Here is a 144,179-nt window from a genome sequence, read left to right as displayed (position 1 = left end):
AACAACAAAATCTCTACACCTGTCTGTCCCTATGTATGTTGAGGTAAAACCACGCAACGGATTTTGATGCGATTTTTTAATAGATAGAGGTTCTCGAGGAAGGAATTATACGTACCTAATGGTAAGTTTTAGACGTAACGGGCAAAACCGCGGGAAGATAGCTAGTAGTGACGATAAATTAAAGTCCGTAATACTATACCTAGAGAGGTCAATTGCGGTGAACACTGTCATCATAGTTAATGTATGCGTCAATAGCATTTGTATCAGAATTCAGATCCTGTTTCTGATTTTGTGGTCAATGATCAAACATTTGTATTCTATGAGAGACAATGCATATAATCAGCATATACAAAAGAATTGATATCACTTTTATTAACTGTGTTACATAAACATGTATTATTGAAACTTAGTTGTTCTAGTCATCAATATACAAATTTTATCTCCTTATAGATTCCAAAACGATCTGAGTCTCTCAGTTCCTGCCATTTTAATCGGGCCGACCTTTTTGTATTTTTATATTTTGAAATCTTACGCGTAAAATTGTAATATTTTCCTAATAGGTTTTGTCTTAAGCTACTTTTATTGTAAAAATACGTGCTCTACATCACTACATAGTATAAAACAAAGTCGCTCTAGCTGTCTATCCGTCCCTAACCTTAACCTATGATCGAATCTTTAGAACTACGCAACGGATTGTGACGGTATGCTTAAATCCTAAAATCTACGCAACGGATTTTTATACGGTATTTCTCGAGGTGGTGGTTCTCGAGGAAGATTTTAGAATATCATTTGTTAAGTTTTAGACAAAGCGGACGAAGCCGCGGGTGGAAAGCTAGTTACATATAAACTCGTCAAATACGATTTTGTATGTAACTAGCTGCAAGGAGCAAGGAAATAGTAGTGTAGCATATACTTGACTGCCTCCTTGGTACAGTGGTAGACGCGTGAGCGTAGAACCGAGGGGTTCAATTCCCGGTGGAGACGAAGAAAAAAAATGTCTCGGTCTGGCAGGACACAGAAGGCTGATCACCTACTTTTCCCTAAAAAAATCGATCAGTGAAACAGATGTATAATGCATCTGCCCCTTACCCCACTAGGGGACACGGGACTTCACATACTTGACTATTACATCTTTGATCTAGATTCTAGAAAGTTTTAGTCTCAAACAGAAGTTCTGTCTAACCATCCAGTGCATACATCCGGAAACCGGTAACAGTCATAGAAATCTAAATAACAAGACACATAGAAGGGCTATAATGTCATAATTCGTATGAAAACCGCTGTCGCCAAAATCAACACATTCAAACCGAAAGCTAAACAGTACACACAAGTAAACTATGCCTTTTATTGGACAGCTTGATTTTAGTGAAAACTAACTTAAATCTATTAAATTAAGCTTTTGAATATGTATCCTAACGCACGAATTTACGGTTTATTTTAGAATAACATCCCTAAGTATATGAGACTTTTTGCTCCAATACGAACAAACGTGATAATAAGAATGGTCGACTGTGTCATTCATTGTTATTTCGATTACTATGGTGACACTCGTAATACTTGTAAATATTCTATAATTTTAAGGAAAAACGGCATTATTTCTAAAAAAAAATATTTTCCGATGAAATATTATTCCTTTATAAGTATAACTACAACTTGTGGAAGAATTTCCGCAATGGGAATTGCTGAAACACACCATGTATACACTCATACGTCTCCAGAGCAACTGAACAGTGACGAATGCACTGGTGATGTGCAAATCACCTGAGTGGCGACAAGGTCACGCACGCTTACGACTTCTAGTGTCTTGTTATTTAGATTTCTATGGTAACAGTATAGCTGAGTTCTCAACTAGTATGTCTATTCGAGTATTATAATATGTATAGATGTGATTGTTTGTAGGTTTGTTCTAAATATCTCAAAAAATAGTTATCTGGTTTGAAAATTTAATTGTAATGTATAGCAAACAACCTTTATTCAAAGGTTTTAACTACACTTTTAAGGGTCTAAAATGGCGGTTTTTTAATGAAAAATTAGTGAAAATAATTAACTTTTCCCGTGGTTTTTACTATTATTACTGCCTTTATTAAAAATATCTAATTAATTTATAAAAAATAGGAATAAATTTATTTTAATATATAATTCTTAATACACATTTCCACACAATATTTTCAATGCAGCCATAATAAACATAATATTCATACAAACAGGACGTAACTCATTATTATTTATAATTTTAATGACGGCCGAAATGCCCCGGGGACGTTTTCCTGAATGTCAATTATAATTTTTAAAAATTACTGGCTTTACTAAGGTTTTATATTCTTTTCAATATTGACGTCAAACTTAATTGTATTTATTTAAAAATTAAAAGGGTACCTATACATTTTATTTTTCATTTACTTATTGGTGCAAGTGGGAGTTCTAAGCTAGAAGTTAGGTGGGTTGGTGCTTTCTTGATATTCAATTTATCATTGTATTTGCTAAACAAAGCAAAACTTAGCTAATTTTTACGATAATTTAGACCCGATTAAGTATCCAAAAATTGTAGAACCAACCCTTTAATGATAAACTTTAATCTAATATAGATGGACAGGTTTAATTTAAAAAAAATAATGTGTACTCAAGGATCGGTAACAATACAATAATATTCTGAGTTTATTATTATTAAGCGTGTTTTTAAAGTGAAACTTCTTTAGGCACGTTGAGAGTAAAATTTCAATGTCGCGTCAAGGCAATACCGTCACGTTACGGAGTAAGACAAGGATTCCGGTATATTTGAATCTTGCAAAAGAAGTTTCACTTCTGACACGTGTGCTCAGCACACACGCTCTTTTTTAAATTGTTATAGAAATATTATAAAGCTAAAGAGTTTGTTTGAACGCGCTAATCTCAGGAACTACTGGTCCGATTTGAAAAATTCTTTCGGTGTTAGATAGCCCATTTATCGAGGAAGGCTTATCATTACGCTTAGACGAACAGGAGCTGAACCATGCGGGTGAAACCGCAGGGCGCAGCTAGTATATAGAAAAGGATTATCAACACTTCTTTTTTCCAGGAAACTACGTGTCATCACGAACTACTTCGTCGTGTCCCTGGCGTTCGCTGACATCCTTGTAGCAATGGTGGTGATGCCTTTCAACTTTAGCGTTCAATTCTACAACGAATGGATATTTGGCACAGTTATATGTGATCTATGGAACTCATCTGATGTGTACTTCACGTCTACATCAATTTTGCATCTGTGCTGTATATCTGTGGATAGATATTACGCGATTGTTAAGCCTCTGAAGTATCCTATTAAGATGACGAAAAAGGTGAGCTAAATTCTGTTTTGTTTTAATTATAGAGTATGAAAGTATTAGATGAAAGGGTGAGAGTAGTGTGAAGTCCCATGTCCCCTAGTGGGGTAAGGGGCAGATGCATTATACATCTGCCCCTCATGTGATCAGCCTTCTGTGTCCTACCAGACCGACATTTTTTTTTCTTCGTCTCCACCGGGAATCGAACCCAGGACCCCTCGGTGCTACGCTCACGCGTCAACCACTGTACCAAGGAGGCGGTCAGATGAAAGGGTGAGAGGCTTGTTCTTATTTTATAGACAAAATCGAATGCTTAAGTATTAATCTAATCTATAATATTAGAAGTTGCATAATAATTGACGATTCAAAAGTGCTTCTAGATGAGTATAATTGAATAAATAAATGTTTGAGTTTGATTTTTACTATGATGTATTAAAAATATAATAATGTCTACAATGATGTTTTAAAAATGCACTCTTCTTATATTGGTTTTTTATTTGATTTATTACTTAATCATTCAAATAAACATCTGCTAGAAATTCTAAAAACATTGAACTCTTAAATTATTACATTTCATGGAATTCAAGTCAATATTAGAAATGGAATTTCTGTATTTTTTTGTACTCTTTAGCATACAGTTTTTGATGTTACTCAAAGTTGTTCAAAGTAAATCAAAGTCCATTTACCGCAGTTATCAAATTTTACATCAAAAAGCTTTTAAAGTGATGATAATTAATATATTTAAGCCATGGGATCAACAGAATAATAAGAGATCTTCAGTTAATTTGATAATGTTTATCTTTTCAAATCTCAAGTTAATGTTAACCATAACGCTTCGTTTATGCGATTAAGAAAGTTTGTTCTATTCTAAACTTCGCTTAAAATTATCTAAATCAAATTAATAACTTTTTGTTTTCAGTGTATTTATTTTCGTGGAATTTAAATTTGTTTCATATTTTTGATTATAGAAACAAAAACAAATATGTACTTATCTATATATTTGACTGTTTCCTTTCAAAATATATCTAGTATAAAGATAATCTGGGGGCACGGCAGTGCCCCCGCCAAGTCGAGCAAAAAAAAAGCGGCACGGCCGTACCATCCTTTTCTCGAAGCAATTCGGGCCTTTTTCGACCCCCTATAATTCGGTTGTGGATAAAGCAAGAAACCTGAATCTTCAGTAACTAATCCGGCATTGTATAAACACGGAATATTTAAAATTTCAGTCAATTTGAACCAGTAGTTTAAGAATGACAACTTGTTAAAGTTTCTAAATTTTGTCACTCACTGACTCACCGATCATCAAAAGTCCAAGGCACTTCTAGCAGACTTAGAAGCTTCATATTTGGAATACATATAGAGTTTAGTGTCTTAATCATGGGAAAACTTAAATATTTTGTAATTTCGGTCCAGTTTTCCAAATACACCAACTGCATCAATAACTTTGTAATCCCATATAAATATATGGGGTTACAAAGTTATTTATGCAGTTGGTGGTTGGTGGTGGTATCAAAAAGAAAGGCTCTACAAAAAGAAGTGAGATCCCATCAAAAACATCCTGTAAAAAACCCAAGTCTCGCAGCTCAGTCTTTCTACCGTCAAAAGTTGTGAGATCCATGTAATACCAAGTCGGTTAATCTATTAATGTCTACTTGAAGGACCTTCTGTCTTAAGTTATTACATAAGTTATTATCATGCCAATATTAAAAATATTTAACGTTTTAAACAAATAGATCGACTTGGACATCGCATGAAAACAAAATGAATATTACAATATTATATTAGATTCTTTAGTCTCTCGCGCCTCACGCGATTGAAACTCTCGTTCCTGTTGGTCGCTGGCCCGTCGTGCTGTGTAGTGTGATACATACTAATAATCAAATCAAGCGATGTCCAAGTCGATCTATTTGTTTAAAACGTTAAATATTTTTAATATTGGCATGATAATAACTTATGTAATAACTTAAGACAGAAGGTCCTTCAAGTAGACATTAATAGATTAACCGACTTGGTATTACATGGATCTCACAACTTTTGACGGTAGAAAGACTGAGCTGCGAGACTTGGGTTTTTTACAGGATGTTTTTGATGGGATTTTATTTTCCAATAGTAAGATATTGTTAATTTTTATTCATTTTATTTATCCTCTAATCTAATAAACCAAATACTCAACATATTACCATTTTTACGTGAGAGCAACCTAGAAACTTCACATGTGTATTCAATACAACACAAATAAAGCCCTATATCACTTCCCTAAGGTTCAAAATCAAGCAAACAGGATTATTCAAATTAAAAACGTAATTAAAATTCCCATGCAAAAATTCTAGAACGTTCTCGTATGAATTTCATTTCGTCATGTCTGAAAAAATTTCTAGAAGTTTCGAGAATTTTACGTAGTTCTTTACAGGAATCGGTTGACGGATTATACCATTTTTATACGGTTTTTATACACATTTCTGATTTATGAAAACATGGACATTTTGAACAATAGTCTTTGTAATTCTTGTGAATGTTTTTTAGCCTGTGTATCGGGTTACCCAATTTATGTATGAATACAAATGAACAAAAGATGTTTTGTAACTCATAACATACAAAATTAAGGTATTCTTGTAGGGTCTAATGGGAAGGTAAATGAGCTGACGCGAGTCTCTGTTCTTGTCATAAAAATAATGATTTGTGAACAAAGCAAGATAATAATTATGTGGGTTGTATTTTCTAAATGATAATTGCGGCCGTATCCACCACAGACTTAACGCTCTATAAAAAATAATATGTATGATAATGCTTTTATAAAAATAATTAATACTAATAGGTAATGTATAATCATATACCTAGTGGTAGTTATAAAATATTTTTGTTTTAATCTGAGGGTTTTATTTTATTTTACAGGGTTTCTAGTACAATGCAATTTTGTTTGTCTATTTCCAAGCTTTTTCCTTCGGATCTTTGACATTTATGTTAGGTGATTAACTAAGGTGAAAAAAAATTTAAATAACAATAATCCTGCTTTAATATCAACATTATAAAAGGCTCTAACTAAACATTATTTTTCAGATGGCGTTCGTAATGTTAGCAGCGACCTGGCTAAGCCCTATAACAATATCCTACGCACCAATATTCATGGGCTGGTACACCACCAGCGAGTTCATACGGAACCGAGTGCAAAACCAATGCGAGTTCAAAGTCAACAAGCCGTACGCTGTAATATCCAGCTCCATATCCTTCTGGATACCCTGCACCATCATGATATTCACCTACCTCGCTATATTCAAAGAGGCAAACCGCCAAGAAAAAGCGCTGCACGCTAGAGCAGGCAACGCCATGCTAATGCATCGGCATTCAAGAGAAGTAGGTGACAAGAACGGTGCTTTACATATCAACGCAACCACACCAACCAAAGATAGAAATATTCTCAAAATGAAGAGGGAACACAAAGCAGCGAGGACGTTAGGCATCATCATGGGAGCGTTTATCCTCTGCTGGCTGCCGTTCTTCCTCTTCTACGTGTCCACTTCCTTGTGTGATACGTGTGTTTACCCCGAAGTATTGACTGTGATCATGTTCTGGACTGGTTACTTCAATTCAGCATTGAATCCCATCATTTACGCGTACTTCAATCGAGATTTCCGAAATGCTTTCAAGAATACATTGGCATGTGCGTTCTGCAGTTTCTGCCGGCGGAATTCGATGGACTCAGATGCGTTAGAGAGATTGGACCGACGCGGTTCAGGTCAGCTCAGAGTGCCAATCCCTTCTAGAAGACAATCCGATCTAGCGTCCCTTTGAGTGTCACCTAACTTTGACGTTTCGACCGTATGACGGGCCTAGTGTTTCAACGAATGATTATTGTGTACTTAGTAGCAGTGATGTAAATATTTATACTAGTGAATTTAAAAGTGCGAGTTCCTTATGTTTCGAAGTAAATTATTTTTCATATTCTAATATAGAATTAAGGACGTTAGTGACGATTATAAATTATAGTGATAGTGAATAGATAGATGTAAGTGAATATAAACGAACTCATCTGTAATTTATTGCATACTATTCTCTGTTTTATATCCTTAATCATAAAGTCTAGAATGTTCTTATTCATGTATCACAGAGACAATTGTAAATACTGTAGAACGTATAGCTAATGTTAGTGAATGCCCAAAAATAAATGAAGGCCAAAAATTTACATCAAAGTTAAGATCAAATAAAGATACGTAAGCTAGTTTAGTATTGTAATTTAGTGAAGAAAATAAGCAATAAGTAGATAAATAGAATCTAGAAGACTATAGAATAAAAGAACTGAGATTTGCAAACTCTTGTAGTAAATCAAATAGCTAACATTGTAGTATCGAAGTACATCTAAGTAGAAATTCTTTCAAAACAATATTGCTTGTAACTGGAACGTTACAAGTTGTAAACAATCTCGACATCTAGTCTATAGCCGAAGGCGCTTTGTATATAACCATTATCGATAATGTATATACGTAATATTTAGATTTATCGTTATTATAGGAAGATACGATAATATGGGGACACAACGCTTCAATAGAAAGGTTTTAAAAATAATTGATGTGCTATTAACTTTATCAGATTCCTTAGATTTTGGTGTTTGGTGTCGTGTTAATCGAGTAATGTATTATTGTTATATTTAAATTACTAACTTATATGGTTTTATATTTGATGATGGTGAAATTGTTGGACTCGATCTACATAGTATGAAACTACACTTATTTAAGAATGAAAATAAGTATAAAAATATTGTTAAGACCTCAGTGAGTCTATTGAATAACGAACTAATAAATAACTAACTATATTACGATGATTATTTGATTGAAGAAGGCAAAATATCTGCTACGAAAAGAAATCAACTTATAAATGTACAATATTCAATACCTTCTAGCTTGAAAAAAATAACTCCTTTGAAGGCAGAAACAAAATACGTGACGTCATCATTCTCTATGATGTCTAGACTTCATCCAATTCACAATTTCACTATCGACAAATATAAATACCAATGTTTAACCTAAATTCTCATAATTCTGTCTGTCGATGTCCATAATCACTTCGCTTAACATTTCAATTAATAGATGCTGCTGTTTTTGCTATCAAATAAGAAAAGATCAATCACACATCTACATCTTTTAGGAGAGTATGAAGTTTTTCCTTTTACTGGGTTAAAATTAACTCAAATTCCAAGAATAAATCACCTTAGAATCACGAAAATAGATTTTTCGTTATAAGTTTTTGCTCAACTGTTGATTCATTTCACTGAAAATTTCACTTCTATAAAATTTCTATTAATATTCATTTTTATGACTTATCCTGGATAAAAAAATTTTTCAATGTGTAAAATAAACTATGAAACTTGGGTATTTTTTGTGTAGTTTGAGAAGACTAAGGATTTTTTTGGTCTCTTTCCCTTTTTCAAACTTCTTGGTAATAAAGTCGTCATTTTCGTATATACTAGCTAACGCGGCAAGTTCTGCCAAGACATCCATTACAATTTTACATATGTATGTATATCCCATATTTATCTAATACCTACCGAAAATACATTGTGACGTAAATTGATTCAATAATTTGATGGCAAAAACAGCAGAATTAGTTGTTGTAAATTCAATGTCTTCCTTTTAATAATTAAGACTCAAATTATTAGTGAAATAATTACTTATATAGAAAATTATTAACGAATTTTTAAATTGGTATCATAGCCTATGTGTCTATTTAAATGTGTATAGCGACTGTCGTTTTGACTTAAAATTATAGATAAGGCCCGTGTACATTACACCGTATTACGTAGAACGTGGTATAATCGACGCTAAGGCTGCGTTCACATTGATAGTTAGTCAGCTAATAGCATAGATATTGTAGAAGCCACCTGATGTTAAGAGGTCACTACTGCCCATAAATAGTTGAAATTCTACCAGTGTATAAGTTCCTTAGTTAGCCTTAAGCTATGTCTACACTGATTAGCTTATTAAAAATAATACAGCGACTAAGGCTATGTACACACAGATCGGCAACTAGCTTAGTTTAAATAACCTTCCACTTAAGCTTCACAGATGCTTTTGCAGTAAGTATAGTATTTACTACTTAAGCTAGTGTTCGTATAAACAGCAGTGCTTAACGTCTAGTAACTATTGATTCAGTTTAAGGTTGACAATCTGCAAAGCGAGTAGCTTAAGCTGTGTTTACATTGTGTATTTAGCAACTGGAATCTTGGCTAATTCCTTCCTTTCTTTCCATTTATAAATTTCTTGTTCTGTTCTTTATTGTCTATTAATTCCATCAGGGTATTTTTTAAAAATTTGTACAAACAGACACACATTTACTATTCTTTATTAAACACTTAGCAAGTGTATCACTTTTCTGTCTATCAGTGTGAACGGAGCCGAATCTAATGCTCAAAATACGTAGTCTTTCATACGTGATTATAAAAGAAAGTATTTAAATATAATGTGTATAATATATCAATTGAATTTGATACACAAATATTGTATTGTAATAGTAATGAGTGTTGTATTTTATTTAATAGGTAATTAATTATAGAATAAAGTGAGTAGTCGTGGTTTAGGATTTGGCATAGTTATGTAGATAAAAAAATGCGTGCGTGTACTAGTGTACACACGTAAGTAGTGAAACTTCTTTATGACCTTATTTTTCAAATAATAATCTTATATATAAAATTCTCGTGTCACAATGTTAGTCTGCATACTCCTCCGAAACGGGTGGACCGATTCTCATGAAATTTTCTGTGCATATCGGGTAAGTCTGAGAATCGGCCAACATCTATTTTTCATATGTACCACGGGCGAAGCCGGGGCGGATCGCTAGTTTACTATAATATGCAACTTTACAGAAATACGTCGAATCACGCGTGGTAGGGATAAGAAAAAGATGGCGCGTAACGGAAAAATGTCACGCGTAACGAAAAAATGTTACACTAAATTTTTTTCCAACCCCGATAAAGAAGTTTCACTTCAAAAAATACGTGTGGCACTCGAGACTGCCGCGGTAAAGCTATTGCATAGCATCGCCGGTTGGAGTGGGGAGCGTTAGGTTTTTTCGTTACGGAATTTTTACATTCGGTCGCCGCGCTCAAAGTCTATGCAATAGCTTAAAAATACGTTCATATTGTAATACGGTGTAACCGAGGCTTATAATAAATATTAAGTAATAATATCTGGTTGTGAGTTCTTTATATTACTAAGTCATATCTTCCCTTCCTGTAATTGGATAGAAAATTATCGCATAGCTTTTGAATTGTGTGCTTATTCTATGAACTGCAAACATACTATGAAATTATAAAAAACCTTGTCATAAATTAAATGAATAACTGAAGTTACCAAAAGCTAACCAATTAATTGTATTTATTTATTGTATGTTTAGTTGTTGTTGCATTAATTGTTTTTTTATAATGTTATTATTTCAAAATAAAATGTTAATAATTTATGTAAACGAGTGATACTAGCTAATGTTTAATAAACAATGTTAGTTTACAACGTGAAAGTGAACTTGAGTCATTATTAAATTGTCCATATAAATATCTATTATTTTTAATATATAAAATATGTACACAAATGAGCAATAATTTATTCAAGTGTCATTTTAACCAAAAAATCTACAATGAAAATGTTTACAAATGTTACCTTCGAAAATATTAAGATCTAATTTATCGTCCCACTGAGCCATTATCCAATTATTAAGTTAATGTATTATTAGGTAAGTTAATAGGATGAAAAATGGATTGTCATCAAGTCGGCTTCTCATGCAAATTGCAATTTTCAAATAGATTTCGTTCAAGCATCATTTTTATCCAAATTGGGTGGTAAATTCGTATATAAGATTGTATTTTTTAAACCTGTAAAAATATAAAATATAGTATCTATATTATTATGTAAATTCTGTAATTTTCATTTGAGTCCGTCCAAGTATTATATTTAGTTGGTTTTAATTGTTATTATGTCTGACATCACAAAGCTAAAGTAGCGTCTTTAAAATGAGATTATATGAGTAGCTAGGCTACTAAAATTTGTGTCAAATTTATAGGGAAATGTTTAAAATTAAGCCTTGCACATTACCTATACTTTAAACAAAACTATATCTATCAAACCGAAGGCTCTTTCTTTACTCTGTTGTTTCGTTAAAAAATAATGGCGCCAAAACAACATGGCGGTCCTTTTTTTTAAATGTCAAAATGACATTTCGATTTTGGGACGAAAATAGTATTCCTCTTATCAACGTTTATCTGACTTTTAAATTCGTATAATCACTTCTATCTACAGACAGATAAACAGAAAAGTCCAATATCTACCAGATAGTCTATTTATAGGTAAAAATCCAGCAAACAATTTCAAAAGAACGAATCATCCGTGACGCGGGTACCTAAGTCGCCTAAGGCGATTGTCTCACTCCATTGAAGCGAAAGCCTTAGATTCTAATACGAACGAATTTATTTCTGTCGCAGCCAACTGGCGTAAACCTCCATTTCATTACTTGCCTAGGCACTTAATTTAAAAGCTTTATATTAACTACCGACCTAAATGATATCTAGGCGTATTCATAGTTTAACACTAATTAAAAAACTGCGTATTGTTTAAACTAGTAATGACAAGTCTTATGTAAGAAAAGTTAATTCAATGGCGCCGTTTAATATAGAGCCTAGGCCATTAGTAAAACGGCTGATTTATCCACTTTGCTGCGACATTTCTCTACATTACTCTTCTAGAAAGAACGTACAATTTCATTTAATATTAAAGTTTATAGTACATTGTGCAAGGCAAGACGAAACATTTCCTACAAAAAAGTAATTTGCGCATTCAATTATATAGACAAGCTTGGGCAAACTTGCTAAAGTATTTCAAATTAAACTCCATAGCTCATAGCTACATCCCTTCTTTGTCTATATTGTCTTTCTTCTTGTAGTTTTAAGGACATCTGCTTAGTTCCTATGTTTCGTGTGACAAGAGCTAGAGAAAATTGTATTTTTAGTAATTTAAAACGCTATTTATTTTAATATTATTTAGTCAGTTTTAACCTACGATAGTTATTTTGCTCCAAAGTCCACATTTTCATAAAAAAAATCTATTAAATTATTTCTTTCTAAGCAGATGTCCTAAAACTATTACTGTAACTGTCTTGTACATAAATTCGTATTAACAATTTTAAATCTCTTATTAAGTAATTATAGAATAAAAAAAATCACAGCAATATGTAATTGTATATTTATAATTGATGTAAGTAGTGTGATTCATAGATTAGACAGCTTTTCATTTATAATAAGTATTATTTTTAGTTTGTATATTAGTTGTATTTCGGAGTAAACATTCGTTGATTAAAAAAAGTACTGTGTACCGAGTACACGTGTCAGAAGTGAAACTTCTTTGACAAGATTTAAAGATTGTCGCCTTGCCCCATGATGTGACGGTATTGCAATGACGCGACCTTGAAATTTTACTCTCAATGCGCATAAAGAAGTTTCACTTCAAAAACAATTCTCTGAAAGGTTGTATTAAAAAATTCATTAAAGAGAACTCACAATTATTAAGATAGGTAAAACCTCTCAAGCTGAAATCCTTCAAGCACTTTACGCTACAGAGAATGTCAAAGAAATATACGTACATACAAACATACATACATATTATTATTAAAATCCTTCTAGTACAGTAATTAAGGTATACCTATTAAATGTAGGTAGGTATACATATAACCCATAATTAAAACACATTTTCATGAACCTATACGATTATCTGTCTATGAATCTAAATGATCTAAATACTGCCAGGGTGTTTTCATGATGTCTTAAAGCAGTATTAATTCCAGTGTGAAACAAGGACAGCGCTATATAGCATATATTATGTCATCTAGTACCATCACTTTCCCACAGTGGAAATCACTATCACTATAACATAGTATAAAACAAAGTCGCTTTATCTGTCCCTATGTCCCTATGTATGCTTAAATCTTTAAAACTACGCAACGGATTTTGATGCAGTTTTTTTTAATAGAGTGATTCAAGGGGAAGGTTTTAGTATATAATTTATTAGGTTTTAGACAAAGCGGGCGAAGCCGCGGGCGGAAAGCTAGTAATATTATAATATTATCATGGTTCAAGTAAAAATATTTTTATTTTCCTATCTTTTATTATAATTATAACTTGCCGCTATAAGGCTCAACTTTGATTAAAAGATCGAGAGATAGGGAACAATTAAAATCAACTTAAACCCGGTAAATAATAGGGTCTCGAAGGACCAAATTAAATGATCATTTGACCATTCTATTCTGGACAGACTTATGAAGATATCTTTTCCTTGTTATTTATTACATTAATACTGTATAAAAATACAAATATGACTCAAATTAATACTTTTGAACCTGTTTAGTGTTTATCAAATATTTTGTAACGATAAAATATAACTAAGAAAAAAAATCACGTAAATCGGTTCGGAAACCTCGGAAATGTAATCGGTGTACATACATAAAAAAACAGGCCGAATTGATAACCTCCTCCTTTTTTTTAATTCGGTTAAAAATTGGCATTCATGTCAAGGAAAAAAACAATTTTCAGTATTTTCATCATAATCGTACGAATAAATTCTATTATGGTTTCATATTCAAAGATTTCCATAGAGAAATGCCAAAAACTGTATTTTTAAACTCGTTTTAAAACGGTTAAAAATAATTAAACCAATTAAAATCAACGTTTGTTTACTCCTGCGTCCTGTCATATATATTTTGTAAATATGTTCATTCTCACCTTACCTCGACTGTGATACTTCATAGATTATTTCTATTTTTTTATTAACATACTAACTTTGTTTTTCTGTTTGTTCGTGTGTTGATACCAAATGCGTTAAATTATTTTGGTTGTAAATATTGTTTTAGTTAAGTAGAATCACATTTTGCTAACGCATATTTTTATGTGGAATTTAAACTTCATTAATTCATGAATTAATGACAAAATTTTTCTTAAACACTGTTAGAGTTGTATGGAAAATGCGAAAATTTTGAAGTATTTATTATATTTTAATTCTATATAAAAATGTGTGCTGTGAAAATTGAATATTGGACTGCCATTAATAAATTTAACAAACATTATCAAGCGATAAAAAGAAAATACACATCGAATAATGTTGCCAGTATTGAAAGAAATATACAATTATTAATTATTCATGTATGTTTTTTTTTATTTAAAACATTCGTGTCCTGTCTAAAAGTTATAAGGCATAGAGCAGTCAACGTTCAATCTGTACCTGCGATAGTTTTCATTGAACTTTTAGACTCGCCAGTAAACAAAATAGTTCAAGTTTAAATTTGTACATAATAACTGAATGATATCAAATGAATGTTATGTACAGTGAAACTTGGTTAAGTGGGACCTGGATAAGTGAGAAACCTCCATAACTGGAACTCATGCTGAGGTCCCAACACTTTGGCACTGAATTACCTCTGTTAGTGGGACGAGGTAAACCTCTATATCTGGGATTTGTTCTTTCGATTTATCATCATAGTTACCTCTATAACTGAGACAGCGAGTAAATTTTATATGCATAAACCTCTGTAACTGAGATAACATTGTTTGTTTACTCATTCTTATTCTACCCACAAATTCCACACGTAATTCCAAGTACGTAAGTACAAATTTTGAGCTTCAATTACCTTCAGTTTTAGTTTCACTTTACTATCATACAGATGTTTATTTGAAAAATGTCAAATTATTATTGGAACCCTCTGTAAATGAGACAGATATTTATTTATACCTGTATATCTGAGACACTGGGTAAGTGGAATACCTCTATAAGTGAAACGAAATTGCTCGTCCCTTGATGTCTCACTTAACCAGGTTTCACTGTATTACTTAATAATATTTAACGATGTTGTGTTAAACATGTAATTTAATTTAATATGATCAAAATATGAATTAAATCCGACCATAACCAAGAAACTTTACAAAGATAATATAATTAATTAATGGCAGTCCAATGATATTTTCCCATAGATTTAAATCATTTAAAGACGCGGTTATATTTACGGATGTTTAAAAATGTGCGTGTAATCAAAATATGCTTTTTGTAGAATAAAGTATCGTTTCGTAAATAAAGAAATGTATTGTTTTATTTATTACCTTCATCCTCATATTTCTATTATGATCAGCCTTATATCACAGACAATATTAAAGTCATGTGTGTTTGTTCTTAGGAAGGTCTGAAACAGCTAAACAGTTCCAATCTTCCAGAAAAATCTGCCAGTAGAAAATCGAAAGCTATACCTATTATCCTGTTTTATATGAAACTAGCTGCGCTTCACGGTTTCACCCACGTAGCTCTGCTCCTGTTGGTCTTAGCGTAATGATACATAGCCTATAGCCTCCCTTGATAAATAGGCTATCTAACACCGAAAAAATGTTTCAAATCGGACCAGTAGTTCCTGAGATTAGCGCGTTCAAACAAACAAGCAAATTCTTCAGCATTATTATATTTTTAGTATATTAGTATAGATTTAGATTATTCTGGTCATTTATCAAAATACTGCTACTATCAGAAAACATGAAAAATAATTTCATACGTTTCTAAAAATCAAAACTATTCCTACAGGCTACAACTGAGTTGAACCCATATCCTAGAGCGTTATAGCCTCAAAATTGTGAACAATGACAATGACATGAACAAAAGTCTTACATACTACTTATACGAGTACTTAGCTGAGCCATCATTAAGTTATGATAATTATCACCAACTTTACAAGCAATGATCCCCACAATAAATCAAACTAATGTCTTCAAGTTAAAGTTAAGTTCAAGAGGGATTACTTGACCTAGCCTTATGTAAATTCTAATTTATGACCTAGGTAAATTACTTGCAGTAACTTAAATTGACCCGTTTCCCTCAGGAAGTTAAAACGTGATGAATTTGTTGGAAAACTTATTATTTATAGCTTTGTCTGTTAAATTATTACTTTTGTATAATATAGGGCTAATTAGGTAAACCTTTAAATTTCAGGTTGTAATAATTATAATATAAAATAATTTGGAAAATCCAAAAGTGCACGCCTCATAATTTTTTTTTAATAAATATTTATTAATTATTATTTTTGTTTATTTAATAACAATTAAACCACATCGAATCAGACCCTGAAAAATGAAAGGGTTCTATTCCTGAGCATACTCAAGCGTAAGAGAAAAAAAAAGACTCGATTAGTAAAGTATTTCGGTCGCTATCGTGTTAACAAGAAAAAGGATCCGCACATACAGACACACGGACGTCCAAGACAGAACTTTTTTAAACTGTTTTTTAACTAGTTTAAATAACAAAAATGACATCAAAAATATCATGAACGTTAAAAATAGTGTTTTTTCTTAATATGTGTGTGTATGTATTATCTTACAAGTGCAATGTATGATACATAAAGACATTTTAAGTTTGAAAAATCAGATGTTTTGCGCGAAGTGACAGTAGTACCCACCTCAACGCTTCGCTTATGAGGCGTGCAATATATTTCTTTGTTCTATAAAATAATCGAACAAAAAAAGAATATCGTATAAAACTCTACATAAGACACTTTTAGTTTATTTTAGGACCATATAGTATACAGGGTGTCCCACTATTGGTATACTAAGCGCGAAGGGACTTGTAGTTTTGCATACCCTGATCACGTAAAAAATACTTAAACAACAAAATTACCTCAAAAATTGTTTGCTAAATTTTTCCTGAAAATCCACGTTTTCTTCTCTAGCTTCGCGCAGCCGGCATATACTGCTTCTCTGATGTGAGCATTTTGTCTATGAAAACATAATCTTAAACGATAGTTCACGTGCGGGTGGCAAGTTGGGTGGGTTGCTTGTTATGGGTGTACACATAGAGTTTTAAGAATTCATCTATTTGAAGAAAAAATGCGTCTGGAATTTTATAAGTATTTTTTACGTACTCAGCGTATGCAAAACTATAACCTCCTTTGAGCTGTATACCAACAGTGGGACACCCTGTATAGCCTTGACTTCGACCTGGAAATAGAAAACTATTAACTATCATAAATTATTTAAAGTAAGTAAGTATATAAGTACCTGAATATGTTTGTCGCTCTTTGTTACCTACTGTAAAACGTGGGAAATGGCATTCGACATCAAAACATCGCGTTTCTAGCTATGTTTTTTTTTATTTATACACAGCCACAGATGATAACCAGTATATAAAAATAAAATATTACTACAGTCAACAACTAACTATTATTTTTTACTAAATGTATAGGTTCTCATGTTTATTTATAACTAGCGGCCCGCCCAGGCTTCGCCCGTGTAACATATTTCGCAATAAAAGGAAGCCTATGTCTTTCTCAGGGTCTAAAGATTATCTGTGCCAAATTTCATCAAAATCGGTCCAGTAGTTTATGCGTGAAAACCATACGTATACTAACCTTTCCTCTTTATAATATTATATTTATAATAACATAATATCTACTTATTACAGTTGACCAACAACTGAATCGATTTTGACGAAACTTCACATATAGTCCACTTTTTTGCTCATAAGAAAGTGATATTATATGCTCATAATATCAAAGAAACACTTGCACATTCGCCCATATAAATAATTGCGTAAATAATCCCGTTATTTATACATTGGATGACATCCAAGTACATTACACTCGCACTTCTAAAATTAGCGTGATAATGAATCTCCTAGCGCCCTCGCAATATGACTGTGTCATTTCATTTTGATACACGAATATTCTAATATCATTAAATATTTAAAAATGAACAGCTGTGTATAATATATTTATGTAAATACGCAGTATCCTGTGTATTTTAGAGTTTCTCGTGGAGCATTAACGATCTTTGCTTTCGTATTACTTGCGGTAATACCACAATATACAGATACAACCAGTAGGGAAACTTCATACAACACATTCGAAATGGCTCACGCACACAAGCAAGCATGTTTACGAGAATCAAGGGTATTATGACAATTGACAGATATAAGAATACCCTTACGATTCTTGCTTGTGTGCGTGAGTCATTTCGAACGTGTTGTATGAAGTTTCCCTACTGGTGGTATTACGGTGCATTTACATCAAACGAACATAGAGCTAGAGCAAGAGCATTCTTTCGTGATCTTTTAGTGTAAACGAAAACTCGTATTCAGTGTTGTTACATTGCATAGAATCATTTCGAACGCACTAAGAACAACGAAATAATGCTCTACGCCTGTTTACACTAAAATAAATAAATAAATAAATAAATAATAATAATAAATATTATAGGACATTATTACACAAATCGACCTAGTCCCACAGTAAGCTCAATTAAGGCTTGTGTTGTGGGTACGAGGCGACGATAAATATAATATTTAATAAATACATATATAGATAATAACACCCAGACCCAAGAACAAATAATTGAGTTCATCACACAAATATTTGCGCTGACCGGGGATCGAACCCGGGACCGTCGGCTCAGTAGGCAGTTACTTTACCACTGCGCCAACCGCGTCGTCAAATAATTAGACATAGCGGTGTTTGAATAAGCATTAGCTCGTTTGATGTAAATTACTCCGTCACAATGCAGAATTGTCGAATGTGTGTTTCATACCGATACCTTTAATACCTTCAGAAGCAGAAAGAATTAAGAAATATATTATTACTAGCGGTCCGCCCCGGCTTCGCCCGTGGTACCTACATGTTTAAACTATCCTATCTCTCAAGTTGGATCGAACTGCACATGGTGTGCGAATTTTATTATAATCGGTTAAGTGGTTTAGGAGTCCATTGAGGACAAACATTGTGACACGATATTTATATACAACAAAGATGTTACACGTAGATATGTGAAAATATACTATGTCGTACATCTAACCAGCAATTGGCCAGCGTGGTGGATTATGGCCTTAACCCTTATAGAAGACCTGTATTCCTACATTGAGAACTAATATTGAACAAGACTAATTTACTTTTCATGAGTAAAGTATCAAACCCTGAACATTTTTGCTCGCTCTAATAAACATACAAAACGATAAAAAATTGCTATAAAAATTTTCTCTAGCTATAATGTATTAATTTGACCCTCGAAGGTCCAGACCCTTGTCCTGTAATTACTTAAACGCAGATTATATTTAAAATGCTAAATTTACCGTTAAAATTTATAATGTATGTTTTTCTCCTTTTTTTCTGCATTAAATTTTCAGAAACCTAATCCTTTTTTAAATAATATATACATGAAGCATCCCTTCGTCTAAAATATTGTGGTAACAACTACAAATGACAACATAAAAAGTAAAAACCTAATTTATATTTCTAGAGACGAATCTTTGTAGACACAGAGTTTTGTAACAATACAATTTATTCTTAGGAAATAGACAATATATTATTTTACTTTAAGAGGACTTTTGTGTAAACTGATCTATGTATTAGGTATTATAAAATATACAATTATATTGTGGAGTTAAAGGAAAAAATCTTTTCAGATTGACACACACAACCATTTTTATGCTATGTAGAGAAAAGAGAGACAGTAAACAAATTAATTTTTATCCCAATCAAAATCCCTATACTAATATTATAAAGAGGAAAGGTTTGTAATTAATATACTGTATGTATGTATTGGTTTTCACGCATAAACTACTGGACTGATTTAAAAAGTTCTTTCACCATTAGAAAGCTGCATCTTCACTGAGCAACATCGGCTATATAGCATTTTCAAAAAAAATAGAGATCCTTACCAAAAATAGCCAAAAATGCAATAATGTAACCCAAGGTGTAAAAAAAACCTTAATAAAAATTCGGTCATCGCGTGCGCTGCGGAATCTATTCCTTGAAGTACGAGGATGGTTCTTATGAAAAAAACTTATACATCTAGGTACCACGGGCGAAGCCGGGGCGGACCGCTAGTTATACTTAAAATAAATGAAAAACCTTGTTTCTGTTATTCATAATTTCAACTCGAGAAATCCAATTAAAAAACTGAACGTTTCAACAAATTTATTTAATATAAAGGATAAGTGTTAAATAATACAAAACACGTAAACTTAATTAACCCGAAATCTTACGGGACTAGATCCCTCGTAATCTGATTATAATGAAGACGCCTTCATTGTAGTGTAAGAGATGTCGATGTTTTATTTGTGGATCGTTTAATATAAAATAATATCCTTCACTACATAGTATAAATCAAAGTCGCTTTCTCTGTCCCTATGTCCTTTTGTATGCTTAAATCTTTGAAACTACGCAACGGATTTTGATGCGGTTTTTTTTAATAGATAGTGATTCAAGAGGAAGGTTTTAATATATAATTTATTAGGTATTAGACAAAGCGGGCGAAGCCGCGGGCGGTTAGCTAGTTAATATATAAATATAGAAAATAGCTCTCAAAAATGTTATCGTGGTAAATGGTCGTTCACAGACAATTGTTTGGGGAAACAGACGTTACACCGCTGTATAAAGTAGCCTGTGTCACTCTCTAGCTCCCTAACTATCTCTGAACATAGTTTATTATACACAAAATCGCTGCGTTGATACCTGAAAGAAATACAAACAAATAAACACATTTAAGTATGATATTATTAAGGAAGTAAGGATTTGAACATTTGTGAGGTAGAATTAAGAAAAATAAATTATCTTCGACCCATACAATAATATTTACCCGTGCCATGCCATAGTTTACACATGCCTCCATCAAAATTGACTGAGAAAATTTGCAAGAAAATTTAATTTTCTTGTATAAAAACAAGCCATGAACAAGTTTAATAATAAGGAGAATATAATTATATTATAATTAACTATAAATTTCTAAACATTTTATATGAAAAACTAAAAATGTTGTGTGGTTTTATGAAACCACGGTAAAAGTGAAACTGTTCGAACGGTTCCGAACACTGCTTTGTGTAGCGCATGTCGCGTGACGGTCGGCTGCCGAGTAGGTATACCTACTCGGCAGCCGCGACACACGCGACATGCGCTACACAGACCAAAAAGTTTGAGACGATGTAATAAAAGTTTCACTTTAATAAGTTCCCTCTTATATTATTAACTGACTCTTAGACTAAAGGGTTATAATGTATATTTAGTGTCCCCTGGGGACTATTTATCGTGCCGTGTGCTGAAACTTTCCTTATAAATCCCTAGAATTAACATTTAAGGCATATTGTTAACAATATTCTGTTTCGGATATTTGATTGGAGCGAAAGATAATTAATTTATCTTCTAGTAGATAAATGATATTTATGTGCTTTATAAAAAAAACAAATATGTAATACAATAAACAACATTTTGGCATATTAACAAAAACCACTAAACCAATTTTATGAAACCGCACTGTTCAATTTAATATAGGTACGCCACAAAAAAATGTGGTCACTATATTATAATAATTTATAATGATTGGTGGCCAAATATTATGTAGATTACATTCGTGTATATACACAAATCTAGATATGCGTATGCACTATAGGTATGAGTTTAAACCAATCTGGATCTTTTAGACAGCACCGTAGGTTAACCACAACAAAAACTATTGTCCCATATTTTAAGCTTATGTTTCATTAAACTATTCTCACTGAAAATATCATCTAAATCGGTTTAGCCTTATCTAACAGAAGGACGAAACTTTCGTCATACCAAATACCAGATACCAAATTTCGTGTGGACTCTAAAAAATTGTCCAATGTAACAAAATATTCACTCTATAGATAATTATACTCATTGAGAATTATATCACACTAGCTTGCCCCGCGGTTTTACCAGCATTGCTCCGCTCCTGTTGGTCTTAGCGTGATGATATATAGCCTATAATCTTCCTCGATAAATGGGCTATCTAACAATGAAAGAATTTTTTAAATCGGACCATTATCTAGTTCCTGAGATTAGCGCGTTCAAACAAACTCTTCAGCTACAATAATAGTATAGATTTACTAATACATATTTATAAACATACTAGCGGTCCGCCCCGGCTTCGCCCGTGATACATGTTTACGTTTTCTCTACATAAGAACCATCCTCGTACTTCAAGAAATATAATAAAAAAAGAATTATCGAAATCGGTTAAGCCGTTTTCGAGTTATGCGCTTACCAACACATTTTGCGATTCATTTTTATATATAAGAAAACATATGAGTAATTTCAATAATAGATATTATTTATGTTTCCACACGCGTGTAATATTTAATAAGCTGTGACATTTACATATAATCTTATGTTATTTATATTTATTACATCCGTGTCATATTGATGTTCGTCTATGTAAAATCTTTTAAATTTTGATTTAGTTTTGCTCCAGTTGAAACATATAATAAATTAGAACCAATCGGTGAAGGAAAAAATTGAGGAAACCGTGATGACAGTCATTTTGAAATTTCAGACATTAATTATTTATATATAAACGAGAGCTCCGCCCCGGCTTCGCCCGTGGTACATATTTCGCAATAAAAGGTAGCCTATGTCCTTTCTCGGGCATCAAAATATCTCCATACCAAATTTCATGCAAATTGGTTCAGTAGTTTAGGCGTGATTGAGTAACAGACAGACAGACAGAGTTACTTTCGCATTTTATAATATTAGTATGGATAAAATATAAAGTATAAAATAAATACATTTGAACAGCTGACTCGATTAAAATACATAGATTATTACAGATTGAATTTTGTCCATAATCAAGAAAGATAAATTACATGATAAATGTATAAGAGGAGAAATCAGCTTTCAAATTTTTGGATATTTGTTACTCTCTCACCACAGAACTGAGTTTAATCATATATTCGCCAGAGCTCTGGCTTATGTACCTTATATAAATACTTACGCAAAGCCGCACGGCACAGCCAGTCAAACATATACATAATACATTATAATAGTATAAATCTTATATATAAAATTCTCGTGTCACAATGTTAGTCTGCATACTCCTCCGAAACGGGTGGACCGATTCTCATGAAATTTTCTGTGCATATCGGGTAAGTCTGAGAATCGGCCAACATCTATTTTTCATATGTACCACGGGCGAAGCCGGGGCGGACCGCTAGTAATCAATAAATATGTTATTATCAACAAATTCAGTTATTATCGTTAAAATCGAAACATGAACACAGGAATTCAGATCAACACTAATTCGATATTCCTAGAACAGACTGTGTTTATTATGATGCTATCGTTGACCCGATGGCATAAACGTAAATAAATTATTACCACAGAATATGTAACTTCGATATTACTGGACTAATCTATAAATAGTGTTATGTGAGTTTGTATGTTGATTAAATTCAACTAAACAACTGTACCGATTTTAATAAAACTTTTCACAATCAGAAAGGAGAAAGATTTTATTCCTGAGTCATATTGATTTTTATTTTTAGTTTAGACAGTTAAGGATAAGTCTTGGTGTTAATAATAGCCTATGAAAGAGATATATTCGGTCCATCTAAACCACACTCAAAATTGCACAGCAGTTTTGGATCTAAGACACTGCACAATTTACAAGACACTCCTGTTTGTAACCGGCCTTAATATTAGTAATCCAAGTTAATAAGTAATTAGTATTATTATCTAATACTAGCGGTCCGCCCCGGCTTCGCCCGTGGTACATAATATTTACGTTTTCTCTACATAAGAACCATCCTCGTACTTCAAGGAATATAATAAAAAAAGAATTATCGAAATCGGTTCAGCCGTTCTCGAGTTATGCGCTTACCAACACATTTTGCGATTCATTTTTATATATAAGAAGATAAGAAGATTAGCTATTCTTTCAGTAATGATATTATTATTAAAACAAATACCTACTTACCTTTTCGTTCCGGGAAATGTACAGTTCTTGTACAGTCAGCAACGAATATCGCTAGTTTTTAACTTCTGAAATATTTATTTCAATATGTATAGTATTCTTTACTAGTTATATTGTACGTGTTCGTATGGATTCTAAAAATATTACCCATAAATATGGCCGCCTATCTAGCTCTATATTATATTGAGAATTCACTAACTCACTAGAATTAAGACTATGGCATTTTTATACAATACTAGCTGTCCCGGCAAACGTTGTTCTGCCTTACTCTTATCACTTAGGGGTATGAAAAATAGATGTTGGCCGATTCTCAGACCTACCCGATATGCACAGAAAATTTCATGAGAATCGGTCCAGCCGCTTTGGAGGAGTATGGTAACTAACATTGTGACAGGGGAATTTTATAGGTATACTAGCGGTCCGCCCCGGCTTCGCCCGTGGTACATATGAAAAATAGATGTTGGCCGATTCTCAGACTTACCCGATATGCACAGAAAATTTCATGAGAATCGGTCCACCCGTTTCGGAGGAGTATGCAGACTAACATTGTGACACGAGAATTTTATATATAAGATTAGATTAGATAGAACTATTTAATATATCACAATACAAAAAATATACGAACCTTTTTTGCTAACGCTCCAAAACTAACGCTAGACAAACACAATTTTCCAACATTATAACAAAATTGTATTTATTCATATATTCAAACGTATTACAGTTTCCTTAACATTTATAAGGGTTTAATGGAATATGTAAAGTAGATACCCTTAATTAAACCGGGACAATTTAATCAGTATTAAAATTAACTGCGATATTGTCTCAATTTATTAGTAACTAGAGCCTGTGGCTTTGTCTGCGAAGTAAATTTCAGTTGGTAACAAATGAAGTTATGATATATTTTAAAGGATTTCTGATGGTAGTCATAAGATTAAAATACAAATAATAAAGAAAAAATGTCAATTAAGATGCTTTTAATGAATATAGGTAAGGTTGATAGGCTGTTTGGGTAATTTTCTGGAAAACAACTGGACAAAAAATCGTTTTTATGAATTTTAAATTATATAATTTGTTAAAGCATAGGAAATCTTAATTTTTACTAATAATATATTTCTTTTTTATAAATTTACCCTCCATCCGTCATCTATTCCCCTTTTACAGGACCTACATTGAAAATTACATTACCATTTTCCACTACCACATACCAAAAACGTCACAGCAGTTTCGTACCTTCACTTTAACTTCAAACCTTAATATCAAGTGACAGTAACATTAAAATGAGGTGTGTGTAATATAATGCGCTAAGTGTCAATTAAGTTACCTCTACGTCTTGAGAGCTCTACTTAAGATACTTGAAACCCACTTAAATGAGTTTTATGAGACGCTATTCCTCGTTAGTATTGCGAGAGATGTACCTTCTTTCCTTTAAAGTTTTAAACACTTAAGATTGACTTTGCTTGAGATAAATAGACTTAACTGCATCTTTATGTCTTCATACTAGTTGAGTGCAACTTAATTTTGCGTTAATAATTATAATCATCAGCTTATTTTAACAGACCGTTTGGCGTTGGTGGTAACCCTGCCTCCCAAGCCAGAGGTTGTGGATTCGATTCCCACCAAGGGCAAATATTTGTGTACTGCATCGATGTTTGCTCTGTGTCTGGGTGTTAATTTATTATATAATATGTCCCATTTGGTTTCCATATTATGACAAGCGAAAGCATAGAATGGGATCAGATCATGCCGTGTGCGTAACACAAAAATATTTCATCATAATGTGTTTATGATAGAAATAAAGTATTTCAAATAACATTTGTAGTGTAAAAAAACACTTTTCCGCGTTCATTATTTTTAGTAGTTTGTAAAAAAATAATTATGCAGTAACAAAAATAATTAAGTTAAAAATGGAATTTTAAATGCACTATAAATTTAAAGACACAATAATCACTACATAGTATAAATAAAGTCGCTTTCCCTGTCCCTATGTCCCTATTTCCCTATGTCCCTTTGTACGCTTAAATCTTTGAAACTACGCAACGGATTTTGATGCGGTTTTTTTAATAGATAGAGTGATTCAAGAGGAAGGTTTATATGTATAATAACATCCATTAAATAGTGGAGAAGTACTGTTATTTTTGAGGTTTCTAATGTAATGTCGTAAAAAATTACATTTTTTCCGCTTACATTGCAAACGCAGGCTGAACCCTACGAGTTTTATCAAAATAATGTACTAAGTATTATACACATTGAAAAGGTCTACAGAAAAGTCCACGATGGTATATGTCTATCTCTTATGGATAACCCACAATAACTTTTTTTTGTCATTTACTTTTTACGACAAATAATGGCTAATTTTCGAAGCGATTTTAACCAATACAGCATTAATCCTTAACCAATTAAATACCTTGACTACATTGTTCATTTAATATAGATCTATATGGCCCTTTACACCGTATGATTTAAGTGAATATTTTCGAAGATATTACAGATTTAAAAATTGCGGGACGTAGCGTACCGGTACTGGCCCCCCGGCTATCTATTTTATACACGTGCGAAGCCGGAGCGGGCCGCTATGTTTTTACTTCACTATCATCACTACATAGTATAAAACAAAGTCGCTTTCTCTGTCCCTATGTCCCTATGTCCCTTTGTACGCTTAAATCTTTGAAACTACGCAACGGATTTTGATGCGGTTTTTTTTAATAGATAGAGTGATTCAAGAGGAAGGTTTATATGTATAATAACATCCATTAAATAGTGGAGAAGTACTGTTTTTTTCGAGGTTTCCAATGTGATGTCGTAAAAAATTACATTTTTTCTGCGTACATTGCAAACGCAGGCTGAACCCTACGAGTTTTATCAAAATAATGTACTAAGTATTATACACATTGAAAAGGTCTACAGAAAAGTCCGCGATGGTATATGTCTATCTCTTATGGATAACCCACAATAACTTTTTTTTGTCATTTACTTTTTACGACAAATAATGGCTAATTTTCGAAGCGATTTTAACCAATACAGCATTAATCCTTAACCAATTAAATACCTTGAATACATTGTTCATTTAATATAGATCTATATGGCACTTTACATCGTATGATTTAAGTGAATATTTTCGAAGATATTACTAGATTTAAAAATTGCGGGACGTAGCGTTTGCGGCGGTACCGCGGCCGTCCGGTGCGGGTCGCTATGTTTTTATATACAACGTTTACAGTTTTTCTGTAGTGTATTTAGTATCAGCATTGCACCCGTGCGAAGCCGGGGCGGGTCGCTAGTTTTATATACAACGTTCACAGTTTTTCTGTAGTGTATATTTAGTATCAGAATTGCACTCGTGCGAAGCCGGGGCGGGTCTTTAATAAAACTATATTTTAAAATCTGAGACCTTCATAATGACATTCCACGCGTATCGCTCATTTTCTTTTTATTTACCTCTGAAAACTATGGAAATAATTAATCTCCCTTTGTATGCAAACATTCAATTAAAAAGCAGGTTTTTACTTTATGACAGAAGAATAAATGAGATTTTGCTCTAACACAAAATAATCGTTAACGCGTAATGAAGTGGCAGTTAAATAATAATTAATATTATTTAACTCTTCTCAATTAACTTCTCCCTACCATATGTTTGCTGACGACTTACAAATTTATACCCATTCTACGCTCGATGAACTACCAAATGCTGTTCATTTTATTAACAATGAACTGGCTAAAATTGTCATTTGGTGCGATCAATTCGGCATTAAGATCAATCCCGCAAAAAGCCAGGTTATTGTAGTTGGTAGTCCTTACCAAATATCTGAGGTTGACTGGGGTATATTGCCTGCTGTACATATTAACGGTGTTATAATACCTTTTAGTAAGCATGTTAAAAACTTAGGTATTCACTTAGATCAAACTTTATCTTGGTCTCACCAGATTCAAGAACTTGGTCGGAAATTTTACGCCGCGTCTAGTTCTCTACGACGTCTGCGTAACTTCTTACCCATACCGACAAAAATTATGTTAGCACAGTCCCTACTCCTTCCCATTATTGATTACGCTGATGCATGCTTTCCTGATTTAACAGTTGAGCAACTAGACAAACTTGAGCGACTTCAGAATTACGGTATTCGGTTCGTATTTGGTCTCCGTAAATACGACCACGTCTCCTCTTTCCGCAAGAAACTCAAGTGGCTCCCAATTCGTCTTCGCCGGAATGTGCATTATTTGCTTCTCCTGTATCGTATCCTTTTTGACCCTAAGACCCCCTCCTATCTTAAAACGAAATTCAACTTCCTGCATTGTGAAAGCTATTCTCTTCGTTCGGTCGATAGGCTTGTTCTGTCTACTCCTTTTCGTCGCACTCATTACTTTGGTAATTCCTTTACAGTCACTGCTATAAACCTATGGAATGAACTGCTGATAAACATCAGACAAGCCCAATCCCTTACTTGTTTTAAAAATCTCGTCCGAAATCATTATTTAAATTTGGCTTTTGACTCGGTATAGCATATTTAGCTCATTATATGTATTATAATATGTATATTATTTCTTTAATGACTCCTTGTCCTTTGTCTTTTATTATTTTATATGTATATGTATTCATATGTATGTAAATGTATATATATATATATATATATTTTTTTTTACTTATGTTATGTTTATTTTTGTTTATGTATGTGTTTATTTTATAGTGTTTAGTTTATTTATAATCTTTATTTAATAGTATTTTGTTATCTTTGTATAACATTATTATTTATTTATCTTTGCGTATACTTTCTACCTACCTACCTCCTATTTCTAGTTTATTATTTATCCTTTTATCAGTTGGTTGCCTGGAAGAGATCACTCTTAAGTGATAAGGCCGCCTTCTGTGCTGTTTTTCTCTTAGAATAAGTTTTGTTTGTATTTTATGTATTTTGGCAGCACAATAAAGAGTATAAATAAATAAATAAATAAATAATACCTACTAAGGGCCGATTTTTCAATCCTTGGTTAAAACTTACCCATCCAATAAAATATTAGGTACCTACACGATAATATTAAAATGTCACCTGTAAACTGTAAAATACCGGCATATAGAATACATTTTTGAAATAGTAGATAGTTTATCACGTTATTCAACGAATAAATTGAAAAATCAGCCCTTAGGCACTTACATATTGAACATAATTTTACATCAAACCATCCAATTAGATTTAGTACCTAGGTCACTTCCTGAAAAGGCCTATAATAATTATATTGTTCTAGATTTTAATCAATCTGTCCAAAAATTTAAAATATCCCATAAACGTTAAAAAATTTAACACGAAATAAATCGATTTTAATGATTAATCATCATAAAAATACATAACTGCCAAAATATTGGGAGATTATTTTGCAATAGCAACATTTTCCTCAAAATTGGAATAGGAACGGCTACTAAGTTTGTTGAATTAGTCACAAAGTTATAACTGCCCTGAAGATTTAACTTTAATGAGCGACGAAAAATGGGCAAATTTCAATCTTAATTGCCCCGTGATTTATATAAGAAGTTTTAATTCGCGTTCTAAGAATGTAATAATTCATACGTTTATCGGTTTATAAAATTCGTTCATTTGTCTGCGAATTTTTTTTATATAAAAATATCGATACCATTGTGTTTCTTGTGAAATACCTACATCTAGCATTAAAACGGTGATATGAAAAGTTCAATATAAAATTATAATAAATGTAAAGCAAATGACGTCTAAGTAATTGTAATACAATATTGACATAAATCATTTTTTTATTAACTTTTTTCCCTTATACAAAGAAAGCTATAGAGTAAAATAATATTAATAAGCACAAACAATACCCCAAAAATATTCATAGCTACCAAACACCTAACCCTGACGAGATAGTTACAACAATAAGTATTGACGCGTATTGCTAAAATAATCTATCAGGCGTTATATTTTATCCCTCAACGCTATGCCCCGGGGAAATCATGGCGAGATAGTACGAAGTTTCAACCATTTACGTTTTGTATGTACGACATTCCCAACAACAATGTTTATTTTAGTTTATTTCGCCCTTACTGCTTACATTTCGATACATTTACGAACGTGTGTCAAAAATTGTTTTACACAAAAGAATTGGCGGATTGCAAAATGGAAATGTAAATATGGACGATTAATTTCGCTACGCTGGTAATTACGAACTTAATTGCATATTGGTTTTTGTATTTTTGTTTCACAGATTCGAATATTTCGGAATCTATTTACCATTATCGTATAATCATTTTAAGCGGAAAGCGAATTATAAAACCTTTTTGAATTGTAGCCTCCTTAGTCTGATAAATTCTGAGTCCTTTCGAGATTATAAAAAGGTGTCGATCTAAAATTTGTGTGGATGATCACCTAAAAAGGGCACAGCTAGTTATTCTTATTAGGTACTTATCTTGGTTTATCGAGACAAAATCGATTCTCATAGCACTCGTTAACATAGTAGGAGCTATGTTTGTCGACGCTAAACACTATTCGCTATCTTGGCAATGAAACTGTATTCTGACTGTTTATTTTAACTGACATTTAAACAGCAATTATCTACTTTACTGATTTTCCAGTTTTAGACGTGCATAAATTATCAGTGAGCAAATTAAAGTGGTTTGTAATGTGAAAATAATAGTTAAAGAATACTATGTTAAAACGAAGAACTATGGAGATTCTTGCTGGTTCTTCATAATTATATTCCTACAGCCTACTGCTTTCCGAATCGGTGGTAAATGATAAAAATATATAATGACGATTCAAAAGTGCTTCTAGAAGAAGTCTTATTGAATAAATAAATGTTTGAGTTTGAGTTTGAATATTATTAATAGTTTAATAATGCCTATTCGTTTGTCTGCAATTCTAAAATGACGTTAAAATGTTTCTATCTGTGTTCTAGGAAAGCTACGAACTTAATCTTTTAACATTATTCTTTACTTAAATTATTACTTAATTATATCCCAAGGGTTACTCATTTAGTATTTTAATTAAATTTATAAATAGAATTTAAAAGATAATTAACAAATTAGGGCATGTACACAATGTTAGATGTCAGTTAGCAGTCACTAACGTTGAGGAGATTCTTGTTAATTAAAATTAAATAACCCATTATTTATAAGGGACTAGCGGTCCGCCCCGGCTTCGCCCGTGGTACATAATATTTACGTTTTCTCTACATAAAAACCATCCTCGTACTTCGAGGAATATAATAAAAAAAGAATGATCGAAATCGGTTCAGCCGTTCTCGAGTTATGCGCTTACCAACACATTTTGCGATTCATTTTTATATATAAGACTAGCGGTCCGCCCCGGCTTCGCCCGTGGTACATATTTACGTTTTCTCTACATAAAAACCATCCTCGTACTTCAAGGAATATAATAAAAAAAGAATTATCGAAATCGGTTCAGCCGTTCTCGAGTTATGCGCTTACCAACACATTTTGCGATTCATTTTTATATATAAGATTGTTGAGGCTAAGGCTGTGTACACACGACGATGCGCATTTTAACAAGTATATTTTATGAGAAAAATAGTTTATGTACGAATAAACTACGCTAGTTATCATTTATTCATTTAGGGCCGATTTTTCAATGATAAAACTTATCCGTCCAATAAAGTATTACACGATAATATTAAAATGTCACGTAAACTGTCAAATACGGGCAATTAGAATACGTTTTTAAAATGGTAGTTTTATACATTATTCGACGAATAAGTTTTATCCAAGCATTGAAAAATCGGCCCTTAGTGTATGAGACTTCATTGTTTACTTTTAAATTGTCCTTTGATAATAATATCTACGTAGTTACGTACACGTATTATGACAACATCAAAACTTACTTTTTAAAGCCTCCTTACAAATGAAATGCAAGAAAATGCTACCTACTGTAATAACATACAATCGTCATTTAACATTCCTAGCTACTAATACTGCTGATCAAAACATCATAGAGCAAATACTTTTTTGCTTCTTTATTACATAACTAGCGGTCCGCCCCAGCTTCGCCCGTGGTACATATTTCGCAATAAAAGGTAGCCTATGTTCTTTCTCAGGGTCTAAAGATTATCTGTGCCAAATTTCATCAAAATCGGTCCAGTAGTTTATGCGTGAATACCATACATACATACATACAAACTTTTCCTCTTTATAATATTAGTATAGATACTAGATAGTATAGATAAATTCCGTAACTAACTCATAGTAGTTAAGTAGTTAGTTAAATAATTTTCATTTTTCATTACATTAGAAAATTATTTAATCAATAAACGACTACATTTTTCCTATGTAACATGCTATAAGGCTATTAATTTAAACTTATATTTTCTTAAATTTTGAAAACCGACACGAATAATATTAATTTAATTAATTAAAATACATGTGTAACAGGCCTACGAAGGGCGCCGTTAAAATTAATTTTCTGTGTCATTGCGCAACTTAATTGCACGTCCCTTCCTACCCTGTGTTTATTTCGTACAAAATGTAGGTTTTACAACCAAAGTTTTATACCTTTGAAAACCTCAAAGTTTCATACTATAGGTCCTTACTGGTCGTATACCTTTAAAAACCTGTACATAAAATAATTCTTTATTAAGGATATAATATAATACAAAAATCAAAAACCTCCACTTTTAAATAATATACTAGCTGCTCACCATGGCTTTGCCCTGGTAGAGTTTTTACTATATTATGTTTATCAAATTTGTGGCAATTTTGCTAATCCAACGAACCGAAAAATCATTACATAGATAGAAAACATTACTCAAAAAACGATTCTATTATTTTTGAAAACAATGAACTGCATTCAAAGATTTTCGAAAGTTCGCCACACCCGGGTATCGCACCAACTCTAATCTGATAAAATGTACCAAACAATTTTATTGCATCATTATGATAAAACACTCAACAGGAAAAACCACGGGAAGCAGCAATAACCAAATCTGTAAATATCTGGACTTCATTATCATCATTTTTAGAGGCGCATTTTGCCAATACCTGTGATAATCCAACAGAACTGAAATCCATTCATTGTAATGATATTTTCGGTAATTATAACCAATATTATAAACAATTTACCTCGATTGATTTCCAATTTATCTGCGTTTATTTTAACAATAGCAATAATATAATAATATATTAATTTCTCTCACGAAGTACAAAACGAATACGAAATCATATTCGTTTTGTACTTAAATTCAAAAATTGAAATAGAGTAGAGAATATTTCGGCTCCGAAAGCATTTTCTATAAAAAAAAGTAACAACAGAGGTTCTTGTAGACTCTCTACAAGAACCTCTGTTTTTACTTTTTTTCGAGTGTGTGTATTTTTATTTCCATATTTTCATCAATGTTACTTTTTAATACATAAGATTATTCATTTAACAAAACTATCAGGAATTTTACACGTGACCTATGAATTAAATTTTTATTTTAGGAAGCCGGAAAACTGATATTACTTTACTTCCTAGAAAAAATACTGAATATTTCGTGTTAAATAACATTTTTCGATATTTACTTCTCGTGAAAACCATCACGAGTAACATTGGCTGTATTACAGAATTTCAGGAAGCAATTCATTTCCTACAAAATTAAATATAATATTACACATCGCAATGCGGTGTTATATTAATTAAAATAATTATCATTCAACACTAATATTAATTTAAAAGGTGGTTTCAAATGTACACCATATTATTACAAACTAATATTGTGTGGTGCGTTTCCATTAAACTGTAGAAGCCCTAATGCTAAATGTTTGGTAAAATTCGCAGGGACGGACTTAGAGGTTAACATTAGAGGCCATACCTCGAGGCCCCACATTAAGGCCCCGTATTTAAAATAAATAACTTCGTTTTAGACTGGTAAAATTTTAAAATAGTGAAGTTAATAGAATGAAGTTTAAAAAACATAAATAATTTGTTTATTTATTTGAAGTAAACGCAATTCTTACCAGAGTGGCATTATTATTTAAACCTCCGTGGCTTTTTATTTCATACTTGCGCATTTCTATGTTGAATGATGTATCTGTATTGTTTCTTATAATAAAGCAATATGCAATAGTTTTTATACTTTGCCCTCTAAATATCAGTCACTAATTAATTAATCAAAGAAACGCGCACACAACAATATCTTAACTAACAATACTATCATTTACTACTATATATCTAAGGAGTAATAAAGTTTTTGTCAATAAAATGGCGCCCATCAATAACAAGAGAACTGTATGTTTTTCCCCAATAACCTCTGTCCCCTTCCGAGCAATTAACTATTTCTTAGATAATTACGTCGATCCATTTCTTCTATGTACAGATATATAGACTGACAAACAAACACACTTATTGCATTTGTAGTTGCAGATTTTGTAGAGCATTTTAATCTCTAATTTTTTCGTGATTATTCTCTTCCTTTTGTATACTAATTCTAATACAAATTAAATGCGTTTTTCACATTATTAAGAACGCTTACTACATTAAAGTACACGTCATCAATCTGGGGGCACGGTAGTGCCCCCGCCAAGACGAGCCAAGCGAACGAAACGCACGGGCACTACCTACCTTTTCTCGAAGCGCTTCGACGTTTTTTTGAACCCTCATAACTTGGGTTTGGATTATGCTAGATCAACAAAATTTTCGGGATATATTGTCAATAGCGGACTTATTGAACATATTAAGTTTTAATTACATTAGCTTTTATACTTCAGATTTTATTTATATCTAAAAAATTTATATCTAAAAAACGCTAATTTCGTCACTGACTCACTGATGATCATCAAAATTCTTAAGGTATTTCCTAATGTCCTAGAAAGCTGAAATTTTGTATGTAAGCTAGTATTAGCACACAAACAACAAAAAAATTATAAAACTTGTAACTTTCATCCCCCAACCCCTTAAACTAGGGGATGGGAGTTTGTATGAGACCTGTAATTTTAAATTAAATTTTGATGACGCTAGAGGTCTAATCTAATAATCTAAAACTTGGTTTCCCTAGATATATATATGTATAGGTACTCCTTGTTAAAAAATTAACTAACTTACAAAAAGAAATGAAATCCCACCAAAAACATTTTCATGTAAAATGTTGCCAAGACGAACCCATATGACTCGCACTGTCAAAAAGTTATCAGATCTCATGTAGAGCCAAGCTTCTAACACTACACGCCCTAACTCTACAAGGCCTAACTTCACAAACTCTACACCTTAGTCAAAATATGTGGCTTGGCCGTTCGTTACTACAAGAACTATTGTATAACACAAAAGTAATGAACAGTGAATTAATTTTTCACCTTACGCCGATGTGAATGTAGCGAAATGGCCAAGCCACATATTTTGACTAAGGTGTAGAGTTTGTGAAGTTAGGCCTTGTAGAGTTAGGGCGTGTAGTGTTAGAAGCTTGGCTCTACATGAGATCTGATAACTTTTTGACAGTGCGAGTCATATGGGTTCGTCTTGGCAACATTTTACATGAAAATGTTTTTGGTGGGATCATACTTTACCAGAAGCTACCACTATAAGAAACACTAAAACGTTGAGAAAATTGTAACTTTTTATTATACTACACCACATCACCAAGGCTAAAAACTGCATTTTCCACATTGTTCTACATGACTCGACCACGATTATCGATTACAAGGCGAGTGCATAGGCTTGCAGCGAGCACGAACCGTTCCATATAATTGCGGTTGTATTTAGCTGAAATAGGACCGTTTTGGACTCATTTCAAATGTGAATGGAGCTATAAAACTAGAAAAAATTTTGTACGACATTATAATATTATGGATATTGTGTTACTGTTAGAGATTTTCTTTTAGTATGTATGTATTTTAGATTATCAACCTGAAAAATAAAAATTGCAAATTATCGTAATGTACGGGAAGGTGCTCTTTAATCAAGAAGAGATAAAATCAGTTGTCATAATAATTTCAACTAAAACTCAGACATTTATTTATTCCACCAGACTTCGTTTAGAAACTTTTGAATCGACAAAGTAGGTACAGAAAAATAATAATTAACCACCATTGTTCGGAAAGCAGCTTAATATACATGTCTGTGCTTTAGCCATTTAGATTCCCCATTTTAACTTAAACCATCACTAAAACTTACCTAAATGCACATTTTTGCAGTCTACCTAGGTATCAAGACTGCATCATTAGACTAGCTCGTGCTAACAAGCGAACACCAACCACATAGCAATTATGCCGACCTCAATTTTAACGTATAAGCTATCTTAGGCTTTCAGAAGTGAATGTGAATTGCGTAGTCGTATTTAGATTTTGTATGGACAGTAATTATGGACTACATAATAAATCTGTAGAAGGGTCAATTGTACATTGAAAATATTGAAAAAATAAATAGCAGCGGGTGTTACTGGATCGATACCAAACCCAAATATGTGATTAAAAAAATTTTTGTCTGTCTGTCTGTATGTGAAGGCATCACGTGAAAACTAACGGTTCGATTTCGACGAAACTTGGTATAATTATACCTTATTATCCTGGGCATAAAATAGGATACTTTTTATCCCGGAAAAATACGTAGAAAAAAAATAAATATTAATTTTTCTTAATTTTTCCGCGCGGACGGAGTCGCGGGCGGAAGCTAGTTATGGACTATGTATATATGGTAAAGAGCGAGGGAGCAAAATACTGAAGAAGTCTATAAAATTGGTTGAATCAGGTCGAACAGCTGTTCCTGTACCTATTGAGTTTTTTACATACAACTTGAAACTTGTATGTAAAAAAATAGTATTAAAATTGGCTCTGAAATGACTGTAGAAATCCTACTAATATTATAAATGCGAAAGTTTGTGAGGATGGATGTATGTGTATGTGTATGTGTGTTTGTTACTCTTTCACGCAAATACTATTGAACCGATTACAATGAAAATTAGCACACATATAGAGGGTAACTTGAATTAACATATCGCATTTTCGTCATCGATTTTATCCCGGAAAACTACGGGAACGGAAACTATGCGGTTTTTTTCTATAAAACGCGGGTGGAGTCGCGGGCGGAAAGCTAGTCTAAACTAAACGTAAATATGTGACTAGAGAAAAAAACATGGTAACTCTTTTCTTAAGTTATAAAACGCGGGAAAAAGTCGCGGGTGGAAAGCTAGTCTAAAATAACATGTGACTAGCGAAACATAGTTACTCTTTTTGTAAATGTGATAAAATAAATTATAACAATCTCATATACATAGTCACATTTCTAACTGGGATAAAATTATGCTTTACATCTATTTAACGGTATTCTAACCTTTTGTAAAACATGATGAAAATATGGAATTCACGAAAATCGCTTCAGTTTTTTTTTTACATAGCAGAAATACCTACACACAATAGATTAATCCTAAAAAGATACTATACCTGTTTGTAACTTTAAATAAAAAAGAAAGATACAGACCAGTCCGATACTAAAAGATATCAACAAAGAATATGAAAATATTTCAAGACGCATTGCATTCAATAAATAAATTGCAGACATTCGATACTGAAAAGCCGCGCTACAGAAATCTGTGTAAATCTGTGTAAATAAACGATTGGCGGTATTATAGGGAATATTATGTTTTGTAAATGTATATTTTATCGTACTAAAGGGAATGTATTGAACAATTTGCTTAATGTCAAGTAAAATATATTAAATGTATCGTAACATTTATTTATTTAGAAAAATATGTTTGTTTAATCGTGATGGATATTATGTCTGGATAACATGAATTATGTCTGTCTTTATATATTCTGTATGTATGTATGTGGATTTACTGAATGTACTTATTTTGACTCTACTCTTACCAGCAGATAATTTACGTTATGAAATATACTCTAAAATCATATGTATAGGATAGATAGATAGCATTTTCCTTTATCACAAATGAACATCGCCTGCGTGTAGAACACGTGTCAGAAGTGAAACTTCTTTGGAAAGATTCAAAGATACTAAAATCGTCGCCTAACTCCATGACGTGACGGTATTGCCATAACAAGTCCTTGACCAAGACCAGAATTTTACTCTCAACGCGCTTTAAGAAGTTTCACTTCAAAAATCTTAATAAGTAGGATAGGTAAATTTATCATTTTTCTTTGTCACGAATAAAAAAAACTACATACCTAATATAGGAGCTATATAGAAAAATTAGACCAACAGGAATCGAACCCAAACCTTTTCTCTAATTACCAGATCCCACTGAACATTCTAGAATATTATATTTAACAAATACACTAGTATAAATAAGACGTAATTACAAGTTCGCTTCTCCTGAAGACATTTTCTCATTAAAACTTATCGTTGCTATCTCACTTTGTAATATTAACGTTCTGAATATAGAAAATAGTCGGTTTGTATTTAATACTAGCTGCGCTCCGCGGTTTCACCCGCGTTGCTCCGCTCCTGTTGGCCTTAACGTGATGATATATAGCCTATATTATATAGCCTTCCTCGATGAATGGGCTATCTAACACCGAAACATAACAACAAAAATCGGACCAGTAGTTCCCGAGATTAGCGCGTTCAAACAAACAAACAAACTCTTCAGCTTTATAATATTAGTATAGATGTATATGAATAGTAAGTATAGCTCAATGATAAACGCATACGATTTTAATATAATTGGTAGAAATTGATATTAGTGAGTGAGTGAGCATAAAAACTAATGATTTTAATTTTCTTAAAATTATTAATAATCTTATACCTCTACATATATCTACATTAATTAATTAGTCTTACACAGGCACATACAAATTGCAAAACTAGCATATCGTAGAAACAAAACCCGTACTTGGCCAGCGTTGCGGATTATGGCCTAAACATATAGGAGGTAATAATATTACCTCCTATAATATGTTTAGGCCAAAAGTTAAATGCCTCCTATATAATATATAGGAGGCATTTGGAAGCGTGTTATTTAGAAGTGTGAAAACAAATTGGTAATAATCCATACTAATATTATAAATGCGAAAGTAACTATGTCTGTCTGTCTGTTACTCAATCACGCCTTAACTACTGAACCAATTTGCATGAAATATGGTATAGAGATATTTTGATACCCGAGAAAGGACATAGGATAGGTTTTATCCCGGAAATCCTACGGGAACAGGTTTTTCTTTGAAAACGCGGGCGAAGCCGCGGGCGGAAAGCTAGTAATGTATAATTGTTAATTATATAAAAATATTTTAAATCAAACATTTCAAAAATATTATACATTTTAACAAACAAACATTAAATGCAGTGTGCTTTTGTATGCATTTAAATGGTTTAATTCTCGGTAAATTAAATTCATGGAAATTATTCCATTACTAGCTTCCGCCCGCGACTCCGTCCGCGCGGAAAAATTAAGATTTGTTTTTTCTACGTATTTTTCCGGGATAAAAAGTATCCTATTTTATGCCCAGGATAATAAGGTATAATTATTCCAAGTTTCATCGAAATCGAACCGTTAGTTTTCACGTGATGCCTTCACATACATAAAGACAGACAGACAGACAGACAAAAATTTTTTTTATCACATATTTGGGTTTGGTATCGATCCAGCCCCCTACTATTTATTTTTTGAATATTTTCAATGTACAGAATTGACCCATCTACAGATTTATTATATGTATAGATAAATGTATGAATAAATGCTAGCGATTCCAGAAAGTTATTTTTGTGAGTTCCATGACCCGAACATGGGCATATTATTCTTCTTTCTAGCTGTGCCCTGCGGTTTTACCCGCATTATTCCGCTCCTATTGGTCTTAGCCTGATGATATAAAGCCTATGTCCTTCCTCGATAAATGTACTATCTAGTACTGAAATAATTTTTCAAATCAGACCTGTAATTTCCAAGATACGCGCGTTCAATCAAACATACCGTTTTGATTAATTAAATGTTCATTTTTTTTATTCATAAATTCTGTTTACTAAAAGCATATTATTTATTAATATCGTCATAGTCGCCAATAATTTAATAACTCGTGTATGTCGTTGTCCTATTTTAGAAATTAATTAATGTTTTTCCTCTGCAGACAAAAATTGCGGAACAGATTAATAGCATACCTATAATATTAAATTTGAAATAAGCATAGTTTATTGAAATTTACAGGGGTAACATATTATTATAGATATTTACCTAGTTCGTGATACAGTAACTTTTTTTTTATTAAAGATATACACAATATAACTTGGACATAATAAAACTTCCTTATTGAAATGACCAGAAAATTTATTATTATTTATTTTATTTAACCTTATAAGTTATTTATACATCAGCCAGAAAATATTTCCAAACCAAACTACAGAACCCTCATATAAATAGCTCCAAAAAACATCTATGACATTTCATTACACGCGGAGTTACTCTCAGGCAACTCTCAGGTATGAAAATGCAAATGGCGGACCTAACAGTTTCATCTTATGAATTATTTAAGCCAATGAATAAAACCGCAGATTCGCTCGCACCAAATTAATTTGTAATCTATTTACCTGGGTCCTTTAAATTGTTGTATTTCTTGCGGTGTGTTACAAGATTTTCAGTAACTTTTGTTTTGAAAGATATGTCAATTTTCTAATAAATGATGATATGGAATATCTATTTGTTTTTATAGGCCCTCTTCACAATGGCCAGCGTTGCAGTGGCAATCACGATAGAGGCATTAAATGTCTATGATCGACAGTCATTGTAATCTATTAATAATCGCCGTAATGGCAGCAAACATCGACGATCATTTGTTGGGCCAACGCTGCCCATTGTGAAGAAGGCCCATAACACTGGTGGAGTCGGTGAATTAAGTGCTATTAACAAAGAGGAGATTTTTGATTTGAAATATCTTGTCTAGTAGCTTAATAATATTTTTCGCAAGATTTTACATAAATTTTTTTGTTAAACAAAAAAAATTATTCATGCCTTAATATAGCGCGTTGAGGCAAGACTATTTTTGCAAGATCTCCACAAACATATATTTTAATCTTAAAGAGCTTGTACGAGATTCAAGATGAAATTTTGTTACCTTTTTCACGTAAAATAGGTATTTCGAATCCTAGATTATGTAACCAACCTTCAAATTCAACGAAGAAAAATTGTATTTTCTTGAACTTTTTGGGTCTGAATCTCAAGAATTCTTGTAAAAACGTAATACCTTAAAGATTAGACGAAACGCGACGCGGAATAAGTTGTATAAAATTTGGATATTCATTTATTTTAATGAAAAAATATGTAGCAAATTATACACATAAACATTATGATATTAAAATAAATTTTGAGTTTAGAAAACCTAATAAATTATATACTAAAAGCTTTCTCAAGAATCACTCTATATTAAAAAAACGGCATCAAAATCCGTTGCCTAGTTTTAAAGATTTAAGCATATATAGGGGAATAGAGACCCGACATAACCCACGGCCCTTTCCCCGGAGGCCGTGGGTCTATGCAAGATTTCCCCACTTTAAAAAAAAGGGGAATAGGGACAGAGAAAGCCACTTTGTTTTATACTGTGTAGTGATGAGTAGGTACATTTATTTTATATAGGTTAACAGCATTATCATTTTATACACATTAAATGCACACAAGTACACATAATTTACAGTTTATTTAGCTGCGCTTCGCGGTTTCACCCGCGTGTCTCCGCTCCTGTTGGTGTTAGCGTAATGATATAATTTATAGCGCATAGCCTTCCTCGATAAATGGGCTATCTAACACCAAAAGAATTTTTCTAATCAGACCAGTAGTTCCTGAGATTAGAGCGTTCAAACAAACAAACTCTTCAGCTTTCTAATATTAAGTATAGATATCATATAATATTATTTTATAAATCTAAAACACCCTGTATCTAAAAAACGAAGTATTTCTTTCGGAACGTTGTGTAACTCTACGTTTGCAATCGCATTGCAATTGCCGCGGGCTACGAGAAGTAGGCGACGAACTTTAGTATACAGGGTGCTCTTTTTAACAACAAATAAAGAAACTTTAATACTTGTATTAAATTTAATATTTAAGTAAACTAGCAATGAAATGGTGTAAAATCTCTAAATAAAAAACGTGAACAATGTCTTCATATTTCTTTAAACTTTTAAATACAAATCTTTCATTTAGCATTTTAGTATCTAATGCCTTTGTACATATTATATGGAAACAAAATTTAAATACGTGGTCAAAATAGCTCCACACAGTTTCATACCTGTCTATTCAAATTAATATTAACCAGACCTAAAACCTGACCATTACTAAAATGGTGAAGGCAACAAGAAATAAATAATTAATCCCCACTTTGTCCCCATTTCTCTGATGAATAATGAACTAGATATTTACGCAATCTTCTGAGGTTTTTCAGAGTTGGATATTGCATTAATAATGTGATGACTGCAGGTATAAGGAAAAAGCAAGAGTTTTAAGTCCGACACGATGGTGTCAAATTCATGTTAAAAACTCAAATTCAAATTTTTTACTGTCTTACCACAAAAACTTTACACAAGGTTTATCTTTAAGGGGAGGCTCCCTAAATTTTATGTGAATTTGCATTAATATTCTGAAACAGGCACACATACAATCAAAATGGAACTTTATTAGATATATGATTTATTGGGTCTTTTTCTTTCGATGTACAAGACAGTTACGTAATTGTAACATTTTCGCTCGATTCATTTTTTATTCAAAAATTATGCCTTTTTTAAGGATTATTACATTTTTTTAAAGATTTACTTGAACTTTATGTCTAAAATAAATGTTAACAGTAAGAAGATAGAGTTTACTATCGAATGCCAAGATGTTTTTTCTCTAGATCAATAATTATTACTTTAGTTAAAAACGAAATAAGAATTGAGACTTACTTTTCGAGCTCGAACGCGATCAAAGAGCGCACGCGATATTCAACTTTATTACGGCTGTTGGTTTAAAGTTTGTGGTTAGACTGTGTTTAAATTGTTTTGTGGTAATACCATTAGTGTTTTGATCTTGTATATCTATCCACTATAGAAGTATGTTTATAGAAATATTGATTTGATCAAAATAAATTTTTGTATAAAATCAACATATCGTAGTTATATTATGATTTTTATTTGATTTCATTTAGTTCAGTAGTTTTTAAACGGTTACTTGTACCTACATGCTAACGCATATGCACGCAGGCTGCGTGACGCAGCAAACATTGGCCACTAATTTATATGTAATTAAATTTTGTTAATAGCTATAACAGATTAAAATTAAATACAATCTATAATAACATATTAAATATATAAAATTAATATTAAACAATTTAAACCATCTTTCCATTCAACATCTGTGCCCGATTGAAGTACAAAGTTTTGCAAACTCACATCTAGTTAAGTGCAGTTTTATTAAAATTTTTACCGCAGTAAAAACTTCGTTTAAATATTATGTATAATTGGAACATATTAATCTTCTAAGTACTTTTATAAAAGTGTACTTGCACCGATGTAATTATTTGTATTTTACGTGCAAGAATGAGAAAGAAAATGTTGGATTTTCATCATAAATCAGAGGACTAAGTTGAAATTCAATTCTGTATTTGTGTTGCAAATAAAATGAAATAAAATAAAATAAAATTCAATGCATTTTAATCATTTCCGACATCAATTATCTTGTGTTTGGTTACCTGGAAGAAACGGCTTAGTAACGGCTATATGGCCGACATTTGTGCATTTCTCCTTTTTGTATCAATGGTAAAAAATAAAGCGTCTTATTCATTCATTCATGATTCATTCTAACATTTTGATTAAAATTTCACAAGGTGTTCGAGCAAAACATCATTTGACGGAGCAGTTAGTTCCATAATTTTTCACTGCTTTATTATATTCTAACTAGCGGTCCGCCCCGGCTTCGCCCGTGGTACATATTTACGTTTTCTCTACATAAGAACCATCCTCTACTTCAAGGAATATAATAAAAAAAGAATTATCGAAATCGGTTCCGCCTTTCTCGAGTTATGCGCTTACCAACACATTTTGCGATTCATTTTTATATATAAGAAGATAACATGTAAAATGTATCGATCTAACACAAGAAGAACACACTGCTATAAGAAAATTGTTACCTACCAGTAAATCTATGTTACGGTGCATTTACCTCAAACGGACATAGAGCCTAGAGCTAGAGCAAGAGCATTCTTCCTCTCCATTCTTTAGTGTAAACGAAAACTCGTATTCAGTATTGTTCAGTATTTAAACATTGCATAGAATATTTTCGAAATTCGAATGCACTAAGAATAATGAAAGAATGCTCTACCTACGTCTCTTTACACTAAAATAATTTGACTTATTAGAGTTAGAATGAGCATTTGCTCGTTTGATGTAAATGCACTATTATTCAATATTCTATCACTAAAATATCTAGATCAAGAAGCTTATATCCAATCTAATACACTGGAGATTGCACTATGACCATGAACTTGTAACCAGAAAATATGACGTTAAATGACGCCTGTATGTTTTTATATCCCTTTCACACCAACTTCCCAAGTTAGTGTGCATATTTTCTTGTTACAATTTAATGGTCATAGTGCAATCTCCAGTGTATTAGATATAAGCTTCTTGATCTAGATTCAAACTTGATTGACAATCTAAATGAAATACTAATAGAGGATCAAACACACCTGTCATTTGGACCAATATCTCAAATCTACGATCATAAACCACTTTGTAAATCGACTGTTTAATCAAAGCGAAATACCTATGTCTTTATATAATCAACATACATTTAGTACAGTCGCGTAGAGCTGTAATAATTTGTACAGGGGCAGTATATTTGTACTGGAAAATACATATAATACCATAAATAACCGTGGCTGGTTATTGCGATCATAATATGAATTTGCCAGTCAATTCAATTCACGGCGTAAGCGTAACCTGTCTGGAAATAAGAGGTCATAATACGGCCCTTGGTGGGTAGAGAAGTTGTTTATATTTAGGGTTAATATTAAATTAATTCAACATAAACATAATTATATTATATTAATTCAACATAATTTTTCGTACTGGTGATATTTCTATTCCACGTGATAAAGAAAGGTTCGTTTTCGGCTCTCTTTTTACTCTAAAAACGAGATTATACTTTTTGGGAATGGATTTTTTTTCTGGACATATTTTAGGAAAGTAACTAGCTCTAGTAAACGTAAAACCCGTGCTAACTAGAGACAGTTCTAAAATTCTGACATTTATGACATTCTAGCTGTGAACCGCGGTTTTACCCGCAGTGCTCCTGTTGATCTTAGCAAGACGATATATATAGCCTTCCTAGATAAATGGGCTATCTAACACCGAAACTATTTTTCAAATCGGACCAGTAGTTCCCGAGATTAGTGCGTTCACACAAACAAACAAACTCTTCAGTTTTATAATATTAGTATATATTAACAATAATCATACAATATATTCCGTAGAAATCAAATAACAATTGAATGAACAAATTGGGCCAATTTATCCAATCGTTAGTCATTAAGTCAAAACGGTCCAAGTCGTGTTTGTACGATTAATCAGTCGCCTCACAGTGCCCTGTCTGTTAATTTAATTAATGTGTAGTTTACGTAGTGTGTGTACGGTACAGTTGTGTAGATAAGTGAAAAATTAAGTACAGTCGTGAGCAACTTGGGTTTAATTTATAATATAATATTTTTGTATATCTGGTCATAAATAAAACACTATTTTAATTGAAATATGTTTATTATAAAAAAATCGTACGACTGCTAATTTATTAAAAAACGGACACACACACAAACAGAAGCACACATACGAAGTGTACTACACTACCTACATGCAACGTAGCTTAAATTGTTATTACCGAAAATGATTACCTGTAACACATATTATGCCCTCCCAAACCCAAGTCATATAAAACTATACGAAAATATCCAAATAAAATACTCTCCTTCAAAACCATATCGTTATTAACAACAGTAGTATTTTCATCATCAGATTTCACATACACCGAAATGGTTTCCATTGTTCCCTGTTAGTGAAATACAATGAAAGTCTGACGTTTGTATCAATCGCCTTACCGTAGACGTGTCTCTTTATATAATCAACACAGCGTATTGTACACAGCATGTTGACGCGTGTGTGAATGTGGAGTACAGTCGCGGTGAAAAGCGTTTGGAAATATTGTTTTTAATTATAGTTATTACATTACAGATGCGCAGGTAATTGTGAGGGTTTATTTGTTGCTCATTTACAATGTGGGTGTTAAATAAAGTAAGACTAGATAGAGAAATACACGTGTATAAATATCATATTGTTAATTAAAGAGATTGTTATGGCGGATGAAAGTTGATATACTTTGTCATTTTGATATTTATTTCCTCGAACTCGAACTTTATAACACAATATTGCCACTCATACACAAAATTAATTCATTTAAAAGATTGATGTGCTACAAATAGACTATTCTTTTCTTTCCTGTTTATATTGCGAATAAATAACAAAAAACGAAACATGTAACACAAAAATGATTGCAAAAAGTCCCTCATCGCGGGGATTAAAGAAAACACAATACAGAAATATACAATTCAAATTCGGAATCTTTTAGACGGTTAGAACTTCAAAGCCTTGCCGGGAACTTTTTTGCAGACGTCATGTTTTGAATAACTAAGAGTTTAAGAAAAAGTTCCACAAGTTAATGTATCGCTTTCGTATGCGAGAGACGTGGAAAGTTTTTAACTTTATGAAACTTGCTCGATTCGTACGGGTCTTACGTTTGTCTCGTGAGGTAAGGGGATTGTTATAATTGACGTTAGCGAACTATTTCTTTGTGAAGATATTTAAGCGTTCGTAATGTGAATTAATTAATACATATATATAAAAGAAACTTTGACTGGATTATGGCCCGAAATCTTATTGGTCTGCAGTGGAAATAAGTATAGACTGATTGCGTCATCACATGATCACCATTAGTGAATGAAGGTTTCCCTACCATGCTTCATTCTCATAATATAGACCATTCGACATTACAAATACAAATGTTCTGGGGACCAAACGAATGAAAACATTTAAAAGCGGTTAAACATGAGCTATCTTTTCATCTGTAAATGTTCGACACAGCCAGTAAAATTTAAAAAGTAAAAATATAAATACAACTTCAAATCTTTGAACACTTTAGCTAATTACACCAATACAAAGTCTCATCACTGAAAATAAATAAATCAGTTCGATAAAACTGGTTTCATTCCCATCAGTTTGTTTTCTAACCACTCAAAAAGTGGCAGGTTCCACAGACTTCCGTACCTATTAAATAAAGAAAAACACTTCAAACGTTCTCGACTATTAAAAGAGGATATTTTTTAAACTTTCCGCGTCCACGTTTCGCTTTACTTGGTAACTTTAAATTGAGCTTGACTGGTTCGTTTTCATAAAATATGACTGTTTTGTATACGATACAGTTACATTTATTTATTCTTTGGTATTTATGCAACGTTCGAACTTGCACCGTTACAACTTAAAGTTTACGCATAAGTTAGGGTAGTTTAAAAATTTTCCCTCATTTTCGTAAAATGAAGAGGTTGTTCAATGTTCCATGAATGTGAAGTGTTGTATCATACTTCATGTGATATAAAATATAATGCTGAAATAATTCGCCAATTTTAACGAGAAATATCTTCAAGTTATTATTGTTTTTAAGTAGCCTTACCAATTTCCAAATAAAAAAGTTAAGAACAAGATCAATAATTTATAAATTTCGACATTAATCCTAGAATATCGTTTATATATCTAATCAATTATAACATAGGTACAATAAATTCCACTGAACTCTAACAACGAACAAATTCCATTATCTACACCCACTTAAATATTCAAAGCGTCCAAATTAAATTGTTACAAAATAATTAATTAAATACTTTCCAATCCACTTTTCTACGTGATTACACTTAGCAGTTCAGCTAGTATCGGTACCATGTAACATAGTTTGGCGCAAACTTTATATTTATTTAAGCCTCTTCAACTGACACGCGATTATCATCTTTCGTACCTTAGTTCTAAGGGTGAAAATCCCTTGAATATTTAGTACCACGAAGTACCTTCAGGATAGTGTTGTTTAAATTTATGAGAAGTTGATCGTTTAATGAGTTTGCTTTGACCATTAAGTTGCCTTTGATCCTTTTTCTATTTGTTTGGAATGTAATTAATGTTTATTTTGAAGGGGGTAGTTTTTTTTTTATTAATTTTAGTTACTAAGTACTAATAAACGTGAAAGTTGGATGAAATACGTATAGATGTTTGACACGCTTTTGAGAAAAAACGGATGATTAGATCTGGCTCTATAATTAGGTACAGTGATAGATTGTAGGAAACCATAAATAATAAGATACTGGCACATTACTCAAGTAAATAATCATAAAATTGGTGTTATTAAGCAGCTATGCAATAGCTTAATAACACCAATTTTATGAATTTCTGGATTCGGTCCCCGCGCTCAAGGCCCGCGATAGAAGCTATTCTATCGCGGGCCTTGAGCGCGGGGACCGAATCGAGAAATTCTGTAACGAAAAAACCTCACGCTCCCCACTCCGACGGACACGGAGGTGTGGCTTGAAGGCATGCTATGCAATAGCTTTACCGCGGCAGTCCCCGAGTGCCACACGTCTTTTTTTATTTATTTATAGCCTCACATTAAATCTACAGGCATTTCAATAACTTTTGACAAACTTTTCGTTCCTACAAACTACCAACTTAACAATTCTACTAATTATAAAGTCACTTCATCTGTTAAACATAATTAAAGGCTTTTTATCAAAATTAAATAAGTTGATACTTGCACAATCAGAGTAATTAACGACAAAGTTAACGGGTGGTCAAATAACTTCAAATTCTGAAGTCTTTGAGTTACATAATTTTAATTGGAAATGCTTCAAACAGCCTTTGTTTACGCTCATTTTTGATTTAGGTTTCAATTTTGAACTTCCATTTTTCATCCGGGTTGGATAAAAAGTAAAAACGCTGGATTACTCTTATCTATGAGCAAACATTTTTCCACTATCCAAAGAGATGAGTCTTGAAATATAGAGATTTTTTATAATGATTAAAAATATTTTTCAGTGAAGTTTTCTTTTCTGACACTTTTGTTGAGACTTGAAAATTCTAACATACCTACTTCATTAAAAAATATACCAGCCGAATTGATAACCTCCTCCTTTTTTTTTGAAGTCGTTAAAAATACATGTGCACATAATATATTTTCAAAACCTTGCACTATTCAACAATTAAAAATTTATGTCAGATAAACTACATCGCTTTATACTCCAGAAAAATCTCCACAACTACAACAAACTATAAAAAACCCAAATCACGAGTATACAAATAATTCATACGTGTTACAATCACACTGACACAAACTTCCCAACTCCATAACTTTATTTTCCCATAACTTTTGCAAGATTAATATTTTGGTACTACCCTCGGGGACATGGTAGGTAACATTTAGGCTACATTTCTAACTTTTGGCTTCTCGCGTGATGTGACAATCAATTGTCGACCTCTTTAACCGAACTACACGAAGAGAGGGTTCGAGAAGTTTTGGGAAATAACAGTTTTGATATTATGTACAACTTATTATTTGTAACATGAGGTACTATTACCAATTTACCATGGTTAGACTTCACTACATAGTATAAAACAAAGTCGCTTTCTTTGTCCCTATGTCCCTTTGTATGCTTAAATCTTTCAAACTACGCAACGAATTTTGATGAGGTTTTTAAGATAGACAGAGTGATTCAAGAGGAAGGTTTTAGTATCTAATTTATTAGGTTTTAAATAGAGCGGGCGACGCCGCGGGTGGAATGCTAGTATTTAATAATTCTCATAGAATGGTAATAAATCAATTGTTAAAAACTATCTGTTGAATGAAAACTATTTTCGCTTCAGACATATTATATTTGGTATTTCCTACAGTTTCAACAAAACGATCTGTCAAAGAACCAAAAAAATTCGATAGCCTTCTACCAATCTACAGTTTCCCAGCATGTTGGATTTTGGACTATAATCTCATAGTTTTAAGGTCAAATTTAGAACGACGATGAAGTTGACAAAGCCAGCGTGTTGGATTATGAAGAACTATGAAATACTAGGAGTGGTAATCAATTTAACTCGATAATACTGTTGATGATGATCAATAGAAAAGCTTGTTTTATTTCTACCCTATAATGACCCAACCCAAAAGGTCCAAGTAAAAATAAAGGAGAAGCAACTTTATATTTTACCTCGCCTCGCCCGTGGTACATATTTCGCAATAAAAGGTAGCCTATGTCTTTTCTCGGGTATCAAAATATCTCCATACCAAATTTCATGCAAATTGGTTCAGTAGTTTAGGCGTGATTGAGTAACAGACAGACAGACAGAGTTACTTTCGCATTTATAATATTAGTATGGATTCTTGTCACAGGTTTTCTATAACTTTCCATAGAGAATTTCTAGGAAAAACCCTATGTTTATTATATGAAGCATAATAGGTATATGTCACAGCATGCTATCAAATAGAATGCATCACAGCGTTCTCAGTCATAATTCAGTTAACTGAGAATACTCTGTTTCTCAAGCACTGAATATTAATCAGTTTCTATATAATTTCTCTATGGCTTTAGGAAGTTTGGTGCAAGTGATAAGCAATAGCGTTTAGTACTTCGACCACTACTACATATTATTACTACTATCATAATAAATGCGAAAGTAACTCTAATCTTTCTGTCTGTTTGTTAGGCTTTCCCGCTTAAACTTCTCAGCCGATTTTGATGAAATTTGGCACAGATCTTTAGACCCTGAGAAAGAACTTAGGCTACCTTTTATTGCGAAAAAACACCAAGCGGGCGTAGCCGCGGGCGGAAGTTAGTTCTAAATATAATATTAATGTAAATACAATGATAGAAGAAGAACAAATTATCGTCCAAAAATCTGCCGTTTTATTAAGAAAACTAAATCTATGTAAATTTTTTTTAGAATAGAGATAGTAGTAGAAATATGAGTTCGGTAAAACTAAAATTTTAAACCAAATTAATCCAGTTGACCTAAAACATAAAATATAATGTTTTCTCAATTAAAAGTGATTATAGAAAATTCGGATCAGCGCTATGCTATCAATTTTCAAAGAAACCACTTTATGCCCAAACTTTGATTTTGCTAACAAAGGCTTTAATAAAATTTTCACCGTTTTATCTTTCATAATGCCAATCAAAATATTATAAGGCACAAGTGTTAATTTTCCTCAATTCAAAATTAAATTGTAATTTTTTTTTTCTGTTAAGATTGATACTTATGGGTTCAAACAGAAATAAATAAGGTCGTGGTATTAATTATTAGTTCTGGATGATCAAAGAATCGATTCAAATTGTCATTTTTAATGTATTTGAAGAATGAAATGAAGGATGGTATACATCTATACTTTCTATACTAATATTATAAAGAGGAAAGGTTTGTTTGTGTGTATGTATGTATGTATGTATGGTTTTCACGCATAAACTACTGGAACGATTTTGATGAAATTTGGCACAGATAATCTTTAGACCCTGAGAAAGAACATAGGCTACCTTTTATTGCGAAATATGTACCACGGGCGAAGCCGGGGCGGACCGCTAGTATAATAAACAGTAAGAAACCTGATCAAAATTCAACGTATCGCGAAAACTGTCTCTAGGTAGGTAGTTAATCTTTATGGGGAGAGAATTGACTCTTTAAAAAATAAAATTAAAATTAAAATTAAACTAATTTAATTATACATCTGGACGATTTGGAGTCACAATTATATTGCTTAAAATTACATTACAATAATTATGAGTAACAATGATCTTTCCAAATTACTATACTGCTTACAAAGGATTGAAAGAACTTTTTAGTTATTCAATATTTTATGATTCTCAAATATTTCCATACAAAACCGGGGCAAATTACTAGTTCAACAAAATCCCCGTAGCGACACATGATCGAGTTGAATTTAACACCGTATAACGATCCAGTAATTAATTGATATCAATATATGCTGTGATTTTCCTGTAATGCGAATTCATTTTCAGTATAAATAGAATTAATTGTTTTGTGGGCGGTTTTTACCGGGAATTTTATGTATGGTTAAGCTTATTAATTACAAGGGTAAAATTTTATACAGAATTCATTATATTGTTACACGATACTGAACGACATGTTACATACTTATGTAAATATTTTATGTTTTGTCATCGACACCATCGACTAGATATTATGTCCAAAAGCTACGATTATACCTACTTATAGTAAACAGCTAGCTTAGCGTGATGATATATTATAGCGTATAGCCTTCCTCAATAAATGGGCTATCTAACACCGAAATAATTTTTCAAATCAGACCATTAGTTCCTGTGATTAGCGCGTTCAAACGGACAAACAAACTCTTCAGTTTTATATATATATGCAGATTGAAGGCATTGCGAATGTTATTATCAAGTTTCCTGAAAAACCCTGCAGTTGTTTTGGCGTGTACTTTGTGTAGCTCACAAACATACATAAATCTGCCCATGCGAAAAATACATTTATAAATACCTATAGATTTCAAAAATATGTTTCTGTTGTACAAAATTACGCTGATTTGACTTTTGTAAATCATTTGCAATTTTAATTTGATAATATTGTGTAATGTAAGTTTTAAGACTGCTACGATAACCTTAAGAAATCCTTAACCAGCCATAAAATATAAATAGAGTAACCAACAACTTGAAATCCTAAATTGAATTAATAACCACTTTTCGTTTATTAACAATAACTCCCAGGCACGATAGGTTAAGTCTACGCAATCAGTCATTCGAACCTTCTTTTTCTTCTTACATTCAGTAAAAACAGTAAAAACGTCAGAAAAGTGACTCATTTATACGTTGACGTTGACAAATGTCTGTATTATGCCGCATCTGCAACGAATGATGCTTATATCAATCGCCGGCTCAATCGATAGGTTTAGCGTCTGTGTGGTGCTTAATCTATGTACTCGTAGTATGTGTTTATTATTTACTCCTAGTTGCTGCTTCGAATCGTGGAGGTAATATTTATAAAATTGCCGAAATATGAGAAAGTAAATAACTAGTTTATCACAAGGTAAAATTAAAGAATAGGTAATTTATTTCAAGGAAATATAACCACAAAATAGTAGATATACAGGGTGTCCCACTGTTGGTATACTAAGCTCAAAGGAGGTTATAGTTTTGCATACGCTGAGAACGTAAAAAATAATTAAAAAATTCCAGACGCATTTTTTTTTTCAAATAGATGAATTCTTAAAACTCTATGTGTACACCCATAACAAGCGAGCCGCCCAACTTTGCCACCAGCACGTGAGCTATCGTTTAAGATTATGTTTTCATAGATAAAATGCTCATATTAGAGAAGCGGTATATGCCGGCTGCGCGAAGCTAGAGAAGAAAACATGGATTTTCAGGAAAAATTTAGCAAAAAATTTTGGACGTAGGTAATTTTTTTTAAAAGTATTTTTTACGTGATCAGTGTATGCAAAACTACAAGTTCCTTCGCGCTTAGTATACCAATAGTGGGACACCCTGTATACAAAAAAAAGTTTATCTACAAAACAGTACAAAGATATTACAAACAAAATTACAGACACACAGATACCATTAATCTATAATTATAATATTATAAATCTGAAGAGTTTGTTTGTTTGTTTGAACGCGCTAATCACAGGAACTACTGGTCCGATTTGAAAAATTCTTTCGGTGTTAGATATCCCATTTATCGAGGAAGGCCATAGGCTATATTATATCATCACGCTAAGACCATCAGGAGAGGTCACAGCTAGTTAGGTATATTATGCAGGCATATATTAATTTCTCATCAAACTTCCATGTTGAAACAACCGTTCCTTTTAATTCCATGCTTATATTTTGACTTAAAACACCTTCAAATTGTCACACCATATTCAACCAAAATTTAGCGTAGCATTTCCAAAAACACATAATGACTGGATTACCAAGTTAAATGTTGATTTGACGATAATTATTAATTACATTGCATACGTAATGACGATGCTTGTGTCAAATATTGAATTACTGGTCGTTTGTTGGTAATTGTAGTCTTTATAACCGCTTTATTTTAGTAGTAGTGGGAAAAATAGTTTATTCGTATGTTGTTTTAATTTGCCTTTACTTGTATTTGGGAAGTAAGAAGGAATAAGGTACAGGCGCCGTAATATGACCTCTTATTTCCAGACAGTTTACGCCGTGTATTGAACTGACTGGCAAATTAATATTACGATCGCAAGAACCAGCTATGGTTAATTATGGTATAATACTAATTTGCCAGTCAGTTCAATTCACGGTGTAAACTGTCTGGAAATAAGAGGTCATAATACGGCCCTTTAAAATATCAATTGATATTCATCGTAGGTACTGACATCAAGTATAAACTAATAAATGTTTGAATCTAGGAATCATTAGATGCATGGGTAAAACTGAAAAATTCATGTACTTAAAATGCGTCCACGCAAAAAGCGTAAAAAGTTCCGTCTACGAAAAAACACACTTAAAAACGTCGAGTTAAATTTTCATTTTGCATTTTCTGTTAAAAACAGTGAAACAGAAATAAGAAGCATGATAAAAAAGTATCTGTCATTATCGCGAATCCCAATCCAATATTTGAATGAACTTCGAAAGGTGCACTGTGATTAAAAGCTTTTAAAATCTTCAAGGAAATTTTCTTTTAATTTTGTTAAAAGGAACTAATTTTACTAAACGTGATTGGAACAAGACTTTCAACTTATTTTCAATCACTTTATATCTAGGATTAAAAAGTCGGGTAGAAAATCTAAAGCTTTATTTATGCTAGTGCTAATTAGGAATTTTATTTTACATTTTATTTTTATTATGTACTAGGTTTCCGCCCGCGGCTTTGCCCGCGAAATCAAAGAAAAACCCGCATAGTTCCGGTTCCCGTGGGATGTCCGGGATTGCGTCATTTTCCCGGGATAAAAAGTAGCCTATGTCCTTTCTCGGGTATCAAAATATCTCCATACCAAATTTCATGAAAATTGGTTCAGTAGTTTAGGCGTGATTGAGTAACAGATAGACAGACAGAGTTACTTTCGCATTTATAATATTAGTATGGATTTTTCACTGCTTAGCCTTTTAGATTTGTTTTATGAAAGCACTATAAAATCTACCGACTTTGAATGGATATAAAAACTAAACTAGGATACAATCGTTGCTTTGCCTCTTCCTTACTAATATAATAAGTGTGTTTGCTTGTTTGTCGTTCTTTCACGATTTTATGGTACTTATATCATTTTAATGCCTGGAGGTAATAAAACGGTGAAACATCTTATTCTCCCTTTTGTTCGTATATTATGACGAAATTAATTCACGTTTATGGTGTAAACTGTGGCAAATAAAATACGAATATGGCTTCCGAATGACATTTTTGACTTTATTACTCACTCTTTGTTTAATGTCACGATGTATAAACGATATTATATTTTACAACATGATTGTAAAACTTGGTTTTTAATTTCTCTACCCCAACACATTTAATACGTGGGCTTCCGCCAGGAATCAAGGGAACAATATAGGGTCATAAAAATAGTTTATAACCTATCCTTTTCCTATAAAAATTAACAACATTAAGACGAAATTAGTTTCAAAACTTGTTAAGTTTTAGGAGCAAATAAAAAGACCTTACTATAATTATGATAATAATGATGTTACCAAATTGTATTTCTTCTAAAAATCGTTTCCAAATAGACGAAACATTTTCCAATATTAACGGTTTAATTGCGGTAATAATGAATTCAAAAAGCTTGAATAAATTTCCTAATGATTATAGCTTCAGAGCGTTTCGATTGAAGCGGTATCCCAATTAAGGATAAACCTTCGAATTAATAATTTAAAAATGGATGCGGTATTTTATTTTAAATTGATCTTCTAACATTGTAAGTGCTAGAAAATTAGAAAAACTTCTAGCCTTAAATACGAAACACTGACTGTGGCATTATTAAAAGAAGCAAATATATTACTTAACATAGCACACAAGTTTTAGTTCAGGTTTACTTTTCCGTTATTAAAAGTTTTTTTTTTTTATTGAATAACATTTCTTATAATTATTATGATGTTCCTACTAGGGTCTATTCCTCTGGTGTTTTATATGAAAATGTAAATATCTACATAAATATTACAATGCTTGTAAAGATATAAAGATCATTAAGTATAATTATTTTAAGCTATCGTGTTAGAACAGTTGTCGCTCAGTGGTTAAGACTTTCGACTACAATCAATAAGTCAGGGGTTTGATGCCAGTGAATAAATTACAATTTCAATTGAAACATATTTGCCACATCCAAAACTAAACAACTTCTCTGTAACTCCTAGTTCAATTTGTTAACAGTAAATTGGATGCGGTTTTGTATTGCGTCCAATAGTTTGTAGGATTCAATGGCAGACATCTTTAACAACTATAATTAAAGTACCTTTGACGGTTTCAAGAACAACAGCGGAAAACTTTGCACATAACGATCGTAGAATAAAACTGTTTGTATCAGTGAAACGTATTTTTTAAAGTTAAAACTAAACAATTTTCTATTCATTTATGTGATAAATAAATAAATATTTCGGGACAATTCTCACACACGGCACGATCTGAACCCTTACTAAGCTTTCGTTTGTGTTATGGAAACCAGGTGGCTGCTAAACATACATATATAATTTTAAATAAATACTTATATAGATAATTAACACTCAGACACAGAGCAAACATCTATATTCATCACACAAATATATGCCCCGGGTAGGGATCGAACCCACGACCTCTGGCTTGGAAGGCAGGGCCACTATCAACCAAGCCAACCGGCCAGTCATTACAGTACACAGTAAATGGTCATAACATCTTAAGTTTGACATTGCTGAAAACATTTAAACAAAAACTAAACAATAATTGAAGCTTTAATTCTTAGACTACATACCTACTAAACGACTATTAAAGTCTACGACGTACTATTAAACAACTCTTAATATTACTTATTATTTCATTCAATGTTATATCTCACTCTTTCTTTATAAAATAATTCGCGAACGAAAGAGACAGCAAAACTCAATCACATATTCAAACATTTCACAAAGAATTGGCGCGTAAATCATTGAAAAAACATACGTTAATATGTCTAAATCGCAATTCATTATACCAGCTAAATTAATTATTCATTAAATATTTGCAATCGTAATGTAAATATACAGATCGAGCGAGTAATTTTGATGTTTGCACGCGACGACACGAAACTTTCAAGAGGTAATTTTACATTGATTACGATTGACTTATAATTTTGGATGTGGTATGATTTTGTTGTGGAGTAAAATAAATTAGTAATGAAATGAAATGAAATGAAATGAAATGAAATAATTTATTTGCAGGAATTGTGGTTAATACATGTGGGTAATACATGTGGTATGGAAATTATGTTCAAAAGAACAGCTTGAATTAATTAGTTAGGTTTTTCGTAGATCAATATTGTAAATACTCAAAATAATTGGTACATTTTCATTACGCTCAGGATTGTAAACTCTAATAGATGATGAATTATTAATTATTAAAGGTTAGGTCATTCATAGTACGGTAATAAACAAATCAAATTCATCTGTATAACATTTAGGAGGTGCATAACCTACCTACCAAGATTTTTGTTAATTGTGTGTTTGACTTAAATATCAAATAAAAAATTTAAATTTGGGCTCAGAATATAGAGTGGGCTTAATTTCAAAGATTTTTAATAGCAATTTTCAATACCTTTACCACCTCTACATTTCCCATCTCAGAGAGTTAGGACAAATTCTCATAAATTCCTAATTCATATGTTTGCGTACAGTAAGTTATGTTAATCTCTAATTCAGCCTCCAACTTCGAACATTTGGCATTAAAATCAGAATTTATAGTTATTCGAGGATCCCATCCAATTATAATTATAATTACGGTCTGGGATAATTGTAACTTATGTTGTTTTTGTTTTGCATTTTATTGTTATCTTGTATAATATGCGACTAGCTGCTCGCCCTGGCTCCGCTCACCTCAAACCGACAATAAGAAAAACCGATTAAAACAGTAGCATGCAGATATATTCTAGTAAGGAATTTTCAAATAGATATAATATATCATTTACATATTATGTAAATCATAAGCTGTAATTGTGTAGATATTTTCGTAAAAAAAAATAATTCACAATGATTGAGTAGGTAAAAATATAAGAAGCAAATTACTATGCTTTAAAACTCTACTCTTTCATAATATTAAATACTAACATCAAATAAAACGTATCTTTGTTAACGTAACAACAAAAAGTACATAAAAAATAATCTTACGTACTAATAAAATGTTACCCATTCGCTTTGCAATGGATAAGTTATTGCAATAACCTGTCTTGTTTTTATGATTGACGTTTCATGTGAGCACGAGCAGGACACAGCTATGGTAGAAAATGGTAGAAATTTAACCATTGTTCAACTTTTGATTAGTAAGGCCGTAAGAACATACTTGAAACACCTTTCAACATCACCTAAGTGACATATCACACTAGCGGATTGCGAGCGGTTTCAAAGCGGAGCGGGTGCGCAACGAATACGTTGCGGGCGCGCAACGAACACGCCGCGGATGCGCAGCGAACACGTCGCGGACGCGCAACGATTTCGCTGCGAATAGAAGCGTCGACGCCATTTTGTATACTCTCGCACAAAAGCCAGCTCTTCCGCCTTGCCTAACTTCCATTCAATATTTCCATCGTTTCTGTAGCACTCAATTTTTTAACCGTACTGTGGAAATGCACTTACTTAACTAAAGATGTAATAGTAACAACTGGAGTTGTTAAAAAAGGTGCTATAAAATTGAATTACTAGGACTAGTGAGTTGCTGGTTGCTTGATAAAATTTTCTACTCACTGCTACCTATTTACCTAATAATAAGATAGACCTGTTTTAGTTAAGGAGCTTTAACATTTATTTCACTAATGAACTTTCTTTATGAGCAATTAAGTTATCTGATTGCATTTCGACCAAGATTTAATGGATAAAAAAATACCCTAAACATTAACATGTTATGAAACTCGTAAAAAATAATGATCTCATCATCATTATACTATCACAAGTTTTAAGTAACAACCAGCACGGATTCCATTTTGTTAATGAGTGTACATGACTGCGACGTAAACGTTGCGCATCTGCCACGCGTCCGAAACGAATTCGCTGCGCAACCGCGGCGTGTTCGTTGCGCGCCCGCAACGTATTCGTTGCGCACCCGCTCCGCTTTGAAACCGCTCGCAATCCGCTAGTGTGATATGTCACTAAGGAATACCTTTAAAAATCTTTTCTAAAAGAAAACGCCTAAATATATCACCAAAATTTCATCCTACATTCTTCACACGCAAGGCGAAGCATCATCACTACATAGTATAAAACAAAGTCGCTTTCCCTGTCCCTATGTCCCTATGTCCCTTTGTACGCTTAAATCTTTGAAACTACGCAATGGATTTTGATGCAGTTTTTTTTAATAGATAGAGTGTTTCAAGAGGAAGGTTTATATGTATAATAACATCCATTAAATAGTGGAGAAGTACTGTTATTTTTGAGGTTTCTAATGTGATGTCGTAAAAAATTACATTTTTTTCCGCTTACATTGCAAACGCAGGCTGAACGCCTGAGTTTTATCAAAATAATGTAATAAGTATTATACACATTGAAAAGGTCTACAGAAAAGTCCGCGATGGTATATGTCTATCTCTTATGGATAACCCACAATAACTTTTTTTTGTCATTTACTTTTTACGACAAATAATGGCTAATTTTCGATGCGATTTTAACCAATACAGCATTAATCCTTAACCAATTAAATACCTTGAATACATTGTTCATTTAATATAGATCTATATGGCCCTTTACACCGTATGATTTAAGTGAATATTTTCGAAGATATTACAGATTTAAAAATTGCGGGACGTACCGTTTGCGGCGGTACCGGCCGGCCGCCCGGCTATCTATTTTATACCCGTGCGAAGGAGGAGCGGGCCGCTATGTTTTTATATACAACGTTCACAGTTTTTCTGTAGTGTATTTAGTATCAGCATTGCACCCGTGCGAAGCCGGGGCGGGTCGCTAGTCTGATATAAAGGTATAATTAATGGCATGAACTACCCTCTGTTAGAAAAAATTTATGGGGTATTTTCTGAAGCTTCTGGTGGTATAACCAATCATTATTATTTATGGCATCGATTATTAATGGTTAACTGAAAAATTGAGACATTATTTCAAACCCCATATTGCGATCCCATAGCCATAGTACTAAATAATTAATTTATTGTGTGTCTAATTCCATATCAATTGGACACTTAAAATTGATAATAATTGCCTTCAAACGGCGTTCACGTAACCTAAATTATGTTTGTATACACATATTTTTGTATAAAATAAATAAAATCGTGTAGAATTTACAAAATACCTATCTGTTTTCACATCTTGTCGGTCTGGATTATTTCGAAGTAAATATTTCAAGTTGTTACATTTTCATCATAATTCATAAACAACAAACAAGAATTCGTAACAATTGGAGTGCTATCTATTTACTTAATAATATAGATCCAGATATTTCAGATAGACTGTACAACAAACACAAACAAGCAATGGTTACTCGGTTTTAACGAATTACTATGAATTCTCGCATGTTTTCTATTTTCGATTGAAGTAAGTAGTTAGGTATTGAAAAATTTTGTTTTTAATATTTTTTTTGTAGAAATATAGCCGAAATAATTCTTTATAACAACTGGTACCATAACAACCTTCTGAGACATTATTTTGAGTTTCCCATGAGAGTATGATATAGCCTAGTATGTCATTCTCTAGCCTAACTATTTCCAGACACACAATCATAATATTATCATTAAAATGCTCAGAAAGACAAACAAACTCTTGCATTTATTATATACTAGCTTTCCGCCCGCGGCTTCGCTCGCTTTGTCTAAAAAGTTATATACTAAAACCATCCTCTTGAATCACTCTATCCATTAAAAAAACTGCATCAACATTCGTTGCATAGTTTAGATTTAAGCATACATAGGGACAGAGTAAGCGACTTTGTTTTCACTAGCTGGTCTCCACGGTTTTATCCGCAGTGCTAGGTGCTCCGCTCCTATTGGTCTTAGCGTGATGATAATATAATATAGCCTATAGCATGCCTATAGCCTTCTTCGCTAAGTGGGCTATCTAACACTGATAAAATTTTTCAAATCGAATCAGTAGTTCCTGAGATTAACGCGTTCAAACAAACAATCAAACTCTTCAGCTTTATAATATTAGTATAGATTAGTATAGATATGTAGGGAAGTTAGGATTTTCAAAATCGAGTTATATTAGTACTGCCATCCAATTGGACGTTTCGGGCCACTCCAAATGTTCACCAATTATTTGCTTATTCACTGTTGCAGTTAAAATTTAACTTTCACGTTGATTAATGTTACTTTTTCAAGTGCTAGTTAGGAGCGAGGTTTCCGCTTTTAGTAGAAAATATAAGAGAATAGAGAGTACAGCATCCAAATATGTTTCAGTTTGTATTTGATTTTTGTTTTGTTTTGAGAGGCAGTAGAGCAACTCTATATTTTTGTGCTTTATATGATTAAGGCACAAAGTCCATACGTCTTATAGTTTTCAGAATGCTACATTGAAAAATATTAAAAACAAAAAGAATAACTTACTGTAAACCGTACATAAGTCGTAATTCAAAAATTAATTAATGAAATAACAGTGAATAAGAAATAATAGAATTATATTTTAAACCTAGCCAAAACTTTTCAGATATTATAGTTTCTTTTTTTTTCTTATCATTGAACAAAATACATTGAACAAATCCATTATTTTCACTAAAATCTAATTAGATAACGTATTGTAATACATTATAATAATACTTAACATTTATCATCGATATTACCATTTTCCTCAAAGGTATGGGAGGAGCAAATCTCTTTCCAATACAGTATTTTGTAAAGTTCTGCAAAGTCGTAACGAAGTGAATAATTATAGCGATTTGCGTAGAATGGACGTTTCTTATGTATGTACATATTTGAGGAAAATATTTATTTTCTTTAAAAAATTAATAGAGCAGCTATTTACGTATATTTTCTCCTTAACTTTGTAGTTGTAGTAGACGTGATCGAATGTACCTTAGAAGCCTCTAACAACATAATAATTATTATGTGTTTGCCAATAGGAAGTTTAGATTGTAGGTATTTGATATACTTAAATTTATTTAAGATCCTGTTTTACTATGGTGGTGAGCACATAACAACAGATCAAGATGGCTTATGTATATACTCTTTTTCTTGCTCTGCTATAAAAAATAATGCATTTTTACAACATGATTCAGCTTTTTGAAATTGTCTTATGTAAATTAAATAAAAAAAATTGAAGGAGGAAGTCGCAAATCTGGCCCCACCACCAAATTATCTATTATACGAATCTTAAAATCGCTTTCACGGAGTTTAATCAAGCATATTAATGAGATTTGGAAACTTTGTTAATTGTTTATTAGGCCCTGCGCAGACGGCACACTTTTTGTGCGATCGAGTCTGCGGCGCACAAAAAGTCTGCATGGCGCGCAAAAAGTCGGTCGCGGATTTTTCACAGACTCAACGCACACGACGCACATCTTCGATCATTTTGTCGGCAGAGCTGTAGGGACGTAGACGCTATGGAAATCGTGTAAAGTGTGCGCCGTCTGCGTTAGCGCGCGTTGAAGCATACGTTCAATTCTTTTCACACACTTTTGTGCGGAGCGGCGCGGTGCGGTCTGCCCGAATTACACGGATTTTTTGTGCGCCGGACTTTTTGCGCGTCGTGTGCGTTACTGCATATAATTTCATAGGTTCTATTTTCACAGACTAAAAAGTGCGTCACGGATAGTCTGTCGTCTGCGCAGGGCCTTACTGTTATACTTCGTTTGGGCCGTTGTTAATGACATTTTGTACTCAGGTTATATTACGCTAAGTTTTTGGATGATACACCTACTCTCTTTTAAAGGTTACTAGATAACTAGCTGATGCACGCAGCATCCCCTGCGTGAGTGTAATGATTTTTATGATATAAACTGTCATCATCATAGTGACAGATAGCATTACAAATTTGAGCCCGATTGGTCCACTAGTTTGGGCTGTGCGTTGATAGATCAGTCAATCTGTCTATTACCTTAACGTTTAATGAAGATCCACATGCTTACATTCGATTTTGAATCAACATAGGTACACAGTCAGAAAATAATTTTTATACCAAATTTTCGATTCACAAAAGGACTATAATGCTTCCGGTCTTTATGTTCCGCCTTTACGCAATAAATACACGAAAAATGATAACTTTGAATAAATGTAGAGATTAACTCTCTTTTAAACGCAAATGTTTCTACCATAATACTAGCGTCAGCTACTATCAAGTATTCTGTGACAATAGTCAAGTAACCATATTCATGCATATTCCACACAACTAAGTTTACACGGAAGACGTTCCTCTTGAATATGCCCTAATTGTCAGGTTTCAATCAGATCCAACAAAGGGTCTTTGTAGCATGCTCGCTGCTCTTACTGTGACAATTAATATTTAGATTCGACAATTGTGAGCGTTGTATTGTAGTTGTATATTGTTACTCGACTGCGAAGGGAGGAGTAATGTTTTCATGGGTGTGTATATGAGTTTTTGAACTAAATACTGAATTTCATTTGATGTACACACATTATTGAAGTGAAACTTCTTTATCGGGGTTGGAAAAAATTTAGTGTAACATTTTTTCGTTACGCGTGACATTTTTCCGTTACACGCCATCTTTTTCTTATACCTATCACGCGTGATTCGACGTATTTCTGTAAAGTTGCATATAGTAAATTATTTTTTGAAAAATAAGGTCATGAAGAAGTTTCACTTCTTACGTGTGTACACTAACTAGTACACGCACTAATTTTTTTATTAGTTCGATTTTCGTACCGGAGAATTATTTTTTTAAGCATTTATTTGGTAGTTAAATATTGTGGTTGAGTGCTTTTAGAAATTAAAGACTATTAAGACCTTGCGACAGAATTAATTAAGATAAGAGACGAACATTTGCTGTAATTTTTATAAAACTATTAAACTTCGAGTTAAAAAAATCACCAGCTTTAAATTTGTTAAAACGCCCTTTATTATTAACTAGTTGTGCTCCGCGGTTTCACCCGCGAGGTTTCGCTCCTGTTGGTCTTAGCGTGATGATATTATAATATTATAGCCTAGTCTTCCTCGATAAATGGGCTACCTAACACCGAAATAATTTTTCAAAACGGACCAGTAGTTCCTGAGATTAGCGCGTTCAAACAAACAAACTCTTCAGCTTTATAAAATTAGTATAGATTGAACTACTTTAATTTCTCCTACAGAATTAATCACAGATACAGAGACAGACAAAAAGATGTGATTTAGTAAGTAGGTCCGTGTGATAAAGTAACTAAACCTTCATTGAAATAAGTTACAATAATGTTATTTTAAAACGTCACAGATAAATTTTGGAAGGTTTTCCAAGCTTAAGGCTTTTAAAACTGAAAAATTTTCAAGCGCTTAGCATTTATCATGCTCCGAGCGAGTGTGAACGACTGAGCTATGACATTTATTGTGTGGTTATTAACGCGAAATTGTTTTAAATCTACTCTTTTTAGATTATATTTGATAAGTATTTTATTGTGTGAAAAAAGTAAATTTTTATATGAATATTTGGACATCATATTTTAAATTTCAGTTTTTGTGGCGTAGTTTTAAACGTTTGAATGACTTTTGAAAATGTGCAGAAGGAAGGATAATGTTTATATGGCAGTAACTAACAATTATGTAAAATGTATTATATTAAAATTTATAATTTTCACTTCACTACAACCTGCACCCCCGAGGTACAGTGGTTAACGTCTTTATGCTGATTGTGGTTCGATTCCAAGAAAAAAATTACAAGTGTCTATCTACAGTAGGCCTTTAAGCTGCTTAGGTACCTACTCATAGAAAATTGATCAATGTACAAAACATTTGTCCGATATCCCGTAAATCTCCTTGTGACGTATTGGGCAAATGCGTAAAAAGTCTAAAATATATTATATAAGTCAAAAGGACGTAAGTATATAACATAACGTATAAAATGAATCAAAAGGATGAATATTTCATCCAACAAAAATGTATTTAAAAAACAGCACGAATATTATACGAAGAATCCTTTGTATTTCCCATTGTATAACGAAATTCTATAATATTGGCATTTCGAATAAAACTGACGGTAATACAAATAAAAGTCGTTTTAAGCTTTGAAATGTTTTATTGCTGAAGAAAACAACGTTTTTTAAATGTCTTTGTGGTGAATGTTTTTCTTGAATACAGGTAAATCAATTATTGTATTTTTCTTAATGAAATTACAAAACAATTATTATCTAAGTACTTTAAATTTAAAATAATTTTAAAAGGTATAGATACGTAATTAACATGAAATTAAGGAAATAATCATTTAGGTATTTATGCGCACATTATGAAGATTACAAAGAAAATGAATGCCATAAAATTGCAATGTCATATTGTATATATGTATAAGTATTTTTTTACTTGAATTTTAACCACGATATTTCACCCGCATAGTCAAAGGAAGTTACTATAAAAATGAGATGTCTTACCGTGGTAAAAAGTAGCCTATATCACTGTCTAGCGTCTTAACTATATCTAGACATAAAAATCACAACACAATTTCTTGAAGTTCCAAAAAAATAATACAAAATTTGTATTTCAACGAAACCAACAAAAACTCCCCTAAAGAATCTGTTACGAGCCTGAATAATTTATTATTATATCAAACAGGAATATCAGTCGTACAAACAGAAATTTAATCCGAAAATCGGATTATATAGCAAACACAATTATTGTTATCGACTTACCTGATTAAAGAGGTATCTTATTATATTTGTAATCTATATTATGATTTATCTTATTCTATATGTTTGTCTTTCGTTCATTTTAATCCCTGGACCAAAAGAGGTATAATAGGTACGTAGTAACTCTTTAGTATTAAGTAATCTATATTATACAGTACTAGCAAACCGGGCGAACTCCGTTTCGCCACCAGAGACGCCTTTTCTTTGCTATAAACCTCACGCAGCCCGAGACCTTTCCAACGAATGCAAAACCGTGGAAATCGGTTCGTGCGTTCTGGAGTTATAGCGTCAGGAAGGAAAACCCGACTTATTTTTATATAATAGAAATAATGGATTTTTCAATTTATCTGCGCATGTTGGTAACATCACCACTGCTGGAACGGTGAAGGAAAACATCGTGAGGAAACCGACATGTCGAAGAATCAAAATTTTAACGATATGTGACATCTGCCCGCACTTGGCCAGCGTGGTGGATTATGGACTGTACCCTCATAGGAGGCCCGTGTCCCAGCAGTGGGAACGTATTTATGGGCTGATGATGATAATAAATATGTGGCATAATGATGATATCTGCTTATGTACCTAATACAGGATAAATTGTCTCTGTCTTTGCATATGTATCTGTAAGCGGCATCGAAGCTTTTATTTAAACCAATGGACCGATTTTGATAAGGTTTTATAGGTAAAATCTTAGGAATAAATGAATCTACATAGGGTAAACATGTGGTCAACATAGCTGCTGAAAGAAAAACAGTATCATAAGTGTTAGCAAAAGATTTTCTATCACAAAACCGGTTTATATTTTAATGGAAACAAAGTGATTTTAAAATACAATAATGGCTTAAGAATTATTATTAAGGGATTCATTTAATTCCAACAATAGATATAATAAAAATCCTTTCGGTAAACTTTCGCAAATTGTCAATTTTCAGCTCCAATAGATATCGTTGATTCGTTTGAATTTATAAATGTAAAATAATTCCCTTTGTTACACAATTTTAAGAGCATTTTATTGTAATGGATTTGAATTAAAAAGATATATATTTTAGAATAGAATGCTTTCGTAATCTCTTTTTACACATATTAGGTAGTAGGTTTTACACATAACACGCACAAACACTTTTTACACATAAGGTTTTTTACACATTAACATCTGGCGTGTGTGTGCTACACTTAACGAAATCTAAGTAGGTGTAATGTAATATAATTGTGTCGAATATTATACGCCATATCAATTTATTAATAAATTATCAATGCATATTTTGATCGTTCAAAATAAATACGATACGAATTTGAACCTTTTTTACGGCCCTTGACTCGAACTTGGAATTTCTCGAAAACCTGCTAAGCACTACCTACCTTTTTTTTAAGTGTGGAAATCTTCCAAAGATACCCACGGCCCCCGGGGAAGCAGCCGTGGGTTATGTCGGATTGTTACCGACTAAAACCCCACTGTGTTCCGTCGAGCCGCTGTATTGTTGGGGCCGCGGGTATTGGTTGGAATTCTTCCGCGACCTGCTAAGCATTACCTACGACTAAACCATCGAGGCATCCATCATTACATTAAGTAGCCAGCCCATAATCAAATACTAATTAATAAATGAAAGCATATACAAGCGGAATAAAATGTTTTAGCTATTGCCTTTTCACTAATTGGAATACATTTCATAAAATCACAAGTTCAAAGAGAAATATCATCAATATTTTATTTAGTTTTTTATTTTTAACATCTTCAAAGATTGGCCGTGAAAGACGATACTGAATTTGAAGCCAAATAAAATGAAACACAACACCTTTTCTTGATAAATAAAAATGATTTTTCCCTGTTTCGTGGAAAAGCTAGTAATGTTGTAAATGGAAGGGTTTATGAATGTTTATGTTATTCATTTATTATAATTCTTTATTTACATACTAGTGGGAAGAAAATATAAAGATAAGTGAGGATAATAATATTTTTTACATCTTACTAATGATACTTATAAATGCGAAAGTTTGTGACGATGGATGTATGTTTGTTACTTTTTCACGCAAATACTACTGAATCGATTACAATTAAATTTGGTATGTAGGTAGATAGCTGAAGACCTAGAATAAGACTAACGCTACTTTTTATCCCGGAAATCCCACAGGAACAGGAACTATGTGGGCTTTTCTTTGAAAACACGGGCGAAACCGCGGGCGGAAATTAAGTTATTTGTATTTGAATAAATTAAAAATACCGATATATTTTACGTCGAAAGTTGAATTATACTCGAGCCTTAAATTGGTATTATAGCCAGAAGAAATAACTGCCTTTTAAAATATTATTTCTAAACGTCTTACTGTGAGTACAATAAAACCTATCTTCTTTCTTATATATAAAAATGAATCGCAAAATGTGTTGGTAAGCGCATAACTCGAGAACGGCTGAACCGATTTCGATAATTCTTTTTTTATTATTTTCCTTGAAGTATGAGGATGGTTCTTATGTAGAGAAAACGTAAACATGTACCACGGGCGAAGCCGGGGCGGACCGCTAGTAGCTAATAATAAAACACTTAGCAAGATTGCATTTAAAGGTTTCATACACAGCAAAGTTTAAGCATTTTAGATTTACCGTTTCCAGGAACAACTTAGTCGTTAGGTAACTAAGGAAAGCACTAAGACGGTTTGAATTATAAATAACTTCTAAGTAAGTACTTAAAACTTCTCTAACATTAGTGGTTTTAAACACATACTTAACTTCCGTAGTAATAAAGATTTAGGTCGTCTTACCTGTGCTATAGATTTAATTATAGCATAAAGCGCGTCACACACGGTGAAGATACTATTATATTTTTATCTTAAGATACTGTTATATTTTATATTACAGTATCTTAACGCATCCGGTATCAGCGTTCGGACCATCATTTTTCTTTTTGTGAAAAATGATGGTCCGAACTTTCTTTCATGACGCGCCGGGTCATTTGTAACAGGATGGCGGTTCTACAGGAGTCTTAGTACGCAATGACAAAAAGAAAAATGATGGTCCGAACGCTGATACCGGATGCGTTAAGATACTGTAATATAAAATATAACAGTATCTTAAGATAAAAATATTATAGTATCTTCACCGTGTGTGACGCGCTTTAATCGTCTTAGTATTGTGATTAAAGCGTGAACAAAGTAACAAGGGGTCCTTGGTTCGATTCCCGATGAGTATTGAGTTTGTCTAACGATAATAGCCATTTAATTGGTAGAGCTATCAAGAGATCGATAGAGCAGTTTTTGCTTTGATTCGTAACAAAAAAACAGAGATTCAAAATTATCCTCTTCATAGTGCTTCAACCAGTTAAGTTTACTTTGAATTTGATTGTTAGTATTTTGTCAATAAGTTAGGGATATTTGCAATCAGGGGCGTAGCTACCGCCGTATCTGCCGTATCAATTATAAGGGGCCCCCGCGCCAAGGGGGCCCCCCAACGTGCGCTTTTGTGAGAAATCTTTACCTTTCCTAAGGGCCCCCAAACAAATTTTTATACGGGGCCCCGCCAAGGCACGCTACGCTTCTGTTTGCAATTAATTAATTATATAATACTACTTACGTTTACGTGCTTTCCGCCGTCTGTGTCTAGGTATACGCAGATCTTTATTAACTTCGCAACAGATTTTGATAGCGTTTTTTAATATATATAGAGTGATAAAAGAATATAGAGTCAATATAATTAATTAAGTTTTAGACAAAGCGGGTGAAGCCGCGGGCCGAAAGCTAACCTATGTATAAAAGAGATTGGTATAGAGATGAGTATCTATAGATATAACTATAGTAATTGTTAACAGCTGATACAGTTGAACAATCGTTGTATTTACATAGACGCCAACATACACAAACTGTCTCAAAGTTCGACAGCTGTGTCTGCTAACAATAAATTTACATCAAACATTAGATATAACTATTCGATTTCAATACTATGATGGTTTCTCAGTCTATTCTGCAATTTCAAGTATAATTTCATCGATCAATTCATAACAATCAATTCATTACAACTACCTATAGATCAAAAGATTTATTTTGATATGTTAAAAGTACCTAAATAACGGCAGAAACATAATAGGTAGGTAGCTAGGTTTAACTAGATTATATAAATTTAGTTGAATTACATAATGTTTTTTTAAAACTACCTTTTTAACAAAATACTAAATCCGAAATAGCATTAAAATTGACTGAACTAAACAAAAAAAACAGCTTTCATATTAAAAATGAATTACAAAAACCACTCAGTCGAAAGTTCTGAGATAGCAAATCCAAAAATAAACAATCGAATTAATAACTGCTACAATACATAGAATTTAATGAACAATAATAAATGCTCTATCTCTATTCTTACGCTAATGCAGTGAATGGAATATTAAAGAAAAATACAGTGCAACAAATACAGATTTTTAATCAAACCTTTTCTAAAAAATTACAGGCTTATCAGCATTCCGAATCATTAACTCAATTTCGGAGATATCATTAACTTTTACGATTAATGCAATTCGAGGGGAGAATTGCTCTTATTTATGGTTTATTTTAGACTAGCTTTTGTTCGTGGTTTGCTCCCTTTTAATGAATTTTTAGAATAAACTCACAGAATATAATTGTAGTAGAAAAAAGTATGCTTATTAGTTAATTAATACCTACTTTAAAAACTTTCTACAAGCAAGTGATAGTATAAAATAGGGTAACTACCTAGTTATTGAATGAATAATACACAAAGACAAAGTATTTTGTCTCTATTTTTATTATAGCAATGGTTGAATTTTCAAGGGAGATTTTATGAAATTGTGTATGGGTATAAAAATAATATGAAGTGAATAGAGCAACTAACTACAGAGTTTCTTGCCTGCTCTTCTCTAGGGAAACTGCTTTCTGAACCGACGGAAACCTATTTCCTAATTAATACCTAATACTAGTTGCTAATCCGGCGACTTGTTCGTATTTTTTTACAGAAATTTTCCGCTTATGGAGAGTGGAGAATTTTATACAGAGAATTTTCGATTTATCCAACGAACAATACATCTGTTCAGTCGTTATAGGAACGTGGTGGACCTAAAACGACTTATATGTTCAGCTGTTATATGTAGATACGTGGTGGACCTATAGCTACTTTATTTTACATACTTACACATACATACCTATATGAGGATCCAACAGCTTTTCTAAAGTCTAGATGAATAAATAAATATTTGAGTTTGAATAAATGTTTGTGAAGGTTTTAATGGCAATTTGGCGCCGCAATGTGTCTTTCTTTCTTTGGAAATCTTTTATTCATATCTACGTCTTATTTATTAGACTGATTTAGGTAAACCTATGTATATCCTAGATAGGGTTAAATAAAGTATATATATAGGTAAATATTATATAGGAAAAAAAATTGGTTGTCTGTACGTACGTTCAACTATCGTCAGTAAACCGACTTTACAGACAACCAATTTTTTTTGATATAATAACAGAGGACTTAATACAGAAATAAAACAAATAATTTCCACCAATAATTTATTTCCACGTCACGTACACATAACGACTAGAATGAAGAAGTAAGTCTTACATCTAATGACTTAATGAGTATAACATTCCAATTTGAGTTCTAATTCAAACGCTTTAAACTTATAATTGCATGTGAGACTCAAAGGCTACTCAATTTTAAGACGACGATATTCTCATAGTAGTACTTTTGTTATCAATACTTAATATTATATCTATAATTTAATACTATAAAGCCGAAGAGTTTGTTTGTTTGAACGCGGTAATCTCAGGAACTACTGTTCCGATTTAAAAAATTATTTAGGTGTTAGATAGCCCTTTTATCGAGGAAGGCTATAGGCTTTATAATATTATCACGCTAAGACCAACAGAAGTGGAGCCACGCGGGTGAAACCGCGGAGGGCAGCTAGTTAAAATATATATTTGCCTAAATGCAGTTCGGATTGACTTCGCCTATGTGTGTACCTATGCAAAAAGATTTTATCCTGATGGTGAATATTACCATAAAATTTTATATTATACGTCTGAAATTAGGTAGCCTTTGAGTATTACAGAAAATACAATTTACGAGAAATTATTTTCCGTTGCACGTTAACGCATAATAATTATTTATTTATACAATTAAAGTTTTTTATAATATTAATTAACTTTAATTAAAATAAAATACTGTAAGAGATAATTTTTCAATTTATAAATCTTAAAATTATTCTTAATATACGACACCAAAATGACAAGAAATTAAGATAGGCAAAATACTAACATCTAGGGGAATGCTAACAAATGAACTGGTTTTTAATATATTTACAAATTAACGTGTTCATTATTTGAAAAACCAGTAATTTTATAAGAAATAATTTTCGACTTCATAAAGGTAGTAGAGATATACCAAATACTTAACAAGAAATAAGAAATTCTAGTTTCACTAAACGAGAAAAAATATTATCAATTCATTGTAAATTGAAGATTTATCGTTGTTTATAACACGAGTGCAATGTATAAAATAATTAGTGTTATTAAAAATCTGTATACATATTTTTAGAAGGAACACACGTCACTAAGATATTACAGTGGACCAAGAATACCCAACAATATTTGGGGTACTCCCAAATATTGTTACTTACATAAAATATATTTTAGTGAATTTTTACTTATATAAAGCTTTGATTTTGATACATCTAAAATAAATATATGTAATAAGATATTTCCCTTCGCCTAGTGGATCTGCGTAACTGCATTACCTGAGTAATTGCATTAATATCTTTTTAATTGGATTATTTGCAACATTATCTACATACATAGTATATATACCGCAACAGATGTAGCATGACAAACATTTTATTTTTAGCCATAAATTATAAAATTTTCACAGCGAAAATATAGTAAAAAGTGAAGTCCCGTGTCCCCGTAGTGGGGTAAGGGGCAGATGCATTATGCATACATCTGTTTCACTGATCAATTTTCTTTAGGGACAAGTAGGTGATCAGCCTTCTGTGTCCTACCAGACCGAGACTTTTTTTTTCTTCGTCTCCACCGGAAATCGAACCCAGGGCCCCTCGGTTCTACGCTCACGCGTCAACCACTGAACCAAGGAGGCGGAAAATATAGTAACAATGTATTAATTTAATTCAGTTTAAGTGAGTGTCATAATATTATATTATTCTAGTAACAATGAAATATTAACATTGAAAAAGAATTAAAAAAATCAACTTGATCTGGAGCCTACCTAGCCAACTATAACTTTATACTGAGAAATAAACATACTAACTACTACTACATCTATATTATATAGAATATAATATATTATATAAGTTGCTACTATACTATGGATTTTTTAAATTATAAATCAATAATTTATATGTACTCATAATTGATGATGAAAAACAAAACAGACTAAGTATATAATAAAAAATAAATTTAATTCTTTGGTTCATCAAGCATAACTTATTAAATTTATTTTTCATTTGCCGATATGTATAAATTGACTAAAGTTATCCAAAATAACGATTTTCTTAAAATCAAAAGTTCTATAACTGCAGCACTGGGCAATATTATCACTACATAGTATAAAACAAAGTCGCTTTCCCTGTCCCTATGTCCCTATGTCCCTTTGTACCTACGCTTAAATCTTTGAAACTACGCAACGGATTTTGATGCGGTTTTTTTTAATAGATAGACTGATTCAAGAGGAAGGTTTATATGTATAATAATATCCATTAAATAGTGGAGAAGTACTGTTATTTTTGAGGTTTCTAATGTGATGTCGTAAAAAATTACATTTTTTCCGCTTACATTGCAAACGCAGGCTGAACCCTACGAGTTTTGTCAAAATAATGTACTAAGTATTATACACATTGAAAAGGTCTACAGAAAAGTCCGCGATGGTATATGTCTATCTCTTATGGATAACCCACAATAACATTTTTTTTGTCATTTACTTTTTACGACAAATAATGGCTAATTTTCGATGCGATTTTAACCAATACAGCATTAATCCTTAACCAATTAAATACTTTGAATACATTGTTCATTTAATATAGATCTATATGACCCTTTACACCGTATGATTTAAGTGAATATTTTCGAAGATATTACAGATTAAAAAATTGCGGGACGTAGCGTGTGCGGCGGTACCGGCCGGCCGCCCGGCTATATATTTTATACCCGTGCGAAGCCGGAGCGGGCCGTTATGTTTTTATAATATACAACGTTCATTTTTATTGCACGCCTCATAAGCGAAGCGTTGAGGTGGGTACTACTGTCGCTTCGCGCAAAACATCTGATTTTTCAAACTTAAAATGTCCTTATGTATCATACATTGCACTTGTAAGATAATACATACACACACATATTAAGAAAAAACACTATTTTTAACGTTCATGATATTTTTGATGTCATTTTTGTTATTTAAACTAGTTAAAAAACAGTTTAAAAAAGTTCTGTCTTGGACGTCCGTGTGTCTGTATGTGCGGATCCTTTTTCTTGTTAACACGATAGCGACCGAAATACTTTACTAATCGAGTCTTTTTTTTTCTCTTACGCTTGAGTATGCTCAGGAATAGAACCCTTTCATTTTTCAGGGTCTGATTCGATGTGGTTTAATTGTTATTAAATAAACAAAAAAAAACTCGGATGTTTTTTTTTTTTTTTTTGAAGTGAATTTTTATATTTTTATTGAAATTGATTCCAGAAGATTACTGGGAACTTTAAAAATTCATTTTGTTACTTTTATTAGTAGGTACGATCCTTATAAGTATTTTAGTGTATTCAACCAACTTAAAAAAGTGTGACTATTTTACAACAATTTGAATATGAATTGTATTATTGTATACAATATCGAAGCTTTTTAAGAAATGAATAAAATAATTTTTTAAGAATTATTATCATACATAATATTATGTTACCGGCAATATATTAAAACCGGCATTGTATGCAATTCTTAGTAAATGTATGTTATTCCGAGAAACAGTCGGAATGAAATAAATTAAATTCGTCACATTACCTACTTATATCTTTAAATCTGAACTTTTCCTAAGTAGCAAACACATTTGCAAATGTGGGTGGTTTTTGGGGTAGCTATTAACCAATATGAGGTCAAAACTAAAATCCAAGATGGCGCCGACGAAAATTTGAAATCTTTTCGTCATGGGTGTCATTTTCATGGTTTTTGGGGTAGCTATTAACGAATATGAGGTCAAAACTATAATCCAAGATGGCGCTGATGAAAATTTGACTTTTTTTCGTGATGGGTGTCATTTTCATGGTTTTTGGGGTAGCTATTAACGAATATGAGGTCAAAACTAAAATCCAAGATGGCGCCGACAAAAAATTTACATCTTTTCGTCATGGGTGTCATTTTCATGGTTTTTGGGGTAGCTATTAAACAATATGAGGTCAAAATTAAAATTCAAGATGGCGCCGACGAAAATTTTACACATTTTCGTCATGGGTGTCATTTTCATGGTTATTGGGGTAGCTATTAACCAATATGAGGTCAAAACTAAAATCCAAGATGGCGCCGACGAAAATTTTACATATTTTCGTCATGGGTGTCATTTTCATGGTTATTTTGTTCTCTTACGCTTGAGTATGCTCAGGAATAGAACCCTTTCATTTTTCAGGGTCTGATTCGATGTGGTTTAATTGTTATTAAATAAACAAAAATAATAATTAATAAATAATTATTAAAAAAAATTATGAGGCGTGCACTTTTGGATTTTCCAAACTATTTTTTTCTGTAGTGTATTTAGTATCAGCATTGCACCCGTGCGAAGCCGGGGCGGGTCGCTAGTTAGGTATATAAGAAACGATTTTTTTAATATCTGTAAGTACTTAGTACATTTATATCTTTATCTATTTATAGCATATCTAATCTGTAAATACGTAACAATATTAAAATAACTTCAAAAACCCGGATATACAAATAGCAAATATTTTTATTCAATGTAGGTTAGTAATAGGTAAGTATATATTTCAATTCCATTTTTCTAAACTAATTTATGAAATTATTAATTATTATGATTCAATAAACATATATTTTTATATAATAATAACGACTTATAGGTAGTTAATTTACAAAAGAAAAGCACAGTTTAAATATAAGTACTTACCTAAGTATAAGTAACAATTCATTGTGGAATGAATGAATAACGATATTATAAAGATATGTATATTTATACATTTTAAAGTAAATCAGAATTTCGTCAAAAACTATTCTAAATTATTTAAACCAGTTAATTATCTCTTCACTAAAACAGATTTAAATCCACGATTAAAAACTCAGAGATAATAATAAAATACACGACAAAAAGATATTATATTATAGATAAATTCTCATTTAAATTTTATAAAATATTGAAATGTTCTTTAAATTTGGGGGTATATTTTACAAACCTAAACACATTTAATTTTATAATTAACTAGCGGTCCGCCCCGGCTTCGCCCGTGGTACATGTTAACGTTTTCTCTACATAAGAACCATCCTCGTACTTCAACGAATATAATAAAAAAATAATTATCGAAATCGGTTCAGCCGTTCTCGAGTTATGCGCTTACCAACACATTTTGCGATTCATTTTTATATATAAGACTAGCGGTCCGCCCCGGCTTCGCCCGTGGTACATATTTACGTTTTCTCTACATAAAAACCATCCTCGTACTTCAAGGAATATAATAAAAAAAGAATTATCGAAATCGGTCCAGCCGTTCTCGAGTTATGCGCTTACCAACACATTTTGCGATTCATTTTTATATATAAGATGAATATGAAACCTTTTTTGAAGTCTTGCTAAAACTAAACTTACTGTGAATACCAAAAAGTTTGAAATATCTTTTATTTCATTTTATTTGTCTCTATAGAGATGCTGAATGAATATGCTGTTTATTTAAAACTAATATAACTACACTACAATACAATACAAAATTCTTTATTTAACACTCACATACAGAAGAAAAGAAAAGCATATAAGATAGCTACAACATGTTAAATAGGCGGCCTTGTCGCTTTCAAGCGATCTCTGCCAGGCAATATATTTAATATAATTATTCCTTTAATTATTAAATTGTGAAATTTTAATTTCAATCAACTGTGAACTTACAAATTAAAACGTAAATATTATAATAAATCGAATTTCTAGTAATATCTTAATACTAATATTCATAGATGGCAATCATTGGATCTAATAACTAATAACAATTAAACATTTAATTTATAATAATAGTAGGACAATTATTTATTATACGATGTATTTTTTTATTTATTTATTAACTTGGCTAACGTTCGCTTTATTTCTTGACAATCTAACAAGCGTTCGTTTGAAATATCTATAAGCTTTTCTGTATATATACTAAGACTAATTTTATTATTTCCACAGATATAGTAAACTGGATGGGATCAATTATTTATTGCATTTATTTTTCAACATATTGTGTAACGTATAAAAACAGCATGAAAACTAACAACTTTAATAGACATAATATCGATTAATTATAAAGATATTTCAATAAAAGATTTAATAATATTATTATTAGTCTATAAGCAAAAATATTTGACTAGATTTATATCTTGGGAAGACTAGATACTGGTGGGATATGAGTATTAAGCATTTTAATGCCTCTTTAGTAATACATATTTAATAGAACATTCCTACATAAAATGGCAGCAAATAAAAAAAACATTCTCGGTTTTATTTTGCCTTCGATAATTAATAACAGTGAAATCAAACTTATTTTGAAATAAATACTCATGGACGTATAAAAAAAGACGGACGCCGTATTACGAACAAACAACGTGAAGCCACCATAGTAAGCTAGCGATCGTGTAAAGACAATAAACACGCACACACTCTCACCATAGTAAGCTAGTCGGCCGCCATTACGTCGTGAACTACCGACTGATTAACTGCGTCACTGTTTCACAAAAAAAATTTAAAATGCTGTCTTGCGTGGTTAAATGGTGTCGCAACAGTACAATTTTAAATAACAAAACACGAGGGATTACATTCCACAGGGAAGCAAGTTATTTCTTTTATGTTTTAATGACAAAATTATTACGGCAAAATTTATAGAAAAAAATACAGCCGCCATTGTCAACAGGACAGCTGTTGCCATGGCAACATGGCACACACACATGGATGTTTCGCCGCCATTACTAGGCTTCACTCAATGTTTAGGCGATATACCGTCCGTCTTTTTTTATACGTCCATGTAAATACTGTTATTTATTTTTATTACTTCTATTATGAATGCCATGAATTAGAATTAAGCACATACCAAAATATGGTAAGTACCTATACACATTGATCTACTTAAACAGGAATCAAGAAACTATATCTAAAATATATACCTACGTCTATAAGATATTAATTTATATTGTTCGTATTTAACTAGCAGGAATAATTTCAATTTTATTGGCATTATAATGTATTTTAATTAGTATATGAAATTACCTATATTATTTTTATCATGTGTCATGTCGCGTCGGTTATTTATAATAATAAGTATCTACCTAACTATATTACCTTCTTAAAAATCATTTAAAAATCGATTTTAATTAACTGCTTCGAAAAGCTCCCTAATTGCATCAATGTCAATTTTAAATAGATAAATATACGAAACACTTTTTATTATTTCTACTATATGCTTCATCTTTTAATATCCAAATATAGCGGCTAGCTATTTCTAAATGACGACATATTTATTTTATTTATTTAGTAACGTATGTACACAAAAACTAGATGGCGCTGTAATCACTAATAGAATAGCCAATACGCGCGCGGCATTTACTACGTTGCTATGGTAACTATTACGTCATGTTGCTATAGTAACAATATAGTGACTATATACCTATCAACTCCCGCGCATTTCCACGTTGTCATGGCAACCAGTGCCTTATCTTTACATCTTACTTTAGATATACCCACGATAGACCCTTTCCCGTCTCATATAAATACTAAGCCGTTGCCATGGTTACCAATTTCTATCTATCTATCTAGATGTGTGTTGATGCATAATATTAAGATTGTTTGTGTAATTTGTAAAAAGTATTAATATTCTCGTAGCCATTATTTCGCCCGTATTAACTCCCGTATCTTGTTTTCAAGTAACTAATTATTCTTGTGACGTCATTATTTAGCTTGTTGATACTCTTACACTCGTTTCTATGGCAACCAACATACATTTCTAAACTAAAACACTTGTCTTTTCACAGGTTTTCGATTCGACATATATCATCTTTCTTTCACCTCATCCTAGACAGACTAAATTCAACTCCTAAGTAAATTTCCCTTACTAAACTAAACATTAGCGTTTACTAAAAGTAAATAGACTAGATTTAATCTATATATCAGTTTCTTTAAACAAATTATTCGGAGTATTATTGAAGCAAATGTATCGACTTTGCGATTCAGTCGTATCATTGTCTTGAACATCCAAGTTGACGCATTTCGGCGATGTTTCTGTATGGAACTCGTGTCTGTATGTGCCTGAAATTAAATTAAATTCATTTTTCATTTGAAAATATATTTTTTACACTGACTCTTACACTAAGTCTAAATATTCATAATTTTGTTCACTGACTCCTAGACTAGAATTCGTGGCTTTCTTTCAAATATCCGAGCCAAAACAGTATAAGAAAGAACTAGTAGTATAAATAATACATTTTTGAAGAATTGATTATCATATTCTATATCTATGCGATTTTCTCTCTTAATAAAAAAAATTCACAAACCGCTAATCTCTGAAACAGTGGGACCGATTTCGATAAAACTTTCAATGACCGATATTTGATATAGTACTAAATTTCCTTACTATCATTTTGTGTGAAACAAGAATTAGGATTACCGATAAATTTTAAATTAAGCCACAATGGTGAGTTAAAAGTGTGATTAAACGCAGACAAAGCCACGATCTTCAGCTAGTTAAACAAAACTTATAACACAAAATAATAAACTTTATTTAAAAACTTATTTAGTAGTATTATAATTATTTATACACTAAAAACGTCAAATAGTGCAAGGTGTACTTACAAGCAACAGAAGTGGGATGGACCAAAAGTGATTAATTCTACACACTGTCTACTTTAGCATATATTACAGTTAGTTATTAGGAATTAGCTATTAAATACTATATAACGGATTTAAAAAACAATTTATTTCAGTTAAATTTTTTTGAAAAACTAAAACACGTAGACTACGAAACGAAATACAAATATCATTAAATTTGAAAATATAGTTCGGATGATTGTTTTTGAATCCATCAAAACGGGTGAATTGATTTTTATGACTTTTAGCATAAATATAACAACTACTCTTTTAACGATTAGTATCAGAACTTGATAATCTGAAACTCGGAAAACTATCTACTCAAGTTCAAAAACATTTAAGTTCTTTAAAAAACTGTAAGAGCTAGCTTACGTTATTATTGCAAGAACACAAATATCTACTACACTACGAAAAACAACACATCTTAGCATATTTACATGCGTCTACAGGAAAAAAAGCAAAAAAAAAACATAAAATACTAGGAATGTTTATTAAGCACCACATAACATTATACTTAGACGATAGCATGCTACAGTGACTTGACAGCAATAGCATTTACAAACAGCATCAAAAACGGTGCAGCAAATGCATATTACTGACCAAATAAATACAAAAGTAAAACCCATGCTATTGTCATCAAATCAAACATACAACAAAAATTGCACAAAGCCTTTTATTACATAGAACGTGTATTTCGATATATTAAGTATATTTAATGACAAGCTACAAGGATTTTATAAACAAACTTAAAACAAAAAATTACGACTAGAAACATTTACTATTAAATGAACTTGTTAAAATGCAAGTTATGTCAGTCGAAATTCAAATGAAAACGTGTCCACACAACCGCTCGCTACGACGGTCGAGTCGTGACTGAGCGTTCGCGTACACAATGTTATAAAAAGTACAAATACCCGCATTTGTATAATTTTAAGTTATCACTTTAAGTACAAAATTATTTTAGCTATAATTACTGGTGTTTTTGAGATATCTGTCAAATGTTAGTTTTAACCTTAAGTAAGTCTAAATATAATACTTTTATACACTGAGTACAATAACTATAGTTTTATCCCTTTCGCACCTACACGTTGATAGCACCAGAAAAGGACAGACGATTAACTTGAGTAAAACTAGACTAGAATGACAAAGATTTGGTATAATTTCTTAAGTAAGCACAGCTTTAAAACTTTTCAAATCAAAGAAAGACAAATTTATATGAAATACTCATAATTTTTTGCCGTGCATTCGACTAGTCTATAAAACTCTTAAAAATAAGTACTAAATTAAGTATAAATTGGTTCAAATTGCATTAAATGCATGCGTAATAAATGCATGCTCGTCGCTTAAGCGTCAAATTTGCAATAACACTGGTTACAAAAATATCTAAACTACACGACAGCCTTTGGAAATTAAAATGTACATTTCATCCAATCAGATTGAGTCAGAAAATGTCATCTTGGAATTTAAATTATTCCAAATTTTCAGGTCGAATTAAATAACGTCAATTTTATTGCACATTCAAAACGTATCGAACACAAATGAACATCAATTCTTATTTAGTAAGAAAACTAATTTCAAATTCAAAGTTCATTCAACTCGACCGAACAACGTCAAAAATTCTAAAAGATCGGAATGCAAATCATTCTAAAAATCACAATCTGATTGAATTACGTCATAACTGGGGAATTACCATGATGTATTAAATCAGTATTATTTCCAGTGTGAGAGAATTACTATATTCGTCGTCTTGCACGCAAACTGGAAATAATACTGCTTTAAAACGTCATCGTAACCATCTTGTAAATTTTACAACAAAGTCAAACATTATACGTCACAGTTCAATTTCCACAGACAATAAATCAAGTGCAATTAAAGCAGCTACAATTAACTTTACGAGCGCGTCGTCTACAAAAACCGTAACACTTCAACGCCAAACAACACAACCCTCCTTTCCTACTATTATCCGACTTGCACGACTCTTTACTATCCAGCCTTTGTAATTTAGGAACATCGTCGTTTGCACTCAACAATCGATCCAATCGATTCTTCAATTGCGTCGGCGACACGCTGCGATCTCGATTAAATTTCGATTTCAAATCGATATTGGCATCGATTATTTCCGTTTGGTCCTCCGAGCCGGATGCATCGACTGGGGAATGTGAATCGACACTTTCTGGGGTATACGGATCGAGGCACTGTCTCGCACTCAATAGTGTTGTATCTATATCGTTAACGAATATATCGTGATAGCTCGAATAGTCAGCACTAGTGATTTCGACGTATGGTATTCTTAGGATTTTTTCGTTTAACGATCCCGTGCGGGTTCTTTTTAATCTGTATTCGTCGGATAATAGTTTGTCCGGGTGGCTGCCGGATAGAATGGTTTTGGGGTTTTTTGTTGAGTACAGGTCTGGGTCTGTGGGTAGTCTGGGGAGTTTTGGCCTAGGGGTGGGGGTTAATCGTGCGCAAGAGCATAATACACACGGCAATCTATTCTCACAACACTCTACTATACCTCGGTCGCTTTGCAGCATCACTCGTAAATATATCGGCTGAAATGAAACAATTTACTTCACTTTCTTTAGGTGGTTAGGTTTAGGCTTAAGCATAGTTTGGGCATTTAAAATTACTTTAATAGAGCGTTCTAAGTAATATTTCTACTAAAGTCTAGAGCTTAATACAACTTGGCATATGTATCATTTATAAGTGAATATGCATATAGCAGAAAATATCAAGAAGAGAAATATTACTATAATAATTTACTTTTAAAACATGCCTTTTTATTAAGTTGTACTTCATTATTAAAATAGACTTATAATGTGCAGAAAAATTGAATTCGCTAGCTTTAAATAATTAATAAGAACTAATTACTACAATTTCCATTTCTCATTTACGTCAGCCATTTAATTTATTGTATTTTATGCTCTATGAAAATAGGGAAAATCAAATTGAAATGAAAATGTAAACAAAAACCAAACTATTATAATACAACAATCACCATTGTTATTATTCCTGGATAAATAATAACTGCTATTCAAATTAAAATTAAACTGCATTTTAATTGAAAAACAGAGCATCAGTAAATTGTACTATTTAGTAGAAAAGTTTACAGCTATTTTGTTTACATACGTGGTAAATAATTTACCACGCGTAGTAGCAAACCTACACCGCATGATAGTAAACGTACCATATATGGTAATAAACATACAACAAATGGTAGAAAATCTACTACACATAGTAGAGAATGTACCATAAGTACATGATAAAATTTCTACTAAACATAGTATAATTTCTACCAAACATAGTATAATTTCTACCAAACATAGTAGAATTACTACCAAACATAGTAGAATTTCTACCAAACAAAGAAGAATTTCTACCAAACATAATAGAATTTCTACCAGACATAATAGAATTTCTACCAAACGTAGTAGAATTACTCCCAAACATAATAGAATTTCTACCATAGTAGAAAATCTACTAGATTTAGCAGAAACAAACCTTATGATCCCCCATACATGTAGCGTCGCCAATCACACCGTATTCATTGCGTCGTCTAGTCGGCACATCTATTAGACGTCTCAACTCAGAAGTGTCACCCGTTTTTGGTGACCCTTCGGATTGGTTGCGGACAAGTTTGCGACGGGACGGTGACGTTTCTGAGTCGGATACTCTGTGGGGAGATTGAAACTCAAATTATTTTTATTTATTTATTTATTTTTGATAACAAGAATTAGATAACGATGGAGTAGGTCAAAGTAGAATTGGGAATCAAGCTCATGTAAAAATAAATATTCGCATCCTACTAATATTATAAATATGCGAAAGTTTGTGAGGATAGATGTGTGTTTCACACGTTTGTTACTCTTTCACCCAGATACTACTGAACCGATTACAATGAAATTTAGCACACATATAGGTGGTAACTTGGATTATCACATAGGATAGGTTTTATTCCGGAAATCCCACAGGAACGGGAACTATGCGAGTTTTCCTTTGAAAACGCGGGTGAAGCCGCGGGCGGAAAGCTAGTTAGATATAATTTAGGATACTCAAATTCACATTGGGATTCAAATAATTTCATGCAGAAACAATCGCAATAACCGTTATAAGTAATATGTAATAACTGAAATTTTCATTGTTAAATGGCGATGTAATGTTTGTTTAAAATATCAAGCTGCTAAACCAAAAAATAAGACATTTAACAAATTGTTGTTAAATTGTTCACAATGTTAGTATAAAATGAGAAAATACTAAAAAAACAACCTCATAAAAATTTTAGGGCCACTCAACAACACACATCACGTTATACTCAAAATTCAAAATTGATAAAATACAAAACAACATCAATTTTGGACAATTCTTTCATGGTGTTCACTCACTGTTTTTTGTCATACAAAGTGCGCGACATGAGCCTGAAATTATGTTACATAATATAACTTTTTATTTTTTTATTTGTATTAGATAAGTAGTTATCTGACTATAGGAAAACAGGACGTGAGTTCGATTACTACTTGAGGATTTTTTGTTTGAAAAATACAGTGTAAAAGAACATTAATTACTTTTTCTATTTAATAAAGGTGTTCATATATAATAATGTGTATGATTAAATAATAGTCATGACGTTTATTTAAAATATCCAACGAGCCTTAAATTTAAGGTAGATAATGTTGATATTATCGCCTTGTAAGAGGTTATGAATTTATTGCTTCCGTGGGTTATGGTTTTAGTGACAATGGTGTTGATTAACAACGTATGTGTGCTTGTAGTTATTATGCATATTGTGTTTATGGTGAACGATTTTAATTATGATGATATGTTTTTATTATTTATTATGATGATTATGATGATGGTGGTGATGATTATAATATGATAATTTAGGCTAAGTAGTGTCTATGTTTGGTCTATGATGATGAATATCATGACGACTATAATCACCATAATATCCCGGGCACACTGAGAGCGTCTATTGCACACTATTATCATCATTATGATGAGTATGATGACGATGATAACAAACAATCACCTGGCGCTAATAGCCTGCTGCACGCTAGTGGGGTCGGCGATGCTCTTCCTGCTGACAGTGTTGCCGGGCACACTGAGAGCGTCTATTGCACACTATTATCATCATTATGATGAGTATGATGACGATGATAACAAACAATCACCTGGCGCTAATAGCCTGCTGCACGCTAGTGGGGTCGGCGATGCTCTTCCTGCTGACAGTGTTGCCGGGCACACTGAGAGCGTCTATTGCACACTATTATCATCATTATGATGAGTATGATGACGATGATAACAAACAATCACCTGGCGCTAATAGCCTGCTGCACGCTAGTGGGGTCGGCGATGCTCTTCCTGCTGACAGTGTTGCCGGGCACACTGAGAGCGTCTATTGCACACTATTATCATCATTATGATGAGTATGATGACGATGATAACAAACAATCACCTGGCGCTAATAGCCTGCTGCACGCTAGTGGGGTCGGCGATGCTCTTCCTGCTGACAGTGTTGCCGGGCACACTGAGAGCGTCTATTGCACACTATTATCATCATTATGATGAGTATGATGACGATGATAACAAACAATCACCTGGCGCTAATAGCCTGCTGCACGCTAGTGGGGTCGGCGATGCTCTTCCTGCTGACAGTGTTGCCGGGCACACTGAGAGCGTCTATTGCACACTATTATCATCATTATGATGAGTATGATGACGATGATAACAAACAATCACCTGGCGCTAATAGCCTGCTGCACGCTAGTGGGGTCGGCGATGCTCTTCCTGCTGACAGTGTTGCCGGGCACACTGAGAGCGTCTATTGCACACTATTATCATCATTATGATGAGTATGATGACGATGATAACAAACAATCACCTGGCGCTAATAGCCTGCTGCACGCTAGTGGGGTCGGCGATGCTCTTCCTGCTGACAGTGTTGCCGGGCACACTGAGAGCGTCTATTGCACACTATTATCATCATTATGATGAGTATGATGACGATGATAACAAACAATCACCTGGCGCTAATAGCCTGCTGCACGCTAGTGGGGTCGGCGATGCTCTTCCTGCTGACAGTGTTGCCGGGCACACTGAGAGCGTCTATTGCACACTATTATCATCATTATGATGAGTATGATGACGATGATAACAAACAATCACCTGGCGCTAATAGCCTGCTGCACGCTAGTGGGGTCGGCGATGCTCTTCCTGCTGACAGTGTTGCCGGGCACACTGAGAGCGTCTATTGCACACTATTATCATCATTATGATGAGTATGATGACGATGATAACAAACAATCACCTGGCGCTAATAGCCTGCTGCACGCTAGTGGGGTCGGCGATGCTCTTCCTGCTGACAGTGTTGCCGGGCACACTGAGAGCGTCTATTGCACACTATTATCATCATTATGATGAGTATGATGACGATGATAACAAACAATCACCTGGCGCTAATAGCCTGCTGCACGCTAGTGGGGTCGGCGATGCTCTTCCTGCTGACAGTGTTGCCGGGCACACTGAGAGCGTCTATTGCACACTATTATCATCATTATGATGAGTATGATGACGATGATAACAAACAATCACCTGGCGCTAATAGCCTGCTGCACGCTAGTGGGGTCGGCGATGCTCTTCCTGCTGACAGTGTTGCCGGGCACACTGAGAGCGTCTATTGCACACTATTATCATCATTATGATGAGTATGATGACGATGATAACAAACAATCACCTGGCGCTAATAGCCTGCTGCACGCTAGTGGGGTCGGCGATGCTCTTCCTGCTGACAGTGTTGCCGGGCACACTGAGAGCGTCTATTGCACACTATTATCATCATTATGATGAGTATGATGACGATGATAACAAACAATCACCTGGCGCTAATAGCCTGCTGCACGCTAGTGGGGTCGGCGATGCTCTTCCTGCTGACAGTGTTGCCGGGCACACTGAGAGCGTCTATTGCACACTATTATCATCATTATGATGAGTATGATGACGATGATAACAAACAATCACCTGGCGCTAATAGCCTGCTGCACGCTAGTGGGGTCGGCGATGCTCTTCCTGCTGACAGTGTTGCCGGGCACACTGAGAGCGTCTATTGCACACTATTATCATCATTATGATGAGTATGATGACGATGATAACAAACAATCACCTGGCGCTAATAGCCTGCTGCACGCTAGTGGGGTCGGCGATGCTCTTCCTGCTGACAGTGTTGCCGGGCACACTGAGAGCGTCTATTGCACACTATTATCATCATTATGATGAGTATGATGACGATGATAACAAACAATCACCTGGCGCTAATAGCCTGCTGCACGCTAGTGGGGTCGGCGATGCTCTTCCTGCTGACAGTGTTGCCGGGCACACTGAGAGCGTCTATTGCACACTATTATCATCATTATGATGAGTATGATGACGATGATAACAAACAATCACCTGGCGCTAATAGCCTGCTGCACGCTAGTGGGGTCGGCGATGCTCTTCCTGCTGACAGTGTTGCCGGGCACACTGAGAGCGTCTATTGCACACTATTATCATCATTATGATGAGTATGATGACGATGATAACAAACAATCACCTGGCGCTAATAGCCTGCTGCACGCTAGTGGGGTCGGCGATGCTCTTCCTGCTGACAGTGTTGCCGGGCACACTGAGAGCGTCTATTGCACACTATTATCATCATTATGATGAGTATGATGACGATGATAACAAACAATCACCTGGCGCTAATAGCCTGCTGCACGCTAGTGGGGTCGGCGATGCTCTTCCTGCTGACAGTGTTGCCGGGCACACTGAGAGCGTCTATTGCACACTATTATCATCATTATGATGAGTATGATGACGATGATAACAAACAATCACCTGGCGCTAATAGCCTGCTGCACGCTAGTGGGGTCGGCGATGCTCTTCCTGCTGACAGTGTTGCCGGGCACACTGAGAGCGTCTATTGCACACTATTATCATCATTATGATGAGTATGATGACGATGATAACAAACAATCACCTGGCGCTAATAGCCTGCTGCACGCTAGTGGGGTCGGCGATGCTCTTCCTGCTGACAGTGTTGCCGGGCACACTGAGAGCGTCTATTGCACACTATTATCATCATTATGATGAGTATGATGACGATGATAACAAACAATCACCTGGCGCTAATAGCCTGCTGCACGCTAGTGGGGTCGGCGATGCTCTTCCTGCTGACAGTGTTGCCGGGCACACTGAGAGCGTCTATTGCACACTATTATCATCATTATGATGAGTATGATGACGATGATAACAAACAATCACCTGGCGCTAATAGCCTGCTGCACGCTAGTGGGGTCGGCGATGCTCTTCCTGCTGACAGTGTTGCCGGGCACACTGAGAGCGTCTATTTCGGCCATGCTGCCTTTCTTTTCAAGCTTTTTTCCGGGACTCCACTGAAATTTAATGTAATTTTGTTTATTAAAATGTAGAAAACGAAGTTATAAGCTGTAAACTTTGTTTAATTAAGAAAAAGAGCGTGTGTGTCGAGCACACGTGACATAACTGAGCCAATACATTCTTTGGCAAGATTCAAAGATTGTCGCCCTACTCCATGACGTAAACTTGAAATTTTACTCTCAACGCACCTAAAGAAGTTTCACTTCAAAAGAATGCAAACAATTGTAAAATAATAGTTGGCTCGTAAACTCGGAAAATTTGAATTACCATCGTTTCATATCGCATTATTATTTTCGAAGTGAATATTCTTTATGCGCGTATCGGTATCTTTGACTTTTGCCAAAGCAGTGTCACTTATGACACACTTTTTTTTACTTTTTGAAGTGAAACTTCTTTGGTTGGAAAAAAAATTAGTGTAACATTTTTCCGTTACGCGCCACCTTTCTCTTATCCCTACCACGCGTGATTCGACGTATTTCTGTAGTTGAATATAGTAAATTATTTTTTGATAAATAAGGTCATAAAGAAGTTTCACTACTTACGTGTGCACATTAGTACACTCACACATTTTTTTTTTTGTTTATACCAATCATACACTGTCACATACATAAACGATTTTTTTGAAGTGAAACTTCTTTATCGGGGTTGGACAAAAATTTAGTGTAACATTTTTGCGTTACGCCGTACGCGTGATATTTTTGCGTTACGCCGTACGCGTGACATTTTTAAGGTCATAAAGAAGTTTCACTTCTTACATGTGTACTCTAGTACACGCATACATTTTTTATTTGATTTGATTTAAATTACCTGATTATGCCTTGCAGGTGACGCAGATCTAGCCGGACTACTGTCTGACGAAGACAATCTTCCACTGCCACTATCGGTCGAATCGGTTACCGATTTCCTGAAAAATAAATATATTTTTTGAAGTGAAAACTTCTTTAGCGGCGTTGGGTATAAAATCTTAAACTCGCGGCAGGACACGTGGCCTGATCGAAAAAGCGTAAGACGGACTGTTTTTTTTTAGCCCTTATATTCCATGCGTAAGACGGATACCATTCCAAAATATCAAACATGCTGAACGTTAATAATCAAGTTTTCACTTCTGCCGGCACTCCCGGAGTGCAAACCGTCTTTTTTTTTAACTGTTTTTATTTGTTTCAAATAATATATCAAGATAACACGAATGTGAAAAGATTTTTGTGTCCCTTAGACACATGAAACTGAAAGAATAGAATAAATTCGATCGCTCTGGCGGGTCACGAGTGGCTGAGTTGGTCACGAGTGGCTGAGTTGGCCCGGAATGGCGCGAAAGGATGCGGGTTCGAGTCCCACCTCGTGATCGAATTTTTTCTATTCTTTATAAATTTATATTTATGAAGAATTTGAATGCCATAAAACCGAAAATATCATATATATAATTTAACTAACCTGGAGTTATGGACTCTATTTTCTGAACGATCTTGCACCAATAATCTCGCAGATTGAGATAAAAGAATTCGATCACACCACGCTGGACATCTGAAATTTTAATAAAAATATAATTATTTTTTTACATACATGAATGAATGAATAAAGTGACTGGTTCTAAAATTAAGGTATAGTTTTTAAACTGAGAAAAATACATACCATAAAAAACTTTCAAATTGCTTTGTTTTGTTTATGGCATTTTTAAATATATGTTTTATACTTAAATACAAAGTTCGAAAAATGGCACATGAGATTAATTTAATTATGAATTTCCCTGTACTACAGTTTTATTAAACTTTTACAAACATATAGTTTATAATATTTTGCGCTATGTATTAACAATAAAACACGCAAATCAAGTTAATTATTACTTACAGTTAGGCTACTAAATAAGATTCAAATCTATATTACAAAGATTATTTTTAAGCTATTGCATAGCTTCTATCGCGGGCCTTGAGCGCGGGGACCGAATCCAGAAAATGCGTAACGAAAAACCTCACGCTCCCCACTCCGACGGGCGCGGAGGTGTGGCTTGAAGGCATAGCATGCAATAGCTTTACCGCGGCAGTCCCCGAGTGCCACACGTCTTTTTTTTATTAGTATTTTTTTGTTTTTTTTTTTCGAATATACCCTCACCTAGTCTTCATATAATGTGTGGGTAGATGCACATCTTCTTCGAATGGGTATGAAGGTGGGAATTTGACTGGAAATTCGTATAAATGCGGTCTTAGGGCTTCTAACTCACGGTCATATTTCAGTAACTGTGAAAGAGATATTTTATTTAATTATTAAATATCCATAACATAACGATGTTATTTAAACTATGCTATAAATATAAACTACTTTTATCCTGCCTTTTTCCTTTTTCTATCGGAATTCTTAGCTAAAAATTATCGACTATACTCACCAATGATAAGTAAAAGGTGTAGATAGAGATTACTCAAGCAATTAAGCAGGTATGTGGCTAATTATAGTCTGTCCACTATAAGAAATGCCTTTTGACAGCTCGACGGGTGATACTAGAAGTGAAGTGATGTATTCCTATCGATTATTATAATCTATCGAACCATCATTGAATAATTCTGTGTAGACATCACTAAGTGGGCGGGGCCTGTCCATGAAGTACAATATTATTTGTATGACATTTTAACCTAAACAATATAATCCTTCATAGGCGTGAAGCTGTCAAAATGCAAATAATATAATGGACAGAGTATAGATGCCTTTTTACCTAATATAACATTATTGACTATTCTATTTCTATCGTATCCATCAATATATTTTTATTGTACATAATTTTGAGACATGACAATGACGTAGCTAAAAAAATATACTATACAATATTTTATTTTAAAACTAGCGACTCGCCCCGGCTTCGCACGGGTGCCATAGCGGCCGGCCGGTACCGCCGCAAACGGTACGTCCCGCAATTTTTAAATCTGTAATATCTTCGAAAATATTCACTTAAATCATACGGTGTAAAGGGCCATATAGATCTATATTAAATGAACAATGTATTCAAGGTATTTAATTGGTTAAGGATTAATGCTGTATTGGTTAAAATCGCTTCGAAAATTAGCCATTATTTGTCGTAAAAAGTGAATGACAAAAAAAAGTTATTGTGGGTTATCCATAAGAGATAGACATATACCATCAAGGACTTTTCTGTAGACCTTTTCAATGTGTACAATACTTAGTACATTATTTTGATAAAACTCGTAGGGTTCCGCCTGCGTTTGCAATGTAAGCGGAAAAAATGGAATTATTTACGACATCACATTAGAAACCTCAAAAATAACAGTACTTCTCCACTATTTAATGGATGTTATTATACATATAAACCTTCCTCTTGAATCACTCTGTCTATTAAAAAAACCGCATCAAAATCCGTTGCGTAGTTTCAAAGATTTAAGCATACAAAGGGACATAGGGACAGAGAAAGCGACTTTGTTTTATACTATGTAGTGATACCTAACCTACCAAGTCAGGGAATTACCTGACTTTCATATTGCTTAACATTTCTATAACTTTAAAAACATTTTAATGAATTTTGATCTGAATTTTAAATTATTTTTCCAACTACCCTCACCCAAGACTCCCTAAATATCTTCTGATGGTCTACATGCGCGAATTCCTTCTTGCCAATCGTGAGTATGGTTCTATCGTCGTTTTTAGATCTATATTGTAGTTTGGAAGAATCCACGTTGGCGCCATTTTGTACGCGACTAGCTTGAAGATCTTCTGTTACTTTCTGTGGAAAAAATATTATTTTTACAGTTGATTTTTTACGTGAATGTATTATTATTGCTGATTTGAATAAAATTAATAGTAATGGAATGCCAAAGAATATGCCCAAGATCGGCAAATTGCTTGTTTAGTTAAAAAAAATATCCACGAATTTTTACGAATGTATAAAAATATTATATCAATTGATTTCGATGTTATTTCCATTATGTAGTAGTATTTACTATGCATTAATTATGCAAATTAAAGGGATATTCAAATTTAAGGCAATTTAAAGCCTCTCAGCCACACGTTATCAAAGTCAAGGCGTCGCCCCGGCATGGCGAAAAACGCGAGTTCGAATCCCGGCTCAAGATTGAATTTTTTATCTATTTTAAAATTTTATAAGGAAGGTTATTTAAAAAAAATTACCTTAACAACAGCCCCAGTATCGGTGCGAAAGTTAAAATCTCCAAAAATGAAATACGGCGCAGCGTTAACATCCGAGTGCAGGTGACGTAACGTGTGACGTAATGCGCGACGACGACTGCGGCAATATACCTTTGAGGGGTAAAAAAAGATTTTTTTGTTGAAAAAAAATTGGTTGTTTGTAAAGTCGGTTTACTGACGATAGTTGAACGTGACAACGTCCGATTGTGCTTCTTTGTCGCTCGTTCCGCGCTCTCGCTTGCACTTCAAGCCTTACATGGAACGCCTCAGAGCGAGGTAACGCCGTATGAGTCATGTTTTTTCGTGCGTGCAACCGGCTCTATCGAATTATAAGACGTTGTCACGTCAAAATGTTATTTTTTGTTGAAAAAATGTTATTTTATGTAGATTTAATTCAGTTTTTTGTTATTTAAGTAGGTTATGTATCATGTACATAGTATCAAATCATTATTTTTGAGTTTTATAGTGATGATAACAGAAAGGGAAGCTATAAACATCTCGCTACGACCAATAGAAGCGGAGAAACAACGAAAAATATTGCAAAAATAGGAAAAAAATATTTTTTACAGCAGGTGCATGGGTTCAAAGATTTAAAGAACAAAAGCTAGACTGTATCCAATAGGAAATGCTTCACTATTCATAAAAAAATACATAAGCAAAAATATATGTATATTTTTTTTCAGAAGTTAGTTAATAAAATATAACTAAATTATACCATTAGTTTTTTTTTTATAAATATACTCACAGACGGAAAAGGCTCCAAAGCCAACAGATTAGATGCATCATGAAACAGATGTATGTTCACAAACTCCACAGCCGTTCCGCGGATCGACCAGCGCGTGCGCATGAAACCTTTGCGCGACCATTTGCACTGGAAAATGTTTTTTTTTTTTTGTGTGAAAAAAGTGTAAAAATACTACTACACTGAATAAAAATAAAAAAATGTAGGTAAGTTTTTTTTGTTACTTATTTAATGAGTGCTTTTTGTTTAAACATTACCTATAGAATATTTAATCAGGTTTTTTGGTCTGTTATTGAATAGGAAAATAAATATGAATAAATAGATTAAAAAATCTTGTATTGAAAAACAAACTGTATCACATAAACGTACCATATTACATTATTAACAAGATTTATATGTCTTACACTTAACGGTATTAATTATTATTGCATAATGTTGTTTTTAAAATAAACCACTTAATCAAATATAAATAAAAAAAAACTTCACTTCTAAGTTCTAACCCCAAAATTTACCTCAGGGAAGAAATGCTGCGGGAACTTAACCTTCTCCTTAGTAGTGACCTTTTCTATATTACCGCTGTTAACCTCTCTACCAGAGGCTTCTACATAATTCCTCTTTTCGAAGTCCCACACCTTGAGATCCGTGAGCGAGGTATGGGCGAAGTACATGTTGCCTAGTGCCTGGAAAATATATCAAAATATTTCTTTATTCAAAGAGATAAACAGGTGAAATTAAGCCTATAGCCTTCCTCGATAAATGGGGTATCTAATACCGAAAGAATTTTTCAAATCGGAGTAGTTCCTGAGATTAGCGCGTTCAAACAAACAAACAAACTCTTCAGCTTTAGAGTATTAGTATAGATAAAGCTGAAGAGTTTGTTTTCTGTTTCTCTTAACTCTTTCGGTGTTAGATAGCCCATTTATCGAGTAAGACTATAGGCTATATATCATTGCGCTAAGACCAACAGAAGCAGTTTTATTGTGGTTTTATTACTTGAGTAACGGTGCATTTACATCAAACGAGCGAATGGTCATTCTAACCCCACTGTGTGTTCTTTAAGTGTAAACAGGCGTAGAACATTCTTTCGTTGTTCTTAGTGCGTTCGAAAAGATTATATATGCAATGTTCTAATACTGAACAACACTGAATACGAGTTGTCGTTTACACTAAAAGATAACGAAAGAATGCTCTTGTTCTAGCTCTATATTCGTTTGATGTAAATGCACTGTTACATTATTAACTCGATTGACACCTGTGACGTCACAAAATTAATTCATAGCTGTCGCATAGCACAATGATATTGAATTAAAATGTGTTTACAATTGTAAACAGAAAATGTTTATACAAATGACTAAGCTATTTGTAATAACATAAACACAGATAATTTACAAATAAGCCAATTGTTGCATTAGAGGTATGCAAATTAACAAACACAAAATTCTTAAAATAATTTCGTAACTACAGTAAATATATAAATTTTTTATAAAGCATTTGAATGCCATAAAACCAAAAATATAAATTCAATTTAGTAAATATCTCAAGTTTACTCGAGTTAATTCTTTAGACATGATAAGAGACTGTGCCAAATTTTAATAACATATCTTACAAATAAGTGAAGGAATTTTTCACTTACAAGAATTCCCATACCTATCATAAAAAAAGAATACTTATTTTTACGATAGTTTTTTTTTATGCTATAGGATAGCAAACGAGCAGACGCGTCGCCTGGTGTTAAGCGATACACGCCGCCCATAAGTATCCACTCCACTGGGAAGAGGATTTGTTGCTATCCTCAAAAAGGAAAGAGAGGGATTTCAAGGGAATAAATTTAATTTTTTTTTTTAAGTCCGTAAATATACACTTTGTGCTTTGCATTGTTACAACATGTTCGAATTACATTGTAATAAAGAAATGATATTGCAAACATTTGTAATGGTATTGTAAAACATCATTATTTATCGATTCCATTTTTAGTTTTTTCTTAAGAGGGTTTAGGCGGTCAGCGAAAATTCAGCTATTCGCGCCTTAGGTAAGGGGTGAAGGAGTCTGCGTTTAGTATGGAATCAACGTGCTCGAAACTAAAAATCCTAAGCGCCATTCACATTTTTTCAAAAATGAATGAAAAACAATTTAGTATTTTCTAAATCTAAAACAGTCACGAAATCGAGAATGTAAATACCTATGTATTTGTGATTTTATACGAATTATTATCGTAAAATACGGTTGTAATGAGCATTTATATGATATTTTAGAGGTAACTTCAGGATTTTTTTTATCGACCAAAATTTTTCCAATCTTGTTTTGGAAACAGTCATCCCATCACACATACGTTCTGTAATACATGTTAGAAATTTCAGTGCGAAAAAACTTCAATATTTTCAATTATAGCTCATAGTCCATTTTGCCGTTTTCACCTACTAAGGGCCCTTAACTCAAACTTCTGGAATCTCATAAACGTTTGTAAAGAAACCTTAAACATACAGTAATTAGATTTACTAAAGCCGTAATGCATATTTTTTATGTTTTTTTAATCCGTTTTTAGCCTTAATACTCGCTTATGCAATCAGTAGCATTTAAAACATCATAGTTTGTTTATTTTCCAAAGCAGAATAATTGCAATCCAGTCTACAAATCAAGTCTACTTATAAATAAATAACAATTACCTATTTAACTAACTGGATGAGTACGCTAACATGCATCCCAGAGTTATCCTATCCTATCTACTACTATAATATTATAAATGCGAAAGTAACTCTGTCTGTCTGTCTGTCTCAATCACGCCTTAACCACTGAACCAATTTGCATGAAATTTGGTATAGAGATATTTTGATACTCGAAAAAGGACATGGGATATGTTTTATCCCGGAAATCCCACGGGAATGGGAACTATGCGGGTTTTTCTTTGACTGCGCGGGCGATGCCGCGGGTGGAAAGCTAGTTATATCTAAATGGGAAAGTTTTTGAGAATGTGTGTGTGTTTGTTTCTCTTTCACGAAAATACTACAGAATCGATTACAATGAAATTTAGCACACATATAGAGGGTAACTTGGATTAACACATAGGATAGGTTATATCCCGGAAATCCCACGGGAAAGGGAACTATGCGGGTTTTCCTTTGAAAACGCGGGCGAACCCGAAATCTAGTTAATCTATAATTGTTATCTTTTTAATTTATTCTTATAGGAATTAAATCATTCAATTATTTGTGTTTAGAAAAATATTAATTAAAACTGACATTCCAAGCGTACAATAAAGTTGTACTTCACCATAAATGTTAACTCAATTACATAGATATGAATATTTTATAAGGGCTACACAAACATACGATACGTTACAAGTAATTTTTATATTTTCTTTGTTTATTTACTTAACTCAATTTATGCTTACGAGGATTAAAAATAAATATATAATGCTCGTATAAAATGTCCACATATACAAACTCTACTATTATGCAACGAGAGTCCTATTAAAATTGATTCAGCCGTTCAAAATACTACATACGAATGGCAAAACAAACTGAAAGGATAGGAATAGCACAGAAGCAATGACTCAAACTAGTTCATAGGGTAGTCCTATTTTTTACGAGGCTGACACAAAAGGTAAGCGTAGCGTAAAGAGCTTGATCAAAACAATATTAATGAATAACATCTATACTAATATTATTAAGCTGAAGAGCTTGTATAATATGTATGGCTTATCAAAACACTCATGTCAGAAGCTCAGAAGTGCCAGCCAAGATTCAAAGATACCAAAATCGTCGCCTTTCTCTAAATTTTACTCTCAACGCGCAAAGCTTCACTTCAAAAAGTGCATGCATTAAAAGCTTTCTTAGTGTTTTTGTTTGTTCATCACTACATATGTGTAGTATAAAACAAATTCGCTTTCTCTGTCCCTATGTCCCTGGGTTTGCTTAAATCTTTGAAACTACGCAACGGATTTTGATGCATTTTTTAAATAGATAGAGTGATTCAAGAGGAAGGTTTTAGTATATAATTTATTAGGTTTTAGATAATGCGGGCGAAGCCGCGGGCGGTAACTAGTACATACTTATTAAATAACTTCACATCGAAAACCTGTTTAAAAGCGCCTTAACTAGTATCTGTTTATGGCACTCATATTTAATTTACACTTCACAACGTTATAAAAACGCAATTATTATCACACGATTAATAATTAACTTGTAGTACTAATTAATAATGTTTTTTATTCCTTACCTTATTATTTACGTTTTATTTATAAGAGAAAATGAATTAAACTTACTTTAACACAAAACAATTTAAACACAGTCTAACTTTAAACCAGGGATCTGTCACTTTAAAAGTTGTCTATGTGAAATACGACAAAACCAGATTAAAGAGAACCCGCGCTTAAAGTTAAACCCTGTCTAAAGTTGTTTGTGGTAAGACAGAATGTTTTATTAAACGAACATTTTATTTATTTTATTTCAGTACTAATTATTAAATTAAAAATGACGCTTCCTACACTTGATACTTTAATATCACAAACCTTTTCCATAAAGTCTCAGCTTTATTTATATGCCACTTTATTATTTTCAATATTAATTTTTGTTAACCAAAAATGTATGTTTAACTCCGTAAATATAATGCATAATTTAACAATTCCTCCTCACAACATAAAACATTAACGTATTAAATCCACTAATAACTCAAAATCATTAAAATAAGGAAAAGCAATTCTCAAAATACCCGCATTCTCTGACGTCACAGTACTCATAAGGCTTCACGGATATATTCCTACGTAGGTATGACGTCACAAATTATGTTCGCAATACAGGTGTTAATTGCATTGTTAACCGACTGCGTAAAGGAGGGTACCGTTTTCTTTTCTAACGGGTTTAAAAAAATAATGGGGCAGACGTGAATAGCATGGAAATGTGTTCAGTCTTTCTTGGAAAATATTGCGATATATAGTTAGTAATTTGTGCAAACATAATATGTACCTACATACAAATTACATTAGATAATAATTTAATTAAACTGATAAGTAATAGTAAATAGACTATTAATTGACATAGATTTCAGACGCGGATAGGTAATGTTTTATGTGATAATTTAGGTTACCTACTTTCATTATTAGAAATTCATAAGAGCTAAGTATTAGATAATAGATCAATTAGCATTCTTAGGCTCTATCTATCACTTTCTTTTTTCATCAAACATATTGCTCTGGCGGGGTCACGACTCACGGGTGGCCGAGAGGTCAAGGCATGACGAAAGTTGCGGGTTCGTATCCCGTCTCGTCTCCCGTCTGCATTATAAGTATAACTTTAAAAAATCTATACTTATAATGCATTTTAATAACTAAATATCAAATTCAACTTTCATTTTCCCATCGGAGTAAAAACACTGTAAACTGATTAAGTAACACATACAGCAGATTCCATTTAGGTACCTTTTTTCCATTTACCTTTTACATTTAGATCTTCAAAACACAAGCAGATAATTACAATATACCGTTTTATGACGTCACACTTACTTATATAGTATCGTAATACCTATGTAGTATGTACAAGTACATCTATAAAGGGAATCTGACGTCACATGAAGCATGCTAATTGCATTGAGGTCACTGCCTCATTCCAGCTCAAATACGGTAAAAAGGAAAAAGTTACTGATAATCGTATGTGTACAGTACAGTTAAATTATATAGGTAAAAGATTAAATTTCATGCATGTTTGTATTAGTTAAACTTGAAAAACACGTGGCAGATTTGGAAAATTATTTCTCCAATGCAAAGCTTGATATTGCTCACTAACACTATATTACTTATTTATTTAAGTTTTTATGGATTTCCGTTCGTAGATATTTTATAGTATTGCTTCTACGTATCGATAAAATACACGTATCTTTATGTCGAGTCGATAAAACATGGATTTTCCCGCGTAAATTACAATATTTTTATGCCTATTGGCTGTAATATTACCGATTATAGCTTGAGCTTTTTATAAATAGCTTTTTTTTCGAACCAGTGTAGTACGGTCAACTAAACAAACTCAGCTTTAGTTATTACTAGCCAATCGAACCGACTCCGCCCACCTTCACCCGAGATAAAAATAAAATATACACATAAGGCCTATTCAAACGGGAGTTATCCGCTACCGCCGCCGTTATTTAGCTTTCTGGTGAAATACTTTCGATCCCAAATCGGTTCAAAAGTTTCCGAAGAAACAACCATCAAATTTTCGTATTCATATTAGTAGACTATAGACTAGACATGCGCAAAACAGTACGTCAAATAGTAATGCAACATCACGCATCTCTTCCACGGAAGTGATATTACTCCGTAACATCACACATTACCCGATCGATTTTTAATGAAATGATGACCGAGTAATGTTTAAGGTGATATACGTGAAGTATTACAGATCATATTGAAAAATAGCAATAATAACTGCAATACTTATTAGTTATTACATATCGTAAAATTACAATTTAAGTAAATATTTAAAAAATGTAGTTGATTTTCCTTCATACTTTGCCATGTACTTTATGTTGTTTGTTAATAATTGTAATGAACGCAAGCAAATGTACAACAAAATAAAAAAAAGTGAGTGATGCGAGTGATGTTTGTAACTGATGCGTACAGCGTAATGCGTGATGTTGCATTACGTGTCAAAGTGATATTACTTTTGTACTATTACACGCATTACCTACCCATGTCTACTATAGACTATAGTATCTAGACTAATTAGTATGAATGAATGAATGAATGAATGAATACTCTTTATTGTACATACACAGAAATACAGTTTGTTACATGGTTGAGATAACTTATGACTAAATTAAAGTAAAATATTATCGTTTATAAGGTATGATGCAATAAAAAATAGTTTGGAAAATCCAAAAGTGCACGCCTCATAATTTTTTTTTAATAATTATTTATTAATTATTATTTTTGTTTATTTAATAACAATTAAACCACATCGAATCAGACCCTGAAAAATGAAAGGGTTCTATTGCTGAGCATACTCAAGCGTAAGAGAAAAAAAAGACTCGATTAGTAAAGTATTTCGGTCGCTATCGTGTTAACAAGAAAATCCTCCGCACATACAGACACACGGACGTCCAAGACAGAACTTTTTTAAACTGTTTTTTAACTAGTTTAAATAACAAAAATGACATCAAAAATATCATGAATGTTAAAAATAGTGTTTTTTCTTAATATGTGTGTGTATGTATTATCTTACAAGTGCAATGTATGATACATAAAGACATTTTAAGTTTGAAAAATCAGATGTTTTGCGCGAAGTGACAGTAGTACCCACCTCAACGCTTCGCTTATGAGGCGTGCAATTATTAAGTATTGCCTAAGGATCCCTAAAACGTATTGCATTGTACATTGTTACAGATGCATGCACCATGCCATAACTTACTACATATATATACGTATTGGAATTCTGCTATTTTGACGTCATTAGTACTATATTAGCATTTAAAGGTGTGGAAATATCTTTTTAATGAGAGCATTGCAATATGATATAGCTTATGGATGCTTACGGATTTAATAAACCTATTAAGTATATGGTGAAGCCAAGTTTATATGTTTGATTGTATTTGTAAAGCTTTTTACAGTGATTATAAACATAATTAAATACTGTGCTCAAATTACACCTTGCTACCCTCTCTATTCAAATGTATTTTGAAATGGCGGGACGCAATTGTTGTCATCTCAAGATCCAATCTCACAGTGTCACAGGGGGAAATAAAACATAGGTAGGTATATTATGTATAAACACTAGATTTCCTAATACGCTCGTAAATACTCTAAATTTTGTAAAATACTCGTTTTGTTGTGAATTATAGTTTTTTGAAGTGAACTTCTTTAGTCGCGTTGAGATTAAAATTTCAAAATCGCGTCATGCAATACCGTCACGTCATGGAGTGAGGCGACGATTTTGGTATCTTTGAATCTTGCCAAAGAAGTTTCGCTTCTGACACGAGTGCTCGGCACACACGATCTTTTTTATTATGGAATTATTATATTCGGTACGAAACAAATTGTTCACGAACTCCCATAAAAACTAAAAAGTCCTACATAATATTTTATTACCAAGTTAACAAGCATATATATAATATTATCGTGAAAAGATAAAATATCGTTCTAATTTATTCTTATTTACTTTAACTGGCAAATAATAGTTAAGTTCCAAAAAATGGGCCTTGGCCAAATAATTAAGAGTGCGTATAAAGCCAGATAATTCTACGATTAAGCCCCGCACATTACGCGCCATGCCGCGCGCCCTCACAATACCCTCATACACCCGGCTCATCCAACGTACGTAAAGTTCATCGCACGCTAAATTATACACAATATTCTTCGCTCGTTCAACGCGTATTTTCGGTAGTTAGTAGGTATGTTGTCTAAAATAATTGTATAAAACAGTGAAGTTGAAATCATCACAAATTATGTAATATGTCTTTTTATTATTATTTGTTTATAATTATTAATGATAATCGATACATATTATAAAACAGTAAAAAAACTGTCTGTATGTAATATATAAAAAAAAACAATATTAGGGAAACAGTATAGAGCACGAATCCGTAAAAAAAGTCTGTCGAAATAGCGAGTATAGATACTATTTTTAAATAAACATACGCAGTCGACGACACACATTCCTCCAGAACTTTATTTTGATTAATTTGGTTATAGTCCATTGAATGAGTCCCTCCAAGGGGGGTCTAGAGTGCATGAGTTAGTAACGTAAGATGTTTCTTCGGAAACATGTCAAGAGTCCCTAGGTAATAAACATACTAAAACCCCGGGCCACTAGGAGGAGCCCCGGAGTGGGGGGAGGGGGGAAATGGGTCCATTTTTTCATTTTTCGCTTAAATCTCAAAAACGGTACATGTTAGAGAAAAACTTTCAAGGAAAAATTGAAAGGCCATAAAATTATCTACAAGTTGTACCTGAATCATTTTTTCCTATATCCTACCGTTTCTTAGTTATACGCAGTAAAACATGATTTTGGCTCAAACAATTTCCACATCAATCGATCAAAAAATATTTCTTTCTTCCAAAAAACTCAAAAGTGCAACTTGTGACCGGTACTGATAGATTGCTCTTAATTAGGTCTATAATTGGTAAAATAAACACATTCCTCCATGGAAGCCTTTAGGAGGAATCGATTGTCAAAATATTATATTATGGTAGTTTGAGTTACTGAACTTGATCTTTTTATTTTTTTCTTCCAAAAAACTCAAAAGTGCAACTTGTGACCGGTACAGATAGATTGCTCATAATTAGGTCTATCATTGCTAAAAATACCAGATTCCACCACGGAGGCGTTTACGGGGAATTGAATTTTATCAGGGTAGTTACAATACATGAACTTTTTATTTTTTTTCTTCCAAAAAGCTCAAAAGTGCAACTTGTGACCGGTACAGATAGATTGCTCATAATTAGGTCTATCATTGATAAAAAATACCAGATTCCACCATGGAGGCGTTTACGGGGAATTGAATTTTATTAGGGTAGTTAGTTAAAAAGTTCATGTGTCGTAACTACCCTAATAAAATTCAATACCTCCTAAAGGCCTCCATGGTGGAATCTGGTTTTTTTATCAATGATAGACCTAATTATGAGCAATCTATCGGTACCGGTCACAAGTTGCACTTTTGAGTTTTTTTGGAAGAAAAAAAATAAAAAGTTCAAGTATCGTATCTACCCTAATAAAATTCAATTCCCCGTAAACGCCTCCATGGTGGAATCTAGTATTTTTATCAATGATAGACCTAATTATGAGCAATCTATCTGTACCGGTCACAAGTTGCACTTTTGAGTTTTTTGGAAGAAAAAAATAAAAAAGATCAAGTTCAGTAACTCAAACTACCATAATATAATATTTTGACAATCGATTCCTCCTAAAGGCTTCCATGGAGGAATGTGTTTATTTTACCAATTATAGACCTAATTAAGAGCAATCTATCAGTACCGGTCACAAGTTGCACTTTTGAGTTTTTTGGAAGAAAGAAATATTTTTTGATCGATTGATGTGGAAATTGTTTGAGCCAAAATCATGTTTTACTGCGTATAACTAAGAAACGGTAGGATATAGGAAAAAATGATTCAGGTACAACTTGTAGATAATTTTATGGCCTTTCAACTTTTCCTTGAAAGTTTTTCTCTAACATGTACCGTTTTTGAGATTTAAGCGAAAAATGAAAAAAATGGACCCATTTTCCCCCTCCCCCCACTCCGGGGCTCCTCCTAGTGGCCCGGGGTTTTAGTATGTTTATTACCTAGGGACTCTTGACATGTTTCCGAAGAAACATCTTACGTTACTAACTCACGCACTCTAGAACTTTTTATTCAATGGACTATTAGATTGTACGACATTTTTCGACTCAGCAATTATTCTAAAAATAAAATCATTCTTATAAATGTGTAGCTGGGCTCTTATGGGTCTATATCAGATGTTCCAGATCTTTGATTTTTTTTAATCAACAGAAAATTTCCATCAGACGCAACAATTTTTGTTGACGTCACTCCTATAAATGTTAGAGTGTGATCTCAGGGTCCCTCATCATACATTCTAGATCTTCGAATTTGTATATTTATATTGCCCAGATAATACCTACACAACAAAATAACTTTCATTCAAAGCCGTCCAATAGTTCCGGAGATTGGCGTGTACAAACAAACAGACACATAGAGTTTTTTTAGGATTTACGGGAACAAACCTATCCAATGTCCTTTCTCAGGTCTCAAGCTATCTCTGTATCAAAGTTAGAGCTTAGAGAGCCAGACATACATACAGACAAACAGACAAAAATTCTATAATTTGGCTCCTATATCGATTGAAAATCACGCCCCAAGTAGGTATTCGTAAAAATATTCAATGTACAGTTTTTACTTTCGTACAATTTTTTTTTATACCTATGTGATTGTAATATTATTATCTAATACAGATTGTAAATATATATAATGTGTAGTTACTATTCACAACTTGTATTGGTTATTTACTGGAGCAAACATAGGAATCTACCTATAGTAATACTATAATATATATATATATATATAATATTATAAAACATTCCCGATTTTCCCGAAACGAATTTACAGAATTTACACAAATAATAATATCCAAACTCGCCTGGATAAACTTTCTCAAATGAATCTATAGTTTAGGTGGTCTGTTGCGGTTCTGCATCAGGTGTTTCAGTTTTCAAAATAAATTATTATTTTATATTTCCCGGATAATATAATAGTACCTACACAACAAAATAACTTTCATTCAAATCCGTCCAGTAGTTCCGGAGATTAGCGTGTACAAACAAACAGACAAACACAGACAGTTTTTTTTTATTTACGGGATAAAACTCATCCTATGACCTTTCTCAGGTCTCAAGCTATATCTGCACCAAAATTAGAGCCCAGACATACATACAGACAGACGTACAAAAATTCTAAAAACTATATTTATGTATAGATATGTACTACATATTACTATGTAATACAGATTATGAATATATTATATATATACATATACATATTATGTATATTATAAAAAAATACCTATTCAATGTAAGTACAGTTTTGACTTTCGTACGAATTTGTTATACCTATGTATAGATGTTATGTATGATTATCTAATACAGATTGTAAATATAATATATATGTACTATTCACAACCGGTTTACATATTATTGATATTATTATTTACTGGAGCGAACATAGGATCTGCCTATAGTAATAATAATAATATAAATCTTTCTTGACTTGATTGATTGCACCGCGACTGTAAGAATTAGGTACCACTATGAATTTTATTTACCTATCTATAGTTGCTGCTGCTATCGCGTCAATATTCAGCCCGCGGAAATTATTTTACAGAAACTAAACTTTCTCAAATAGGTAAATCAAGACTTATCTTTTTATATTATAATTATTATTTATTAATATTATAACAATACTATTATAACTTACCTTCGACATTTAGTTATCTTTTCAATTTGAATCTTTTTTAGTTCTCGTTTCTCATTTTGTTGTTTACAAATCAATATTCGGCGTAATTATAAAACACGGCGCAGCAATTTTAGCGTGGTCTACTCGTCTCAACGGAGCGATAGCGTCTGATGTATGAAATAGAATTATGTTTTTAGCTCCCGGAACGTGCGATGGAAGATGATTTCTTGCGTAATTAAAAATATAGTAAGCGCCAAAAGTGTTTTATCGTGATTAAACCAAAACTAAAAGTAATTACACAAAATGCTCTGACAAATATATTGCAAATGTTTTAATATAATTGTTTATGAAAAAAAAATCTTAATAAGTATTACCATGTCCAGTAAAAAACGTAAAAGTGTGAAATTTAGAGGTAACTTCGTGAATTTTTTCTATCGAGTCAATTTCAATATTTTATGTTTTTGATCTGACAATATAATCGAAAATATCATCAAGTTTTACATATATTTTATTTTTTATATTTGGTCTTGAATATTACACGTATCAACTAAAAGTTGATTGGTGATTTGACTTTATACGCGCCCTTAAGTTCAAAGGGCCAAATGAAAAATGACATGAATTTTTAAGTTACATACACGTTACTGAAGTCAACTATTTATTATGTTTTAGTAAGGCTTTAGTCATTCCAACTCAAACATTTATTTATTCAACTAGACTTCCTTTGAGTTGTCATAATACATAGGTATTTAAAATATACCCCCGGCATATTTTAAATATAATAATTTCGGAAGGAATTTTCTACAGAGAATAGCCGGCAGGAAAATCTGTAGTTGCTCTTTTAAATCCTTAAAATCGTATCATTTTAATAATAGTTTACCTTTTCATTTGAGGTAACTTATAACTATACCAACTACATCAATTTTAAATGCGAAAGTGTGTTTGAGTTTTTGTTTGTCATGATTTTGTGTCTGAAGATATTATATTAGACTAGAGAGTGAGATAGTCTACTTTTTATCGCGGTGAAATACATATACCTATATCGTTGCTATGGATCTTCCTTTGAATACGCGGACGAAGCCGCGGGCCGTAAGCTAGTACATATCGCAATATTTTATTCATTTTGTTAATAATTACCATAAATTCTCCAATGACTCATACACAAGACTTATCAATAGAAATAGGAAGCGATTATGAATTAGTGAAATACCGACATTCCTTGCATGAATGAAATCGTGGCAAAGGCTTGCGAAGTGATGTCATCGTTAATTGGCTGTGAAATTGTTTCTTACTTTGATGTTATACTAGATCTATTTATTATTACAGTGACAATATATTACAAATTAATACAATATAACCAACTAGCTATGCTCCGCGGTTACACCCGCATTGCTCAGCTCCTTTTGGTCTTAGTGTGATGATATATAGCCTATAGACTTCCTCGGTAAATGGGCTATCTAACACCGAAAGAATTATTCAAATCGGGCCAGTAGTTCCTGAGATTAGCGGGTTTAAAGAAACAAAGAAACTCTTCAGCTTTATAATATTAGTAGTACATATAGATATGTTCTGTTTAGCTTATCCGTCAGTTAAACTGACAAATAAAGTAAGAAAATAAAGGTCAAAACTGTCAATTATATAGGCTTTTATGGACATCTTCAGTGAGTGGTAAAACGCGCCTATTCTTCATTATTTATAAGCTATTGAATTTGACCCCTTTTAGTACCTCCAAGAGCTTTTTATATCCATTACCCAGTCTTAAAATAATCTTCCGCCTATTACATACTGATATTCTGTTTTAGAATACGTTTATAAATCATGTGTATTTAATTTTAATAAGAACTATCAACACAACAACATAATACAAAAAATGCGACAAAATGAATGCAGGTATACCAAAAAAATCCTTACCGTAAACTTCTCAGGCGAGCTGAAGTCTTCATCTAGATAGATCCGTATCTTATCGAACAGCCTGAGTTCTGGACAATCACAGAGCCTCTGAACAAAATCTTTGACATATTGCATTGATTTCTCGTACGCTTTGCCCCCAACCTCTTGTAAGTGCAGGGCTATGAATTTTGGGTCCATTCTTGATACAGCTTGCAGAAACTCTGACGTCCATATTGGTAGCATGACGGATGGCTGTAAGGAAACTTAGTTTAATAGACAATCGTTGCTATCCTTAACTATATTAGGCCTAGCTGGATTTCGCGTGGTATCTACCTACGTAGAAGGTATCTATCTATCTGTGTAATAAATTTTACACGAATCCGCTCAGCCAATTCTGTGTAAGAGTAACGTGAAGAGTAACAAACATCGAACATTCTTACAAACTTTTGCGTTTATAATATTAACAGGATTATAGATGCGAAAGTGTTTGATTGTTTATCTAACTCACGTAGTATCTGAGCAATTTTTTACTATGGTATGATTTTTGAAAAATTAACAATTCATGGAAATTCAATTTTATCCAAGGTTGAAATACACGAGTAGCCCTTATTTTATTTTAAATACTGTACTATAGGTGGTACATGAGTTCATGAGGCCCTGAAGTATATAAAATTCTAAATATAAACAGCGTCGTATCATATAATCGAGGTGAACGATATTTTATTAGATATTTCATCGCCCTTAGAAGTCGTAAATATCTTTTTGCGTACATAATATAGTTATGACTTATGAGGAAGCTTTTAATAATATGACATGTAGATTATTTTTAGTTCACTACGCAACTTCTTTAATAAATGAAGCTCTATGTTATTATTTCTATAAAATTTACAGACTATAAAAATAAGTTTGTCAGGATGGATGGTATGGATGTTTGTAACTCTTTCACGCAAAAACTGCGTATCTTATATTTTTGTTATTTGGTACAGAGATTATTTAATAGTGTTATAACCAGCTTCGAAGCTATGCTACTTTTTGCCCAGTACCGTTCCGTGCAGTTTTTTCTGAAATAATTTTACTACTATTTCTATAATATATTTTTTCGTAACAGATAAGGTAAGTACTATAACTACGAGGCAATACGAAGTTTCAGGGATTACCTACACGAAGCAATTAAAACATTTCATATTTCTCTTAATATTTCTACATAGAATATAGATGACTTTCATGATTTTTCACCTCAATACATAAAGATGTTAACATTAGAGAAACAAATAACAAATCATCAACTACGTCAATCGGTGTGACATGCGGCCTTGCTGTAATTACTGAAATACTAATATTATAAATAGTCTCAATGTGAAAGGATTCTAATGTTTGGCTCATACTATTTTCTTACAAATATATGAATTGTTAGCTGTCGCACGTAATTCCGTCTTTCTTAAAAGGAATATTTTTGCTACTCTGCTCCGCTCCTATTGATTGTAGATGATTAATATATTTATTATATAGCCATTCTAGACGATAAGATGAAAGCTATCACGTTTCAGGATATAAGAAATATACCTAGTCATTTAAAGGAAAGTTTAACACAACGCAAGTTTTATTTATACTTACCTACCTTATATTACAAACCTCCTACCTTAATTAAAGCCTACTACAGACCCATTATGATTTTAAACATGTTTTTATGAGTGTTTGATTTTACGCGAGTATTATACATTTAGAAATTAAAGACTTTTTAACGGATTTTAAACGCGATTTATTCATTATATTATTTTCCCGACGTTTCGAACAAGTCTCCCCGTGACCACGCTCGCTGTAAAGTGTTCGAAACGTCGGGAAAATAATATAATGAATAAATCGCGTTTAAAATACGTTAAAAAGTCTTTAATTTCTAAATGTTTTTATGATATAAAAATAACCCCCTGGCGCAGTGATTATGTTCTACGTCAATTACTCTCGTGGGTATGGGTTCTAATTTCCAATAATGGAAATATTGCGAAATCAAATATTTTTTATTCTAGCTATTCATTTATGTATAAAAATGATTAAAAGCATGCTTGCCTATTATCAAGTTTCTATAGAAATTCCATAAAATATTTAAATTTATTTATATTTATTCAAAAAAGCACTTGCAAATTAGCCTAATTGTTGGCAAGGTTTATTCGATCTAATAAGTAAAATGCTTATATTTTTTTTTGTTTTTCTGATAAACATCTTCAAAGGATTCAGCAGGAAACCACCAATTAAGTACATAAAATAAAAAATTCAAGTTAAAAAATAATAAAAAAAAAAAATAATATTCAGTAAACAATTTTTTGCCATAATATGACATTGAAATGGTTTATCAAGATTAAAATTACGTACTTATTATACAATATAGTTATAAATTGAATTTTTTCCTGTATAGTACATTTCATACAATTTTTTATCATGTTTTATTAGGGCGTATTCAGAAAGAAAGCTGGAAACTTATAAGCGCTTATCGGCGCTTGTCAGCGCTGGTAACCCGCGCAGGAAAATATATGAACCTACGCCGATAAGTGCCAACAAGTTCCGACAAGCTTCAACACACGCTTGTCAGCGCTGGGCGCTGCCATATAAAATTTGTATTGGTCTGCTTCAACCTGCTTCCTTTGTGTAGAACGAACCAGCGCTGACAAGCGCCGGTAAGCGCTTATAAGTTTCCAGCTTTCTTTCTGAATACGCCCTTAGTAACTAGCATTCCGCCCGCGGCTTCGTCCGCTTTATCTAAAACCTAATAAATTATATACTAATGATTGATTCATGCAGCTTAAGATTTATCCTTCTTAAGGTTCTGTAAGCAAAGGTTAGAAACTCTTCTTTATTTTTTATTATATTAAATATTTATTATTAAAATAAAGCATCCGCTGGCCGTCTGTCTGTCATCTAGCTGTTGTTTTCTCTGATGAAAAACAGAATTATAGCAATGTTTAACGGGGGGTCCGATTCAACTAATACATAAATTTTTGTGGTTTGTCAATGTGATTATTAATAATTAAATGAAGTGAATACAGACAAATAAGATTCTTCTATACTAACTAAGACGTTTCCTGGTCTCTGTCAGAAATTAAACCCAATTATGGGTGTTAATTATCTTGTGTTAATTATATGTATAAGTATTCATTTAAAATTATATATGTATGTTTATCAGCCATCTGGTTTCCATAACACAAGCGAAAGCTTAGTATGGGATCAGATCGATCCGTGTGTGAAAATTGTCCTGAAATATTTAATTTCATTTATTTCAATACTGAGCTTAACCACTGCACCAGAGGAAATGCGCTATTTGCCATTAGTTTTGGAACAATTACAGAATGCAATATAATCTTGCTTAGAAATATAATATTTTAATAAAATAATCACAACATCCTGTTCATGATAAAAATTCCATGTGAGTTTTTATCATCAACATATTATTATTACATAACGTTTTATGTCAGTAATGTACAATATTATGTAAGTATTGTTTTAGATAATATAATGCACATGAGAAAATTTTACAATTTCTATTTTAACTTGAAAACTATTTGTTTATCCAAAGATATATATCGAAACCAACCAAAACTATGGGCGGCGGTAAACAGGCTGCTTCAAGCAGTTTAGGCCGACTGCTTGAAGCCGCAACCGCGCGGTGTATTATAGTCATTCATTCACTGCCCTACACATGACTGCTCAAGCAGTTGCAACCGCTTTTTATTGACAGTCATTAACACATAAGCATTACAATGAAGTAATAACAAATTTATTAATGGCAATGATAAAAGTAAAAAGGTGTAGATTTTATGCACTCTGGGAGTTGCAGTTGTAAAATTCAAATTGGAAAGACAAAGCTGATATCTAATTAATTTTAAGGAATTTTAAGTATAATATAGTGGTTAAAGCATAATAGCGCTTCTAAATTTATTAATTTTTGTCTTAAAATATTGTCGATTTTATTCCTCTATAGATTTAAAATTAGCATAAAGTGCAAAAATCATTCAGAATTTTGTTTATGAAGCAGATGTTGATGTGAATGTTATAAATTATAATAATAACTTTGAATATACAAAGTACAAACATATTTCCTTAGTTGTACAATTTATAAAATAAATTCTGTCGTACTGAATAGATATTCGCCTTGACATAGATAATAATTAAATTAATACTACACCATAAAGATGACATCAGAATAATCATATTTCCATAATTTATAAAAATCCCACCATTTTCAAAAATTCAAAATAAGAACATTTTTTATCCACTAGGTGAAAGTCATAAAGCCTATCGAACCACTCGTTTAAAATTAGAACATTATCACATGCGCAACAAACTAAATTATGTAGGTAGATAGATTTTGCATGAGGTTTGAAAAATGTATTTTTATACAACTACTCACATCTTCGAAGATAGATCCGACGTTTGCAGTCACTAATAGAAGAGGCACTTTATCTGAACCCATTTTTTTAAACTTCAACATACCGAAAATCAATCAAAACAATTTAGCCCAACGAGGTTGAATACAGGCGCTATGTGGCAGCCACGCCGCGATTGTTACACAGGTACATTATAACTACATACACCGCATATAATATTACAGTAGTTACTTTTATTTTGCTAACACAATTTAAAATAATTAAGCACGATAAAGCAGTATCGCCCTCCTCGCCCTTTCAAGTTTTTTGACATTTGTAAATGTTAAATAAATGAATGAAGCGCGCTCCGTTTCACGGTAACGTCACAACGTGTCACGAACGAACTTCACACTGAAGAGTATTTAAAGATATTCGCAAGAGATAAATAATAAAAAAATCTTTATTCATTTATTTTTTGATTATTATTATAATATATAAATGTTTAAGATATTATTGTTAAAATTATTAATTAGTGTAACGTCACTTTTGATAAGCTACTTCACTGAATCGGAACGTGATTTTCAATAACAAAACACTGTTGGGAGTTAACCAATGACGTCGTTTTTAGTTTTACGTCACGCCCTACTTTCAGGGACGTACTTGCTTATTTTTATCGACAACCAACGTAAATAAATGGAATAAATTGTAAGTAAATAAATATACTATGCTTTTAGTTTTATTGCATGGATCTTAACTGGATAAACTTTAAATTAAATGTTGGTTATTTTCGTCTTGTAATCTCAGAGTAGTCGAATTAGAAACACGGATTCAGTAATCTATATTCTATATTTTTATAACATACTAGCGTGTTAAAATGAATTAATAATCTATTTATTTTTCGATTGCAATGAATAGAATGATCAATCATTTCAATTTATTATGTTAAAAATATCATTCAATACTTTAATTTTAATAGGTACCTCATGTTTTATTATGCACGTTCATAATATAAAATAGTAGGTATCTAAGTACCTACCTATAGTTTGAAATTAGATTTTTGCTTCCTGTATTTTTTAATAGGTACTTAGGTGTTTCCACACAGATTTAGCTGTTTAAAATATTTATTTGTACAAAATATAGGTAAATACAAAATTAATAAAATCTGTATTTGAATAAAAGATTTTTAATCGTTCGAGTTTGAACCTTGAAGAAAAATAGCATTCAAAAATTGATTTCTTTTCACTACCTTCCTGCATCTCTTATGATGATTTTGATTTTTGAACTAAAAAATATTGTGTTCACAATCATCAGCATATTAAACAAACCAAAGAGTATAATGTATAATAGGGCAAAACAAACATTTTTTTGGAAACGCTTATTGCACGCCTCATAAGCGAAGCGTTGAGGTGGGTACTACTGTCACTTCGCGCAAAACATCTGATTTTTCAAACTTAAAATGTCTTTATGTATCATACATTGCACTTGTAAGATAATACATACACACACATATTAAGAAAAAACACTATTTTTAACGTTCATGATATTTTTGATGTCATTTTTGTTATTTAAACTAGTTAAAAAACAGTTTAAAAAAGTTCTGTCTTGGACGTCCGTGTGTCTGTATGTGCGGATCCTTTTTCTTGTTAACACGATAGCGACCGAAATACTTTACTAATCGAGTCTTTTTTTTTCTCTTACGCTTGAGTATGCTCAGGAATAGAACCCTTTCATTTTTCAGGGTCTGATTCGATGTGGTTTAATTGTTATTAAATAAACAAAAATAATAATTAATAAATATTTATTAAAAAAAAATTATGAGGCGTGCACTTTTGGATTTTCCAAATTATTTTCGTATTTTCTTTCAACTATAAATGATAAAATATAACATGATTTATTTATTTTTTTCAGAAAATGCCGTTAATCATATGGATGATACTACTGACACATGGGGCTTTGGCCCATGAGTATAAAGCTGTGGAGACGGAAATGTTCGCGATACCAATCAGCCCGAATTTATTTAATTGGACTTATCAAGGTATTTATGGTTTTATTTTACTTTTTTGCCTGATTATAGTAGAGAGTAATAATAGTTACGAGAAAAATACTTACTTTTGCCCGCGTCTTCTCCCGCATTCGGTTGTTAGTAAAAAAGAGCTTGCCAAGCACACGTGTCAGAAGGGAACTTCTTAGATAAGATTCAAAGATACTTTTCAAGAGCAACCTACGCTTTTTTCACAATAATTATACTATGTATTGGTTATTGTTTAATTCCTAGAGTAGGTTTATTAGGAGATTATATTAGTTTTATATAGGTAAAAAGTAAAATAAAAAATAATATTTTACTTTTTACTGGTATCTTTCAAGATTGAAAGCGTGTTTTTTAAACTATATCTATGTATTAATTTGTTATTCCATAGTCTTCTTTACCCTATATTACACATATTTAACTTCCTATTTTGGATAACCAACATTATCGAATGTAATTATTAATGTATTACAGAATTTGATCAACAATACCGTTTCTACGCATCACTAATCGGTAAGCCAGAACTGCCCTCATGGCTTCGATACATCTACAGTGGTAGACATCACTCGGGGTTCATTTTTGGTACACCCCCCAGGAATAAGGAGTCGCCTATTACGGAGTCGCCTATTACGGTAAGAATTCTAATTTAGACAGAGGTAAAATAACATTTTTGCTAAGAACCTAACTAATGAAAAATATTTTAATTTTTGTCAGTAGCATTTTCTGTATTATTTTTCTGTTTTTTTTTAAACATAAGTACATAATATCTATTGTAACGGAAATAAGTGAATATAGTCACGTATAATGTAGGTATATTATTACAAGTTAAATCTTATGTATGAGCGACTGACAGTCCGTCCGGGATATACCTAAAGCAAAAAAAAAACGTAATCTTAGATATCACCCAAGACTTACAAAAAACAAATTATATAGTTGATAGACGAATGTACAAAATTGGCTTATATTATAGCAATCTTATAAATTGCAGTCTTAGTCAATTTTAAAATTACTATACAAACAGATAAAAACTAAGTGAACAAAACCTTCTCATTCTCTTTGTACTAAAATAATATAATTAATACTATTCTTATAATTTATAGTTGGAAGTAATCGGTCTAAACAGACAAGACTATGAAACCCGCCGGGTTTTGCTCAACTTACGAATTGAACCAAAAAGCAAGATGGCGACTCATGAAGTGGAATTGAAAATAGACAACCTTAATGTAGAGGATTTACTTGATGAGCATAGGTAAGTGGTAATTTGTGCCTGATAATTAGTTTAGTAGAGTTTAAAGCCATTTGGTGAATCCAGGCTAATTTATTGCTCAGTTCAATTTTGTAATATAAACGAACTTTTCGGTAAATACGATTTTTTTAATTCGATACGATAGTATAAATAATATGAAATTTTTAAACCTTTTTGAGCATAATTTTTACTGCATTTTACTCATAAAGTCTACAATCTAGATATAAATGTATATTTATTGAAAAAGGTAGTTAAATTTTATCACTACCCGCAAACGTTAAAAATAATTAAAATATTATCTATTCGAAGACCTTTAGAAGCCATAATCAAGCTACAACGGGTGAATCATCGTTAAAAATAAAAAATACACAATGTTATAAAAATGTACAGTTATCATAATTATCTTGCTATTACATAGCTTCTATCGCGGGCCTTATACGCGGGGACCGAATCGAGAAATTCCGTAACGAAAAAACCTCACGCTCCCCAATATAGCTTTACCGCGGCAGTCCCCGAGTGCCACACGTCTTTTTTTTATTATATATAGAATATATTAAAATGTTCCAGAATGACGCGTCTAAAAGACATTCTACGAACAAAGCTATGGACGGAAAGCAGTGGCGACCTCTATGCTACCTTTCTAGCTTCGGCCATTGATCTAGGCGCTAGATTGCCTTTGAAACCTAGCGATGGTGAGGGGTGAGTAACTAAGTAATCTATACTAATATTATAAAGCTGAAGAGTTTGTTTGTTTGTTTGAACGCGCTAATCTCAGGAACTACCGATTTGAAAAATTCCTTCGGTGTTAGTTAGCCCATTTATCGAGGAAGGCTATAGGCTATATATCATTTCGCTAAGACTAACAGGAGAGGAGCCATGCGGGTGAAACCGCGAAGCGCAGCTATTGTAATATACATATTACATAGACCACTTAAAATATTATAATAATTTGTTTTATTAGCCTAGTAGTTCGTTTAGGAAGTATAACACCATTTTCTAGCGAACTAAAGCGTCTCCGGGTGGAAGTTCGACCACTTTCCCGCTTACCAAGTTGTCGCCGAGAAATTTTAATCGAACTTTTAGTTTTTACTATATTATACACGAAGTTTAGGTTAAATTTATGTACAAAATGATGTCCTACAATTTATAAAGTAAATAATAATGTCTTTTTCAGTCTAGTAGTTCGTCTAGGCAGTATAACACCATTTTCTAGCGAACTAAAGCGTCTCCGGGAGGAAGTTCGACCACTTTCCCGCTTACCAAGTTGTCCCAGAGAGTTCAAACGAACTACAGTGGAAAGATTGTTCAGGGATGCTGGGTTTACACTGGATTGGTGTAGTTTTGAATTGGTAATTAGCTTGGTAACGAAATTAAATGTGATATATTATGATTGTAAATTTAAAAATAAATATAAGTGGATGGTTTGTAATCTAAGGTTTGTAACTTGTAATAGAATTATGAATAGTTGAAGTACTTTACTAAATAAGAAGTTTAGCTACTGTTTTAGTTTTAGATATTAACAAAGTTAAAAATAAATCAATTCAAATCTGTTCAGTAATTTTGTGCAAGTTGGATACTGAATACTTAATTTACAAACTTCGAAAGTTTCAAACTGTTTGTGTCAAACTCCAGCCTTTGTTCAGCTTTATATGATTTATCAAAATTTCACTACAACATAATATGCAAATAGTTTGGAAAATCCAAAAGTGCACGCCTCATAATTTTTTTTTTAATAATTATTTATTAATTATTATTTTTGTTTATTTAATAACAATTAAACCACATCGAATCAGACCCTGAAAAATGAAAGGGTTCTATTCCTGAGCATACTCAAGCGTAAGAGAAAAAAGATGTAAAATTTTCGTCGGCGCCATATTGAATTTTAGTTTTGACCTCATATTGGTTAATAGATACCCCAATAACCATGAAAATGACACCCATGACGAAAAGATGTAAATTTTTTGTCGGCGCCATCTTGGATTTTAGTTTTGACCTCATATTCGTTAATAGCTACCCCAAAAACCATGAAAATGACACCCATCACGAAAAAAAGTCAAATTTTCATCAGCGCCATCTTGGATTATAGTTTTGACCTCATATTCGTTAATAGCTACCCCAAAAACCATGAAAATGACACCCATGACGAAAAGATTTCAAATTTTCGTCGGCGCCATCTTGGATTTTAGTTTTGACCTCATATTGGTTAATAGCTACCCCAAAAACCACCCACATTTGCAAATGTGTTTGCTACTTAGGAAAAGTTCAGATTTAAAGATATAAGTAGGTAATGTGACGAATTTAATTTATTTCATTCCGACTGTTTCTCGGAATAACATACATTTACTAAGAATTGCATACAATGCCGGTTTTAATATATTGCCGGTAACATAATATTATGTATGATAATAATTCTTAAAAAAGTATTTTATACATTTCTTAAAAAGCTTCGATATTGTATACAATAATACAATTCATATTCAAATTGTTGTAAAATAGTCACACTTTTTTAAGTTGGTTGAATACACTAAAATACTTATAAGGATCGTACCTACTAATAAAAGTAACAAAATGAATTTTTAAAGTTCCCAGTAATCTTCTGGAATCAATTTCAATAAAAATATAAAAATTCACTTCAAAAAAAAAAAAAAAAACAGCCGAGTTTTTTTTTGTTTATTTAATAACAATTAAACCACATCGAATCAGACCCTGAAAAATGAAAGGGTTCTATTCCTGAGCATACTCAAGCGTAAGAGAAAAAAAAAGATTCGATTAGTAAAGTATTTCGGTCGCTATCGTGTTAACAAGAAAAAGGATCCGCACATACAGACACACGGACGTCCAAGACAGAACTTTTTTAAACTGTTTTTTAACTAGTTTAAATAACAAAAATGACATCAAAAATATCATGAACGTTAAAAATAGTGTTTTTTCTTAATATGTGTGTGTATACGTATTATCTTACAAGTGCAATGTATGATACATAAAGACATTTTAAGTTTGAAAAATCAGATGTTTTGCGCGAAGCGACAGTAGTACCCACCTCAACGCTTCGCTTATGAGGCGTGCAATATATGTGTGTTCTAATAATATTATCTCATCATAATATATCTATGACTAGCGGTCCGCCCCGGCTTCGCCCGTGGTACCTACAGGTTTAAACTATCCTATCTCTCAAGTTGGATCGAACTGCACATGGTGTACGAATTTTATTATAATCGGTTAAGTGGTTTAGGAGTCCATTGAGGACAAACATTGTGACACGAGATTTATATATATTAAGATTATTATATTATATATATTTTCATACTTATTGTATTTCAGTACAACACAATCTACAAAGAGCGCACCACAGAGCGTCTCGAATACCTAACCGAAATACCGCCCAGTAGACCGGATAAGAACAGTCTATTCAACACAAAAGACACGTGGTCTGCTCCCAGTAGAACGGCTCTACCGAGTAGAAGTTATGTGCAACAATTGTCTGTGACGATTGCTGTTCCTTTGGTGCTTATGTTGCTGTCTGTTGCTGCGTTGAGTGCTGTGTTGTGCTTTCATTATGCTGCTATGTGAGTATCTTAAGACGATACACAAAAAAAAATCTACTGCTTGGCGGGCGGAGTCTTATAGCTCGCTATCGCGAACGCGGGTGTGCGCGAAGTCATTCTTGCAAACTCGCCGCGCTGCCGCTGGCCGACTCGGGACAAACATGTATGGAGTCGTCATACAGTTATAATATTCTTATACATATATTTAATTGTTGATTTATTGGTTTTATTTTCTTGCTTATAAACAAATAATCTTCTTTTTAACAACTACTTAGACATTATTAATAATTATTATTATTTCGTAATGTTTACTTTATTACAAAATAATACAGGTTATAAATAATCTTTAAAATAACAAAAAATATTGTTACTCTGAAAAGCCGCGGTCGGAATGATATTTTTTTAAATAAAAAAATTGTTTAAAAAAAACACAAAATATATTGACGCATGTGTTTATTTTTTGCACTCTATTATAATTGTAATTATTCATTACAAATAATCAAAATAAAATAGCCAGAACAAAGTTAGGCCCTGGTAGGGTAGGTAGGCAGGTACAGCAATGTGAGACGAACACTGGCTTATTTATACCAATAATAATGGATAAAACCTATCCTATTATAAACATTAAATTAAGTTTACTTTCTAACAACAAAAATACATAATATTAGCTGATGTGAAAGCGAATCAACCAATCATCCCACAAAAATGAAATGTGCACACAAATATTCATCCAAATCGGTTCATGTCATTAGGAGGAGTGACTGCAGCGCCATCTTCCGGGCCCAATTGTGTTTCCAGATCACCCAGGAACTCAATTTAATATACTTACACAAAATTTTTCGAAATGAAAACTCACATTACTATGTAAATATGAATATAAACCTGTTTTATTACTAAGCAATTTCCCGCACAGGTGTAGTAAGTATAAATGAAATAAATATCAACATCAAATTCTTTATACAACATACTTATCTACCACCTTCTAAGAAATGTAATTCTTGAAATTATTTCGTATTTTTTTTAAATATAATACTACTCCAATGAGCTCCTGTTCCATATTACGGCCACCATACTTCCACTAAGTTCACCATGATTTTTTATTTCTTTGCACTTTGTTGCTTTTTGCTAAAAATGGAATCATGCGATAAAACCAGTAGAGCTTTGATAACATACATTTTTGGCTGAATAAAGGTACTTACGAAGGAGTGGATTCACATTGTGAACAATCAGTGGGTTTATTTTCCTTCTGGATTCCGGATTTCTGAACAGATTATTTATGCTATAAATGAAAAAATCTTACACATTCGTTATGTACTTAAAACAGGGTACATATCAAACATCGTCTATAATACAATTATCATCAAATTTAAAATAAAACCAACTTTTCATTAATTTGTTCCAATTGTAAGCATTCTTTTTCCTCCAACCTTTATGTTTCTTCTTCTTATTTTCTTTATTGTCCCCATTTGTCTCATTTTGTCTTATCGTGTTGTCACCCTTTTTTTCGATTGCGCGAGTGACACAAGTTCCCCGTGTGACGGCCGTAGCGGGAATGACTCGTGCAGCGATCGGGGTAGGAAGGTACAGGGCGGCTCTCGCTATATTGGCTGGTCGCGCGCTAATTTCAAGTATTTCTTGTTTATTTCAAAACCATCGCATATTTCAAAATTCTAACACGGTAGACGTATAGGTTGTATATTTTATAGTTAATATCCAAAAAGTCGTAACTTTACGATTGTTATTTTGAAGATGCCAGAGATTAAAAAAAAATAACAATGATAACTTTGTATTTTTTTTCTATCGAGAAAATATCATGGAATCATGTTTCTAAAACGGTAGACGTATTGTGTTACTATTGAACTTTCTTGTCAAGAATTTTCATCACGACAACTTTAATAATATAAAAATTACGAAGGTTTGAAAAGGACCGTAAATGTTAGAAAAATTAATTCATCACCTTAAATAAAATTATAATATTAGTAAAATGCGAAAGTTTGTGAGGATGGATGTATGTGTATGTATGTATGTTTGTTCCTATTTCACGCAAATACTCATATAGGTAGAGGGTAACATGGATTAACACATAGGATACGTTTTATCCCGGAAATCCCACGGGAACGGAACTATGCGAGTTTTTCTTTGAATACGCGGGCGAAGCCGCGGGCGGAAAGCTTAGTAAGCTTAAGCTTAGAAAGTTATATGAAAATAAGTACTCTAAATACTGCTCCATTGCTACATTGCATTCAGTGCAACAAAAATTATGTTACATATTATTTTTTAAAAATAATCATAAGTTTCCTAACAATGAATCTAGTAGGTACAAGAAAAACTACTCCTTTTATTTTGCTGACCCATTGAAAGAAAGTTTTAAGTAAAATAAATTTATTTTCATGAAGGAACAATTAATAATTTCAGACGTGATCCGGAATCAGAAGGATTCATAAACGACATTTACCACATCTGCGCAGATTATAAACGAAGGAGGTTAGATTGTGTGCGCGTGATTCTTGTAACAAATAATATGATTTATTATGTATTTTTGCTTTAAAAACTGAATCTTAACACTATTAATTGGTTTGTTTTAACCGACTAATAAAGTGTATGTTACTATACATTGTGTGTCAATATTTTAAAACTAAAAATCTTAACTAACATTGCCTTTTAATAAATAAAACGCAAAAATTTAAAAGTTTTGTTTGAAAACTAATACCTTTTTTTTACAAAATGCATGTATAGGTACCACCAATGAAAAAAAATGAGAAATAACATTTACTAAATATAAATTAAAATTTGGAAATTCTGGAACAGGAATTACATGTTATAATTATTATTTAAAACTCAAGAATATCACAAAATAATAATTTAAACAACAAACGCTGTTACACTTAAAATGTTATAAAAAATATATATATTTTTTTTTTACCATAAAAATATTATTTTCAGAGCGCACAAAACAACAAAAGTGGAACTGTGTAGATATGGCACTGGCAACACTGAGCAGAGTCAAATCGTCGACGATGAAAGTACCAAGAGTTTGGGAGTAAGGTGATTGTTTTTTTCATTATTTTTGTGCTAAAAATGTACACTAATATCAAAAGACATTTTTAAGCTATTGCATAGCTTCTATCGCGGGCCTTGAGCGCGGGTACCGAATTCAGAAATTCAGTAACGAAAAAAACCTCACGCTCCCCACTCCAACGGGCGCGGAGGTGTGGCTTGAAGGCATAGCATGCAATAGCTTTACCGCGGCAGTCCCCGAGTGTCACACGTCTTTTTTTTATTTGTGTATATTGAATAGGCTCTAAAAGTACTGGACCGATTGTATTTTTTTTTCGCGAATAAAATAGGCTACATTATTAGGAAGTAAAATGGCTTGTTTCATTTCGTTTTTATCCTGGGTCTGATCTAGGCTACTTTAAAGTAAAATAATAGTTATCTGTGATCCGTGATCCAACCTGCATTCATATAAATTATAGCATAAACAAATGCACTCCTATATAGATCGATAAATGAAATTTACTTAATTAAATTTTAATCCGATGACACAATCTGTTTAAATTGCAAAAAAATAGCAAAAAAGGAATAGATTACGAACACATTAAGCTACGAAATAATATATATTTTTTATTTCAGCCCCAACAACAGCCTCACCAGATATAGCCCTAAATCTACCCCGAACTTAGCCGGAAACTACAACCGACCTCAACCTCCCCCTTACGCAAACTCACTACACAATCGCAAGTCACACACACACACACCGACACACACAGACACAGAGACACACACACCAGAACACAGACATTTGGCTCTAGAAGAATCGCTAAAACTCCTAAACGAAGCGAATATAGCCAGCGAATTTGAAAACTTACTACTGAAGAACCCGATTGTCGATTTTAATGATGGTTCCGAGGATTATGTTCCGATTAAACAGGATCCCGGATATGTCAAAGCGGACCCTGGTTATGTCAAAGCGGATTCCGGTTATGTCAAAGTGGATCCTGGCTATGTCAAAGTGGATCCCAGTTATGTCAATCCGGATACAGGTTTCCCGGATCCTAAATATGAAGGTGTTGGCATTTGACACAATGATATTGACGGGACAGCTCCCGTCAAGACGTGGTTCTGTTGAAATGGCGGGAATATTTGAATGTTTTTATAGTGTTTTTTTTTGTTACCACTGATTATTTATTATTGTAGAATACAGTTAAAAGAAACATACTTAAGTATTAAAACTTAAACTTGAACTTTGTAACTTGTAAGGCAAAAGTCGTAACAATATTCGTAAACTATTTCATTACGATAGACGTAGTATAGAATATTCAACATTAATAAATACAGTAGAATCTTTCTAGGGTTGATTATTGTTCTATGCAGTAAATATTGTTTATTACGTAATATAATACGATTTTTAAAAACAGTAGACGCACATATTTCGTACAATATAACAAATACAAAGTTAATACTGATAGATAGACAGAGTCACTTTTGCATTTATATCATTAAGTATTACGCGATCCAATTAAGAATAGGAACGACTGAGCGCCATATTGTGACGTCATTTTTATTATTTATATGAACATTTTTCAAACTAATAATAATCCAAGTTAAAATGTTACTGATAATAATTGTAAAACAGGATTTCTTAGCAGATTGTATATTTCAAACAAGCTGTGCCCCGCGGTTTCACCCGCATTGCTCCGCTCTTGTTGGTCTTAGCGTGATGATATATTATAGCCTATTACCTTCCTCAATACATAATCAAACACCGAAAGATTTTTTCAAATCGGACGAGTAGTTCCTGAGATTAGCGCGTTAAAACAAACAAACTCTTCAGCTTTATAATATTAGTAAGTATAGATTACATAATATTAGGGCATTGACTGTAATCCGTTGGATCGCATTTTAAGTATGTTTCAAGCAAGCCTTTTGCTATTGTATAAATATATTGTACCAACATAAAAAGTTGTTGTACCGAATAATAACATGAATATAATCTAGTCAATTGTATACTAGTCAGTAGATATATTTATTTATTTATTTATCCTTTATTGCTCTTAGATAACTTTAATATGAACTTAAGATTCGATTGTAATATTTAGAAAAATAAAAATATAGACTAGTATTTTTTATTTTTTATTTCAATCCTTACTTATAGAAGACACGAGTAACATTATATTTATTTATATTTGATACTAGCGGTCCGCCCCCGCTTCGCCCGTGGTACCTACATGTTTACGTTTTTTTTTTCATAAGAACCATCCTCGTACTTCAAGGAATAGATTCCGCAGCGCAGGCGATGACAGAATTTTTATTAAGGAATTTTTCACACCTTGGGTTACATTATTGCATTTTTGGTAAGGATCTCTATTTTTTTTGAAAATGCAATATAGCCTATGTTGCTCAGTGAAGATGCAGCTTTCTAATGGTGAAAGAATTTTTGAAATCGGTCCAGTAGTTTATGCTTGAAAACCATACATACATAGTTACATAAATACATAATTACAAACCTTTCCTCTTTATAATAATTATAATATTAGTATAGATAGTATAGATGAACCATGCGACTTCGTCTGTTTTCAAAAGGATTTTTCATTGCTTTTCTGGTCCTATTTATCATAGCTCCTTTTAGCTTCGTATGTGAATTTGTCTATTGCACGCCTCATAAGCGAAGCGTTGAGGTGGGTACTACTGTCACTTCGCGCAAAACATCTGATTTTTCAAACTTAAAATGTCTTTATGTATCATACATTGCACTTGTAAGATAATACATACACACACATATTAATAAAAAACACTATTTTTAACATTCATGATATTTTTGATGTCATTTTTGTTATTTAAACTAGTTAAAAAACAGTTTAAAAAAGTTCTGTCTTGGACGTCCGTGTGTCTGTATGTGCGGATCCTTTTTCTTGTTAACACGATAGCGACCGAAATACTTTACTAATCGAGTCTTTTTTTTTCTCTTACGCTTGAGTATGCTCAGGAATAGAACCCTTTCATTTTTCAGGGTCTGATTCGATGTGGTTTAATTGTTATTAAATAAACAAAAATAATAATTAATAAATATTTATTAAAAAAAAATTATGAGGCGTGCACTTTTGGATTTTCCAAATTATCTATATATTATAACTAGCTGCTCCGCGCGGTTTCACCCCCATGGCTCCGCTCCTGTTGCTCTTAGCGTGATGATATATAGCCTATAACCTCCCTCGATAAATGGGCTATCTAACACCGAAAGAATTTTTCAAATCGGACCAGTAGTTCCCGAGATTAGCGCGTTCAAACAAGCAAACTCTTCAGCTTTATAATATTAGTATAGATACATTGTTTAAATCTGTCTAGCCCCGGAACCACAGACACAATAGAAAATCTATTGTGTCTGGGACTGATCGGGCCCATTGGGGCTCAATGGGTTAAAATATATCGCAGATAAATTGTAAGATGTTGCCTGAATAAACAATGGTCCCAAAATAAAATTCTTAATTATTTTATATAAGTTGTTTTAATGTTACTGTTCGGGAGATCCAGTCAAGAGCGGGACTTACAGGCGCTATGACAGCAGACGACGCCGTAGCCAAACTGTGTTTATGTATTCTCTTCAGATGATGCCGCACTTGGCAATTTGTTAAACTCGCGGAATTAATACCAACAATACCAGATGTATGTATCATCGCTCCACCTGAATCGGCTCCACATATCATCGCCAGTGAGCCGCAAGCTGATGAAACACATAACGAATAGGATCTAAATTGTCTTTCCTTCATCAAACAAACGTTGACTATACCTTTATATACTTGTAATGGTTTTTTTAAATGATACGTGGTGTCCACCGTTGAAGACACGTTCGTCACCCCGTGGCCAGCTACATACACCTCTTGTCCAATCAGCGTCTTATAATCTACTGCACTGATAACCGCATATTCAGATATATGTATCCTTTGTGTGCGGAGGAGGGAAATGTCAAGGTTGGCTAAATTATAATCGGCGTTTAAGTCGTATGAGGGATGAGGGATCACCTCCAGCACCTTGGAAAAGTTGCCCCGGAGTGTCGGTTGGTGTGACCCGTAATTAAGAGCATAATATTGATGTAGGGGTGGTGACTGCTTGCAATGAGCAGAAGTTATCGACCAAATTGGCGAAATAACGCTACACGTACAAAACGGGAGAAATTCATTATTGCCTTTCATATTTAATAGTCCGAAAATAGCGACGTATGGAAACTCTTCAATAATAACGTCCCGACCTTGAAATATTCGCCGCCCTGCTTCACACTCTACGCTAAATGCTACGAATAGGCAGTTTAATAAATAAATCATTTCAAACGTGTTTTACTAGGAATATTTATGACTATAAGTATTTATTACAAATAAAATGTTATGCGAAATAAAATTACTTTCATTCATATCGTATAATAAAAAGTGTTGTAATAGAGATAACACCCGTGAAATTCACCAGGGTGGCAAAGGACTGGTTTTTGGACATTTTCTAGTAGTCAACTATCTATCTAGTAGTTTTCTAGGAATCGAAGCTATAGGTACTCTCTGTTGCAATAGTTGGTCGCAAATCAGTATCTAATAGGCACATATAAAAAGTCGTAGGAAAGTCAAAAATTGTAATTGAATATTTTTTAAAAGAATATTTACGGAGTGATCTACAATAGATACCTAAGCCTAAAATATAGTTTTTACAATTTTTGTCTGTTTGTCTGTATGTATGACGTATGTCGAGGCTAAACTCAAAAATTACTACATGGATTTACTTCAAATTTTGTACAGAGGTATCTTGAGACCAGAGGAAGGATATAGGATAGGTTTAATCCCGGTATTCCCACGGGAACAGGAACGATGCTGGTTTTTCATTGGCTACGCGGGCGAAGCCGGTGGCGGAAAGCTAGTCTATTCTATTGTTTTCGTATCATATAGTGTATTAGTATGTGATTAGTATAATATTTATATTGGTTTAGATCAGTCAATATACAATTAGTTACATTTGAAGATTTGAATTGAAACTTCTTTATGCGAGTTAAGAGTAAAATTTCAATGTCGCCTCATGGCAATACCGTCACGTCGTGGAGTAAACCGACGATTTTGGTATCTTTGAATCTTGCCAAAGAAGTTTCACTTCTGATACGTGTGCTCAGCACACACTTTTTATTAGTTATTTACTAACCTCCATTTCAAAAGTATGTAGTTAAGTGTTGCAAAACAAAATTGGTAAATTTTCAATATTCGATTTTTTATAACATTTGCTTATCGCTAGAGTTAATATCCAACAATTCAGTGTTTCACAATTTTTTTATTTCTTCACACACTTATTGAGAACTAGTTACAGTCGAAATGTTTTGTTTGATATTCATATTGGTAGCTCAGAGCATACAGTGTGAAGCCGGACGGCGGATATTTCAAGGTCGCGACGTTGTTCTGGGAGAGTTTCCATACGTCGCCAACTGGGGAACTCTGATAAAACATGCCAAGAAAACGAAATTCGATCCTTATTGCACATGCAGCATCATTTCGCCTACTTGGGCAATATCTGCTGCACACTGCATGGAAAAACCACCCCTTTTGTCGGGAAATTATATCAACTACGCCTCTCATGTACCATCAGATTTAGGAAAGTTCGCTGAAGTACTTCAGGCGATTGCACATCCTAACTATGACTTCGACAACGAATATGCATTTCTGAAGAACGACATTTGTCTCATACGCACTAAACGTATTCAAATAGCGACATATGCTGTACTCAGCGCTGTTGATTATCTTAGTCTGATCGGTCAAGAAGTATTCGTAGCTGGTTACGGATCCACAAACGATTCTTCAAAAGTGGATTTAACGTTTTTCGTAAATAAGCCACTGCAAGTATTCAAGGGTATGGTTATTAAGTGCCTTGAAAGAAAAGCAGATGCGACTTTCAGTTCTGTTTGTTTTTCATCACCATGTGGCTCCCTGGCCATGATCTGTGGAGGTGATTCCGGTGGACCCGTGATACATACATCTGGGATCGTTGCAGTTAATTCTTGGAGCGGGAACGATTGTGAATTTTTAATTAATTTGAAGATGATTCATAAACATTCCTTAGCTCGAGCCGCATCTGGCGTCGGTTCACCTGTCAGCGCAGTGCTCGACTGGATCTCACACACAATCGCGAATACAGTTTGATAGTAATTGTTATATAATATAGTTTATTGTAATATATAGTTTTATTTCAAATGTTTTACGATTTAATAAATATCTTCTTTTTCTTACCGATCATAAAATAAAATCTGTGTTAGTTAGATTATTTTAGAAACTAAAAAATTTAACTGTTCTGATGCCATTTCAAAATCCTAGATATTAATCAATTTGTTACGTAGTCACTAGACAGTAATTGAAATATAACGATTACGTGATATGCATACATGCATGTGTGCATGATTGACCAAAAAGGCATCCATTTTATACAGGTCGCGTCCAGCCTCGATTTATGATAATTCTATAGTGAAAAACAAAGTAAACACTAAGCTTTAGCATGACTACAATATCTAAACGATCATGCATGCATGAGCATGATACCACGTAATGCATGTCATGCATTGCATTTCCGTCTAGGGACAACATTATATTTATTTTTCATGATTGAATAAAATGAGGTTGAACAAAAATAAAATCTTTATCATATTTATATTCTGATTTATTATTTTAATTCTTTACTTTCCTACTTACGAAACTTATTATCTATCTTATACTTAATACTATAAACCTGAAAAGAGTTTGTTTGTTTGGACACATCACACACTTATCTCGGGAACTACTGGTCCGATTTGAAAAATTATTTCAGTGTTAGATAGCCCATTTATCCACGAAAGCCATAAGGCTATATAATATATCATCACACTTATACGAATATAGGTAATATAGGTACCAATGTGGGTATAACCGCGGGTCACAGCTAGTATGAAATAATTACTATATCAACTAACAGAAAGACTATGGTTTCCTATAAAACTCATACAAAATTTTATTTCTAAACAATAAAATAATAATTATGTATGAATTGAGAGTAAATTGGCTACCTCAAGATTAACTGAACGAAAACATTTGTATTTAAATGAAAGCTAGTATGCAAAACCATTTGTGGTCTTATCATTATTACCTAGTCTTTCTCGTTATTTTTCTTTCAAAATCTGTATTTTATATTGAACTAGCGGTCCGCCCCGGCTTCGCCCGTGGTTACATGTTTACGTTTTCTCTACATAAGAACCATCCTCATACTTCCAGGAATATAATAAAAAAAGAATTATCGAAATCGGTTCAGCCGTTCTCGAGTTATGCGCTTACCAACACATTTTGCGATTCATTTTTATATGGGTGATTATACAAAAATGGGGTAACTCGATGTCATCAGCCAATTTAAACAAATTCTTATTATATTTTATTCAAATAACAATCTATTTTAAAACAATGAAGCGTCCTTTATTTGGTCACTCAATTTCACTTCTTTATTTAAAATACAAATGATTAAAAATAATAAATTAATACCTCAAACGTCAGTACTTTGGCATGTCACAACTCCGAAAACCAACAATCAAGTGACTATCGTTTAAACATTATCATCGATTTAAGAAAACTTACTAATTCACTACAATCTTTGATGTACATAGTATTATATACTACAACTTTCATAACGCAATGTTTTCCATTTTATTTAAAAAATAAAATTAAACTTTGTCATCGTTTTCACTAGTCAGTCCGTTGTGTGTTTTTTAAATTCGAAATTCTCGCTAAATATCACCAAGTCGAGGTCAAATCCCTGTCTAAGTATTAATGTTGGTAATGAAGTTACTTGTGCACCGCATATTTTGACGGCCGTCATAACTGTACCAGCGCTAGGGTTGTGTTTGTCCTCTAAAATCTTGCTGCGCCAGTCAACATTTCAGTCCTATGGTGAGTCGTTATTTTATTGTTAATCCGATTTTTATTTTCATTTATAAATGGTTAACTGTGATTTGTAAAAATATAGTTTGTTGATATTAGAAATTAGGCAAAAAAACCTAATTTGTGATTATAACCTCATATTAAGTCCCTTTTCATCAATCCGCTGGCATCAGTCCTTTGTCAGATATCGCGCCAGAGGACTGACGGGGCCCCATAGTACTGATGACTCTATCATTTTTGAGAACTTTTATCTTGATTGCTATTGGTATAAGCATTTCTATATTATATTTCAGTTAAAAACATCATGCGCCACGTTAAAAGAAACTGAATTTGACTAGGGAAGAAACATTTAAAAAAGAGTAGCAAAGAAAAGAGCTATTGAAACAAACTACTAATAATTTTATTAAAAAGATCTTATTTTCTTTTAATTATTGATTTTGATGCTTTCAGGGCATAGCTTTTTATATTTATCAGATAAATACGTATACGTATAATACTGTGAAGTAAAATTACCTCAAAATAACATAAAAGTTAATTAATATACTTAATAACATTATAAAAATGTCAAGGGGCTCTTATGAAAACTCAGATGAGACTTTCATTCGAGCCTTTGGTTTTTAATTTTATAATAATTAGTACTTTTAACATAAATATTGGTAGATTTTTAGGGCTCCGAACCTCAAAAGGAAAAAACAGAACCCTTATAGGATCACTTTGTTGTCCGTTTGTCTGTTAAGACGTTTTTTTGGAACGCGTGGAGGTATCAATCTGAAATTTATATTGGATACTCAAGATTAAGAACCCTTGGGGCTGTAAAAAAATCAAACTTATAACGCAACGCAATCAAAAGATACCTACATCCGTTAATACTGCAAATTTCCACAAAATTCAATATTCGCAAGGGAATAAAAAAACACACAGGATGCTTGCCGTGTATACAGTCTACTATAGTTTACTTCTACTCGGTAAATAGCAACATCTTATAACACAGATAAAGGAAAAATTGCTAAAAGTGTAAATTTTAAGTTACAAACATAATAAACAATAGGTTTGTTAGGAGTCCAACTCGCACTTGGCCGTTTTTTTGTTTCTATTGTTTGTGAATTACTTAAAATATCAAGTAAAACTAATTCAAAGTAGTAAAAGTTAAGTAAGAGAGTAAGAATATTCACGTTGCGTTAAATGTCAGAAGGCTGTTTTAAAAATTGAGACATTGTTTTTCCCAGTATCACATATTATTAATTATCATTTTTAAACATGTTAAGTACGTAAAAGACATGTGCCATTATTAAAACTGAGAGATTTGTAGTAATTTTCATTGAATTTCTTTAAGAATATTACAAGTTATAGTTTTTTATCAGTACCATGTTAGCCTCGTCAGTCCCCTGGAGGCCAAATCCAGAAAATTTAAAATATCTCACAATCTATTTAAAAAAGTGGCTGGCCCGATTTGGAACAATATATTCATTAGATTAGCTATCATATACACCCTAATTTGTATCAATCTGATATAAAAAATATAGTAAACAAAATATCCTCAAAAGTTACCCCATTTTTGTATAATGACCCATATATAAGAAGATATAGAAAAATTAATTGCATATACAAGTTATTATTTTCGTTTCTAAAATAATCTATCTAAGAGCCCCCGCAGACCACAGACTTTTTATCGGCCGATAGTTTAGTCGGGTTGGCCTGCTAGTACGCACACCGGTTCAACTAAACAGTTCAGTCGGTTATGAGTGCGCAAACTATCCAACAGTCTGCCGACTATTTGCTAGTTTCTAACCAATCGTTGAAAAGAGTGGTCGCACCGCACAATGAAAATTAATAAAACATTGCATAGAATTGTTATTATTGCTCTCATACACCGGAGGAGGAAAATTAAAAAGAGAGCTCGAGAGTATTGGGTGCATCCTATCTTTAGTGATAGATTATTAAATGGAAAATTTTACACTATGCATTCCAAATTACTCGATTACCCGAAAAAATTTTTCGCCTTTTATCGAATGAGCATAACTAGCTTCAACCAACTTGTCAAATTAATTGGACCAGGAATAGCGAAGGAGGATACAAATTTAAGACTATCTATACCTGTGGAGGAGAGATTGAGCGTTACGATAAGGTAAGATAAACCACAAAACATATTTTTAATTATTTATTATAATAATTCAAATGCCAAGTTTACAAGTCGTATATTTGGGAATCTTCTGAAAAATTTGTATAATATGACTCGGCTGACATGTTGGAATCAGCTGGTGATGAAACATTTTGAATGGTTGTTTGTGGTATAGTGGGGGATGGTGTAGAACCGGATGTATAAGCCTGAGATTGTTGTTGTGGCGGCAAGATGTTAGTCCCTCGTTGGTAAACAGGAAAAGAGTTTATGGGTTGTTGCAGTATGGTGTATGTTGGTTGAGAAAGAGGCTGAACACGCCTACCAAGTCTTATCTGTTTAAATACGTTAAGAATACTAATCTTAGCATCGAGTTTTTCATCTGCGGTTAAATTTTTGAGTGATGGGACAAGAGACAATGCAAAGTTTACATCTTCATCAACATTAGTCTCATTTAATGCTTTTAATATTGCTTCATCCAAATCCGTATTCTTCGAAACACGAGTTTTCTTCTGGCGAGGAGGTGCGGAAGGTGCGGAAGCGGATGGAGCAGTTTCTTCATCATCTTCCGCATTTTCTGAAGTATCCTGGGCCAGGTTCAGGTTACCTTCCGTTTGACGATTTTCCATGCATGGAAGTAAAAATAATAATTGTTCAAAGTATACGTATTTACGCCTCTTGACCGAAGCCTGCCCCGACTTTGTGTTCTTTTGTGCATTTAATTCTCGGCGAAAGCAAGTCCGTAAATTGGCCCATTTTTTTTGTATATCGCGGCCTGAAAAATAATAAAATATAATTAATTCATTACAGGTATCTGGCTACTGGAGCAAGTTTCAATTCATTGTCTTTTGATTATCTGATGGGAGCTTCTACAATACGAGATATTACAAAAAGTACATGTGAGCAAATATGGAATATGCTTCAACCGTTATATATGCCAACCAAACTAGAAGATGACTGGATTGAAATAGCAGACGAATTCTACAGTCGCACAAATTTTCCAAACATCATTGGAGCGATCGATGGCAAACATATACGGATGATACAGCCAGAACATTCCGGTTCATCATATTTTAACTACAAAAAGTTCTTCTCCTGCGTTTTGATGGCTTGGACAGATGCCGATTATAAATTTGTGTACATTGATGTTGGTTCTTATGGAACAGCTAGTGATTCGGAAATATTTAAAACATCAGAAATGGGTAAACGGCTTTCCGAGAATCGACTAAATATTCCTTTTGGAAGGCAATTGCCTAATGATGATGTCGGAGATGTTATTCCATTCTCAGTCGTAGGCGATGAAGCGTTTGGACTTGGAAATCATATATTACGCCCTTATGCAAAAAGAAATTTAAACTACACCAAGCGAATTTTCAACTATAGACATACAAGAGCTCGACGCATGGTTGAATGTACTTTCGGGATTCTAGCTAATAAATGGCGTATTTTTCACCGTCCAATTGACGTAAATATTAATTTTTGTGTTAAAATTATTAAAGCTTGCTGTGTCCTACACAATTATGTACGAATCAAAGATGGAATACATTTTAAAGACACTCTCTACAGTTGTACTATGAATAACTTCAATACAAATGGAAATAACCGAGGAAGAAATAATATGAATAATGTTCGGCAATACATGTCGTCATACTTTATATCTCCTGCAGGCTCAATTCCGTGTCAATATAATAAAGTGTAATGTAAATAAATAAAAATGTATCGTACCTTGATTTGTTTTATTTTGAGCACTAAGCTCATTCCAATCAGGAACAACAGCTTCGCAAACTTCCTCCCACAGTTTTTTTTTTACATTTACGTCACAGTACTCTTTTAGATTTTTCTTGTAAAGTGCAGGGCGTTTTTCGACTTCCTCGATCAAAGTAATGATCGAAGATTCCGAAATAAGCGACTGAGAAAGTGACGCCATTTTACACGCGCGGCCGACCATTCGCTGTCAAAGCTCAGAGCGAACTAAACTATCGGCTTAGTCGGCCGACTAAAAAATCGTCGTGTGTGCGCGTGTGGTAGGGAGTCAATACTGATTATACAGTCGGCCGATAGTTTACCGACAGTTTAGTTTGAATTGAATCGGGAAGCCCATCAAACTTGTTTATCGGCCGATACCTAATCGTCATAGTGTGCGCATTTGCTTACATCTGCGTACTGATTAAGAGCCCGACCAAACTATCTGCCGATAAAAAGTCTGTGGTCTGCGGGGGCTCTAATACCGAATTTATTTTATGACCGGTAAGAAAAAGAAGATACTAAAGAAATCGTAAAACATTTGAAATTAAACTATATAATACATATTACAATATTACGATAAACTATATTACTATCAAACTGGGCCCCAAGTCTGCTATTTTTTATAAATTCGTCATTCCAACACGATCCCATTGTCATTTTGATAAAAGTTTGTAATCTGCTAAATTCATAATGGTCGATCAGTGGTCGGTCAGTGGTCTCGTAATGGAATCGTGGCAGAATGACATTGTCGTATTGCCATTATTATAAAACCCGGTAGTAGAAATGATTTTCGAAAAACTACTACTAAATTTTAACATTTACTCATGCCAGATTTCATTTTTAAACATTTTTACATATTATTTAATAATGTTATAAGCAATCTGAAGTAGTAAGAAGTTCGTAAATAGCAAAAACATTAAAATGTGTAACGCGGATAAAAGTGAAACTCAATAATGTTTTATCTGTTTAGCTGTCAAAGTCAAATGTGACATTACTACTTGTTTACAATTCTAGCGGCCGGTGTTTAGCTATTTATTTTCATTGTGTTTTATTTATTTATAATATTGAAAAATGGTGCTAATAGAGCAAATTTCGGCTCTAATTGATTTTTTGGAAAACCACCAAGACCTGGCGCTTGGCTACTGCAGCCGCACCAATGAAGGGCGAAGTTTAAGCAAAAGATATTGGATGGAATGCGCCCAAATTTTAAATTCCATATCGATGGACTGCCCCAATAAAACTCCCGCAGAATGGCGCACAGTAAGTACCTATATACAGTATTATTTAATAATAGGTATGCAAAATGTATCATTAATATAATTTTTGCACTTTTTTAGTTCTACAATGAATACAAAAGCAAAACCTTAAAGAAAATTAAATCACAGAAGAGTGAAATAAGTGCAACAGGTAAGCAATTCTTTTCTTCTGGCAGCCTTGCTGAATTATAGTGGAAAGCATATAGTAATAATATTGTATAATTTGCATTTAAGGTTAAGGTAAAGGGCGAAGTTTAAGCAAAAGATATTGGATGGAATGCGCCCAAATTTTAAATTCCATATCGGTGGACTGCCCCAATAAAACTCCCGCAGAATGGCGCACAGTAAGTACCTATATACAGTATTATTTAATAATAGGTATGCAAAATGTATCATTAATATAATTTTTGCACTTTTTTAGTTCTACAATGAATACAAAAGCAAAACCTTAAAGAAAATTAAATCACAGAAGAGTGAAATAAGTGCAACAGGTAAGCAATTCTTTTCTTCTGGCAGCCTTGCTGAATTATAGTGGAAAGCATATAGTAATAATATTGTATAATTTGCATTTAAGGTAAGTTAATGCAGTACTCGGGGTAGCGTATTTTCTTCGATTATTATTTTGTAGATCACACCCCAAGTGTTAATCAGTATTGCCTACGTTTTTTTATGTATAGATTTTATTTAAGTTGTATGTTATTCGTTTTTTGTTATTTTGATTTTGTATAAATTTATATTTTATACCTATAGATTTTCTTTAAAAATGAAAAAATGTATTACTTACTGTCACCATTAGTTGAATAATATAATCATGTTAATAAAATAATTTTAGTTTCAATTATTGTTGTTTTATTCGCAATTCAAATTCAAAAATAATTATTAATATTATGAAACTTAAAATAATTAATCTATGTAGATTTGATTAGATAATTGCCTACCATCTACTACACAAGATAATGTTTAGTACCTACTTACCTACTTAAAATTAGCTTTTTCTTATGCCATTTAATTAATGATCATGAATCATTTTTCATATGTTCGATTCAAAAACAGTGTATGAAGAACTTAAATTAATAAATTCTACCATGTAAGTGTAAGATGAAATGATGGCGATGTAGAATTACCTATATATTTATTATTTATAAGTTTTAACCATATTTTTTATTAAATAATAACACCTGCTAATTTTTTTTTACATATTTCAATTGTACAGACACTACTTTTCTACAATTTTATTATATGTATTGATAACGTAGGTATTAATAAATAAAGGTAGGTAGGCTTCGTAACACCTAATTCCGTAGGTAGGTACCTATACTACCTTATCATATAGAAATTTTAAAATGATAGAATCAAAAAAATAGCACTGATGAATGGATAAAGAAAACTAAGCTAAAGATTTTAACTAATTAATAGTCCTATTTAAATTGTTGGCTTACAGCTAAATCACTAAAATACCTAAGGGATTAGAAACATTGAGAAAACAACTTCAATAAAAAATCAACAAAATTCAATTTAATGTAACTAGATAAGGAAAAATGACGATAACAATTAACTATTTGTTAATTTCGAGCTTTTACATTTTAATATCAGCTACACTCGACAGGGGGACTTATTTATATAATTCAGTTTTTTGTTAGTGTATAAACAAGACAAGAGGTAACCATTTTTATTCAAGTAGGTAGGTATATGAACATATTCAATGAAATTAAAACACATTATTTAGGTATCTTATTTTGTATTGTATCTTTTAAAAACACGTTTTGCAAATTTCGAAATGATTTTTTTTCATTAAATAATTTCAATCTTCTATTTTCATTATTGCTTCTGTTAAAAAAATCGCTTTCTATATCGAAGGCGTTCAAAACTGAAAGAGAAATTAGTGATATTTAAATTTTGTATTATAGGTACTGTGTATAATATATTTAAAGACAAGTAATGTTTCACTCAGTAAATGTTTAATCAAAACCTCACATTTCCAAATTTAATTTCAAAATCTTAGCTAAGATTCTCATCATTTTTATCAGTAATTTGGTACATCAGATTGACTGAAACACTACTTTAGATGACACAACTAAAACAAAATGCAGATGTTGTAGTCAGTTAGTTATTTACATTTTACTGTTTTCTCCAAAATCAGAAAAAGTGGAAAAGTGAGGTTTTGTTCTTCACCTCCTCAATTAGTAAAAGTTTGGGCAGTAGGTAGAAATTTCTACTTTCTACCCAATACTTACAATCATAACATTAAGAGAATGGAAGCCCTTTCTGTTATAATATCGCTCCTCATGTATGTGTGGTCTTAATATTGCTACATGTGTGCCGTCAATACAACCCAGGACGCCAGGAAATTTAAATTTCTGATAGAACCTGAAAACTTTTTAACTAAGTAATTCTGATAAGGTACAACAGGCAATACAAACAAAACATCAGGGTATATTTAATTTCTCACTTGGCCTTTATAATATTCCTTTCATCACATTGTGTAGGCCATTTAATATATTTGTGGTATATTTTATTGAGTGCCTTTGTCACTTCATTAATTGATCTTGACACAGTAATTTGTGCAACATTATGGAGGGCACTCTGTCCAATCAAAGTTTGATAGGACCCTGATGCATAAAATGCAAGTGCTATTAGAATCTGCAATAAAAAATATAACAAATCAACTATTTCGTGTTTATAGCTACAGAACAATAAATCAATGAAAATCAAATTCAGATTACTAACCTTCATTTCTGCCGATATGCTATCGTTTCGACGCGGTCTGGCCATAAGGGGAATGAGTTCTTCAATTAACCCCCTTACTGAGTCCTTTCCAAGGCGAAACGTTTTTACAAATTCCGCCTCGGAAATATCAATAAAGGGGTTTGTACTAATTCTCGTCAAGCGACGGGCTCGACGACGTCTTTTGCATTCCGCCCGTCTTCTTTCTCTAGCATCCACTGCGGCTAGCTCGAGAATATTTGCTCGTAGTGAATACATTTCTCCACTCAATATTTCACAAAGTACAATACAAACACGATAGATAACAAACTCTTTTCGACAACCGAGCTATTATAAGCAATGACTGCACAATGACGATCCAATGGTAGGTCAATGATCAAAGGAACTGTCAAAATTTTAGCAGATTACCCCATACGTCAGTCATTCATTTGTCATTATGTACGAGATTACCATTCTAAGCCATTTCTTTCAATGGAATGTCAGTGGTTGACCATTGGAAAGTCATAATGACACCATTATAATAGTAGATTACCAAACTTGTCAAAATCAACAATTTTGAAATCAATGATAGACCATTCTGACACTATTGTAATAGCAGACTTGAGGCCCTGTATTCGCGATTGTGTGTGAGATCCAGTCGAGCACTGCGCTGACAGGTGAACCGACGACAGACGCGGCTCGAGCTAAGGAATGTTTATGAATCATCTTCAAATGAATTAAAAATTCACATTCATTCTGGCGCCAAGAATTGACTGCAACGATTCCAGATGTATGTATCACGGGTCCACCGGAATCTCCTCCACAGATCATGGCCAGGGAGCCACATGGTGACGAAACACAAACAGAACTGAAAGGTGCATCTGCTTTTCTTTCAATACACTTAATAACCATACCCTTGAATACTTGCAGTGGCTTATTTACGGAAAACGTTAAATCCACTTCTGAAGAATCGTTTGTGGATCCGTAACCAGCTACGTATACTTCTTGACCGATCAGATTAAGATAATCAACAGCGCTGAGTACAGCATATGTCTCTATTTGAATCCGTTTAGTGCGTATGAGACAAATATCGTTCTTCATAAATGTACCTTCGTCGTCAAAGTCATAGTTAGGATGTGCAATCGCCTGAAGTACTTCAGCGAACATTCCTAAATCTGTTGGTATATAAGACGCGTAGTTGATACAATTTCGCGTCAAAAGGGGTGGCTTCTCCATGCAGTGTGCAGCAGATATTGCCCAAGTAGGCGAAATGATGCTGCATGTGCAATAAGGATCGAATTTCGTTTTCTTGGCATCTTTTATCAGAGTTCCCCAGTTGGCGACGTATGGAAACTCTCCCAGAACAACGTCCCGACCTTGAAATATCCGCCGTCCGGCTTCACACTGTATGCTCTGAGCTAGCAATATGAATTTCAAACAAAACATTTCGACTGTAACTAGTTCTCAATAAGTGTGTGAAGAAATAAAAAAATTGCGAAACACTGAGTTGTTGTATATTACTCTAGCGATAAGCAAACGTTATAAAAATCTTATTATAGGAAATTGACAAAGTGTGTTGCAACACTTAACTACATACTTTTGAAATCGAGGTTAGGAAATAACTAATAAAAAGTGTGTGCCAAGCACACGTGTCAGAAGTGGAGCTTCTTTGGCATGATTCAAAGATACCAAAATCGTCACTTTACTCCCCGACGTGACGGTATTGCAATGAAGTTCACTTGAAATATTAAAGGATCTAAACCAATATAAATATTATACAAATTACAAATATACTGTATGATACGGAAACGATAGAGTAGCTTTCCGCCAGCGGCTTCGCCCGCGTAGCCAATGAAAAACCAGCATAGTTCCCATACCCATGAGATTTCCGTGATAAAACCTATGTTCTATGTCCTTCCTCCGATCTCAAGCTATCGCTGAGTTTTGAGTTTAGCCCAAACATACGAACAGACAAACAGAAACAGATACAGATAAAAATTCTAAAAACTATATATTTGGTTTCGGTATTTATTGTAGATCACGCAAGTATTCTTTAAAAAATATTCAATTACAGTTTTGACTTTCCTACGATTTTTTTATATGTATAGATACTGCTTTGTGACCAACTATTGCAACAGATACTAAGCAGAGCTTCGATTCCTAGAAAACTACTAGATAGATAGTTGATTACTAAAAAATGTCCTTAAAACCAGTCCTTCCCCACCCTGTTATGTGAATTTCACGGGTGTAATCTCTATTACATGTCTGTCTGATTTTGGCTAATAAATAAATAAAATAAATCTCTATTACAACACTTTTTATTATTCGATCAGAATAAAAGTAAATTTGTTTCGCATAACATTTTATTTGTAATAAATACTTATATTCATAAATATTCCTAGTAAAACATGTTCGAAATGATTTATTTATTAAACTGCCTATTCGTAGCATTTTCCGTAGAGTGTGAAGCAGGGCGGCGAATATTTCAAGGTCGGGACGTTATTATTGAAGAGTTTCCATACGTCGCTATTTTGGGACTATTAAATCTGCAAGGCAATAACGAATTTATCCCGTTTTGTACGTGTAGCGTTATTTCGCCAATTTGGTCGATATCTGCTGCTCATTGCAGGCTGGCCTCACCCATGCTTCAATATTATGCTCTTAATTACGGGTCACACCTACCGACACTCCGGGGCAACTTTTCCAAGGTGCTGGAGGTGATCCCTCATCCCTCATACGACTCTAACGTCCATACTATTTTTTATTTACCCAACCTTGACATTTCCCTCCTCCGAACACAACGGATACATATATCTGAATATGCGGTTATCAGTGCAGTCGATTACAAGACGCTTATCGGACAAGAGGTGTATGTAGCTGGCCACGGGGCGACGAACGTGTCTTCAACGGTGGACACCACGTATCCTTTAAATAAACCATTACAAGTCTATAAAGGTATGATCAACGTTTGTTTGAAGGAGGAAATTCGAGCAGGATACATATCGATATGTGTTTCATCAGCATGCGGCTCACTGGCGATGATATGTGGAGGCGATTCAGGTGGACCGATGATACATACATCTGGTATTGTTGGTATTAATTCCGCGAGCGAAATGAAATGCCAACAGCGGCATAATCTGAAGAGAATACATAAACACAGTTTGGCTAGGGCCTCGTCTGCTATCATAGCGCCTATAAGTCCCGCTCTTGACTGGATCTCCCGAACAGTTACATTAAAACCACTTATATAAAATTAAATTACAATTTTCTTTTGGGCTTTTGTTTATTCATTTTCATTGCGTAATACTCGGTTCCACCAAAAATATTAATATGAAAAAAAGACAGCATATAATGCTGTCTTTTAATAAGCAAATTTATTACTCTACTTTATCTATTTCTTGTTTTATCATTATTAACTACAACAATGGTTGTTAATAAAAAGTGTGTCATTTTAAATTGAATGTAGAATATGTATCTATTAGTTAGATATATTATACTATAAAATGATATCAAAATATATTTATACTGTGATAGTAGAGTCATTTTAACAGGCAACGTATTTTGGCAGTTCAACAAAGTATAAATAAATGGGTTTTGATTATAATAAAACAGAACTTTATTTATGTTGTTATTATTTTTATTACCTATATAGTTAATTATAAAGTCCCTGCACCTGAATAAATTCATTTTTCTTTATTGTGATTTTTTATATGTATAGATACTGCTTTGTGACCAACTATTGCAACAGAGACTACTTGAAAATGTCCAAAAACCCAGTCATTCTCCTCCCTGTTTTGTGAATTTCACGGATGTAATCTCTATTTCAACACTTTTTATTATTCGATCAGAATGAAAGTAAATTTATTTCGCATAACATTTTTATTTCTAATAAATATTCATTCATAAATATTCCTAGTAACACACGTTCGAAATGATTTATTTATTAAACTGCCTATTCGTAGCATTTAGCGTAGAGTGTGAAGCAGGGCGGCGAATATTTCAAGGTCGGGACGTTATTATTGAAGAGTTTCCATACGTCGCTATTTTGGGACTATTAAATCTGCAAGGCAATAACGAATTTATCCCGTTTTGTACGTGTAGCGTTATTTCGCCAATTTGGTCGATATCTGCTGCTCATTGCAGGCTGGCCACACCCATGCTTCAATATTATGCTCTTAATTACGGGTCACACCTACCGACACTCCGGGGCAACTTTTCCAAGGTGCTGGAGGTGATCCCTCATCCCTCATACGACTCTAACGTCCATACTATTTTTTATTTACCCAACCTTGACATTTCCCTCCTCCGAACACAACAGATACATATATCTGAATATGCGGTTATCAGTGCAGTCGATTATAAGACGCTTATCGGACAAGAGGTGTATGTTGCTGGCCACGGGGCGACGAACGTGTCTTCAACGGTGGACACCACGTATCCTTTAAATAAACCATTACAAGTCTATAAAGGTATGATTAACGTTTGTTTGAAGGAGGAAATTCGAGCAGGATACATTTCGATATGTGTTTCATCAGCATGCGGCTCACTGGCGATGATATGTGGAGGCGATTCAGGTGGACCGATGATACATACATCTGGTATTGTTGGTATTAATTCCGCGAGCGAAATGAAATGCCAACAGCGGCATAATCTGAAGAGAATACATAAACACAGTTTGGCTAGGGCGTCGTCTGCTATCATAGCGCCTATAAGTCCCGCTCTTGACTGGATCTCCCGAACAGTTACATTGAAACCACTTATATAAAATTAAATAACAATTTTCTTTTGGTATTATTGTTTATTCATTTTCATTGCGTAATACTCGGTCCCACCAAAAATATTAATATGAAAAAAAGGCAGCATATAATGCTGTCTTTTAATAAGCAAATTTATTACTCTACTTTATCTATTTCTTGTTTTATCATTATTAACTACAACAATGGTTGTTAATAAAAAGTGTGTCATTTTAAATTGAATGTAGAATATGTATTAGTTAGATATATTGTAGATACTATAAAATGATATCAAAATATATTTATACTGTGATAGTAGAGACATTTTAACAGGCAACATATTTTGGCAGTTCAAAAAAATAAATGGGTTTTGATTATAATTTTTTTGTTATTTATGTTGTTATTATTTTTATTACCTTTATAGTTAATTATAAAGTACCTACACCTGAATAAATTCATTTTTCTTTAATGTGATTTTTTATATGTATATAGATACTGCTTTGTGACCAACTATTGTAACAGAGACCACTAGAAAATCTCCAAAAACCCAGTCCTTCCCCTCCCTGTTATGTGAATTTCACGGATGTAATCTCTATTTCAACACTTTTTATTATTCGATCAGAATGAAAGTAAATTTGTTTCGCATAACATTTTTATTTCTAATAAATACTCATTCATAAATATTCCTAGTAACACACGTTCGAAATGATTTATTTATTAAACTGCCTATTCGTAGCATTTAGCGTAGAGTGTGAAGCAGGGCGGCGAATATTTCAAGGTCGGGACGTTATTATTGAAGAGTTTCCATACGTCGCTATTTTCGGACTATTAAATATGAAAGGCAATAACGAATTTCTCCCGTTTTGTACGTGTAGCGTTATTTCGCCAATTTGGTCGATAACTGCTGCTCATTGCAGGCAGTCACCACCCAAACATCAATATTATGCTCTTAATTACGGTTCACACCTACCGACACTCCGGGGCAACTTTTCCAAGGTGCTGGAGGTGATCCCTCATCCCTCATACGACTCTAACGTCCAAACTAATTTAAATTTAGCCAACATTGATATTTCCCTCCTCCGAACACAACGGATATATATATCTGAATATGCGGTTATCAGTGCAGTCGATTATAAGACGCTTATCGGACAAGAGGTGTATGTAGCTGGCCACGGGGCGACGAACGTATCTTCAACGGTGGACACCACGTATCCTTTAAATAAACCATTACAAGTCTATAAAGGTATGATCAACGTCTGTTTGAAGGAGGAAAGACAATTAGTTAACTATCCATTATGTGTTTCATCAGCATGCGGCTCACTGGCGATGATATGTGGAGGCGATGATATGTGGAGGCGATTCAGGTGGAGCGATGATACATACATCTGGTATTGTTGGTATTAATTCCGCGAGTCTAACAAACTGCGAACAGCGGCATTATCTGAAGAGAATACATAAACACAGTTTGGCTAGGGTCTCGTCTGCTATCATAGCGCCTATAAGTCCCGCTCTTGACTGGATCTCCCGAACAGTTACATTGAAACCACTTATATAAAATTAAATAACAATTTTCTTTTGGTATTATTGTTTATTCATTTTCATTGCGTAATACTCGGTCCCACCAAAAATATTAATATGAAAAAAAGGCAGCATATAATGCTGTCTTTTAATAAGCAAATTTATTACTCTACTTTATCTATTTCTTGTTTTATCATTATTAACTACAACAATGGTTGTTAATAAAAAGTGTGTCATTTTAAATTGAATGTAGAATATGCATTAGTTAGATAAATTGTACTATAAAATGATATCAAAATATATTTATACTGTGATAGTAGAGACATTTTAACAGGCAACATGTTTTGGCAGTTCAAAAAAATAAATGAGTTTTGATTATAATAAAACAGAACTTTATTTATGTTGTAAAGTACCTACACCTGAATAAATTCATTTTTCTTTAATGTGATTTTTTATATGTATAGATACTGCTTTGTGACCAAGTATTGCAACAGACACTACTTGAAAATGTCCAAAAACCCAGTCATTCTCCTCCCTGTTATGTGAATTTCACGGATGTAATCTCTATTTCAACACTTTTTATTATTCGATCAGAATGAAAGTAAATTTATTTCGCATAACATTTTATTTGTAATAAATACTTATAGTCATAAATATTCAACACGTTTGAAATGATTTATTTATTAAACTGCCTATTCGTAGCATTTAGCGTAGAGTGTGAAGCAGGGCGGCGAATATTTCAAGGTCGAGACGTTATTATTGAAGAGTTTCCATACGTCGCTATTTTCGGACTATTAAATATGAAAGGCAATAATGAATTTCTCCCGTTTTGTACGTGTAGTGTTATTTCGCCAATTTGGTCGATTACTGCTGCTCATTGCCAGCAGTCACCACCCGTACATCAATATTATGCTCTTAATTACGGGTCACACCTACCGACACTTCAAGGAAACTTTTCCA

The 144,179-nt window shown here is 32.9% G+C and overlaps 4 protein-coding genes and 1 long non-coding RNA gene across 6 annotated transcripts in view; 3 read left to right on the top strand and 2 right to left on the bottom strand.

Annotated features, from left to right (window-relative positions):
* The window catches only part of LOC149898117 (octopamine receptor beta-2R), an 11,026-nt gene extending 3,938 nt beyond the window's left edge, over positions 1 to 7,088 (top strand). The window contains exons 3-4 of the mRNA XM_090115453.1: positions 3,056 to 3,314; positions 6,357 to 7,088. Coding sequence (XP_089971579.1) covers positions 3,056 to 3,314; positions 6,357 to 7,088 — 991 coding nt within the window. The remainder of the gene's footprint in view (positions 1 to 3,055; positions 3,315 to 6,356) is intronic.
* A 73,319-nt stretch (positions 7,089 to 80,407) lies between these two features.
* Positions 80,408 to 111,736, bottom strand: 5PtaseI (inositol polyphosphate-5-phosphatase A). Its single transcript, XM_090115456.1, has 12 exons — positions 111,459 to 111,736; positions 107,081 to 107,311; positions 93,756 to 93,923; positions 93,247 to 93,372; positions 92,484 to 92,612; positions 91,918 to 92,079; positions 90,465 to 90,589; positions 89,790 to 89,879; positions 89,166 to 89,262; positions 88,224 to 88,354; positions 83,433 to 83,604; positions 80,408 to 82,483 (listed from the first exon to the last, which is right to left on the bottom strand). The coding sequence occupies exons 1-12, from the start codon at positions 111,537 to 111,539 to the stop codon at positions 81,791 to 81,793; spliced, it is 2,205 nt and encodes a 734-aa protein (XP_089971582.1). The 5' UTR covers positions 111,540 to 111,736; the 3' UTR covers positions 80,408 to 81,790.
* Positions 111,737 to 112,028: 292 nt separating this feature from the next.
* Positions 112,029 to 123,279, top strand: Scgalpha (sarcoglycan alpha). Its single transcript, XM_090115459.1, has 10 exons — positions 112,029 to 112,119; positions 113,323 to 113,449; positions 113,915 to 114,072; positions 114,541 to 114,689; positions 115,254 to 115,385; positions 115,861 to 116,035; positions 118,008 to 118,252; positions 120,647 to 120,715; positions 121,175 to 121,276; positions 121,865 to 123,279. Exons 2-10 carry the CDS (start codon positions 113,326 to 113,328, stop codon positions 122,310 to 122,312), a joined length of 1,602 nt encoding a protein of 533 aa, XP_089971585.1. The 5' UTR covers positions 112,029 to 112,119; positions 113,323 to 113,325; the 3' UTR covers positions 122,313 to 123,279.
* An 8,013-nt stretch (positions 123,280 to 131,292) lies between these two features.
* Positions 131,293 to 133,480, bottom strand: LOC149898114 (uncharacterized). Its single transcript, XM_090115394.1, has 2 exons — positions 132,989 to 133,480; positions 131,293 to 132,038 (listed from the first exon to the last, which is right to left on the bottom strand). Exons 1-2 carry the CDS (start codon positions 133,209 to 133,211, stop codon positions 131,332 to 131,334), a joined length of 930 nt encoding a protein of 309 aa, XP_089971520.1. The 5' UTR covers positions 133,212 to 133,480; the 3' UTR covers positions 131,293 to 131,331.
* Positions 133,481 to 134,231: 751 nt separating this feature from the next.
* Positions 134,232 to 135,098, top strand: LOC149898113 (uncharacterized). 2 transcript variants are annotated; one of them, XR_016458088.1, is made up of 4 exons: positions 134,232 to 134,269; positions 134,347 to 134,416; positions 134,500 to 134,609; positions 134,687 to 135,098. It is a non-coding gene; the product is annotated as an uncharacterized LOC149898113 (long non-coding RNA). The 2 variants fall into 2 exon arrangements; XR_016458087.1 differs by having other exon boundaries at positions 134,240 to 134,416.
* The last annotated feature ends 9,081 nt before the right edge of the window (positions 135,099 to 144,179 follow it).

The sequence above is a fragment of the Colias eurytheme genome, chromosome 23 (genome assembly GCF_061535395.1).
Source record: "Colias eurytheme isolate Ceu_HAF_F1 chromosome 23, ilColEury1 Martin Lab GWU primary, whole genome shotgun sequence".
In the NCBI taxonomy this organism is placed as follows: Eukaryota; Metazoa; Arthropoda; class Insecta; order Lepidoptera; family Pieridae; genus Colias; species Colias eurytheme.
The sequence above is the reverse complement of the archived record's forward strand: the minus strand, read 5'-3'. Positions and strand labels throughout refer to the sequence as shown.

What these genes read in the sequence shown, in the direction of transcription:
- 5PtaseI (XM_090115456.1), bottom strand. Translation starts at nt 111,539, where the DNA reads ATGTTGAAGTTTAAAAAAATGGGTTCAGATAAAGTGCCTCTTCTATTA. An exon ending in AGATATTTAGGGAGTCTTGG is followed by an intron (nt 90,590 to 91,917) that starts GTGAGGGTAGTT and finishes TCTCTTTCACAG; the next exon opens with TTACTGAAATATGACCGTGA. An exon ending in CATGTATGGGGGATCATAAG is followed by an intron (nt 82,484 to 83,432) that starts GTTTGTTTCTGC and finishes GTTTCATTTCAG; the next exon opens with CCGATATATTTACGAGTGAT.
- Scgalpha (XM_090115459.1), top strand. Translation starts at nt 113,326, where the DNA reads ATGCCGTTAATCATATGGATGATACTACTGACACATGGGGCTTTGGCC. An exon ending in TTACGGAGTCGCCTATTACG is followed by an intron (nt 114,073 to 114,540) that starts GTAAGAATTCTA and finishes TATAATTTATAG; the next exon opens with TTGGAAGTAATCGGTCTAAA. An exon ending in AAACCTAGCGATGGTGAGGG is followed by an intron (nt 115,386 to 115,860) that starts GTGAGTAACTAA and finishes TGTCTTTTTCAG; the next exon opens with TCTAGTAGTTCGTCTAGGCA.
- LOC149898114 (XM_090115394.1), bottom strand. Translation starts at nt 133,211, where the DNA reads ATGGTCGGCCGCGCGTGTAAAATGGCGTCACTTTCTCAGTCGCTTATT. An exon ending in TCAAAATAAAACAAATCAAG is followed by an intron (nt 132,039 to 132,988) that starts GTACGATACATT and finishes ATTATTTTTCAG; the next exon opens with GCCGCGATATACAAAAAAAA.